Genomic DNA, 144,179 nt, shown 5'->3' on the forward strand with positions numbered 1-144,179 from the left:
TACATGTTTTACTGAGAAAGTCAGACTTCATTCTCACATGACTGAGAAAGATAATGTGAATTTACAGAAAATATGCTCTCAGTTTAGCTTATAGATCACCTTCCAAACCTCTGTGGGAAAAGCATGAGAAAATAGATTTCTCTCAAACATGATTCATTATGATATCACAGCAGAAGGCTTTTTCACATGGTAAAATCACCTTAGAACACACCACAATTCCTAAAATGAGTATGGTACCATCAACAAATGATTTATAATGTAACTAAAGTCTTAAAACCTTCTATTAACTGCCATGCTTTTTAATGAGGTTCTATCATGTATATTGGTCCCAAGATGGCTGCCAACACTTCTTGGATGAAATGCTGACAGCCAATCAGATCTCACGATGAGATGTGCGGTTAGGCTCCGCCCAGATATATATGTGATTTTACTTTTGATTTTCTCAGGAACTACTGAACGGATTTACACCATTTAAGCAAAAGGCACAAGTCTGAACTGAGGACTACCTCTTTGCCAAATTTGGTGTAATTCCGTTCAGCACTTCGGGCTGTAGCTGCGTCAACAGGTCCTATGGGAAAATGCATGGGGAAAACGTGTTTTGGGACCCCCCTTTTTTCTCGGCCCCCGCTTGACGAATCACCGTGAAATTTTCAGGATAGGAGCGGACCGGAGCTGGCCAAAAGTTTGGAAAATTTTGCGAAGATTCATCAATCGACGCCAACGTTATTCCAAATAAAATGTTGCGTATTTCCTATGATTATATATATATGTATTCATTAGTTCTGCTAAACAAATGTACATATTCCTTATGCTTATACTGTTCGGTGTCTAACATGTTTTTAGGGGATTTCACAAATAAGTAAGTCATTATCACAACTTTATCTACAATTGCTTCACTATTGAATTACAAAAACAAATTATGAAAACAAAGTTAACTTAAAGTGCAGCAACACTTGAAAGTATCAATTTATTAAATACAATTTAAATCTACATATATTACCTTGCTTATACAGATATATCTTCCATGTACTTATGTATCTTTATATATATTACTTTACTTCTAATGCAGAGTCTCCATTGTACTACCCTATACCTCTCTCAATATATCCTCTACCTCGACCAGAAGGGGCCCATGCAGGTAAGAGCGGTGAGGTGATGGAGCCGGCTGGGGAGGGGGGGTTGTAGACAGACAAGGAGGGGGAAATCAATTATTTATTTAATTTTCCCTCATCGTCATCTGTCGAAATCCCCCCCACCCAGCCCCACCTCTCTTACCTGCACGGGCCGCGGCTGACCTTGACTCTCTGACTCATCCAAACCCCATTCTACTACTATGATCCACAAACTAACCCTTTCTAGACTCTTCCATCGTCTATCCCTCATTGCATCACCTCATACCTCTTTAAACATTCGGATATCCCAAACAAGCCTTTCTAAGCCCTTCCCTCTGACTCTTCCCCCTCCATCTTCCATCTACTCATCTCAAACCTCCTCCTCCTCCTGCTATGAGCTCCAGTAAAATACCCTTTCTAGACACTTTCATCCACTTTGCTTTTCAATGATGTTTATCTATGAAATACATTTATGCTGGAACTGAACATACTGCACAAATGTCTGCTAAATAAATTACAGATTATTCATCTTTAAAGAGATGGGAAAACGTTTCAATGAGGCTAATGAAACACACAATCACTTAAACGTTCAGGCTGTGAAAGTGAAATCAACAAACAAGGGTACTACACAATTCATAGGACCAGACAGAACTGTGATTAAGGCTTTAATGAAAACCTGACCAAATGAAGTCTGTCATTCATTCAAAACATCATAGTTATGCTGCTGGGCACAAGAGATAGCTTCTCTTCACAGAGCCAATGCTCTAGACGTAATAACTAAGTACTTAGGCAAACGTTTATGCCTGTTGTATCACAGAGGTAAAGCCATTCTTATGAAGAAAGGGAGGTAAATGATTCACATATGAGCAGTAAGAATACCTGAAAATAGTTGTCTTTGGTCTGAACAATGGTGGATGTAATTCAGCCATGTCTTGTTTGTCAGATATAGGAGTGGGAGGCTGGACAGGATGCATGTTCCCGGTCACATAAAATCTCTTCGAAATTGGGTACACTTAGGATTCTAAAAGTGATTCAGGGATCAAAGTCTGGCTTAGTAGGCAATCTATAGACTTGGGTGGGAGGGGTGGGGCACTACCCTAAACACTATTGCCGACAGGACAAAGGCATTTTAAACATTAGCTACTGGGTTTAAGAAAAGCATCAGCAAATAGGATGCTGCAGGGAAAAAGAAAAATCAAACAACATGAACTGAGTAGTGCCACATATCAAACCGAGAAGAACTGGTGCTTAGAAGATATGCAGTTTTCCTGGAATAGATGCAACATTAGAGATCAAGATACAAACAACATTTCTTTACATTGGATGGCGAATGGTTACAGGCTGAAGGACAAAACATGGGACGGTTTCAGTATCAGGTCCTTGCTGAGCTAGCAGTCTGTTGTTCAAATTATGATTGCCACTTTGCATCCATGGCTTGCTCCATGCTTCCGATGAATTGCAGCACATTTTCAGAGTTGTATTTGTAATAAGCACTATCAACGCTCACTAATTTTCTAAAAACAAATGCACCCCTAAAAAAAGAAAATAGCAAGAGATGTACTCGGGTGCATCATTAAGTCTATCGATTGGTAAACCATCCTCGGAAAAACATGCCCAGAATAGATGATGAATCCTTCAAATCCGTGCCCATTTGATCCTTTTTCTTCAGGATATCAGTGAATTGTTCAAGGTCTCCTGGAAGTAGAAGGGAAAAAACTTTTGTTTCCATTGGACAAAAATAAAATGACAATCAAAACCAAAGATCAATGGGTTTAAGCCTTCATCTCATGTGTTCAACAGCAATAGCTGTAGTATTGTGCTAAGCTGGCAAACAAAATGAGTATTTCTTGAATTAATGAGCTATCAGAAACAAAGATTGGCAGGTTCCTAAAAAGAAACACTGATTTTACCTCTTAAATGCCAGTTTGATTTTGTACAACTGTCCATTATGAAGAAATAAAAGCACGTCAATGTGTTTCACATCAAACAGCACCAATTCTGTCCCTGAAGCACTTTCCAGCACAAACAAGCAATTGACAAGGAGGAAGTAAATAAGGCCTGCAAGTGTTGGCCCAAAATGTCTCTATGGAATCTGTAAGGATTTTTAGGAAAGAGACTTTGGACTGAGCAAGCTATGAGTAGGCCACCTGTTGGTCAGTTACAAGCAACACAACTACCACCAGTCTCAAGCCCCAAAATGTAATTTGCAAGGTACCAACCAAACATTGGAAGAGGAAAGTCAGGGACCTCGCCAAGACTTACATTTCTAAGATAAAGAGTGTTTTGGTGAGTGAAGGGTGCCAGTGTGTGCATTGGAAATGGGCTCTCTTTTGCAAGCAGTAGAAGATGCAAACGCAAAGTTGGAGGCGAAAACAACTGCTAGCAGCAAAAAAAAACATGTTTCAAGTCCCTTTGAACAAAGAGTACAACCAGTTACAATGAGGTTTTGAGATGGACAGAGAAAATGTGCTTGGAAGTTTTTTTATGATGTTGCCCTCATTAGGATATCTGTAAAAGAGGCAGTTGCCCTTTATTGATATATTCATTAAGGAAAGTGTGGATTTAGGAGTTCTTTTTATTTTATATGAGATCTACATTGCCGTCTGGTTTAAATGCTGGAGTATTATTTACTGCTATGGCATTAGTCGTGAGGGGTTGATTAGAAAGTATGCAATACTCTGAAGAATTGTGCTATATGCAGAAACTACTGCACATATTGCAATTCAGAGCCACATAGTCTTTCCCACATGGGGAATTTCTCGAGTTTGTCAAAAATCTACAATCTTAATTTTTGCTGTGTCAGTTTTTGCATGTCAAACTGCACCCTTTATTGGAGGGGAGCACTCAAAAGTGGGATTGATTGCATGCAGTAAGTTCCAAAGCCTGAAGATTTGGATTTTACCATATCTGATAACTATCAAACCACCCCGCCCGAGGCACTCAGACATAAACGATCCCTCGTAGCTCACATTTTCCTTCCTCTCAAAACACAGGGGGATACAAGCATGTTGTGGGAGCTTAAAAGCCCAATCTTCTCTTGCAGACAAACGGGAAATTGCAGACCAGACCACACAGCAATCTATCCCTGTAGCTGCTTTCTTTCATATTTTACTATAAAAGTAAGAATTAACTGCTCAAGTGAAGTATAATCTCTGAATTACTTCGGTGTACATTATCCTTCATCACTATAGAAATAATGTTTACAATCTGAAGCGAGTTCTACAATAATCCTGTCGGTAGGCCTAAAAGTAAGAGGGACTTTAAGGAGACTGCAGTGGCAAAGATCCTGGGGTTTGGGAATACCATTTCTCCTATTAGTAATTCACGCCTGTTTCATGGCTGCAACCTAGAAGTATAATTCAGAGAACATGAAGAAACTACATCCTGTAAGGATGACAAGAATACAATCTATTATGGTACACAAAAAGGGTATGCAGTGGTGTAGAACACATTACCTAGAAGAATGCCATTTAAGGGGGAAAACAGCTTTGGCTGAGCTTGTATTTACCAAATTGGCTAATTATGGTAGCTTAAAGCATGTATTCAATTTTTTTTGTACTAGTTACTGTGAGATGATCTCAGTCCTTTTAAAACATATCGCTGGCAAATCGTGGGTGGAAAATCCTGCTCATTTTAAAGAGGAAAAACATAAAATCAAGCATTTATGTTAGAATGGCAAACTCATTGCTTAAACCTGCCGTTCGTTGAATTTAGTAACGGGAAAAATTGGATTGAAAACTGATGTTTAACCAACCACAGACACACACTCCCATGTACTGATTGCCTGAATGGGCTAAAATGCTGAGTCAGCACAGAAGCCGTTCACAAGATGATCCATTAGATAAGCAAGCAGATTTAAGAGCACAGAGATGAAGAACAATGACAAAGAGTACATCAATTTGCCTCCTCTGAAGAAAAATAAGTAATACGTCAAAGGAACACTAGTAAAAAACAACAGCAATGTTGTGGTTCAAGAAGGATCCCTGATGTCAAACCATGCGGAGACGCAGAGTGGCTATACAGCCTAGCGTCCTGACAAATTCTACAGGTTACAAAATCTTTTTAAAGCACACAATGTGAATGAAGACTGTGAGAAAGTGGCTCTGTATATACTGTTCCCAAATAGGTACAGTGTGCACAGAGTCTACAGTCCCCAGAGGTTTGGCAGAGGCTAAAGTTAGATATAACCTTACTCTCTAAAGTGGTAGCTTGGTCGAGCAGTAAGGCAGTATCAGAGGACAGTGTAAAGCACTTGTTGTACCCACTCAGTCAGCAAATGGTCTCACACACTCAAGAACTGAACTCTAGGCCAATGGTTTGTATAAACAAATATATGGTTGTTTTATTTTAGAACCAACAATAGGTATCAAAATATACTTTCTCAGAATGAGATGCTTTAGTTAAATACTTTGCAATAGGCAATTGACTTTTGCAGATAATAGTTACACTTTGTTGCAATAGGCAACACAATTTTAAACACAATACTACATTGAGCTCAATAGGAATTTTAAGTTATATGCAATTGATTACTTTCAGTCCTGGGACAGTTCTTGGAAACAAGTGAGTAAATTCGTTTTAGTTACTGTTGTGATTTTTAAGCAATATTTTGCTATTTTAAAAGTTGACAACTTTTTCTGATCAAATTACCAATGTTAATCCTACAGAAAGAAATTCACTTAGCAGGTAAGTGGGGTTATGGGTACTTTTTCTAGGTCAGTGTTGGATTCTAGATCCAGCACTAGTGTACCACCTGTAAGAAGTTGAGAAACTGCGTTTAAGTTATACAGGCGATTTTTAAGGAATATTTATCAGTTTAAAAAATCGACACTTGGAAGAAATTTCATAGAAAAACAGTAAATGGTTCCCTATGGAAGAAAATTCAAGTTACGGGTAAAGTATGTTCTCGTTACTTTTGTAATCCAGTGCTGGGCTCCTAGGCTCAGTACTGGAACATCTATCTAAAACAGGTAAGTAATTACGTTTTCACAGTTGGTACGATTTTTAAAGAATATTTGTAGTTTGCAAAAATCGACAAGAAATTTCACAGAAAAACAGTCAATGATTTCCTATGGGAGAAAATTGAGTTATAGGTAAGTACGGTTGTGAGTACTTTTCAGGGTCAGTGCTGGGCACCAAGATCCAGCACTGGTATCTCTCCTAATAGCAGCTGAGTATTTCCGTTTCCGTTACTCGGTTGATTTTAGGTGAATATTTTAAAGTTTAGAAACTCCACACACAAGAAATTTCAGAGAAAACCAGTCAATGTTACCCTATGGAAGAAAAGTGAGTTATCGGCTTTTGGGTAAGTACTCAACTGGCAGGGTTAAGGTTCTGGGCACAGACTCGGGGGTCTCCCAGGGTCAGGTAAGTACAGTTGTTACACCCTCAGCAGCACAGGGGCAGTCGGGTGCAGAGTGAGTTAGGCCCAATGTTATCCTTTTGGAGGCAGGGGGGCCTTAGTTGGTGGCTACTGACTAGCAGGCCACGCGGCTGTGGGAGCTGGGCTCCTGGTCACTTGCTCAGGGCAAATGGGGAAGTAGGTAGAAGAAGAAGTTACACTGCTAGGGCCACTCGGGCGGCTGGGTGCAGGGTGCTTTTGAGCCTTCAGGCGCTCAATGGATTTCAATGGGAAAGCTCCAGGTTGAACAAAGGCTGCAAGCTCGGGGACAAAGATTCTTCAGGTGCCACCACCAGTTCGAGAGGTAAGTTGGGTAGTTGGAGGATAGGTAGGTACCCAGGAGTTGGGCACAGGGGGCCGCAGGGCACCGGGTGCAGGGGTGCCTTTTGATGTCGGGAAATCTTACCTTCTGTTGATCGCAGTTGGGGGGGGGGGGGGGGGGTGTACCTGGTTCTGAGGCTGCAGGCGTCGTCAGGAGCGTCGAGGTGAGTCCTTGGGTGCTGGATTCAGGATCACAGTCGCCGGGGGGACGTCCTCGGGGTCTTTGTTCACTCTGGCACAGGCCAGGCTTGGCTGGTGCAGGATGTGCAGGGTTCGCGGTTCCGGGCTGATGCCAGGGGTTAGAAACTTGCTTTGAGCAGAGCCACTGCTCATGGGAGTCCCAGTCTTGGTAGAGTCTCAAGGTGGTCAGGTCCTCTGGGGTTTTTGATGTTGCTGACCACTGAAGGCGCCGGAGTTCCACAGGAGCAGGTTCAAGGATCAACAGGCCGGTAGGGCTGGGGCCAAGTCAGTTGATGTCTTCCTTTTGTTAGCAGCTGCGCGGTGGGTCTTCTGGTTTCTTGATCTTCTTGCTTGTTTTCGAATCGGGATCTGAGGAAGGAATGTTCAGGGTGCCCCTAAATACTAAATTTAAAGGCGTTACAGGTAGGTAAAGGGCAGGGACCACTGGGTCCCTGACCTGGGGTGGGTACACCCCCTATCCTGCCACACTCCTGTGGGAGGGGGGGCAGTGGCCTAGTCTTGATTGAGCAGGGCTCCCCATCTTCAAGAAGGTGAGACCCCGGGGACGTGCTTCACCTCGCCTCCCCCACCTGAGGGGTGAGGTTGGCAGAGGCTGGCACACCCCCTGTCCTTCCTTGGGGTTTCCGGCCAGTCTTCCCGCCAGAGAGGGGGTTGAGAACTGGTAGGGGCCAGTTGCTGGGTACAGCAAGTGGCCTGGAGAAGCTCACAAAGGCGGAATGCCTTTGAAGCTTCCCCTGCCCATCCTGGGGGAGGAGACTTCGCACCTCACCCAGGATGTGCATTGTTGCGGACCCAGGAGAGCAGATGGCTCTCTACCCAGGGGTCCAGCAACCTGTCTGCTGTGTGGCAGCCTAGGCAACCCCTCAGACAAGACGTGGATTGTAGGTTAGGTTCAGGGGGCATTTCTAAGATGCCCTCTGTCGTGCATCTTACAGTAAATTCCACACTGGCATCAGTGTGGGTTTACTGTGCTGAGAAGTTTGATACCAAACTTCCCAGTCTTCAGTGTAGCCATCATGGTGCTCTGGAGTTCGTGTTGACGAACTCCCAGCACCATATACTCTTAATGGCAGCACTGCATTTACAGTTCCCAGGAATGGACCTGGGTACTGTAGAGGCACAGGGCTCATGCACCTGTGCCCACACCTCTGGCATAGGGCACCCAGCTAGAGGGGTGACTGAGGTATGCCAGGGCAGTGTGTTGTGGGCATGGCACACAGGAATGTGTGCCATGTCGACTCTTTGTTTTGTTCTGCACCCAGACACTCAGCCTGCAAAGGCAGTGTGTGTGTGTCAGGGTACAGGGCCTCTAAGGGTGGCACAATAAGTGCTGCTGCCCTTATGGGCCTTCTCTGGTCACAAGGCCCTGGGAACCTAGGGTACCATTTACCAGAGGCTGGCAGGTGACCAGAGATGCCAATTGGATTTTGGCTGTTAGACAGTTTTTAGGGAAGGAACACAGGCCCTGGGCACCTGATTGGCAGGAGCCCAGGGCACAACAAGTAAAAGTGCATCAGTTATCAGGCAAAAAAAGGGGGGGGTTTACTGCAACAGAAACCCACTTTCTTACAAAGACTATCCCTTATGACTAGATCCTACGAATTTGGTAATTATATAAGAAAGCGACTCAGTGTATCAACTTCCCTTTCCTTTCTAGCACTATTACTATCTAGAGGTGTAACCAAACTATATACATGATTGGCTCAAATACATCTATGGGCACAGACGTACTAGCAGGGCAAGTAAACATTGTGCTGCACTGTCCTTTTTCATACCTTCCCTCATGTTTTCCTTGAGTGGACTGGACAATCAGAGTCGATTTTAAGTGCTGCTTGCTTATCATGACGTTCAACTATAAAGTCAAGGCTATACTACTATAGGGGTATAGCCAAAGTGCACCATCACCAATACGCAAAGATTGCTAATGCCGCTTCAACCAAGAGTGAGGCTTGACTGACATTGGTGGTAGTCAATTCTTAGTCGTGGTACACAGCCCTTTTTATTTGTTCCACTAGGAAGGAAGTTGTACACTGCTCCTTCCCTTTAAAGACGTCCAGTCACCATTACTGGGGTCCTTGCCTTGTCTTGTGCATGTAATATGTTTGTTTGACATTTAGGGAACTGCTCATGTGTTCCAGATGGTGGTTTCACTGAATGCTTCCCTCTTTCATTGTGATGTGACACTCAGCTCTGTTCTTGCATCTTTCCTAGAACTAGAGTTATATGGTGGACTATGGAAAGTCATCATCTTGCTCTATAGTAGAAGAGGTGTGTGTGTTGCGCAGACATAAACCTACCCCTTTCAGCTTTCCTATATTGCTGCCTCCTACACAGCAAATGTGGCTTTGTGGTTCAATGCTATCTGGATAGAATACATGTATTACCCATGGCCAGTTCCACCACCCCTATCCATCTACTGGTGTTAGGAATTTGGCCAATCCCAGAATCAAGACCAGGATGCACTTCTTTGCCATTCAAGGGGGAAAAAATATTTTGAAGAAAGCAGGCAATTTGGTTGTTCCAGTCTTATGCTAGTTCTGGCAAGAATATACTGCTTCAAGTCACTAACATTTTTTTTTCTGACTCCAATTAACACTACTGAGCAACCACACTTGCAGAGGTTAAACCTTTGCGCATAGTTGCTCTCACTCGACCAGAGGTCTGCCTATCCTTGGTTCATGGAACCCCTTGTGCTGTAACTTGGGGAGGAGACCACTAGACTAGCTTGCCCTGCCCTTCGTGGAGAGGAGCTGCCTGAATGTTGAAAGGTCTACACAACAGCCACAAAACTGAAGATCTGAGTGGATTACAATTCAAGGAAAAGAAACTGCCCAGAAAACGCAATAGTGTTTCACCTTCGCTTGCCTGAATGAAGAAAAGACAAAAACAGTGAAAACACAAACTATCGCTTCTGAGGGACGCTCCATAGAAGCTTTTCCTAGACATCAGAGACTGCCAGACTCATCCCCATAGAACCCTGTAACTTTAGCATACTTCTACCTGCCTGTACCAATTCTGATCCTAGAGAGATGTGAAAGTTCAGACTCTTCACTACCCTTGGAATGAAGTTCGGTCTCACTGGCTGAAGACAATAGACCCACTTCTGAAAGTGGTTAAACTATCTTTCGAGCACTTCCAGATTTGTGGATTTAGTCAATATGTTGTGGTTCGTTTCAAATCCTAAAGTTCAGTTCCTAGTGGTAGCTGCTGAAGCCTTGGGGTCGAATGAGTGTCCCCAGTCCCATGTTTTTACCCTCCCACTGATATTTCAACTGTGGTGTGTTGGTTGCAGAACGGGCCCTATCAGTAAATATCCTAAGGCATGCCAATGTGGGTTGCAATCCACTATTACAAATATTACCTTTTGAAAACATTACAACACGTTAGGTTGTTGTCCAATACTGTTGGTGGCTGAATCTTGGTTACCAGACCTCTATTCCCAAAGGAGATGGACAGGAAGAATGCTCGCATCTTGACACCATCGTTATTTTCATCTTGATGGGGTCCTTGTTTGAGTAGCCAGTTTTTTGCTTTTTAGAAAAAAAATTGCGGTTTGTATTTTCACAAATGTAATATCAACAAATGAGTCTTCTGCCTAATTAGTTTTCCAGATGCACCTAGAGTCAGTACCCATACAGAGGGACAGATTCCTACCTCTTATTTTATCTGGCACGTTGGACGCATTAAATGGATGTCCATAGGTCACTTGTAAACACTAGATTATAAAATCAGGCGAATTATGATGCCCCAGAATGATCCAAGCACTTCACCATAGCATAATACCAGTCATAGGGCTAATAGTATACAGAATCCAGTGTCTTACAAGTAAACACTGTAAAAACCTTTGAGGTCATTTTTTGGCCTCAGCATGCTACAACGCCTTCTTCTATTCTAGGTCTTTTTATGTACCTGTTCTTTAGCTTACCTATAAATGAAAGCCGATTGTTCTTAACGACTGAGCACCGACTGTACAATGAGTTTGTGGAGCATCAGTCATTGCGTTGTGCTTTAACTGAATTTCTCACTACCAGACTGTTTGACTTTGAAGACCTCTGGAGAGCAACTGCGTAAAAAGGAGTAACTTGGTTATCAAACTGGAGTGCAATGGTATAGTTGGCCTATAGTGCAGTGGTATTGGTGGTTGGTGACTCATGGTCAATTTTGTTTTAGCTGTTCGGGCTGCCCACTGAAAAGGGGGAGGGGCGTTGAAGTAACTATTTTCCTGTTTTTAGGTCTGGCATTAGTCAATAACTTTTGATTTTACTAATCATTTCTGGAAAATATACTCCCTTACAAACTATTCATCAACTGTCTGTTATTGTCTCATTCACATTTTCCCTCTACGACGTACAGCATGGGTCAGTGAATTAGCCCACTTCAGCCATCAGTGAACTAGATTGTGAGTGGCAACAGTCTTCCTTTTTGCAAGGGGCGCATTTACATGAAAAGTAGTTCCCTTAGGTCTCAGTGACTATGGTATTGTGTGCTTTCTGAGACTAAAAACAGACCGTTTTGCTTTTAGCCATTTGTTTTTTAGATGTAAGTGCGCCTTGTTACTTTTTGATTACCCAAATGAACTGTCTTCTGCCTCGGGATTTAATGACAGACTCAAAATTTCATATTTTTGTAGGTATATTCCGTATTACTGTCATTTACTTTAATTTTTTGAGCTCTTATGATGTAAAGTTGATTGAGTTTTGTTCAATTCTTTATCAAACAATAATGCACAGGTAATTTGTTCACATTTTAATGAAAATGAAAGTTTCTTTGTTCTTTATGTCGATCCTACATTTGTTGAGCTAGGAACTACAGTCATTTATTTCATTTGAATAGTATCACTATCCTTGTATCTGTAAACATCAGGGGGAAAAAAAAATCACTGCTCGTTTGTTCAGCACTCAAAATTAGCAGCCGGTTTAAGTCCCTTTAAGCTCTATCCCATTTTTTGTTTTTTCCATTATAGCTCTTGAACTATGCCCTTTCACCCCACTTCCTATTCTTCTAAGATGGCATCCCTAATAGTTGAACTTTCTAGGCTTTTTTCACCAGTTGCCTCTTTAAAGCGTTTCTGCCCTGGGTCTGTTCCATTTTGGCCTCTGCGGTTCTTTCACTGCGTTCTACTTACTAGCCACAAGTCCAGGTAAGCACTCACACTTTTACGCTGCTTCTGGTGTTAGTGTCAGTGCATGTACAGAGGCACTGCATTATTTTCCAATCCAACTGAGATCGGTTCGGTGAGGACTTGTGCACTATTTGGTTTACATGCACCTTCCTTTTCATCAAACACCATCTGCTGAAACTTCTCTGAGTGCAGAATTTTTAAGCATCTCTTCTGACCGAGCAGCTTTCTTCTGTTGTGTGATCTTGCACGATTCTTATTCTGCACTCGGGTACATTTAGGCTTTGTCTTTCGTGTCAGCCTTTACTGTCACACACCTCTAACAGCACTCTTTCACATTTCGTTGGCACAATCGAATATCAGTTGTTATGGTTCATTGCATGTTTATATGTTGTGTTTGTAGCTCTTGACTCCACAGTGGAAATCATTCCCATGGTCTACTCTCTTTTCATCGGATTATAGGCCGCTTCTAAATGTCTAGGTCCAGTAGGCTACATTTGCCATGGATATACAGCGGTCTCTTTCCTCAGTCTCAGTTGAAGGATCTGCATGTAGGCCAGTCGATGAAAGGACATTCTGAAATGCGTTGGGGTATGAAATAAACTCGGACGCACCAGACATGCAGTTCATATAGTTGACCTCATTTTAAATACAATGTTGATAGATGAAGGTAACTCTGAATAATACGGTATACCAGTGATTACAGCAAACAGCATGTGGTATCTACTGAACTGTGCATCTTACAACACTTCCAGTTGTTGGTGTGTGCATCCTGTGGGACTGGAAGCTTCCACAACAATAAGGTTTTGTAAAAACCACGACAAAACAAGCATTGATAAAGCCAACGCCAGACCCGATAGTTGTTTTTTTATTGTTTTCAACGGTCTTTCCTTCATTTCTAGCATCAAGTTGCCTTGATGGACATGTACTCGATAATAATCACTGGTCCAACCAGCCGGAGAGAAATAATGAGCTCATCAATGCCAGAGGATTCCAGGGCTTGTACTCCACTTGGTGACTAAGGCTGGAAGGTGGTCCTGGAGAAGTCCCTATGATCCTCTACTCCTACAGGTTCACGGTGTTCTAAGGCTGGATTTCTCTGGATTGGTTCTTACTGGCCCGATGCGTGTTGTGTATGGGGCTTCAATATAGCCCTTTGTCACTGAAAATTGGCTCACCACAGGAACAAAGGGGATGGGCAAGTTTGACCCATGAAATGGGAATCTAATCTGGACAAAGGAAACGGCCTGGAGACCTCCAGCACACACACGTGTCAGGGAAAGAAACTGGGGATTTGTTTGTGAAGGCTGATATGTCCGAGATGGACTCAACCATCACTGAGGAATTGTGTACAGCAAACGCATGGGTTCTAAATCTATGCACAGCATTCAACAGGTTACCTATGAACCACACATCTCACCAAGGCATACAAACATTCATACTTTATACAACTCCCAGACATGATGAATACAAGGGACTCCTGAGAACAAATCTTTAACCCAGGGGAGCTAGCAGGCAGGATACCCACTGGGATAATGTTAAAAAGACTCATGCCGCTGGATTAGAATCATGCTTGCACCAAAGCCAGTCATCGCATAACAAGGGTTCAGGAGGAAATGGCAATCCTCGTTCAGAGAGTACACTTTGAGCGTCCCACCCTTTTGTTTTTAAAGCTCTGTTTTTATAAAGACAAAATAACCCCAACCGTGGACTACCAGGACTGTTGAGCTCACTGGAGGACAGTGATGTTCAGTAAATATTACAGAGCAGGATGGCATTACTGGGGACATCTCCTAATAGAACCATTTTTCAGAGCCCTTCAGTGGTGTGTACATTTATCCCTGAAAGCAAATAAGAGGAATTAATCTTTTTAATAATCAATTATATATTTAGAGGCAGGGTGTGCATTTTTGAGATCCCACTTTTGCACAAAGCCTGCAGTCTTGCTGCTTGTAGATTTCTCCGCAAGATTGTAAAAGCACAAGTCCTAACATGACCTGGAAAAGCAACCCTCTGTCCTATTTGTCTTTTCAGACCTGCCTTGTTTTTCCCCCACAGGAACTATGAGGCAAATCCACAGAATGTGCTCTGTCATTTTACTTCGCAACAGAAACAAGGCTCGAGTGCTTAGGGGGTGCATCCAAAGTGCACATATAGTCAAGGATGATTACCGACACCTCATTCCAAAATATGGGCAACGGGCAATCCCAAAAAAAAGAAAAAATCAGAAGCACATGTAATAGTTTGTCATCTTCCTCTGGAGGGAAGATGACAAACTAATCTCTCACCTGTAAAATCTCACCAATGCCCCATAATTGGGTTCTTGCCTTCTTCATATTCGAATGTAAAGTATGAAGCCACAGAGGCTCAGCATATGTAGAACTAGGCAGCTGTTTGCAGAATGAGTGGTGAACAACAAAGACTAGCTGTGAGTCTGCAAAAGATAGGTGTATGTGTAGGCTCCATTTCTCCACTGTGGATGTGTCAACTTCATAGCCTTTATTCCCTTGGTCTACAACCCCATACTGTAGCTGTCTAAAGTCAACAGGAGAATCACCATATAGGCACTGTAAAGCAAATTTTACCTCCGCTACACTGACCTCCAGCCCAATTTCTTATGTTCTCCAAGCTACTGTCTAGCATTCAACAACACTTGGCACAGAACAGAAAATTTGGCCGGTTTTGACCAGCTTGCCCCACCTCTACCAGGAGCTGAATCATCGTCGACGGCGGGCTCGTTGACAGGAGTTGTGTCACGGTGGGCTCATCGACGAGAGGTGAATCGTCATCCAAAGCGTCGACCGCATGCGTTCCGTCGACAATGAGTCAGGCGTCGAAGAGATTGGCATCGTCGACGGCGATATTGTAAATAGACGATGGGATGTTTTTCGACGACGACGAGGAATCACTCACCCTCTGAGATTTAGTCGACTATGCTTTTTTCAACGTCGACAGGATCCCAGCAGACTCAGAATTCGTTTTTTGCTGTTTTGAAGAAGTTTTTTCAGAAATCTTGATTTTTTCAGCAGATTTCACCCCCAAACTGAAGGCCATTGGACCCATCGGACCCGAAGGTGCACCAGTGGAGTACATGGCTCTTGAAAATACCCCGTACATTGCATTTAGATAATGCGTGGGGTCCTGACCTGGTCCAGGGAACGCAGGGTACTGATCAGGCATCACTGGACTTGGGCCAACCGGCACGGACGGTGGAATCTACGGGGGTCGAAGGCTCACCCGGTACTGGAAGATCCTCAACCGGAGCCGGAGCCGGAGATGGAACCGGCGTCAGAGATGGAACCGGCGTCAGAGATGGAACCGGCGCCGGAGATGGAACCGGCGCCGGAGATGGAACCGGCGCCGGAGATGGAACCGGCGCCGGAGATGGAACCGGCGCCGGAGATGGAACCGGCGCCGGAGATGGAACCGGCGCCGGAGATGGAACCGGCGCCGGAGATGGAACCGGCGCCGGAGATGGAGCCGGTGAATGAACCGGTGAAGCCACTGGAGAAGAAGGACCAACAGGTGAATCCGGAACGGGCGAGGGAGACACAGAGTCCTTACGGCGTCGAGAAAGTGACTTCAACTTCGGAGCCGTACCCTTGTCAGAGTGACGTCGAGAAGAATGTCTCCTCTTCATTTTGTGCTTCTTAGATCTTGAAGCATGCCCCGAAGTCTACTTCAACGCCGACCTCGATCTTGACCTCGTCCTGGATTTTCTCCTACCTCTCTTCTCTTTTTTCATCCTCGCGATGAAAAGCTTTGCTTCTCTCTCCTTTAAAGCCTTGGTGCTCATCTTGCGACAGCAAGAGCATCCATCCACATCATGGTCCGAAGATAGGCACCATACGCATCCTTTAAAGCCTTGGTGCTCATCTTGCGACAGCAAGAGCATCCATCCACATCATGGTCCGAAGATAGGCACCATACGCAGTCGTCATGTGGATCCGTGATGGACATATGCTTTCCACATTCGCGACAGGGCTTGAACCCCGACTTCTTTGTCGACATTTTCACACAAAAAAGGACAGAGAAATCCAGTAGAAATACAAAGTAACAGTGAAGCTACAGATAGAGATTCCCGAAATCCGTTGGCATCTACGGCGCGGAAAAAAGGGAACGGACGTCATCACGCCGACGAGGTCTTCTTATGGAGCCGGTGATGTCAGCGGAGTCGTGCCACTGTGACGACGTCTTCGACCTCATCGGCGTGGACTGCTACAAAAGTTTCCGAATGTTGCTGGCGCAGGGGATATTCACAAGGTGAGGAATCCACTGGCAGATGTATCCATCAGAATGAAAGCTTCTCTTTTTTAGAGGAAGAGTGACCAGTCTCAGAGAGAGGCTTCTTCAAGGTCTTACTCTGTCGTCCAGGGGGATCATCAGATCTATCCCTCTTTTTGGCAAGAGGGATGGACGCCTGGGGACCAATACTGCCATCATCTTCTGAAACAACTTCAGAGATAGCCTTCAGCTTCTCCAACCAAACAGTAATCTTCCTTCTCGGTCTTTCAAAGTCTTAGCAGGGAAAGTTCTACAAATCCTGCAGTACTTAACCTTATGCGCTGAATAAAGACAGTATATACATTCCTTGTGGGGGTCTTCAAAATGCAGTCTCTTCTTCCCACATGAAGAACAGGGCAAAAACAAGCTTTTCTTAGAAGAATCAGACAGAGCTACTCTCAAAATTCAGTCAAAGATGAAGAAAAACTGAGCAGAGCTCAGGGAGACTCCCTGTCACACGACGTGTGGTAGAAAATCTGAGGGTTTGCCTCTCTGTGGAAGGGTTCCAAGGGGGTGCTGCAGCCTGATTGGCTGTGTTCCAAGTTTGGTTCTTTTTACAAAAAGACTGAGATAGGCTAATGTAGTGACCTCATTGGCTGTGTTCCAAGTTTGGTTCTTTTTACAAAAAAACTGAGGTAGGCTAATGTAGTGACCTTACCGTCCATAGTAGCCTATGATATAATGTTTTTTATGACTATTATGTATATATTTTATTGTACCGCGAGACTCCCACCTCGTCGGCGGGAATGATTCTATGCATGTGAGTCTATGAAAGATACCCCAATACTGGATAACAGAAAATTTGGCCGGTTTTGAACAGCTTGCCCCACCTCTACCAGACTGCTTTAAAAGCCAGGCAAGAAACCAGTGAATATATTCCTCCTGATTGAAGGACAACTCCAAATTTAGAGAAAGCTGATTTTATGGTATCGCCTTAAAAAGCATATGCGCGGTCTGTTGCAGGACATATTGTTATCCTACAGTGTGATTAGTGTCCGCCATTGCTTACCATTAGGAGGCTTTATTGGCACTCTAATTTGCTTGCTTCTTGTTAACTGTGTGATTCCCCTCCACTTCATGTGTTTGTACAGCCCCTGAAGCAAGGGTGCATTATCAAGCCCTTCCACTGAACACTTTCTTAGGCGCTACTTTTTTCTTTGTGTTTAAGCGCTCTATGAGTGCATGTGATTTCCCGCTCTCTTGTTCATGTATTGCTCTCCCCCCGCATTGCTGTATTCCTCTGTCTATCCACTGAGATACTCCCCCAGTCCTTCTCGCCTGTGAGGTCTGTCCCCACTAGCTCCATGTCCCTCTTTTTCACTCGTTTGATGCCCACCTGGGCCCATGTTTGGCTTCCGTCCCTCATCCACAGTATTGCTTCTGCCCCATCTGCACCCTGGGTTGCTTTCACACACCTGGGTTACTTTCTCACCCGGTGTTGCATCTGCCTGTCCACTTTAAAATCACACCACCCCACTCGCTCCCTTGTTTTGCTTCTGCCCATCGACTATAGTGTTGCTTCTAGCCATCCACTTAAAAAAAAACATTTTAAAACGTTTTCATGGTTTGTGTCCTCTTTTTAGCTACCGATCCAACTTGGATTGGTAAATTAAATTAAATAAAAGTGCTGCATCACTTTCTAGACATGCCCATGAGTGGTGCGATTTCTATAAAAGGACGTGATCAGACACATCAAAAGCTTTATTTTATTTAGCTATGTGGCACAGCATCAGGGACACTGTACTGCATGTCTAAAACCATTGACAAAGCCAAGCAGGCCCGAAGGCGAGACCTATTAGCTTTCCCATCAGTACAATCTAAGGTCCAAAATCACTGGACCTCAGAGTCAACAGTTTGGTATTAGTCTGGACTTCCAAGAGAGGAATGCCTGCACCCGGCACAGATAGACGGAGCACACTCCTACTGCTGTATTTCTTCGAAGTCTTGGGACAGACCTTTGAATCTGAGAAGCATTGCACCTGTTGCAGAGGTGCAAGAAAAAGAAGCTGCACTAATACAAGTGTAGCAGGAGAAGGTAAGTGTGCATCTAATCCATTCATGAGATTGAGATCTGTTCAGATAGGTTATATAGGAACTGAAACAAATATAAAGTAACAATATGTTTGATTACTCTGTATCCTGATGAAGGGATTTCCTAAAACAAATTACTGGAGAATGGGCCATAGGAGATAGAAAATTTAAATCTTCTCAACGAGATGGTAACAATAAAACAATTAATTCTTCTTGAACAATTCATTTAGATTTAAGTCCAGGTTATTTTTCAAATACCTGTAAAAAACAAACAGCATTGACAACTGGATTTAGAGACATTTCCAATTCATCTACTTCATGGTTTCTATTGACAAATACTAAGGAGTACATCATTGCAAAATTTTGGGTTTTTAGACTGTTGTAATTTGAGACCAGTCTAACTCAATCACTCTGCTCTTCTGACCACTGACCACTGCTTTAGGAAAACTGCAATATTATTGCAATTTAACAACAGCAACATATTATACTTGAGACTAACTAGGCATTCATCTCAATATGTATAAGTAAAATGGAAATCTATGTTAGTTTTTATTCCAGAGAGACACTCACGATCGTCCATATTGATCATCTTCTCTGAGACTTTCTCTTCTCCTTTCTCATCGGTGATCGCGGTTCTTTCAAACACCTGGTCACCTTTCCTTCGGGTTACAGTGGTCTCTACTGTTCCATGGCTGTCTTTGACAGTGCGATGTTCTTCAATGGTCTAAGGAAGAAATATAACATGGCAAAATGAGAAATAATCATGGAAAGCAGGTGACCAACAATCCAAACTTGGATTATTCAGGAGATTATCCTAAGTGAAAGAGGAACAGGATTTATTTTTAATTTTTGTTTTATAGTGTTCCAAAAGGGTTTCATACATATCATGAAATATATCCATCATACTCTTATATTTATACTAAACATTTTCTAGAGGAGCCAGCCCTGATAGATGCTATAATTGCTAAAGCTAATCAGTTTATTGATTGAGACAGGAAATCTAAGCATTGCAAGATGTCACTCTTGTTCAGTCAAATGGGCATGCATACTGCGCAAGAATGATACATACCCCGTCTGGTCCCATTACTTTGGTGACTGACACACTCTTGAAATAAGATTTTGTTTCTGGTTTTGATGGTCTTAGAACTGTGTCAAGACCCTCAGACGATACTTGAGAATCTAGATCTACAAAATGAAACAGGAAGTCGTAAAAGCTTCAACAAGGTCAACACAGCATCATCTTCTCCACTCACTTACAAAGAGGTGCATTGTTTGATTCTACATCCTCCGTACACATGAGATTATCTGCTCTTAACAGCAGCTCCATCTGACAACTATGTTCAGAGCACAACACACCACATTCACCCAACATAAGCTCTAAGAATTCCATGATCCCTACGGAGAGCAGTGGAAATCACCACCTCTTCACAGAGCTGCACAACACTCCTGCCACAGAGAAATACAGCTCATTCTCTTCCTAGTGAGCTCTAATAATTCTCAACTCCATATTGAGAACCCTAAAACTCACACTCTCCGTGCAGAGAGCCCTTTGAACTTCCCCCTACATTAAAAATCCACAAATATCCCGTTCCTACAGACCTCTACAACTAGCCATTACTTGAAACTCAAACTCTCTATACATAGGTTTAGGAAGCTGGTTCTTTATATATCAAAATGAGTTATCTTGTGTAAAGAGGCCAGGTGTTCCCTTATGAGTGGACAGGGGCTTGTTTAGGCAATCCCAATGTGCTCTGCTAAGGTGTAGTGTGATCGGGCAGCTTTAGGCTTATCACAGGAGTGCGAGGCATTTGAAAATATACACAATGGTCAGTACATGAAATGCGACTCAAGAAGGAGCACCACACCAATTTATAAAAATAGCAAGTATCTTTATATATGTTTAGGCATCAGAAGAAAATCATTCAGGTAAGTACATTTTTAAAAAACAAATTATTTTTAGTTCAAAAAGTCAAAACTTGCAATGTCTGGAGACTTCAATTTAATTCTATGGAAGGAAAAGTCGATGCAGCATTCAGGTATAGTACAGCGACTTATGGGACCCTTCCCCAGGAGTTATGGTGAGCGGTAGGCAAGGTCCAAGGCAGCACCAGCAGAACACCACCAACGGCACTAGGGTGGTTGGGTGAAGAGATGCAAAACAGCATATGGTGCCATATGTTATTCTATCGAGAACGGTTGCGGTGAAACAAGGCTGCAGGCTTTCATTGGGTAGCCTGTCGGGCTGAACCACCATTGGGGCTTAAGTCTCACGGTGCTCAGGGACGTAGGGCCACCTTTGGTCCTCTTCTCTATGGCCTAGGGATGATGGGTGCAGAGGTGTTTTAAGGCATTAGGTTTTCTTACCGGGAGCAGAAGCAGTACAGGGGACCTGCATGCAGAGGCTGCAGGTGACAGAGGGTCCACAAGGGGTGAAACCACAAAGGACTCGTTCTCTGGAGGGCTGGGGGACCTCGAGGGCACCACTGGCCCACGGCACCATTGGCCCACTTCACCTCCGGCATGAAATGACGGGTGCAGTGGTGGCTTCAGGCATTAGGTTTTGGCGGTTCCGGAGTCCTCAGTGTCCTTTCTTTAGAGTTTCGGCATGATGCAGGGGACAGTTCTGCTATTCCATGGGAGGTCTTGGATTTTTAATAAAGGTAGACAGTGCTCCCAGATTTTGGAGGCACAACAGCTGCAGGACGAGACGTCTTTGGCGCAATTTTGACAAGGAACAGCAGACAGGCCGGCAGGACTGGGGCCAAGTCAGCTGGTCTCTTCAGTCTTCTGCTTTTGTGGCTCTTCAGCGTCCTTCGTAGGTCATCAGGATCAACTCTTCTGGTGCTAGGGGCTCCCCTAAATGCTGAATTTAGGGGAGTGTAGGGTGGTAGCCAATGAGCAGACCCTTGGGGTCACTATGCCCCCTATATGGCCACTTCCTGTGGGAAGGGGGTTTAACCATGTCCCAGAATTCCTAAGTATGCCATCACAAAGATGGCTACTTCTGAAAAGTCGTGTCAACCTAAGTTGGGCCCAGTTTAGGGGTAGTACTAGCTTGGGGGGTGACACGCCTACCTGACCAGATTAATTTTCCCACTTGTCCAGGTGCAAAGACGGCTTGGACAAAGGGAGTCGCCTTCCTCTCCCATGAGGGGAGCCAGATTCGCATTTCAAAGGCGGTAACTCTTTGATGCCTGCCAGCCTAGAAAGGCTCATCAGCAGGCCATTCTGTGGGAGGGGGTGGCACCCTCTTTCTGGACAGGCTATTGTTCTGGGTCTCCTGAGAGCAGAGGTTCTTACCCTAGGAGGTCAGAACAGTGTCTTGGGTGGCAGGCTGGCAGAAACCAGTCGGTGTGCACACTAGAGGTTAGTAGGTTTTCAGGGGGAACCTCTAAGGTGCCCTCTGTGTGCATGTAATGCTAAATCCAACTCTGGAAATAGTGTGGGTTTATCAATACAAGATGTTTGATACCAAACATTCATATCTTCAGTGAAGCCATCATGTAGCTGGGGAACTTTTTTTCACCAGTGTCCAGCACATGTTTTAAAATGGCTTCCCTGGTCACTTGTACTGGCAGTAATATGACTGACAAGTACAGTGGCATTTCTGCTCATGCAGGTATACCCTAACATGTAATAATCTTCACCCTGACTTGGGGCTGCTAGGCCTGCTGTAGGGGTGACTTACAAATATCACATGCGGTGTTAGGGGACATGGCATGCAGGGATGTGTGACATGTCGTGTTTTCACTTTTGTCTGCACCAAGACACGCAGCCTGCAATGGCAGTCTTGCATGTGCCTGATAGGGGTCCTTTAGTGTGGCACAATTTGTGCTAGTGCCCTAAGGAACCCTCTTTAGTACCTCAGGCCCTAGGTCCCAGGGGTACCATTTACTAGGGAATTACAGAGGGTGCTAAAGGTGTTGCCAAATGGGGGAAAACAATTGTTTTGGGAAAGAGCTCTGGCACTGGGGACCTGGTTAGCAGGAACTCAGTGCACTTCCAGTCAAAATAATATAAGTTGACAGGCAAAAAGAAAGTGGGGGCACCATGTCAAAAAGGGCCACCTTCCTACAATAGGGCTCTACAAATAGTCTTTCCATACAAAGTATGTGCCGAGAGTTATGCAACCTACCACTCTGACAGGTGGACATTCTCTTACTTGCTCACCACTGCTAGATTCTACTGCTCATTTATTCCTAGAGAGCTATGCATCTCGGATCCCATCCCCTTTTGATCCTATGTCAAGTAGCTTGCGTGAGCTCTGCAACTCACCTCCGGCCATAGATTACAGCATGCCTAACTCGACACAGATTCTACAACCACCCCTCCAGACACAGACCTCTACAATCCACACCCTCCTAAACAGAAGGCATTAAAACTGAACCATCTCTATGGAATGCTTTACAACTCTATTTCTAAGGTTCAACTAAATGTTCTTTTTCCTGCATTTAAAGCTTTTCAAATGACAATCACTCCCCTCCTTCTGGGCACCCAATGGATTAGGCCATTGCTCTATTTTTTTAATTTGTTGAGACTCACAACTTTTTGTCACACACTAGTGGAAGGTCCCTGTATCCTACTTCCTGCTCTCACTGCTTTCATAAGGATGATACAATCATGTGCCTTACTAATTTCATTTCTAAAATCCTTTCTGCTATGCCCTGCTCTGCTATCGAAGCCAGGTACTGTCGCTCTTCAACAAGGTCTCACCACTTTACCTCAATCAGCTTCATTTTCAATTGTGATGATTCACCCAAGGAACTTAATCACCAGACGGAAAATCTCATGCCTTATGCCACTCTAACAAAAAGCGTAAAATGTACAGACCTTTATCTTCTAGAGCAGCATCCTTTCCTGTATGTGGTGGAGCCTTCCAGAAATCTTCAATCTAAACAACAAAGAAGGCACTAAGAGCATCACCACTGGTAAAGAGCAATCACAGAATATTCCATATTACGCACTCTACATTACCACCAGTGTACACCTGTTGAAGCACATGATTACTTTTGCACTTATCTGCTGACTGCTGAGATCACCCTTTTCTCAATACCCCCATTGGCCACAGGGGCCTTGCCAGCCTCCACAGGCAAAGGACTTCAAATGGTCTCCTGATTACTCGGTTTATCCCTGATAACCGCAGTATACATGTAAACACCACCACCCCGTGCTCTGAAAAGCAACATGCTTCAGCAGGCTTGGTCCTTTTGAACCCCTGAGTAAGTCTATACCTGGTCCTCGTTCCAAGAGTATCCTTAACTCCCATCTTTGCTTATTCATTGTGTTGCTCCTAACCAAAGCAATTAAATCACTTTCAGTGCAGTCCTGTGATGTTGCAGCATTCCTTCCATCCAAGGATACCAAAAGCCCCCTCTCTGTACAATTGAAGTATATACCTTGAGTACTCTCAGTGTCCACCCTCTCACCTAAAATCTCTCACTTGGGAATGTAAAGACCCAAAAGAATGACCATTAGAGTACTCTTAACTCCAACTTACCAAGTGTCACCTATCTGAAACCCTTAAGTTTCTTCCATATACACGTCACTGCTGCCATCTACACAACAATATCCCACCAAAATGTAGCTCACTCTTAGGCCCAGTCTATCTACATCCCTTCACTCCATACACCTTTAGGTTAGCCTTGCATGCTCATGGGATTCTAACCCTACTGCACCTAGAAGTCCCCCTTTCTTCACTGGATCCTACACAGCTCCAATAAACTTTAGTGGTCCTTCTGTGCACAGCCCCCTCATACCTGGCCAAAAGGCCTCCAAGGATTTCTTCTCTCAGGTGATCGGAAACCAGGAATGTCCCTTGCTTCTGGACGTAGGGATCCTTCGCTGTTCTTAGGGGGGTCACTGTCTGGTTCCTTCAGCATAGAGTCTCGCAGAGACCGGCCCCTTCCTCGGTCCACAGGGTACTCACCAGCACTAGGAAGCTCTGCGTGTGATAACAGCATCAAGCAATGAGACAGCCTCCGACAGTCGGAGAAATAAAGAAGAGAAGCTGAGTTGGATGAACAAGTAAAACTAGAACCAGATACTCTTCTCTCTCACATTGTTGCTTATTTTTGACAAGGATGAAGAAATTAACAAGTTATTTACTGTACCAGTAACATTTTATGGATGTGTACTTTATCCACCAACAAATCATTCATTTTTTTAAAACTCCAAGCATCACACTGGTTCGAAAACACTGGGGTAGTAGTGGTCAGAATTATCGCGCCTTATTTTTTTTTAGCATCAAAATATTTTTGTGGGAAGTAGCTGCTATAACGTAAAAACTTACTACAGATGAGTTGTGAGGTCACAATGCCTGCTGTCATATAAATCATATCACACTGGATCGTGATGATTTTACAATATTGTAAGACAGATGTTAAGAGGCGTTAAGAGCAGCTTTGCCTGAGGAGTAGATGTCACTGCCAAAGAAACGGATCAGCTCTATGAAGGAGCGTTTCAACCCTTGACGTCACTTCTGCTTTATTTGCACACACAACAGAGAAAATAAAACTAAAATTCAATGGTAGGGTTTGAATTTAGATATACATAACTAAAAGACAACAGTAATAATTATAAGAAATGTGAAAGAACAATCAGTGAGTAGCGTTAAGAAGAGTATTCATTGTTAAATACATATCAAATCTAACTTGTCCACTCCAGGGATAACTCAAGCAGATTCCTCATCTTAGAAAGAATCCCGTAGTAGTACCATCATATAAACATGGGTTTGATGAACAAAACTGACTAAAGTGGAACAGAAACAAGACCCCCGCTAGTCATAGATGACACTATACACAATTAACACATACAAGGAATTGAATCACTGTACATGCATGTAATTCTTTGATTATTGTTTAAGGATTAAATGGTTATAAGAGCTCCACTCAAACCTTGAACATAAACATATTTGAAAAACATACTAAAAGCAAGTTATGTGGCGCACATATTGAAAGTCATAACAAACAACTCAAAAAGCTGACTGTCAAGATATAGACATCACCCAAGTAAAAACAAACATGAAAACACAGTGCACTACAAAAGTAAATCACAGAAAAACTAATCTTGACGTCCTTTTCTTTGGTTGGTTATATTAGTGAAGTCTACGGGGCCCCAGAAAGTGTGCTTTGCTTTACTGAGTTTTACTAGAGCCAGTAGTTTGTGTGGCCTTTCTACTAGATTCTTAAGGGAAATGTTCTTGGCTACAAAAACACTATGCCTCACTCAGAAGATACAGACCTCTGTTTTTCTGTGATCTACTTTTGCAGGACATTGAGTTTTCATGTTTGTTCTTGTGTAATGTTACACTGCTCTATATTTGCATAAATACCAGTCTCTAATTTTTTTACTAGTCTAGTGATATCACTAGTCATCCGTAAGAAGAAAGTGACGTATCTGCTAAACTGTAACAACTTACTACATGTCATGATGTCTGCTGACAGAACCAGCAGCATTGTGAAATGCAGGTCAAAAAGCAGGATTGCAACTGCTATTTAAACTATGAAAGGGAAACTACTTCTGAATAATTTTCCCAGAAATTAAACAGTCGCTAGCCGAAAGGAGACATCTATTGCTGCAACTATTTTAGGTCAAGCCTGGGCAGCGCATACCGTGCTCTGCGAGGCATGTTGTATTGAGTTAGGAACTTGAAGCTCCCCCCAGTCTCCACCCACATTTTTCATTGGTTTGCGTCATTGTCTAGTGTAAACTGTGGCTGTTCATTGGTTAAAAGGCTTAATAGTCCCTCCTTAGTACCGCCTGGTCTCATTTTGTAACCTTCCATGGCCACACCCCTCGTTACGTCTGTTGTTGCTCGGTAGGCTTCAATTACAGCCTCTGAGCACTATTTTCTCAAATAGCGTTGTCCTGCCTGCTATTGCAGGGAGGACATGCTCTCTCCTAACGCTTTTTAAAAAATTTATAGCACACATTTGCAATGCAATAGGTGACAGATTTGCGAGAGTTTAAGCTACTGACATTGTAAATGACAATGCCTTTTATTCATCGGTTTTAAAAACAACACATAAATAAAAGGCAATGCAATAGCTCAAACTCTCATAAATGCGAGACCAATTGCATTGCAAATGCTTTTTTTGATTGGCTGGAGTTCATTATATGAAAGCAGTAAACTGTCTGCTAATTATAAGACATTCTGAACTGCAACCGAATTTGAATGCTACTTACATTAGGCTGCTTATGTGTTTGCATCAAATTACCAGCTTTATATCTGTGCATTTAATTTTACGCTACAAATTCCATCTTCATTAAATGTATTTGGAACCATACCATCTGTGCCCTGTGAAAAATCAGGAGACCATGATTTAAATTTGTTCCGGAAAGGGTTGTGGTGTGACCATTAGTTACAATTAATAAAATACAATCTGCTGTAAATTAAAATGATATTGCAAGTAATCTTTGAGTTCCGTGAAGTTATAAAAGGAACTTTGCCTTCATTATCGCTCTTCTGTGTGCTCATGGTACATCTTAAAGACTTGCTATAATGTATGATAGATGGTACGTTATCCCATATATGTTTGCCACTCAGTTTTGGTCCATTGCTCCACGTTCAGTCTCACCTGGTTACATACAAAGGTCATCGCGCTGTGGCGCAGTGTGTTCCCTAGAAAAGACCTCCTGATGAATACTCAACAGGTTTGAAAGCGTGGTAGGGTATACCCTATTTTTAACAGAATACCATCTACACTGAAGAACAGCTTGATGGGTGCTGTGACAACATACCTATTGGGCTGGCTGCCCATTTGTCGATATCGGTAAAGAGTTTGTTGAAGTCCTGGAAAACTTCCTCGAAGCCGAAACTGCCGTGAAAAAAGGATCCTCCAGGGCCAAAGCTGAATCCGAAGCCGTCGGGCGCTCTACTACCAAAAGGGTAAGCACGGCCTTCGTCGTCGTCCTCCTCTTCTTCCTCCTCATCATCATGAGCGATGCCCCCAAAGAAGGGATCTCTGTGTTAAAAAGCCAAGAAAGAGATAGTTTGTATAGTGGCAAACTGCAACAGTAGGCACTGATGCTTTCAAGCAATCCTTGAAGTCTGATCAGCAAGGGATAGAACTCTCCACCCCACTGTCTGCCAAGCAGAGCTCTCTTCCCGAGCACAGGAAGACAATCCCATAGATGTTTTTTATTATTCCGCCCAATCACTAGCTATACAGCACAAAAGTGTACAAAGAAAAGGACTGGAGTGCCTTACTGAGGATCAGCACAGCAAACTGAATTCTCTCTTACCTGACATTGGAAAACTCCAGAGAAAGGTGCAAAGGATCAGAAGCGATGGATAATTCTTTTTTTTATTTTTAGCTGTGCCACAATGATATTTAATATTTCTTATTTCCATTGTATGAGGAAATCCCACTGTAAGGGGGACTATTTAATAAATTAACAGGGCTAGAAATTAACGCATTGTAAATGCTTTTTGAACAAAGCAGGGAAGGGGCAGAAAAGAGGGAAAGTGGAGCTGTGGAATGAACATCAGCTGAGTATCTGGCATTTAGCTTCACCTTGTGTAAATAAGCAGTGGTGGATGCTGTTTATTATATTTTCCTTTTAGAAGTAGCAGGACCAGTGCTTAATTTGACCCAGTGGTTGCAGATGGGGCCCACCGGCACTCGTTTTTGGGGATCAGCACTTATTGTTCCTCATGTGACATGGACCCCGAGCAGGAGAGAGAAAACCAAAAAGGTGGAAATAAAGAGGAAGACAAAGACGGAAAACAGATACAAAGAAAGAAAGCCAGGATGAAAATGAGCCTGGAAGAGTGCGATAATGGACAGGGAGTATCTGCGATTGATTCAAGACTACACACACAGCTTTGGTATTTGGTACCCTCGTCGTTCCGCAGGGCCGTCCTCTGGATTCTAAGCATAACTTTGGGCACCTGCCCTTATTCCTTTGCACATGGATCACTAAGCGGGACCATTCGACGGTCCGGTACTTCCTTTCCCCACAGAGTCTTCCAGAAATCGGAGTGTGAATAACACTGTGTGGTGAAGAGATAATATCACATTTGTCTTGGACATTCCTCTGTAAGGGGCTAATCTACGGGGATCGATATTGTTGCAACCGCCGTTGTCAAGCCCGGGACACTACAAGAGAAGTGCTCACTTGGAACAAGGGCCCCAGGGGTGGGGGAATCCATATAAGGCAGGTGTGGGGTCAAAATAACTATGCAAGCTTGTGCTGTAGCTTTACTTGCCACGGCTTCTCTTTCCATACTGAATGACCCTCTCAAAGTCCATTCGATCAGTGGCGGAAAGGCTACTTCTCGTGGACAGGGAGCCAAGTTTCCATCAGATATTTCAGCTCCACCTGCACTTCACATGAGAACGATTCAGAAATAGCAACTGATGGTCGTTTGGTAAGATTTTCTACCTTTCTAATTACGCCAGGCCCTAGAACCATGCTGTCAAATTACGCGCTGATACAATTTCAGACCAGATCCATGTGTTTCAGTTTTAATTGACTGATCTTGCTCTACCTGCCCCTATAAACTCTGCTCCTTACTCTGGCCAAACAACCAGCCTAAACCTGTAGACTTCGATGGAGAGACTGTAGTACACTGGAAAGCTGCAGCCTATATGCAGTGTTCTGAATATCAGTTTGGTGACCTGAGTCCAGAGAGTCTGCATCATCGATGGGACTTTGACCTTCAAACCGAAGCATCTCTGTTAATGAGAGAAATGTAGATTTAAAACAAGCCCTGCACTTAATACCGCAGCCATTACACGAACAAAAAAATAACAAAAACTATGTCTCTTTAAAACCAAACTTCCCTCGTCAGACATGTCATTAAAGAAAAGGACAACCAACTATGAGAGGGTAGATAGATACAAGCAATCCCACCTTCACCTCTGGATCTAGAGATGCAGAGGAAAAGGCAGCAAATTGGAATGTGCACAGGTCTTTCTACTGTCCTCATTCTGCAAATGAATTATGCCCAAATGAGAATCAAATGCTCACCAATCAGACAAACATATCAAGCCTGAACTTGAACTAACCCTCTCAGAATTAAATAACCTCATACGGTTTAATGGAAAAGAGACAGGCTATTATCTCAGAGTCTATAAGAGCCAAGACAATGCCAATATTGGATACTCGTGTTACACTCTAATACAGGGAATAAGGGTGCATGTAACTAATGTCACAGAATAATCTAGAACCAAAATCATCACTTCTGTTAAGAAACTCGGTGAGCTGGTGTGGCTTGACCGCCTAAAATGGCGGCAGTGTTCTACATCTGCTCCTGCGGTCCCCGCAATCATCGCTCTTCATCCTTGCCCGACACCAGTACCTGAAGAGGTTCGGGGATGCCGACTTGCCTTCGGTGCTACTTTGGACTGTACTCCGGTGCCAGTCTCTGTTCCTCAAGGCCTGCTGTGAAAATGGCGGCCGCACTAGGGTACCCGACCGCTGCTGCATGGGGGCTGGTCGAGACCGGTGAAACTCAACACCCTCACGCAGCTGAGCCGTGTGGCAGCAGAGCCCCACCCAGTAGGTGCCCCAGCCTGGGTCTGCAGGACCAGTGGTGGTGCTGCGGCGTGTAGCCTGATTGGCGGCTGCGGGACAGGTGGTCTCACGTGATGACATGTCGGGTCCAGGGTGCGCTCCGGGATCTTCATTAGACCTGGCCCCAGAGGTGTCGCGGCAGCTGCTTCATCGCGGAAGGCAAGGCACAGCTCACGGTGTGCCTTGGTGCCTCTCCTTGAGAGCCCATGTCTTCTGAACGGCCGCTGAATTGCTTTACTTGGAGCCGCGGACCCATGCCGGAGACCCTAATCACAGGGCGAGAGAGCATAGACTGAGACCTAAGGCCCTATACCTCTGCAGTTGCTTGCTCTGCCCCACTAGGGTCCTTGAACACTGCTGGATCGACTGGCCCTCATCAAGTGGCTTTGAAGCAATGAGAATACGCCTGACCTTATTCCTCCTTTCCATCCCCCCACCCTCCTTTACCCCCTTCTTGTTGTGCAACTCAGTGACCCAAGGGGCTGCTAGACACTTCATCTTGAGGGCGCCAACAAGAGACCTAGACACTGCAGAGGCCCTGGCAGGTTTGTTGAGCGAGGGGGTGTTGAACAGCATGCATGAAAGTGTGGCGAGTTGTGTGGGTGGTGTTTGGTCTGAGTGAGCAGGTGGCTGATCTGCGTGAGCGGGTGGGGTGCTGTTAGTGACATGCACTTGTAGGAGGAGCATGTGAACACTCATCCGTATTATGTGGTGAGGTGTGGTGGCCATGCAGTGAGCGACGACTGTGGTGGAGAGCAAAGAGGAGCGCGGCAGGGTAGCGGTGGGTGGGGGAGAACCTTGTTCCTGGCGCTGAGCTCAGTTTAGGCACAGTAAGTGAAGGGACCTAGGCCCTTGTACATCAACAAATCAATCACAGAAGCAGAATGGGTAAAACCCATTGATATATCAGGTCTATAAATTAACCTTCCCCATCTTGACCGAAAGATCATCCACCTGATCCAGGCTGATTTTGTTTTTAAATTAACAAGGTATCTTAGCAGTAAGTGTTAAGTCCCTAGGTGATAATTCATGCGTGGACTATTGTTGGTGGATAATATTGTCTTCTTTAATAAAGAGTCTGTATTGCAGGAGGTGTTGAGTCTGACAAGTTAAGTAAGCTCCCTATTTCACACCATACATCTCCACTAGCACACACCCATCTCACACAGCTTCTACACATCCACTACTGGACACCAGGCAGCCTCATATCCTTTGAATGTATCCACCATCTTCACCAAGTTTCATCACAGACACACCAAGGCTCCAACAAAACGGTCATCATGCCACTTTGACCACACAATTGCGTATAACACAGAGCATAAACACCTCTAGGCAATATGTCATAACACAATACCCTAATGCAATAGCTAAAACTCATCCCCACACCTTCAGAATAGATCTTTCCAATGACAATGTCTTGAAACACCCTCTCACACCAAGGTCAAACCATATATCACTCCCAAGTCTGCATTGCCCGGTACACTTAAAAAGAGGCATTAGTATGAAAACACAATCCCCAAACCTGCATTCTAACAAGCACATATCCTAGTCTTGCCTCCTCAGAGAAACACAGTCATATGCACACATCTCCTCCTATAGCTCACAAATACATTGCACACCCCTCTCTTCCGCTATAAAGACTGTTGCCTTCTTTTGCCCATACTTAAACATCCGAACTACTCCACTAACATATTCCAACCAATATTCACACTATTGAAATCCTGACAGCACCGACACTTACCTACACAAGTCACCCCATACAGACATCCTCACCAAAACACACCACATAATAACCACTATGACCATCACCCTTCTCCTAATCATCATTGCACTGCTACTCTCAATCATCTTCAAACAGTCACTGACACAGGGGGAAACACTGGCGGTGTGCTGATGCAGGTCGCAGGAGCTCACGGTGCAGGGATGATTGCTTCAAAGGATAGTCCACCCTTATACACTTAGCATGGTCTCATTTGCTGCGAGTTGGCCAGTAATACACAAATTCCCAAAGCGGTGAATTTTAAGTTATATTTTGAAGCAACAAAATGGACTATTTACTGTCAGCCGATGCTGCCTAGCTCTTGTAGCTTGCAGTCTTGCTATCTAGACTCTCACTGGCGTGCAGCACTGGCCTAATTGAAACCAGCAGGAACTGCTGTTGATTGGATTAACCTCCAGGGGAATGTAGGTACAGTCAGCACCGTACAGGACGAGGATAGTAGGCATGTTGAGGCTGCTGGCCAGCGTCTAGTTAGATCAAAGCCTACACATCATGCGAGAACAAAACCACAAATGACAGAAATGACGGGAGCAGCCGGTCCTACCCCTGCAGGTAGTTACCGGTGCTTCTAACTTTGGCAACGAGGCACACGACCAGGGAGAGGCTTCTGTTGCATCGAAAAGTGTGATATCGAAAAGTGTGGACGTACAGGATGAAGGAGACACCTCTGTGGAGGGCATACAGTTAGGAGGGACAATACACATACATCTTTAGAAGGCATTCTTTTGGGCATCAGATCTGAAATCATGAAAAGATTTGAGATATCAGAAAATAATCAAGAAATACAGGGGTCATGTTGTGCGTTAGACAAAAGGTTTGATGCTAAGCAAATACAAGTCTTGAAGGAGAGTATGGAAAGAGCTAGACTCAGCCTGTAACTAAACAGGTGATAAGCATATTAAAACAGCAAAACAAACTGCTGATGGAAGACTTTGTTAGATTAGAAAATCACTCAAGAAGAACCAACTCGAGATTACTGAATATCCAGGAAGGGACTGTTAAAAGGAGAAATACTACAGGACAGAACTGACATCAATTTGGATATTGAAATCTAAGAAGACCATAGGGATCCCCTTAAGCAGAACCCAACCCAGAAATCTCTAAGGAGGGATCCTTGTCAATTTTCTAACCTATACAGTGAAAGCTAATTCCAACTTGTGCACCGAGAGACAACGTTTTGACATCTGAAATCTGTTTATATCAAATAAGGTCAGACATTGGCAAAATGACGGCGCACCGACAGTGGGAGTTAGGCAGTAGGATGGAAGAGTAGCAAAAACCAAGGCCTAAATTCCAGATGAGGTTCTCTGCCATGTTAAGGATTGTGTGGAGAAATGAAATGTTTAACTTCAGAGAAGTAATCGAAATAGACAATTTAACTGAAAAAATTAAAGCAAATTCTTAGGGATCAGGAGCATATCCGCAGAATACTTGTAAGGGTGAGGAATAGTGAAGACGGAGAGGTAGGATATATAGATTTTTTTAAGTTAGATTGTGATGTTGCTGCATTAAAAACATGGTTCACTTAAGGAGAAACTTCAACACTCCCTTTCATATTCAGATCCGATTTGGGAGTCTTCCAGAACGCCAGAATGCTTGGAGGACTCGCTAATAAGACCCTTGAGACAAGCGGGGTAAAACAACTGGGGAGGGCTGAGGAATGGAACGGGTCTGATAGGCTTGGAGATATTTTCAGCACTAATGAATGGAGAACTGTCTAAGCTGAAGTACTTCCTGTTAAGGTCATGGCGCTCCTTGCAAACGTGGACTGGGGAAGGCAGGGGTGTGTGGAAGAATCACATCAAAGGCAGCACTAATCTGAACAATGAAGCAGCACTGTGGTACTGGATGATTCTAGAAGCGGAGGATAACCATTAACCAGAAGTGCACCTAATCTGGAAGGATGATTTACTGGAGACAGATACAAAAGAATTGTAGCAAGTATCTTTAAATACTCTTTATTCAGTTGCAAAACCTGCTGCCTTAAAGAGGAATCATTTTTTTACTCTTCACAGGGCCTATTGGACTCCATGCAAGCTGGCTAAATTCACACACAAAACACCAGTATTCCTAAAATTCAAATCTCCAAGGGGGATGTCATGCATATGTTATTAGACTGTCCTGTGCGTTGTCTTTTGGGAGGAATGCACGATCCTAGCAGAAATAACTAAAGGCCAGATCAAGGTCAGTCGTCTTCAAGTACTAGTTGGAAGGGACTTGCAGCTAAACACATTGTGTAACGAGACTCAGGCGAAGTTGATATTCAATATGGTTTATTGGCAAGAAGAGAAATTTGTAAAGAATGAGCTTCGCCAGGTCATCTGTCTTGTGTAGAATGGATGAAGTATGGCAACTGGGTATAGCATGCAACCCAGAAAGTTGTTTACATCTAGCTACTATTTTTAAATTATAAAAGCACTACCCCAACATCATAACTTTTCCAACTCCTCTATAATTAACATGGCCTTTTTAAAGCCATAGCCCAGCAAGGTACATGAAACTAGCAAGTTAACAGTATGTAAGAAGAACAGCTTCAATGCATATTAGCCCATAGGCACTTATTTGCCCGTTTTCAGAGTTTGGAAATTCCAGTATCTTTAAATGTACATTCATATAACACCCTTTAATATTAGATGCACAATAAATCAGAAATTTGGCACTTATTAGCTGAATGGAAAATTACAGTATCCACCCCAAAACCTGAACAATATCCAATAGATTTGCCAAGTACTTCACAAAATGGGCCTGGGCCCTTGATTCATCCAATGGGTTAAACTACTGTATACAAAACCAATGGCAAGGGTCCGTATGGGATGTTATGTGTCTGACATTAATGTTACTCAGTGGGACGCTGCAAGGTTGCCCGCTCTCACCATTAATATTTGCCATAGCATGGGAACCTCTAGCATGCCATCAGAGAACAGTACTGAAGGGACATGGCATAACAATTGGACAGACAGAACATATAGTGTCATTATATGCAGATGATACATTAGTGTATCTGATCCACCCGACACATTCCACCTCAATTTTAATTCAAGCCCTAGAAAAATTTGCGGAAGTCTCGGGCCTGCAAATTAATAAATCTAAGTCACAGCTATATCCAATAGGGAAAGTTGAGGATGGGGAAGTTTCTCAGCTCCTGCGGTTGGAGCTCCCCTCGGAACTAGAATCTGTTTGATACCTAGGTATACACATTGTCAGAGAGAAAGCCCGTTTCGACGAACAAAATATGGGAAGGATAGTCAAGGGATTGCAAGGTAGTCTACACTTTTGGAATAGACTGAAATTGTCACTGATGGGAAAGGCTGCACGGATTAAAATGGTGGTATTGCCTAGGTGCCTCTATGTTATGTAGAAATTCTGCATAAAGTATTCAAGGAACTGGATGTTCTACTAACACAGCTTTTGTGGAATGGGAAACGCTGCAGGGTAGGACTGGAGGTAATGAAACAACAGTGGGAAAGAAGAGGGTTGGAAATCCCAGACTTGGAACTATCGGTGTCATAACTACAACACACAATATCATAACTAGATACAGTCCCCTCTTGGGAGAGGACCCTGCTGACAGGTACCTATAGCAGACAAATAGAGGAGTCCTACTCCTGAAAGAAAGGGGAATACAGGGAACATATATCCTCCTGTGATACGATTAATGGCCAGAATATGGGATAGGACAGTAAAAACTATGACAAGAGGGCTATATGCACCAGATGCAGACATCTGGATCATACCAGTTTGCCTAGATAGCGCAGGCAATGACAGTTGAGAAGTTGAAGGAGGGGGGCTGCCTGATACTCTCAGATCTATATCCAGAGAGCAGGCTCATAACATACCAGGATGCGGTAGAAATATTTGAGTTGGGAGATGGACAATTCCTACAGTTGGCAAAGATGGCAGCCACGGCCGACATTCCCTGAAGCCCCAGATCATTCACAAACATTGATTACCATGATCACAATGGCAGGAGGGCAGAGGTTTGTAACCCACCTATATAGAGCATTGAGGGAAGATAAACGGGGCAAGTCCCTTAAGATGGAGGAGAGGTGGCAAGAGGCCAGCGACCAACCACTGACTTCGACAGATTGGAAAAAAATACATGAAGGAGTCAGTAGAGTATCAATATATGCCAGGTTTAAGCATATACAATACAATATTGTTCAAATGATGCAACGAGAGACCCACGATGTCCCTGGTGTCAGCACATGCAGGCCGATTTTGTGCTTATGGTTTGGCACTGCCCCAAAATACAAGAATATTGGACTGAAATTCTAGATCAACTTAACAGGGTGACGGGATGGAAGGTAGCCTTTGAAATACGGCCCTGTCTTCAGGGACTGATACCTAGAAATCCAAAACTAAAGACTAGCAGACGGTTTCTGATACTTGGATTTACGATAGCCAAGAGACGTATAGCTATACACTGGTTAACCCCGCAGGGCCCAACTATAGATAAGTGGAGGACAGACCTTAAGGAATGGGCAATGGCAGAAGAGGACGACATGAGGTAAACTAGAAGGGACGAGGGGTTGCCGGAGGTGCTGCAGGCATGGGGGATGATGATCCAAGAGGTAGTAGATCAAACCCCACCCACACAACAAGACCCACCTAAGGGAATTGGATGATATTCACATCCAAGAAGTGCGAATCAGTGATAATCAACGGCACACCTAGAGTATACAATAAAATAAATTTGCATGGAGGAAGCTTGTATGGGGGGGTGAGTTGGGAGTTTTGAAAATATGTCCTTGTGTAAAGCAACTGTAAGAGTGACCTTAAACAAGTAGAAAAAAGTTAATTAAACAGTAATAGATGTTGTACAGCATTGCATTTTCAGTACATGCCTGTAAGTGAATGCTGCTTACTCATTGAAACAAAGAAATGTTAAAAATCCAAATATCTTCAAGTTATCTTCAGAAACTAACAACACACGAGAGCCCACAATGGGACACCTCGTCATTTATCAAAACATAATTAGGCACAATATTGATATGGAAACAAACAGTTCAGTTTCTAAAACTAATCAGTCTCCCTCACTAAGCATTTAAAACAAAATGACCAAGCACTTAAAAAGGCAGTGGGCCCTACAACACCAAACTACAAATTTATAGACGCCCTGATCCAGGAGTCCATTACTGTACAATCAAACAGAGCTCTGAGCAACCAACACTGGACTTGGCTATCATCAATACTGCAGAAAAATTACTACTCCTACCAATGCAGGTCAGAATGGTTTCAACTACGACTGCAACCCAAGCCAGAAAATGTCCATGAAATTGACCAACTAGAAATAAATTTTTAGAGCATAGCAGGACGGGCCAAACCAAGACCACGAAGATGCTAGAACGTTCATCTTGATTGTTTATATTTATGCCACCAGGAAACGCGTGAAATGATACAGTAGGAAAGTGATTATTTGGGGTGGGCGGTTATCCACCTAGAGGAAGAATAACACTAATTGGTCAGTGTGAAACGTACAGTCACTATATTAACCTGAGCTAAAACCCCTGGAAGCTGTGGTAGAGAGTAGGCAGGCATAGCGCAGGGCAAAGTGTAAAGTATGCATGACGTATCAAAACAGTAATAACGTCAAAACACCAAGCAATAAAAATCCCAAACCGAATCAGACAAAATAGAGTAGAGTCCAATAAACAAAACAATACCAAAATTACAAAAATTCTTTATGGGTACCTGGAGATATGATTTTTTACAATTTTTAAAGAAAAATAGTGCCAAAAACCACTAAGCAACAATGATGGTCTATGAAACAGTAGACCAGGACCTAGGTGTGATTTCAGGACAACTTTGATAGAGCGCAGGTCGGATACACCATATGGGTTCATTCCAGTCAAAGATTCTACATTCTGACAATCTTTTCGATGGAGCTCAAGTTCCTCCAGGGGGTCAAGAATGAAGCTGTATCTGAGGACATCTGTCTCTGTATCTCAACCCCTGACGGCTCCGGAGGTCTTCGAAGTCTAAAACTTTTCTAACTCCAAACTTTTCAAGCTTTTTGGAACAGCTCCTCTGGGTATACATCTAAGGCTTCTGGGACCTCAGGGACAGCACTAAAGGGGCAGGGCTCACTGCAGCAGAGACCACCAGCAAGGTCCAGTCCAGATCCAGGAGGTACCGGTCAACTGGTCACTTTAGGAAATAGGGCTCTAGCAGCTTGTTGTGTCCCTGTAGCCACAGTGGAGGTCAGTCAACTGACCCCTTAGAGTCCAGTTATTTTGTCCAGGGTACAAGAGGTAACAGGTTCAGTCCTTCAGAGCGCCTCTCAGGTTGCAGCAAAGAGGGCCCAGTCCTCTTCTGATCTTCCACACATTCAGAAAGTGTTCTGAAGATGGTCCCTTGGAATGCCACATTTATGGCTGGCACTAGCTGGTGGGTGTAGTGACTCCTAGCTCCCCCCTACTAATTGTTTCAGGAGTTCCTGTTTGCCCAACTGCAAACAGTCCCACAGCGAGTGCTGATCAATTATAAAATCCAAGATGGGGAACCTCTTCCCCTCTTGTGAAAGGTCCTTCATCCACCCACAGGGAAATGAGCACTCTCCTACTCTGTGGTCACTCTGAACCAGTTCCTGGGGGGTAGTTCCCCTTCCACAGGGTTTGGTTGCAGCCTGGCTGGGGGGACAAGGGGTTGCCTTCTCTAGGTCTAATCCTACATTTACTTGTGAAAGGGCAGCCCCCTTCACAAGTTAATGAAGTTCCTGGGTCCACCATAACTTCCTGCTAGAAGAAAAAAAACACCTCTCCAAACGGAGGCCATGTTCCTGTTCAGGGAGCAGCTTTCACACCACATTAAGGTCAAGGACTGTCAAACCAGTTGTCAGTAGGCTAATGCCAAATATCCTACTGGAGTTCAAGCAAGTAAAGGTAACCTACTAAAAGCTACTTTTAATAAATAATTATTTTTTTTAAAAATCTGACTTTACCAATTAATTGTAATGTTAGTAATAAAATAACAATTTTTTCTATTTATTATTTTAGGCTTTTTTCTGACAAACGTTACAGTTTAAAGTTTATAATCTTTACTTTGACATTTTCTAGGATCGAGCTACAGCCCTGCCAGTGAAAATAGCTTTTTTGGCCTAATCATTGGAGGAACATGTCACTTTTAGTGTTGTACGTGTTACACTTTTAAATATCAGGCACCCAACCTTGTGGGCAACAAGATGCTCTTAGGAATGACTTATTAATATTTAACAGGATTTCTTGCCTGTCAAAAAGGGTCAGTTTGACAGGTGTGAGAACTGGTTTTAGGCTGCTGCAATTAGGATACAGATGACCTGTTACTCTGTGGATGGCACAATAAATCCTGCAGTCCATAGGTGGCATATACCTTCCAGGTGCTAGATAAACAACTTAATTACCTTCGGTAACACTATTTCTGGTGAATACAGTATCTAACTGTGGATTCCTCACCTTTTGAATTACCCCAAAGTGCAGCATTCCACAGAAACTTTTCTTCTCAGCTCTTCCACGTCAACGAGGACGTCACAATCGAACATATACGCGCGCGGCTCCACGTGAGATCATCGGAGCCATAAGAAGACCTCGTCAGCGTGCTGACGTCAGTTCCAACAATTTTTTCCGTGCCTTCCAGGCTAACGGGTGAATCGACAACATATTCACAAGTATACATAGAATACAAAACACAACCAAATCTAGAAATTCTTAATCACAGACATTTCCTAGTGCCAAGTATCACATGATTGCAACAATAAATCATATAAAATACAAATAGATTATTTTTCAGTTTAAGCAAACAGGCAACGGGGAGGCGGGTACGTCAGTGAGGAATCCATAGGCAGATACGGTATCCACCAAAAAAGCGTTACCAAAGGTAAGTAACTTGTTCTTCTCACGGATACATCTGCCAGTGGTTTTCTCACCTTTTGAATTGAATCCCCAACCAGTCCTTCTCCCGGAGGAGGGTGCCTGCCTATACCAAAAATCCTGCAGCACTGAACATGCACAATGGCTGTCCCTCCTCACCTTCGAATCCAAACAGTAGTGCTTCGCATACGTGTGGAGGGAGGCCCATGTTGCCGCCTTGCAGATGTCTACCACAGGGACACCTCTGGCTAAAGCCGAAGAAGACCACTTAGCTCTGGTAGAATGACACAAATACCTTCAGGAGGCTCCTCTTGGCCTAGGCGTAGCAGATCTTGATACACAGGATGATCCACCTGGAAAGTAGTCTTTTGTGGACAGCCTTGCCCTTCATCTTGTCTATATAACCAATGAAGTGTTGATCGTCCAACCTGAAGTCCTTGGTTCTGTCCAAGTAGAAGCTGGCCGCCATCTTAGGGTCCAGGCGACAAAGCCTCTCCTCCTCTTTAGAAGGAGGAGGGGGAGGAGTGAAAGTGTGTAAGATGAAGGACTGCACCAAGTGGAAAGGAGTGACCACCTTAGGCAGGAAAGCAGCTCTGGTCCGAAGAACCATCTTATCCGCATGGAATGATGTATAAGGAGGCTTGGAGCTAAGTGCCTGCAATTCACTAACCCTTCTAGCGGAAGTGATTGCAACCAAAAATAAAGTTTTAAACACTAGAAAAATTAAGGGACAACTATGAAACGGTTCAAAGGGTGAACCCATCAAGAATGATGAGAACCAAATTCCAAACCCACGGAGGCATGATAAAAGGAGTGGGAGGAAACCTATTTGTGAGACCCTTAATGAATCCGATACCAATGGGCAATTTAAACAACAAGGATTGATCTGGTAGACGGAGAAAAGCAAACAAGGCAGACAAGTAGCCCGTAACAGTAGCTACTGCACAACCCTGTTGGGCTAGGGAAAGACAAACTGTGAACATCAGATAAATGGCCCTACAAAGGATCAATCTCTCTCCACACCATTTAACAAACTTGGCTTTCCTAACAGAAAAGACAGATTTGGTGGAGTGTCTTCTGGTGGATAATATAACGTCCACGAAATCTGGTGGGAGGGAGAAGCAACTCAGGTTGCCTCATTCAATCTCCAGGCATTAAGGTGCAGGCTCTGGAGAGGAGGGTGTAGAACCTGCCCCCGCGACTGCAAGAGGAGGTCTGCCTTGAGAGGGAGATGGAACGGAGGGTGCAATGAGAGGCAAAGGAGGTCTGTGTACCATACCCTCCGCGGCCAATCTGGGGTGATCAAAAGGACTTGGACCGTTCTTGGTGAATCTTCCTCAGAACCCAAGGAATCAAGGGTATGGGATGAAGCACGTAAAAAGGCTATGAGCCCCAATCTAACTAAAACGCGTCCCCCAGCGATCCCTGCATTGGATACTGGAGACTGCAGAATTCCAGGCAGTGCATGTTCTCATGAGTGGCAAACAGGTCCAACTGAGAAAACCCCCCACATCCTGAAAATGTGCAGGAACAGCTCTGGATGAAGACACAACTCGTGATCGGGCGAATACTGCAGACTTAGACTGTTCGCAAGCACATTCAGATCTCTGAACCCAGGACCAGAGTCGCAGAGCCTCTCTGCAGAAAAGATACAACACTACTCCTCCCTGCTTGTGGATGTACCGCATCGCGGTAGTGTAGTTTGTTAAGACCTGAACATACTGCCCGCGAAGGGAAGGGAGGAAGGCCTTGAGAGCCAAATGCATTGCCCGCAATTACAGAAGATGATGGGAAACAATCTTTCCTCTGGAGACCAAAGGCCTTTGACCCCCAGATGGGCTCCCCACTCTCGAGTGGAGGCATCCGTTATCACTATGGCCACTGGAGAAGGAGGGTGAAACGGCTTCCCTAGGAGACAGGTTGCCTGGCACACTCCACCTTAGCACCTCAGCTGCAGTGTCTCTGGAGATTCTGACCACCTCTTCGAGGTCTCTGTTGTGTTGAAACCACTGCCAGCGGAGACATCACTGGAGGGCCCTCATATGCCAGCACACATGGTTGACCAACAGTATGCAGGAAGCAAACAGTCCGACCAGGCGCAAGACCTTCAGGACTGGAACAGCCAATCCATTCCAAAAAAGCAGAATCATAGCCAGGATGTCTTGAATCCTCTGTGGAGATGGGAAGGCACGACTTACAGTAATGTCCAGTACTGCCCGAATAAACAGGTTGCGCTGAGAGGACACCAGGTGAGATTTTGATACATTTAATTTTTTTTAAAACAACTCGAACAACAGTTGTGTTATTACCTGCAAATGATGCACCACCATCTCTGGCAACTTTGCTTTGAGCAGCCAGTCATCCAGCTAGGGAAAAACAGGAATCCCCGACCTGAGATGAGCTGCCACCACTTAATGAAGACTTGCAGTGCAGAATTAAGACTGAATCAAAGGACCGCAAATTGGTAATGTTGAGACCCCCACCGTAAAACAAAGATACTTCCGATGCGACTTCAGGATGGGTATGTGAAAATACGCATCCTGTAATTTGATCAACACCATCCAGTCTTCCTTCTCCAGCGCAAGAAGAACCTGAGCCAGGGTCAACATTTTTTATTTCTCCTGTTTGAGGTGCTTCTTGCATTTCCTGCAAAGCACTTGCGAAATCTCTTCCATTTAAATAATTAAAAACAAAATGAATGGGGTTAGAGCCGCCCCATTACTTACCACTGGCTGGCTCCCACATCACTTTTACTTACCACTGGATGTCACTCTTGTTTCAATGCTTACCATTTGTCAGTACCTCCTCCTCCTTGACTGGACCAAGTACTGCTTCCAGTGGACAGTGTCTTTCCACTGCAGGCACATTTTTTCACAGAAGTGCAACATGGCATAAAGAATAAAAAAGCGCTATGATGTGATCAACGTAGATCTTGTCATTGTGCTTTTTTTTCCATAAGTTGCTGATAGGTTTACTCGTGTGTGGCATTATGGAAAGCATTCATTCATGTTTGTCCCTCAATCACTAATAATAAACTACATTTAGTGCAATATTTGTTTTGGCCTCCTAATCATCTTCGATTTCAGCAGTAGCTAGCCTTTTTTCCCTTAACAGCTGTTCTCAATATGTTGCTTATGTTAAATATAAAATATGGCCATACGAAAAACAACCAAGCTTAGACAGCTTGTGCTAAATAAGAAAAGAAGAAAGCGGACCCAGAGCAATTATGGAAAGATGCTTCACCAATACCCGTAATATCCATAGCGCTCGAACCCCTGAAAGCGTTCGCCACCTCCTATGAACCTGTGTATTAACTACTCTTGCTGATCCTCAGGCCTTGGCATGGTTTTCCATTAAATCCCTGCAAGTTTCCCCCGGAATCCCATGAGCCATTGGCAAGCCTTGCTCTCGCTGTTACTGGGGCCTTGGTGTTGTTTTCCACTATGCATGTTTGAACGAAAACAATACATTTTCATCCTGGTATTTGGTTCCAATCATCAGGTTGCCCCTGCCCATTCTGTAAGGTCATAGAGAATGTACTAACATGCGTTTTTCCCAAGGTTCGAGACCCTTCCAGACACCCATGTGCTGCACTTGATCTAACTACATCCATCGAGCCTTCGAGAGGGTATATAAACCCCACCCAAACCTGAGTCATGGCTTGACCTTGCTCCCCACAGAACAAGCTTCACCCTTCCTAATCACCTGAAGAATCCTGCCACAATCAAGAAGCGCTTCCGTCTCCTTAAAGTCCATCTGAACCGGTGGTTCACGTGGCAGACGTTCTCTCAACGTCTGCCTCCTCCCTCCCTCCTGCAAAGCTACTCTAGACCCCTTGCATTTGAGATCGTCTTCGGACAAGCTGAAGAACTAGGCTAAGTACTTGATATCAGGTTAGTGCGTACTAAACCTCCTACAGTAGTACATAGGACCGAGTATCCCAGTTTTCAAAGACTTTTCCTCCATTTCCCTCTGTGATTTACTCCAGGCCTTCTAGTGTGTTTATATTCCGGACCCTCCCTACAATCTTGATGCTACAATGTCACCACTCATGGATTAAAGGCTTTAGTTTTGTGTTTCTCTGATATACAGTAGTGCCAAGACAAAGAACTTCAGAGTCTTTGATATACACTGAGACCTGTACTCAACTTTGTGTTTCGATTGTATCCTTAGGAGTGCATGTCACTCCAACCTAAGCTCTGAGTGTATCCTGAGGAGTGCTGATAACCCCAATCTCTATTTCAAGTTTATCTCTAAGACGGTCTCTCTAATCTGTGATTTTGGTATTTCTGCTCTCATTCCGAGCTGCTGACGAAACTAGTAAATTGGTGTCACTAAAGTCAATGGATGTTCATTGTATGTTAAGGCGTGTTAGTGTTCTGATAGTAACTGCCTCCTCTTGTTATTTCCACTGCATTGCACCATTGCAAAGCCAGAGGTTCTGGTCCAGTGCGCATCTACCTCGCAAACGTAGATGGCCTCAAAATTGACAAATCCTGTTACGCAGTTTCGCACAGCTGCTGAGCAGATCGATTAGCGCAATCTCTTTTTTCTTATTTTATCCTAATCCCCTTTCCCCCAGGGGACATTGTGGACTCTCAGAATACGGTTCCTGGATCTGCGTTGTCCTCAGGTGCGATAAGAGGTCCATCATCGGCTCTAGTGACATCTTCGTGGCTGGGAGCAGGTGAGTGCATGTCAGCTTAAAGGTTTAATAAAAATAAAAAAATGTAATATGACGCAGTCAATGCTGGACATGTCATAGAACTTTTATTTTTCTTTAAGCCATGTAAAGAAAAATGTAAAAAAAAAGTTTAAAAAACATTGACAAATCCAATAGATTTCTCATAGGTAAAAGCTACTGGCTTTTCCAATGCTTGTTTTAAAACCTTATCCCGGTCACCTAACACAACCTAATCTCAGCTAGTTTATCTCATCATCCTTTCACCTGGAACCACGAATGATCACACATAACTAGTATTAACATAATATATCACAAGGTAACTGGTGTAAATGCATGCATTTTTTCTTGAGTACATGGCTAATATAATCACAATAGCCAACAATAACCACTAATTATATCATAGAGTCTGAAGTGGAGCGCTACTCGCCCTAAAGCGCTTCAACATCCCATCATGGGTAGTATGTGCTATATAAATTAATTACAAACAACTGGATCCAGGTCAAAATTGAAGACAACACAAAATTGTTAGATAACATCTATATAAACAAAGGCGGGCCCATCCTAGCCTCACTTCTATTAACTTATACCTAGCCAACATTGAAGAAACACTAAACATAGAAAAATAAATCAGAGCTTGTCCCCCAAAGCTAAACAGGTGTCCTTTATGCATAGGTCAGTTTGCAGACGATACAGTCCTACTTGCTTTTACTTGCATACTCTAAACAAATTGAGTTTGTATCATGTAACAAAATTGATATTTATTGATCCACCACGAACTGGGGGAGACTGTTTGATTTGTTCAGCATTCTGTCCAACATCTGTTCTTTTTGCATTTGTCGCCCTAAGTAAGAGGGGTATGCCCAGACGTGCGGAGCGTGCTCACTATGCCACTCGATTCAAGCTAGCCCGGCTGATGAGTGGTGATACTCCCAATCCGGTCCTAGGATGCTTGTTTTCTGGTCCAGAGAGAACCTGGCCTGGCAGTTCGGGCTCGACTGTTCCAATGGGGAGCCGGATTAGGACTGATTTGCCTACAGTCAGGTCCAAAGTGGGATGGCTTGGCGAACAAAAAAAAAATATGGATTTGATCCAGATCTGTGAGTGGGGGTGAATGTTTGATTTGTTCAGCATTCCGTCCATCACCTGTTCTTTTTTTATAAGGCAATCAGGCAGTGCCTGATGGGTTGCTCTAAAAAAAGCAGTGTGTGGGTCGTATTTTTGGCAGTTTGTGGGTCTGTTTTATGGTCTGCTGGGCTGGTTTGTACAGTTGATTTCCCTAATTTTACAGCTTTAATGCTAGACTGCCTACTAATATATGGTAGATCACTCTCTAAATACAAGCACCACATCTACAACCTACTCACTGACACACAACCTGACTTACTGTTCATAACTGAATCATGGTTAGTAGATGACATGGCTCCAGTGTTACATGAAGCTGTTCCTCCAGGCTATAACACTGTCATGTGAAATTGCATAGGCAAATAAAGGAGGTGGACTAACCGTTATATTCAAGGACACATATCTCACCAGAGCTGATGACATTTCTATGGATGTTTGCGAGTCCCTCGTGACAAGAATCAACCCTACAACAACTTCCTCCTGTAAATTCCTCCTTCTTTACATGCCACCACCTAGCAATGCAACATTCCCAGACATGTTTCTAGGCTCCGTTTCAAACCTTATGACACTACACTCCAACCTATGCATCCTTGGTAACCTAAACATATGGTTTGACAAATCCAATATACAGACCCTCCAGGATTTCGCGATTTCGCAGTTTGCCGCGAAATCGGCACTTTTATAAAAATGCCGCGATTTTTACAAAAGTGCCCACGAAATCAGCACTTTTGTAAAAATGCCGCAATTTTTACAAAAGTGCCTGCGAAATTGGCAATGTACAACCCATGGACCTAATCCCGTAGTCGATGATGTTCCGCCCCCACAGGGGCATCAAAAACAACTCCCCATTAAACTCTTCTCCCCTTAATCGGGTCACCTGCTGTCCATACACTTCTGTGAGGTGGAGGCAGCATCTGATCTACTCAAGACATCTGATGGCCCAGCAAACCGGGAGCGCTTTCTACTCTGCAGGACCCTGATCCAATATAAATAAAGGACCTGATCCAAGCGGCCTTGAAGGCATATAAAGCACAAGGGCAAAGAGCAACTCTGTGTGGTGCAGACCTGTGGGCTATCCCCAGCGCCTCTGACCTATCGTGGACACCCTGATTAATCCCATTTAAAATATTAGGAGTGCCCCCGTACCTACTCATTTACCGTTTCCTTGACATGATTTTAAAATTATAATCTTAATTTATTTCTATAACATTAATTTAGAGGTTGACTTTCAAGTGCCATATTTATTTAGGGCTAGCATGTGTGCGTTTTTTATTTTACTGATATGGTTTTGTAGGTTTTGTCCCAAAACGAACTATATTTGATGGATTGAGAATATATTTTTACATGCCAAACATTTTCAAGGCTTGGCTCGTGCATGGACTCTTCGAGCCAAGACTGACCCTTAGCTCGGCTTGTGGTTAATTTATTGGCTCACTCACCTCTGCTTACTAGAAATATCGTTCCTGGGCAGAGATAACGTGGCTTTAATTATTCTGCAGTAAAACTAGGGGTTACCAGGGATTGTGTGCTAAATTCTGTATATTAGCTTGTTACAAATTGAGGCAAACACGAGAGGATTTTTTACAAATAGTCTTCCCTTCTGCAAATCAGGAAGTTAGCTTTAGGATGTGGGAAGACGAAACCAGAATCATTTCGAGCTTTAAAATAAATGGGCAGTGGTAGGATTTCAAAAGGTTTGCATACTAATAAAGTCAGCTATTTTTCTCACAGTGGGCCTTCTCGGACATGCTCAACGGGCCATGGCCTGTCCACGAAAGCGGTGTCCAGCCGCCCTCAGACTCTCAGGCGAGAAAAGGGTTAAGGATGTGCCAAACACCGGTCCCGCAATGTGTCAAAAGGTGTGATAACTGCTACCAACCTATACTAAAGCAAATAGAGAATTGCATTGCCAAAGGAAGACAGCCTTCACCTATGTGCTGCTTCCTCTGTTCCATATTCCAGGTTGCCTATTCAAAGTGGAATGCTCTGCTAAAAGAGTTTCCATTGATTTAAGGCTGAAAATGTATGATTATGAGTAAAATAAAGTGCCGCAAAAATACAGCTAAATTTCCATATTTGTGCCGCTAAATTTCCATATTTGTGCCGCTAAATTTGCGAATCCGTGCCGCTATATCCTGGGGGGGGTCTGTACAGCACCCAAGAACGATCATCATTAGATTAGACATGCTGAACCTACCTTAGATCATCCACAAACATCACTTGCCACATCCTAGATGTCATTTTTGTAAATTCAGAACTAGTAACCGTTCAAACGATTACTCCAGTCACGTGGTCAGACCACCATCTGGTAGTGATCCAACACAAAACACTACTAATCAACATACCCAAGGCCACCACACATGCTTCCACTTATCAACCGTGGAACAAACTCAATTTTAAATTCTTCGAAACACAACTAACTTCCAACAAAGATCTAGACACAATATATTCTATTAAAAAACATGATGAGTGGCTTCAGGAAGCGTTTGATATCCTAATACCACTAAGAATGACAAAAGAAAAAACAAGCACATTGTAGGAACACAGAAATAAAAAAGATAAAACAACAAAGTTCAAAGCTGCAATGCAACTGGCTCAAAACAAATTTTAATCAAGACAAAAAAACACCTACACAAACTTAACCGAACAACTCAACAATCAGAAAAGCTTAAAACGGGTATATTAGAAAAAATTCAAAATGCTAAATGTGCAAATAAGGAATTTTATAAAATTCTCACACAATTTCCTAAAACCTAAATGCACAGAAGGAACTCATCCCATGACTCAAGAACGTACTAACAAACTGGCTAATCACTACACAACCCAAGCAGACAGGTTGTACTCCTACTTAAAACAAAGGAAAATCATCAGCACAACCCATTTCCAACTATCCTTTCCAAGCGTAGGCTATCCCAGCATCTGCATGCCTTCATACTACCATCATAAATTAAATTGATGAATCTGGGAAAAGCAAGCAACTCAGCCAGCTGCCCTTCTGACCTTTGTCCACCACACATTTTCAAGAACATACTTTTAACTACCTTTGCTGCCACACGAGTAAGAAAAATCATTAATAATTCATTAACTACAGGAATCTTTGCAGAAGACTTTTAAAAAAGCATACATACGCCCATTATTAAAGAAAACAAACCTGGACTCGCACTGACCCATACAACTACAGATCGATTACAAATGGACCTTTCTTGGGCAAACTGATAGAACAAGCATCAAAAATGCAATAGGTCTCGCATTTACAAGAGTTTGAGCTATTATCATTGCAAATGGCAATGCCTTTTATTTGTGTTTTTAAAAGATAAATAAACGGCATTGTTATTTACAATGCCAATAGCTTAAACTCACGTAAATGCGAGGCCCATTGCATTGCAAATGCTTGTCTCGTGCTGGAACCGTAATCCTGCCTTCCTGTCCCTGCCTAGAGGGCAGCTAAGGAATGAGTTTCCCCGGAGATAAGACCTGATTTATTATGAGGTCTTTGAGCTTGACATGAAGGCCCCTTGATGTTTACAATGCCCAGGGGTCGGGGGTTATGGCCTTCACAGATGCCTGCCAGAAGCTTTTTAAATGTTAGCTGTATCTGGGTCCGTGCGCACTCATCATAGGGCCTAAACACCACAGGAGTGTGGGATTCCACATCAGTGCTCTTCCATCACTTTCACAGCAGATTCCTCATAATCCTCTAGTGACTCTATGAACCTCCCCATGTTAGACAACAAGTCACGATATAGCTGCATGCCCATTGTGCTGTCACCAAGGCATATTTGTTCACATGACTGTGTTAATGTGTTTTAAATCACGCAGAGTTCGAATAATTGACTGCCCATTCACACCCAACATTGTGCTCCATAACTTCACAGTACAATGCCTCCCAGCAGGAACACGGGAAGCCCCCAACCACTGCCCTCTCACTCTGGACTTAAATCAGAATCAAACAGCACCTTGAAGGTGAGGCCATGAGCAGACCTATGGAGTTATATACATTTCATCAGCTCCCCAACTCAGCGGGCTACTTCACGTGGCATGTCTGTGTCATAAAGAATATTGACATAGATACAGAGTAGACATGGCATCCATGAGCATGTTGCTGAACCAGGGATAATAGGAATAAATGCACAAAACGCACCCTGAGATGGGGCACAAACCCCCAATGTCTAGATGTGCTTCTTAAAGAAGGAAAGGTTCGCCTTCTCCCCCATCCCAGGACTGCATCAACATCCCAGTGTGTTCTTCCTTTCACCCGCCCCCGAGGGACCTCGCATAACCCTAAGACATTGCTCCCTGTATAGCGCCTCCTCATCCCTCCCCAGACAGTGCTTCACCCCTAGTCACCCGGGGCCTAAACGCTGCACTCCCCAGCCGTGGGTGTAGCGCCCACCAGTGCCTGGCACTGCAAACCCCCATACTCCTCCACTTCCAGATGTGGCAGGAATGCCGAGAGATTCCTCGGAAGCCCACCCCACCCCTTCCACCTGAGGCTGAAGAGAAATTAGGATAGCGAGAGGGGAGAAACCCAGATGTAATTAGCCTCCAGGTGCTGTACACCTTGTCTGTGCCCATGGCACCTCCCTTCAACATGTAATGAGACCCGCCGCTGCCTCTCCCCAGTGCCCCCTCCCCCCGGCGCGCCTTCGTCCCCCTCCAACCCCAATCAATCTGCATAAGTCTGTCCCAGGACCACCCGCTGCGCCACACTCAGACAAAGTACGCCTCCCCGGACATCTAACAACCTGCCCAGGACCACCGGCTGCCTGTCCACACCGAAAACCACACCCCTTCCCACCGGCCCAAAGTCGACAGTCCTGCCCACAAGGCCCGTCGCCCCCCCTGGGGTCCCGATCCCGCCTATTATTGCCTGCTTAATAACATTCCGATCCTCCTTTCGCAACCTTCACAGTGAGCCTGCAGCCCTCCGAGAAACAGTCCCCCCTCCCAACCGCTACTCCTGCAACCAACCCCCACAGGCGGCATGCGACTTTCACACATCACCCACCCATCCAAACCAGCGCTGACACTCCGGTCGTCCCACATCAAATCCTCCGTACTGCCCCTTATCCTCCACAGCTAGCCACATGCCAGCAGGCCGAGCCCAGCCCGGCAAAAACATCCATCCTCTCTGAATGGTGCTCAAACCGCCGCCAAGCCTCCTCCCAGCCTTTGCGCATACCCGACCCGCCGAGGAACGGCCACCTCCCCTTCACGCCCCATCCCGCACCCTCCCACGCAGCACCCCGACCCCCAAAACCCACAACGCCCCTCCTACCCTCAGCCGATCGCCCCCGCTTCCTTCCCCCAACCATCCCACTCCGCCCACACCCCAGAACAACACCTTTGCCACTCCGTCCGATGGCACCCTGACCCCTTCGGGTAAGGTCTGCGTTATATAAAAACGCCTAAAATAAACTCCAGTGTCGCCCTCCCTTCCCCTCAAACTCCGCCCGCTCCCACGGTTACCCCCCCCCCCCCCGAATTTTACTCCATCCTTTAATTTTTTGCACCCATCACGAAAGTCTAGGCGACCACAACGCCAGTCACCGCGGGCATTCCAACACTGCATCAACCCTAGATCGGCAAACAAGCAGCCCACGCCGACCTCCACAGACCCCAGCCACCTGGTGGCTCCATCACCAACACACCCATCCCCACAAATGTGCCTTGAGGAGGAAATCCACCCTTGGGCGGGGACCTCGCCAGACGAGCCACAATCGGTGAAAGGTGAGCTAGGCGAATACACCAATACTCAGAAATATCCTGCAACTATTTCCCTTAGCACTTTATTAATACCCCATAACGTTCTTGCAGTTTATTACCATTTCAGTGGGTAATATTAACCCCACCAGCTGCCCCACATATCTCTCCCACCCTCTCCCCTGGGCAACGGCACCTCATCCCTCCCAAGGCCCACTGCTCCCTGCCCCACTCACCTCACACTCTGTAGCAGCAACACGTGTGGTAAACTTTACGATTCACAACCTGGAATGTAGAATGCACAGCATGGCTCGAGCGCATATAAACACAAGCGCTCGCCATGACGTTTTCGTTTGGCTTTTTCTGCCGTGGCCTCGCCTGCCAAAAGGTTTCTTGTTCACTACCTTGTTCTCCTCAAGTTCGGGCTCTGCACCTGATGAACGGCTGACGTGGACCCACCCACGCCGCTGCTGTGCTTCCTGTTTCCTCGGTCTCTGTAGACACGCCCACGTGAACAGAACGCCGCCACTGCCGTTCCCTCGGTAGATGCTGGAGCCGAGCTGAGTTCGGGAAACTGTACTGCGGGACCAAACAGGACCAAACGGAGCCTCTCGGAGTGTTTCTGCTGACCTCGGAGTGCTGTGCGAATTCTCTCTGCCCTGCCCTCTGTTCTACTGACAAACGGAGTTAAGTGTGTCTGACGTGCCGGAAAGTGTTTGCACCACAACGCTGCTGTTTCTGCTCAGCATCCCGCCATACGAAGTGACTGAAATACTTGAAATACTGCTGGCACCTACAAAGACGAACTACCGGGGAACTGGTTGCTGGCCGCTGGTCCGCTCTGCGAGGTAAGGCGCACTGGGTTTTTATCCAGTTCGCGCTCGCTGTGCTCGTATTGCGCCCTCCTCTGAGACTCCACGCTGGTGCGCTGTCTGTAAAGCTAGTTGCAAAGCTCTGAAAACTGCAAGGGGGTGAAGGGGTAAAGCAACGCTGCTGTCCCTGCTCGGCGCCTGCCTTGTCAGCTGTTATATGGAGTGATTAAAGCCGCTGCACCTTTGACGGCGAATAACTGGAAACTGGGGGCATTGGCCACCGGACGCTGGTCTGCTTGCGAGGTAAGGCACGCTGGGTTCTACCCAGTTCGCGCTCGCTCTGCTGTACCGCGCCCTCCCTGCGACTCCTCACCGGTGCATTGACTGTAATCCTGATGGTGATTGCAAAGCTTTGAAAAGCTGTGAAGGGGCAAAGCTGACTCTCCCTCCTTATACCCCGACAAGGCTAGAAGATGTTGCATTACCAACACCAACGGTTCCAACTGTGATCTACTCCAACACTTCCCTTTCCCTCCATCCTCTGCTGCCACCAGCTATAAGCCCAAGCCCAAGCTCAGGCTCAAGCAGCAAGCAAACCATGATAGTTCCAAGTCAAGCCCTAAGCCTAGAAGCCTCCCCGATCTCCCAAGATGACGGCTTGCTTGCTCTTCCGAGTGCTACAAAAGCAAACACGATGGAAGATATCCTAGTTACTATCCTCCAGGAACTAAGAGACTTTAAATCCTCTCAGGCTCAGGAAATTTCACTCTTACACAGCAGGCTTACGAAGATGGAGGAGTGCCTTGGCAGCATTCCTTTGAGGGTCTCTGAAGCCGAAGTTCGGATATCTTCTCTTGAGGACTCTTTAACTACAATTCAGAAAAATCTCGTGGAGGCAAATAGAGAGAAATCCCACTTAGAGGAAAAACTCCAGGACCTTGAGAATTATAATAGGATATCTAATCTACGACTTGTAGGCATACCAGAGGGCCTTGAAGATAAGGATGTAGTCAGGTGGACAGACTTTATTGAAAAAAGCTATCCCTGAGCTGCAAGGTAACCTGACTATCACAAGGGCGCACAGAGTCCCTGCACATAAACCTAATAACCTGAAATACCCCCGTACAATTCTGCTTAATTTTTCAGACTTTAGGGTAAAAGAAAAAATTCTAAATACCGCATTTTCTAAAAGAACTTTTAACGTGGAGGGGGTGAATAATTTTCTAATTTTTGGTGATATGTCGGCAGCATCTGCTCACAGACGCAGGGACTTTGCGAAGCTAATCGACTCCTTTATGAGCAAGGGAGCCCAAGCCATGATAGTGCAGCAATCGAAACTCAAAGTCTTGGCTAACGGAAAAAAATTTATATTCTCGGTCCTACCCGAAGCCCAGACATTCCTCGACGGCCTCGGGCGGGGGGGGGGTTCCTCGACGGCCTCGGGCGGGGTGGGGGGGGGGGGGTAATTAAATAAGTTGCTGAATCTTGCTGAAGTTATTATTACCTTAGGGCGGACACTTGAAGGAAGCACACAAGGATGCAATGAGATGGCATCCAAAAAGAAGACACAACAGAGAAGGACGGAAGTGGGACACTGGGGTTTCCGTCCACTCAAGGGGGGAGGGAAGGGGGGTGTCGCAAGGGGGGAAAAAAGAGAGTTCAAAGGCAATATGTTTTTTTACACTTTAATGATTACGGTATGAGCAAGGCTATTCTTTTTTTTTTTTTTCCCTCATCTTGCACAAATAATATCTCGCACTCGTCATTTTTGTCCATATGGATCATGTTAAGATGACAAGACCCTATAAGTATATCTGCCTATTTTGCACTAGGGGGGGCTTAAAACCTTCAAGACCGTGCTGCTATTTGTACTATTTTGCTGCTTATCTGCATATTTGCACAGACAGCGGTATTCTTTTTTTATCTGATATTATATATTTATACGGTCTATTTTTTATATAAGATAAGATTTTACAATGCGTTGTCCATCTTCATGTCTTGCATAATGAATGGTATGTTTCCTCAAATAACATCACCTTACACTCTTGCTGCTCACTTGCATATTTGCACATTGAAATTTAGATTCTGCATGTATTGCTCTTTACTGTTATATATATATATATATATATAATTTATCAGTTATATATGTTGCTGCTGCTGTCTGTACATTTGCCCATTTGCACACTTGCATATTAGCTGAGGGCTACGTCCAATATCTTGAACATCAAATAACATGGTGAAATTTCTTTCTTTAAATGTTAATGGCCTGAATAACGTTCGTAAAAGGAACGCTATTGAGTGCTGGTTGAAAAACCTTATACCAGACGTTATCTATTTCCAAGAAACCCATCACAAAGATCAGGCAGAGTCAGCTAAACTCTTCAAAAGCTGGGCGGGCTATAAGGCGACCCCGCAAGGTGTCCGTCTGGTGACAGTGCGCTCTATAAGTACCTTGACATTTACATTTACATTTAACATATCTGCTCCTGCCGGGATGGCCCACAGAGGAGTTTCCATATTAATAGGGAGACATGTAGGTTTTAATCTCGAAGGGACGTGCATAGACCCCAGAGGTAGATGGGCAGTTGCATACGGTAAATTAAACAATGTTAATGTTATCCTTGCCACAATCTATGCACCAATTTTGGACGACCCTCAAGCTTTTCTACAGGTTAAGCAGGCATTAACCGGTCTTTCTGGGCCAATAATTTGGGGGGGGCCATTTTAATCTATTACAAAACCCCCGATTGGATTCTTCCAAGAAAGACCGCCGACAGAATAAACCCCAAGTTGCCTTAGCTGTCCAAAGTTGTAAAATTGACCTAGATGTTACTGACCATTGGCGTAACTTAAACCCTACCAAGCACGAGTATACATGCACTCAGCAAAATATAATTCTGCGTCAAGGCTAGATTTTTTTCTATCATCCCATGACCTAGAATTATATAACTACGCCTATCTACCTAACGCTTTTTAAGACCACGCAGCTCTTTGCATGAAGGTCAACTTGGGGAATTATGAAGCAAGACCTACAAGTAGATGGTTTTTTAATAAACTTAACCTTCTTGACCAACAATGGTGCACGGATATTAATGAAAAGATAAAGCAATTTTTTATACAGAATAGAGGTACAGCCCCATTAAATATAATCTGGGATGCATTTAAAGCCACTTTACGTGGAATATTTACATCTAAAGAAATTCCCAAGCTCAAGGCAAGAAGGGAGGAGAAAACCAAACTCCAAACTGAACTCTCGCAGGCAACCCAAGAGCACTACAGGGTCAGATCTATGATCTCTGGACACAAACTCCACGAGGCGAAGTGCAGGATGAAGGACTTTTATTATGATTTAGGTGAGATAAATAGTAATTCACAAGCACAAAAGATTTAGGAGGAGAGTGAATACACAGGAAAGCTGCTGGCCTGGCAATCTAAAGAAAAGCAGGTGCGTAATAGAAAAGATCAGCTAATAGATCGCATCACTAAAATACAAGTTAAGACCACCATTTCCATCGGGGAGTTGTTTTTAAAACACTATGAGGGGTTATATCAAGCGACTGAGGGGGCTACACCTGACTATCACGGAATTTCTACAGCCACTTGAAATACCTAAAATAGATGCTGAGGGTAAGAATTACCTTACACAGGATTTTACACTATTAGAATTAGATGAAGTGATAGAGTCCTTCCCCAATGGCAAGGCCAACGGTGAGGATGGCCTTCCCATTGAATTTTTTTTTTAAATTGGGAGAACATTACGTAAGGAACTTTTGAAATTAATTAATAACTTACTTCAAGGAATTCCCCCACCGGACTCCTTTCATACAGCGGTGGTGGTCAGTATTTTAAAAAAAGGAAAGGACAAGGAAAATATAAATTCATACAGACCGATTAGCCTTCTGAATACAGATTACAAAATTTTTACAAAACTTTTAGCAAATCAATTAAATAAAATAGTAGGATCTCTGGTAGCACATGATCAGTGTGGTTTTATTGCAGGCAGGCATCTCCATTCCAACACTACATTTTTACTGGAGGCACTAGATTATTTTAAAACTAATAAGATGAAGGCTCAAATTTGGTTTTTAGATGCGGAGAAAGCCTTCGATCTAGTGTCTTGGGATTTCCTGTTTGCAATTTTACGTAGTTTTAATTTCCCGAATGTTTTTATTTCTCTTTTACGACAATTGTATATGAATTCTAGGGCACAAATTATCGTCAATAATACTAATATTGGGTCCTGTGAGGTTACTAGAGGCACGCGACAAGGATGCCCCTTGTCGCCAATTTTATTTGCATTATTTATTGAACCTCTAGCGATCGCCATCAGGAATATCAAAGCTGACACTGCCCCAATATTAGGAATGACAAACATAAAATTATATGCGGATGATATTGCCCTTTTCATAGACTCTAAACCCTCAAGTCAACTGAAGATTTTAAAAATCTTCTCTGACTTTCAAAAGCTTGGGGGTTATAAAATTAATGTAAACAAAACGGAAATTATTCTACTTAACTGCACTATAGACACTTTAGCTCCAGAATTCAGGCGGATATACAACACGGATCCAAAGAGATATCTTGGAATACTTATATCGGATAGCCCAGATGATCTCTTTTCACTTAATTGTTTACCTTTATTAAAAAAGGTGGGCTCACTTTTAGATCGTTGGAATTTACTACCCCTGTCTCTTATGGGGCGGGCATCGCTAATTCGAATGTCGGTGTTACCCCTTTTCAATTTCCTTTTTAGCGCAATTCCCTGCGCAATCCAGGCCTCTTACTTTAAAAAAATAGAAGCTTTGATCTCCTCTTTCTTATGGGCAAAAAAATCTCCAGACTAGCACTGAGCACTTTATATTTATCATCTACAAAAGGAGGGCTGTCCCTCCCAAATATCAAATAATATTATTTTGCGTCTTTTGCACATTATAGCCACAGGTTTCTCATGAGACAGATAATTTTTTTATGAAAAGGATGTTGTTGGAATTGAAAATCCATGATCCGGTCAGAACCACGAAAGATCCCAAAAAAGTACGATATAAATCCCTCCAGTGGATTTTTAAGGTGAAAACTCAGTTTTTTAAATTTTATGACTTACCCATTTTAAGTAATAAGACGAATTTAATAAATTTTAGCTTGGGAGATGCTTGCTGTATGGACAAAAATATATTAACTCTTTGGAAGGAGAATGGTTTTGAGAAAATTGAAGACTTCATGCTGGGAAATAGGTGGAAATCTTGGGATGAAATTCATAGCCAGTTAATCCACTCGCACTTAACGCTGAACTGGTCCTTTATTAGGATAAATCCAAAACTCAGAGAACTCAATATAGGAAATGTATTCAATAAAGAAAATATTTCCACTATCCTTAATAATAAAATACAAAAGAAAATGAGTATCTGGATTAAAATATTAAAAGAAAGTAAGGACCAGGACCTCTACAGCAAGATTACTGAAAGATGGGAAAAGAGGGAAGATATTACAATTAATCAACAGGTATGGGACAAAATAAATAAATTCAATAAAATCATCTTTCGAGGAGCAAATTTTAAACATATGCAATTTTACAACAAATGGTTAATATATAGAACCCCGTCCTTTTTACATAATATCTTCCCTCAAGTAGCCGACAAATGCTTCCGATGTGATGAAAAAGGCACTTGGAAACACATTGTCTGGGAGTGTCCAAAAATCCAGGTTTTATGGAAGGAAATAGAAAAATATCTTTCAATCGTTCTCAAAACTAATATTGTATTTGATGATCTAATTCCCCTCCTAGGTTGCTCTCCTATCCACACCCAACATGAGGAGTCCCTTTTTATAGCTTCTTTAATAGCTAAATCCCTCATATTACAGTCCTGGAAAACAGATCTTGTTCCATCTTTCCAGGCATGGAAGACAAAACTACTCCGAATCCAGGGTAGGGAAAGAAAATATGCTCTTAGATCAGGGGCTCTCAAAAAATATGATAAATATTGGAGTGCGTTTGATCTTTAAATTTGTCCTGCTATTACTTAACCAGATTTATACTTTTGCAAGAACATCTATTTGTCTACTAGTCTATTACGATTGTCTCGACTTCGCACACTGCACTTTATAACTCAGCTCTGGAATATTAACTGAGAAGACGCTCATTGTATTTAAATGCTACGTACTGGTTTTATTCTAACAAAATCTTTTGAATATCAATGACAGCGGATTGATCGTTTGCTTTTACACAACCCTGCACTTTACAATTTAAATGTTAAAATGACAATTTGCATGAATGTTTTTAGTACTCTCTTTCTCTTACTGTATTAATTGGATTTCAACTGTATCCTGTTTTCTATATTGTATTGTTATATTTGAACTCTCAATAAAAAAAAAATATAAAAAAAAAGGTTTCTTGTCTTTATGGGGCTATGTGTTTGGCCCCATAAAGATAAGAAACCTTTTGCGACCAACGCAAAGCAGGCGTGGCCGTCCAAATGGGACGGCTCGAAAAGCCAAGCGAAAACGTCAACGGCACCTCTTTCCCAATGGCTGGCCGCCGTTTACCATAAAGGGTGACGCCGGCCAATGGGAAAGAGGGGCGGGGCTTAACGCCCCTTACTGAAAATACCCTGTCAACACTAAATCTCGCCAGCATGACTGCGCATACGCGCAGCCTTACAAAAGCGAGACCTAAAAAGCAGGATCCACCCAGATGTCACTATTCATTGAAGATAACTCCATATTTTCCGACCTTCAAAACAGGATTCCATCCTGGAAGAGGCACAGAATCGCCATCTGGGATGACCTCAAAAACACAGTAGACCAGAATGGGGTCGCTGCACTACTTCTCTTGGACCTTTCAAATGCCTTCGACACAGCTGACCATGACACTCTAATCCAAAGACTTTACAAAGCCGATATAGAGGGGACTGCCCTCGACCGGATGACATTCTACCTTCAAAACTGGACAAATGCTTTCCATACTCCCACTTTCTCATCTAAACCGTACTTCACAAAAGTAGATGTCTCTCGAGGCTCTATCATCCCACCCATGCTTTTCAAAATCTACATGAATTAATTACTTGCAAGGATAAATGAAATGTAGCTCACATGCTTTAACTATGCAAATGACACACAAATACTTCTCAAACTGGAAAGACCGAAAGACATTGGAAACTCAAAAATCTTCAGTTGCCTCAAAGACATCGATAAGTGGATGACATGGAGCCACCTCAAACTGAATGCTTCCAAAACTGAAATAACATGTGGCAATTGGAAAAATTATGAGCCACTCTGCACCTGGCCTGGTGATCTGGGACCACCTCCTACAGTATCTAAGGAGGAAAGAACCCTTGGAATTACCTTGGACTCCAAATTATCAATGAATGCCCAAGTTAGCAAGATCAAGCTTCATTACTATGAAAACTCTGCAGCGCATCTTCCCACACCTAGGATTTTCACACAAAATCCAGACTATTCTCTCTCTTTTACTGTCTAAACTTGATTACGCCAATGGCTTCTACCATGGATAATCTTTATCAACTATGAAAAAAACAACAACAAATTTAGAACTCTACTGCCAGACTACTTCTACATGTAAAGACACAAGCCCACATCTCCGCTACCTTGAGGGTCCTACATTGGTTACCGGTTGCCAAAAGATCTACATTCAAGCTAGTTTGTATCATTCACAAAGCAATTCATGGAAAAGAACTGTTTTTTTCTCAGGAATAAAATCACTAAACCACACAACACTTAAGAATGGGGGACAGGGAGCGTATTCAAGAAAAGCTAGGTCCAGTACCGTTGCTCCTAAGGACTAACATTAAATCACTGTGTGGTAACTGTTCCTAAAACAAGGCCCCATAACCAACTCGGTTATGAATGACAGGGAAAATAGAGAAGGGAAGGTAAGGTTGTTGCTATATGTGGTTCCCTGTTGATGAAGGTGGGGGAATTTCTCCTTTAGAAATTAGTGCCCCCACACACTCTTGGGAGTGTCATGCTTCATCATCGGGCGTTGCCCCTCGTCGGGGTGGTGCTGCTGTCCCCATGCGCCCCACGAGTGGGCTCTTTGTCGGAGATCTTTTAGGAGACCCAGCAGTTGTGCATGCGGGTGTGTGGGCCTAAAAGGGTAGGTGAAAGTGCGTTAAAATTAGCCCTCCGGTACCCAAGGGTCAATTTATTCGTAGGTCCAGGAGGTAAGACTAAAAGAATTATACAGGGGAGATGGAGCACCTCAATTAACAAATAACATAGAGGTCAGGGTATTACTCTGCTGCTCTCAGTGCCCGTGTGTGATTGTGAAAGTGTGTTGGTCAACATATTTCGCGCTTAGAAACGGTCCCTAGTGGATCCCTATGCGCTTCGTCAGAATAGTGTAACATCGTGAATAAATATAGGAGTAGGGAGAGACACCCTGTATACCTATGGTACCTCTTGTCAGGTGTAAGTGCTTACTATATGCTCAAAGAAACATCTTGTGTGTTCCTGTTAGTACCTGGTGATAAAAAAGGGAACAAAAGACACACATATAATTCAAAGTAAACGAGAGTCCACAATAAATTCAATTGTTGCAGTAGCGTTTAATTCTTTCCATGCATCTCGTTGTGACTGACTATGGGAAAAGTGCCCTAGACATAGTAATACTGCCACATGTGCTTAACGGCGTTAGCTGAAAGTATTTGTGATTAGTGATGAGGTCGCATGCACTCTCCTCGTGATGGCTGTACATGTCGTATTTAGAACGAGTGTGGAGAATCAAAAACACTTGTTTGTTTTATGGTGGCCACCAGTGCTCATTCATACAAATGTGCGCTCCATGAGTGAGTATAAAATAACGCTGTGTAATTTCGCGTTGTACCGTGCTATTCATTACCGGTATCTGGCAGTGAGGCACACTTTTATATAACGTGAGGCAAAATATCCTTACAGCACACACACTTAAATTCCGGACTCTCATACCAATTACCCCTTCAAAAGAAAATTAAGTGCCTCTTCGGCAAGTCCCCACGGTCTCGAGGGGGAATATCTGCGGGATAGGAATGTCAAAATTAATTCCAGTGTGCAGGTAACGTACCTGTCTTTATCGTGTTCGAGCAGCTGAGTAATACTCACATTAAAGCCCCTTCGTTTTTGACCCGTTACCTGCCCTGCCGCTGGATGGACACCGGAGGAATACAAGGCGACGTCCACCCAGTAAAGAGTGCTGGAGGGCGGAAGTGACGGGGCGGGGGCTACGGGAACTCGCTTGTTCCGAAAGTGGTAGGCGGGCAGAGATGAGAACGGCGGCCATGTTGGAAGGGTTCTCTTAACATCAGATAAACCACCAGAACATTATCATTCGCAATGCGTGTACTTGCGAAGGGGGTCTCTCACGTAAATAAATGAGTTGTTAATGTTGGTGGCGGGCATGTGTGTTTATCCATGTGTTTCTTGGTTACTCAGGTGATAATTGATTATCTTCGCCCTATTCACTTTAACTGATGCGAGCTTGATGTATGCAACTTTCTAAGGTTCAATGATCAGTATTCTGCATATTTAAGCGTATTTGAGCGGGGCCTCACAGGTGAAAACTGGATGGAGTTAAAGATGCTATATGGGCTCCACAGCTGTATTACGGTACACAATAAGTCATACTGGGACGTTCTATGGCATTCTCCTACCGCTGTTGATCTAATGCGGGTGCCCCATCTATTTATGTGACAACATTATACATCTACTGCTTGTAACCCCATGCGGTTTAATGACTTAGCCCATACTGTGATAGAAAAGTGTGTGGGGTGGGGGGGGGGGGGGGGGGGGGTTCAGATGGAAAGGTAACCCTGACCAGCCTGTCTAGGGTTGATCCATCTGAATATGCTGGTTATCAACTGATTCACTACTGTGTGTTCAGGTAACAAGTTCCACCCATGGTAGGTCGTCATTTAATCCCCGGGTCTTATAGTACTCTTGGGGTAGTTGCGTGCCGACAAATTGCACCACAAGATTGAGGATTGTTTTTCAAATTCATAGATGGTATTGCAATTGCATTGGAGCCGTATATCAAGGAACTAGCACTGGCTGGAGCCAGAGCAAATGATACTGAGGAGCAAGATGACAGGAACAAAACGCTAGTTGTCAACCTGTTCTCCAGGTCATTGTCCAAGGAAGAATCCAACCTCTTGGAGAAGGGATTGGGGTTTGTCCCGACACCCTGTGAGGACACTTTCAGATTGCATCAGGAACTCCACCAATTCTTCAGGAAGGTGAGATTGAAGGCCTTCTTTCAGGACAAACCTGAGACACCCACCACCGGCACCGGGCTGAAAAAGAAATCAAAATTCACACCAACTGCAGCCATGACTCCAAGCGAAGTGCTCACGTTTGAGCAAGCGGTCTTGAAGGACGTCACGAATCTTCCACACCGTCGCTCCTTTGACATCCTGTCCAAAGATGAAAGACAGATTCTAAAGGGCATCACAGAAGACGCATCAATTATCATCAAACCAGCCAATAAAGGCGGTGCCATCGTGGTCCAAGACATAGGCACATATGATGCAGAATGCCTACGCCAGCTCACGGACACCAAATACTACCTCCCCATGAGGAAGACCAGACAACAAGACTTACTACGAAGATCAGGAGACTGGTCATAGAGGCTGAAAGCGAAGAGTGGATATCACCCCAGGAAGCAGCATTCTTGATTAATACAAACCCCAGGACTCCCTACTACTACACCCTACCAAAAATACACAAGGGGACAAACCCCCCTCCCCCCCCGGACACCCGATAGTGTCAAGCACGGACTCGTTGCTCGAGCCATTAAGCAAGTTTTGTGATTTTTTTCCTAAGCCCTTTAGTCACACAAACATCAACTTACCTAAGGGACACTACAGAAGTCCTCAACCTTAGTGAGAATTTCAACAAACCAGGAACGATCACCCTGTTGGCCACGTTGGATGTGGAAGCACTGTATACAAACATTCCACAGAAGGCAACACTAGAGGTAATGGAGGCCATGCTACAGAGCACTGACCCATGGCAATACGAAACACCAGTTACCTTTATCTGCGAATGTGCAGCTGTGGCACTCAAAGAAAACTTTTTTGCTTTCAAAAAACAATTGTATCATCAAATCCAAGTGACCAGCATGGCGAGTACGTTCGCGCCAAGCCTAGCCTGTATGTACATGGCCAACTTTGAAGCCGAGTTCATTCTGAGCGAGACCAACCCCTACAAAGAGAAGGTTATGGTATGGCGACGGTATATCAACAACATTTTACTTTTCTGGAGAGGAGATGGGAATAATGTATTTTTTTTTTGCGAATGGCTAAACACTCTAGACCCTTTTCTGAAATTCACAGGTACTATATCCAAAGAGAGCGTCGCATTTTTGGATCTCTGGATTACCCTACAAGAAGGTTCACTGCTGACCACAAACTACAAAAAAAACCATGGACCGGAACAGTCTCCTGTTGTACCAAAGCCACCATCTTAAGGCACTGAAGGACAATCTCCCAGTGGGACAATTTCTACAGCTCCAACGCAATTGCAATACCATCTGTGAATCTGAAAAACAATCTTCAATCTTGTCGCACAATTTGTCGGCACGCAACTACCCCAAGAGTATTATAAGAAAAGCACACAAACGAGCCAGAAATAACCATAGGGAGGCACTGTTGGAAGTCAAGGAGAAACCCCAAACCAATGCACTTACATGCGTAACAACGTTTACCCCCAACTCCAACAAAATCCAGAAACTGATTAAAAAACACTGGGGTATTTTGGAGACAGGAGCGTTTAACCCTGGTCCTACACCACTCTTCTCATTTACACGCACACAGAATTTCAAAGACCTCCTGGTCCATACACGACCCAAACAATCCACCAATACTCAATCCACCCTGTGGGCTCTCCCACCAGTCGAGGGTCACTATCCATGTGGCTCCTGCTCCGTATGTCCACTGACTGAAGCAACCAAGCAAATTGACCTAGGTCTGGCCAGACCATGGGTACAAAAGCGGCATACTAATTGCAATACTAAGAATTGCATATACTTGATTACATGCCCAATGCCGTAAATAATACGTTGGTATGACAACCAGCCCGTTAAGCTACGCATAGGGGAAAACAAAAGCACCATACGGTGCAAGAAGACAAACACCAAGCTACAAAATCATTACCTAGCGATGAACATCCCCTCAATGATCTGAAATGGACCATCATTGAAGCCAACCACAGTTGGACACACTCTACATTGTTCAGGAAAGAACAACGCTGGGTGTTCCGATTGCTATGCAATACCCGGGAATTAAACGACGACATACCATTGGCGGAACTGGTTACCTGAAAACACAGTAGTGAATCAGTTGATAACAAGCATATTCAGATGGATCAACCCTAGACGGGCTGGTCAGGGTTACCTTTCCATCTGTATAAAAAAAAATCTTTTCTATCACAGTATGGGCTAAGTCGTTAAACAGCATGAGGTTACAAGCAGTAGATGTATACTGTTGTCACAAAAATAGATGGGGCATCTGCACTAGATCAACAAAGGTAGGAGAATGCCACAGAACGTCCCAGTATGACTTATTGTGTACCGTAATACAGCTGTGGAGCCCAGATAGCATCTTTAACTCCATACCAGTTTTCACCTGTGAGGCCCCCGCTCAAATACGCTTAAACATGCAGAATACTGATCATTGAACCCTAGAAAGTTGTGCTGGAGCAGAGTTTTCTGTTTGAAAATTCGCTGGTTTTTGAAGCTCTGGCATGTCTATTTGTCATATTAATTTTCTAATTACTAATAATTAATTATTTGTCTTGTGCAAGTGTGTTTATATTAATCAATCCGTTTGTCCTAATAAGAGAGAGTTACACGTGGGTGCGCATAAATGTGCTGTTTAACAATAACGTGCGTGTTTTCATGTTTAAACGTTGCTATGTGCTGTTTATTTTTGAGCACAAAACGCTTTCCGAATTAATGCTTTTCTATGTTGCAAGTGCTAGATAGATGCATACACATAAGGGTATTAGCGGGGTTAACACTGTTTAATCACTATGCTGTGGTAACGTTGTTTTTGTTTCTTTTAATTAAGATGGTCTATTGTGGCCTATGGTGGCCTAGTCAAAGATGGCCGATTTTGTAAGCCTGGCCTCGATTTGAAAATAGAAAACTGTGATGGAAGAGAGCCCTGCTGAATATGGTCCTGAAGTCAGCTGACCACAGTCCTTGCTTGCCTTGTGAAATTTTCCGTGAGGACATCAGCAGCCGGGGTAATCTTCGAGTGAAATGGAACGTCCTTGGCAGCCTTGGGAAAACAAAGGAGCTTAGAGAAAAACTCTGAGCATTGGTCTCATTGCCGAGGAGAAGTAGAACTAACAAGATACATTTGTGATTCTTGGTTCCTGTTCCGTAGTCTTTATTTTGTGATTTTTCCTGAGCAGAGATTTTCGAATGTAGCAATGTTACATCCTTTCCTTCTCGCTCTGCTCAGCGGTCCAGCGGACATTACAACTTTTCTATGTATCTTTCTTTTGTTCGATTCAGTATAAGAATTGTTAGCCTAGAGAGGGTCTTCCCACTTGCCATTTGCCTTTGCCGCGTACCGAATCTGCGCTGCTGAGGATTGATGCTGAAGGGACTTCGTCTTGAGAGACTTTACCGAGAGACTTGTCCTGACCCGTTCTGACATTTAGCTAGAATAGGTAACTATGAGAAAAATGATTTATTCTGCTTGATTTCCATTTGACTAATTTCAGATAAAGCAATATAATTTGAACATGGTGTTGGATATTATTTCTTGTCAATTATTGTGTATTATATTTTGATTATTGCCGTATAGGTTGTATAGATTATGTTTATGGACAGTCTCAATAACCAGATCTTATCGACCTGATATTGATGTAGGGTGACTAGGAGTTTTCTTTCCACAGGTTTATTATTGCTGGTAGAGTATATGAGCGTATGTTTAGTGAAATGGGCCCTAGCGTATGATGAATGTATGTGCGTGTAACTGTGAGATTACTCTATCTGTGGTAGTGGGAATATTATACACACCCTGATCTCTATCAATTTCCTGGTAGCAGAGTTGGATGGTTATTGATGATTGTCTTGATCTGATAAGATTGCATGTACATTAGCTTATTGATTATTGATTGATGTTGGTATATGTACTAATACTATATGTTGGAGTCGTAATGTTGAGTTATATGTAGTGCTTCTGGAACTTGGGAGCTGGTAGCAGTTCCGTAGTAGGGCAGAGGGAAGTATATGCTGCTCTCGGGAAAGACGGAATTGTAAGGAATAACGTGTGACAATTGAAGTTGCGCGTCACATTGTCTGGGTTCGGAATCGGACATCGTCGTATGTTACTATTAGATATTTCTGGTATATAAGGAGTGTGTATGATAGTGAAGGTTATCTGTGAAACTTTGGTCTTAAGTCCCAGGGATCCGCAAGGATTACCGTTAAAGCTTATCGCGGGAGAAGTAATAGGTATTCTCTGAGCTTATTTGAGAAACTGAACAGAGGAAAGCTGTTTAGTTGATGTATGTTATAATTCTGTAGTGGAGCAGATTGTCTGTTCTCGGGAAGCAGGATTCTGTGCGTATGTACTATATTTCCTTGTATGAATGTGCGTGAATGTTCATACATTTAAGTTGATTGTAAGACTCTTTGGACAAGTCCTAGAGGAAACAGTTAATGAATGTATGTTAGAAGGGCAGAGTAGAGGAAGTGCTACTGTGTCAATGAAAGATTTCTTGTGAAATAGATTCTCTTTTACTATTCTGTGGTTAGCGAAGCAGACAATGGAGATGTTTTTATGTTGTAACTAATAGATTTTGTAGAAATTTTGACACGAAGTCTACTGAAAAGATTTTGTAAAGGAGGGGTAGACGAGTGACAGAAGACAGGAGACAAGCGACTGCAGCGACTGTTGACGTCAGAAAGACCGCGCTCTGATTGGATAGTAGATCAGAATAGTGCTCGCGCAAGGATTGGTGCGTTAGTGTGAGCCGCGCTAGGATTGGAAGGGTTATTTAGTGACATAGACGCTCCAGGATTGGTGCGTTAGTGTGAGTCGCGCTGCTATTGGTTGAAAATTCGTATTGTATATTTATAATACGGAAAGAGTAGAGAGTTTTTTGGTAAACGCTAAAATGTATTACCAAGAAGAGAAAAAGAAGAAAACATTTTTTAGTAAAATTAAAAAGTGGTTTAGCAAGGATAAAGATGTTAAAACGAGAGAGGGTGAGTTGTTACCTCCACCGAAAACACCTGCATCCTTCATGGCTGCAAGACATGGGTTTCATACCTGTATATGGTTGGAAAATTGGGTTAGGTATACTAAAGAAGATGGTGTTTTAGCATTTCCAGAACATGGTTCATTTAATCTGGCCGTGTTGAGAAATTTACGGGAAAAGATGTTATGTCTGGACCCGAAACCAAGACCTACACAGTTCGAGGCTTTAGTGGAATGGGAAGAGGAAGTACATGAGCGAGAAAAACAGAGATCTGGAGGGTACTACAGGTACATGTTTGGGAGGAGACATGATCGTGAGACTCATCATGATCGAATGAAAAGGTGGCGAGATGTTAGTATGTCAGAGGGATTATATCCGATGAGAACAGTTGAAGGAGGAGCAGAAAGGGTTCCTGAGTCTGAAATGAGAAAATATGGAGTTAATGAGTATGAGGATGAGGTCTTGAATGACATGATTTACAAGAGACCACCTCCATATAGACCAGAACCGGATAAAAGTACACCAGTTGTTTCTCCAATAAGAGATACAGTTTGTGTTAGTGAGACAGAAAATGAGACACCTGAGGTAAGAAGTGATCACTACCTTGATGAGAATGCCAGACAATTAGCCAGAACTACAACAGAGTTGACAGAGAAGATTAGGGAGTTAACGAAGAATCTAGAAGCTGTTACGGTGCCTGTAACAATAGGTCCGGTTATGCCTGTGTTTGACAAACAGAGGACAGGTGAAAATGGATTGGTAATTCCATATGTTGGGAATAATTTGACAAATTCAGTTGGTCCTTCAGGAGATTCAGGCAAAAGAGTAGAAAGAAGTGACCTGAGACAATCAAGACATGACACATGTAGTGAAATATTAGATGCTAGTGAAGCTAGTTGTTCAGGGATGCCAATTTTAGAACCGCAGAAGAGAGTGGTTCCAGTGAAAAAAACTGCTGAAATAACAGTTGAAGATTTGAATGATTGGATGAAAGTTCTACAGAAAAAGGATAAAGATTCACAAGTAATTGATGTGGCTAGGTTACGTGTAGAGCTAGAAGAGCTTGTTACAGGAACAGTTCCAACAGAAATTCTGAAGAGTCATCATGATGGTGAGTTAATGTTCATGTGCAAGAACATTACCTGGAGAGCAAGAAATACACATGACAGGCTAAGAGCAATAGCGAATGAGCAGGGAGTTGACATTGATAAAGTGAAAGCTTTACAAAAAACTTACAGGATGGATTTTACAGAGAAGGATATTGAGAATTTGGATGCTACTGGTAGAACAGGACAGATTAAGGAAATGGTAGCATTATTGCGAAGATGGGGTGATGTAGAAAAGTGGAAGGATGGGTGGTATAAGAAAAGAGATGAGGCTGAAGATAGAACAACTTATTCAGCATTTCCAGTGAGAGAAAAAGAGAAACCAGTGGATAATTATCCTATGAGAGAAATACCTGGAGGAGGATATGTACATGTTCCATGGACCAGACAGGATATTTTATCATTCACGAATGATTTCCCTCGATTGAGAGAAAAGCCCGTCGAGTGGTATAGGCAGGTAGATAGGTTTGTGAAATTGTCAAAAGTGCTGTGGGTTGACCTGAATAGTCTGTTTGATATAATTGTTCCAGCAGACTTGTGGACTGAGTGTAAAATAGTTGTGAGTTGGCCTACTGAGGAATATCCAAGAGACCCAAGAACAGGGGCACCAGATCCAGAGGTAATGAGAAAGTATGATCAGGTGATGGTATACCTGAAGAGTAAAGTTCCTGCAAAAGAGACAGACTGGGTAAAGATAGATCGAACACAACAGGAAGCGAAAGAATCAGTTCATGCTTTTTACGAGAGGCTGATACTAGCATTTAAACAATTCAGTGGAGATGAACACCTGGGTGACAAAGATTTGAGTCATTTAGTATACAGATTTGTATATGGCCTTAGACCTGAAATTGGTGAGAGAATTCGTGAACATACAGTGGATTGGCAGAGTAAGAAAGTAGATGAGATTCTGAGACATGCAAAATACTTCAGTGATGAAATTGAAGCGAAACAAAGAAAGCTGAAAGAGAAAGCAATGTGGGCACAAGTGAAAGTTGCAGAAAGACAGGAAGCACAGTTAGTGGAACAGGCGAATAATCCAGGAAACAATGCAGGGAATAGACCTAGATATGCAGGGAAAGGAAAAGGAAGTCTTGAGGAAGCGAAAAAAAAGTTTCCTTGTCACAACTGTGGCCAATTGGGGCATTGGAGATCGGAGTGTCCTAATCCACCATTAGTGAGTAATGAGAATAAATCCTTAAATCAACAGGTGCAGAATGAAGGAAATAATCAACAGCAGCAACAACAGAAAGTTGTGAGACAGCAGAGTCAAGAGCCAAAACCGCCCTTGCCGCAGAATAAAGGGTTACAAAAGTATAATCAGGATTCAGGATTCTACAATGATGAACAGGTAAACAAACCAAGACGTTCAAACAAGGTACAACAGTACTTGTTAAAGAGTGAAGGGAGTGAATCTGAGGGTGATTATTGACGGTGCCGAAGAGAGGAAGAAGAGTGCATACTTGGTGCAACTCTAGAAATAGACCAGGCAGGACCATTTGTGGATGGGAAAATAAATGAGGAGAGTGTTACTTTTTTGGTAGACACAGGTGCGACAAGATCAACTGTCAGGTCAACAGATGTTAGAAATCTTCCTCTCTCGGATGAAGCAATCCAAGTAGTTGGTGTAGCCAATACGCAAATCAGAACACGTCTTACTGGTGAATACGGAATTAAGTGCCGTACGTGCCATGTCTATGCAAAATCGACTTGCCCTTGATATTCTATTGGCCAAGGAGGGTGGAGTCTGTGGAATGCTAAAAGTTCAACATTGTTGCACTTACATTCCAGATGAAAGCAAAGACCTGAAGGTCTATATCAAAAATATTACTGATTTGCATGAAAAATTAGTACCACTTGAAGCTGAGAATTTATGGACTAAAATAGCTAACAAAATGATAGCTGTTAAGGATTTTATTGCAAAAATAGGTAGTACTATTATAGGTAGAATATTGTTTCCTTTAACTTGTATAATTGTTGCTTTATTGATAATAAGATTGGTGTGTGTGTGTTGTAAAAACAGGGGAGGGAGGAAGAAATTGAATAAAGAGAAGAAAAACAAGAGGTTGAAAAGAGAACCTCAAGAAATTGAATTAGAAGAATTGAGGGAGAGTGTTTACTTAGAGACAAAAAGGGATGATGAAAGAGTGACTGGCGTGTAATGTTGTGTAAGGGAAAAAGACATTTCCGATTTCTCCTAAAATGGGACTAAATTTTCACAAATTTTTTTTTTTGGGTTTATTTGGTGATAAAATCACCAAAGGGGGGATTGCTGGAGCAGAGTTTTCTGTTTGAAAATTCGCTGGTTTTTGAAGCTCTGGCATGTCTATTTGTCATATTAATTTTCTAATTACTAATAATTAATTATTTGTCTTGTGCAAGTGTGTTTATATTAATCAATCCGTTTGTCCTAATAAGAGAGAGTTACACGTGGGTGCGCATAAATGTGCTGTTTAACAATAACGTGCGTTTTTTCATGTTTAAACGTTGCTATGTGCTGTTTATTTTTGAGCACAAAACGCTTTCCGAATTAATGCTTTTCTATGTTGCAAGTGCTAGATAGATGCATACACATAAGGGTATTAGTGGGGTTAACACTGTTTAATCACTATGCTGTGGTAACGTTGTTTTTGTTTCTTTTAATTAAGATGGTCTATTGTGGCCTATGGTGGCCTAGTCAAAGATGGCCGATTTTGTAAGCCTGGCCTCGATTTGAATATAGAAAACTGTGATGGAAGAGAGCCCTGCTGAATATGGTCCTGAAGTCAGCTGACCACAGTCCTTGCTTGCCTTGTGAAATTTTCCGTGAGGACATCAGCAGCCGGGGTAATCTTCGAGTGAAATGGAACGTCCTTGGCAGCCTTGGGAAAACAAAGGAGCTTAGAGAAAAACTCTGAGCATTGGTCTCATTGCCGAGGAGAAGTAGAACTAACAAGATACATTTGTGATTCTTGGTTCCTGTTCCGTAGTCTTTATTTTGTGATTTTTCCTGAGCGGAGATTTTCGAATGTAGCAATGTTACATCCTTTCCTTCTCGCTCTGCTCAGCGGTCCAGCGGACATTACAACTTTTCTATGTATCTTTCTTTTGTTCGATTCAGTATAAGAATTGTTAGCCTAGAGAGGGTCTTCCCACTTGCCATTTGCCGCGTACCGAATCTGCGCTGCTGAGGATTGATGCTGAAGGGACTTCGTCTTGAGAGACTTTACCGAGAGACTTGTCCTGACCCGTTCTGACATTTAGCTAGAATAGGTAACTATGAGAAAAATGATTTATTCTGCTTGATTTCCATTTGACTAATTTCAGATAAAGCAATATAATTTGAACATGGTGTTGGATATTATTTCTTGTCAATTATTGTGTATTATATTTTGATTATTGCCGTATAGGTTGTATAGATTATGTTTATGGACAGTCTCAATAACCAGATCTTATCGACCTGATATTGATGTAGGGTGACTAGGAGTTTTCTTTCCACAGGTTTATTATTGCTGGTAGAGTATATGAGCGTATGTTTAGTGAAATGGGCCCTAGCGTATGATGAATGTATGTGTGTGTAACTGTGAGATTACTCTATCTGTGGTAGTGGGAATATTATACACACCCTGATCTCTATCAGTTGCATACATCAAGCTCGCATCAGTTAAAGTGAATAGGGCGAAGATAATCAATTATCTCCTGAGTAACCAAGAAACACATGGATAAACACACATGCCTGCCACTAACACTAACAGCTCATTAATTTATGTGAGAGACCCCCTTCGCAAGTACACGCATTGCGAATGATAATGTTCTGGTGGTTTATCTGATGTTGATAAGAGAACCCTTTCAACATGGCCGCCGTTCTCATCTCTGCCCGCCTACCACTTTCAGAACGAGTGAGTTCCCGTAGCACACGCCCCCGCCCCAAGTCACTTCCGCCCTCAAGCACTCTTTAGCGGGTGGACGCCGCCTTGTATTCCTCCGGAGTCCATCCAGCGGCAGGGCTGGTAACGGGCCAAAAATGAAGGGGCTTTAATGTGAGTATTATTCAGCTTCTCGAACATGATAAAGACAGGTACGTTACCCGCGCACTGGGATTAATTTTGGCATTTCTATCCCGCAGATATTCCCCCTAGAGACCGCGGGGACTTGCCGAAGAGGCACTTCATTTTCTTTTGAAGGGGTAATTGGTATGAGAGTCCGGAATTTAAGTGTGTGTGCTGTAAGGATATTTTGCCTAACGTTATATTAAAGTGTGCCTCACTACCTGACACCGGTAATGAATAGCACGGTACAATGCGAAATGACACCGCGTTATTTTATACTCAGTCATGGAGCGCGCTTTTGTATGAATGAGCACTGGTGGCCACCATGAAACAAACAAGTGGTTTTTTGATTCTCCACACTCGTTCTAAATACGACATGCACAGCCATCACGAGGCAAGTGCATGAGAACTCATCACTAATCACAGATACTGTCAGCTAACGCCGTCAACCACATGTGGCAGTATTACTATGTCTAGGGCACTTTTCCCATAGACAGTTATGACGAGATGCATGGCAAGAATTAAACTCTACTGCAACAATTGAATTTATTGTGGACTCTCGTTTACTTTGAATTATGTGTGTCTTTTGTTCCCTTTTTTAGGTCTCGCTGGCGTTGCAGCGCGAAGAGCTGCCGCCAACGAGACTATTGTTGCCGTGTTTACTCCCAAGGGAGACCGACCTGGGCACGAGCCGATTCTGGTCTGTGAACGCGCTTCACAGTGGAAGAGCTTGTGCGCGTTAATTCCAGTGGAGTGCTCGTCTCCGGAAGACGTGCTGCGCCGATTCTGGTCTGGGCACGAGCCGATTCTGGTCTGTGAACGCGCTTCACAGTGGAACAGCTTGTGCGCGTTAATTCCAGTTGAGTGCTCGTCTCCGGAAGACGTGCTGCGCATTAATTATAGTTGAGTGCTCCAGCAGCCTGGGGCGCCTGTCGACATGCTGTGCTAATGATTACTGTGGGGTCTCATGCTGTGATAATTCTCACTTTCTGTGTTGTGATCGGGAGCAGGCGTATTACTGGTGCCACCGCCACGCCTTCATTAGTCATAAAAGCTGCATGGCAAGCGATAATTAGGGCGGCATGTTTTAGGACATTTTTAGCAATTACTTTGTTAACTTAGTGATATCTTTCGTGCATCCAATGCTCTATTTAAACGTGCAGCACTGAACATTTTCAAAGAAGGCGAATCAGCGACATTCATTGGAGACACGACCTATTTGAAGACGCTTGTTTTACTGGGGTAAGTTCTGTGAACTGTTTAGTTTGTTTACTTTATTATAGTATAACTGGCAGTGTTGGCTAAATTATGCGAGAAAAGGAAAAATGTGCAGGAGATGATGGTATGAGGCAAGTGTGGCAAATGTATAATTATGCGTACACCATATAAAAGCAAGTTGCAAAATGTCCGGTGATGGGCGGATGGGTTCACTGTGCTGTTGCGTCGCCTGTAGGTGTGGTTATGAGTGCATGTGACTAGCTGGCGACATGTCCTTGTACTGTTACTTGCCTTTGCACTTGTTTTTTTATTATCTACTGGCGGTCGCCAGTAGATAGTTATAGTTAGGACCCTCTTACCATAGGAAATCCGCAACATTCTATTTTGAATAACTTTTGCGCCGGTCGACGAATCCTCGTGAAATTTTCAAAATAGGTGGGCGTTGAGCTCCGCTCCTACCCTGAAAGTCTCGGGGGGATTCGTGAAGCGGGGGCTGAGATAAAAGGGGGGTCCCAAAACGCGTTTTTCCCATGCATTTTTCCATAGGACCTTTAGACAGAGCTACAGCCCGAACGGCTGAACAGAATTAAATGAAATTTGGCAGAGCGGTAGTCCTCAGGTCAAGGAAGTGCCTTTTGTAGGTTTGGTGTAAATCTGTTCAGTAGATTCTGAGAAAATAGCCTTTAAATCAATATATATATATGAGCCAGCTTACGGTGCGCTTACGGTGCGCTTACCGTACGCGTACGGTGGCGTGCGCGAGCGCGATTTTGATTGGCTCTTAGATCTTAGTAAACATTCGAATCGGTCGAAACCAGGAAGCGGCGGCCGCCATTTTCTCTCTCGCTCTCTGAGTTGGGCAGCAAAAATGAAGACAATTTAAAATTAACAAATAATACATTTCACAACGATGCGCATAATATGTCCCCCATGTGCGCACGGTGCGCGAAGCGCATCGTGCGTACATGGCCCATCCCGCCTAACGTGGGCACGCGGTGCGCGCTGCGCACCGCGTGACCACCGTGCGTGCACGGCACTAACTGCGTAAAGTGGGCGCACGGTGCGCAAAGCGCACCGCGTGCTCACTGTGCGCGCACGGTGCGCGAAGCGCACCGCGCACGGAACGAACTGCGTTAACTGGGCGCGCACGCCACGAATGGCGTAAAGTAACTTAGCATTTAAAAAAACGTACACATTCACTGAAAAAACCATAGGTTTCACACACGTTATAGTTAGGAATTAGCATTTAAAAAACCTTGCAAATTCACTGAAAAAACCATAGGTTTCACACATGTTATAGTTAGCTGTACATTTCACTCGTAAAAAACTAATGAAATTCCCCCGTTATAGTTAGTGCAGGCAACTATAACTCACGCGACCGCAATCTTCTACTGAGGACATATGTGTCTTTATGAAAAAAAAATATTTGTAATATATGTATAGCTAAAATTTAATGGAAGAAGACATGGGCAAATAAGTGTCTAAATACAGTATTAGCATCAGCAGAGGATTGCGGTCGCGTGAGTTATAGTTGCCTGCACTAACTATAACGGGGGAATTTCATTGGTTTTTTACGAGTGAAATGTACAGCTAACTATAACGTGTGAAACCTATGGTTTTTTCAGTGAATATATATATATATATATATCACGAACTCGACCCGAAGTTTATTGGAGCGCTTTACACGAGCACCGTATTTACATTACACATTCAGGCATGGGGAGATTAAGTGATTTGCCCAGAATCACAGGATGTTGATGCGACCTCGGGGCTCAAACTCTGGTTTCCAGCACCAAAGTCGGCAGTTTAGCCGACGGACCACATCCTCGCCCTTGCCCTGCTGATTTTCAGGGACGGCTGCTCTGTCTTCACAAGGGTCGGGCGAACTATGACTCCGCTGCCTGACCTGGAACAGATCTGTTAGGTGTTTGTATTTATTTTTTAGTTTTTTTTTATTTAGCACAAACTCAAGCCGTAGGTATTGGAGCACTTTACATGTATACCACATCCATTATAGAAGGACACATTCAAGTTTGGTAGGTACGTGGATGTTAAGTTACTCATAACCGGCGGAGCCAAGGCTGGTCTCTCTACCTCTGTGACTCCGGTTGCTGCTCGCACCTCGTGTATAGCTGGTTTTCCTAGTTATCTGGCGAATACAAAAGCGGGCTTTGCTGTGTTTCTGTTTAAAGGCTACACATAAGGGGCTCAACTGATCGAATTGTAACCAGCTGTCCAACACAATACCGGCAGAAGGGCTCAGTGAGACGTACACTTGTAAGGGGCAGAGGTTACACTCCCGGCAAGTCTGCCTCAGCCTTCATTCTTCCGAGGTGGATCAATTGAATACCATTGATTGGGTAGTAGTTATATCTGTTAACCGAGCGTAGAAATGGAGCAAATTTAATACGGAGGGCTATTTGAAAAGTATAATTTTTTTCCAATGTGCCAGATGAATTTGTCTTTATGTTCTTGGGACTTATAAGAATCTTGTAGTGTGTACATCAGGCGGGTCATGTGTCTTTGGAAAACTAGCACCTTTTTGTGATTTTGTAGTTGCATGATAGTTTCACATTATAATAGTGGGGGCTCGGATGTCAAACCTCCTTTGCGGGTGTTGGTCCTTGCCAGCAGTCATCCCCTACTGCCAAAGACCTGCTTTTTAAAATGTATATCACCTGTCCACCTCCTTCCCCTTCCGGTACCCCCCTCACTAGTGCCCTCTCTCCCTTTCGTTTTCACCCTTCCAGCCTCTCTACCCCCGTTCTCTCTCGTTCTGCCATTTCTCTCCATGCCCCCATTTCTCTCTCCCTGTGCCCCCTTTCTCTCTCTCCCTGTACCCCCCTTACTCTCCATACCATTTTCCCGTGACCCATAGCTTTGGCTGCAGGTGAGTTGGCACAACTCCTGTGAGAGAAGTGTCTCTAGATTAGGTGGCACGTGCCCCTGCTGGGACCATGGTCAGGCGTTTGTCTGTTACACAGAAAACCACGTCTCCGTTAAACTGCAGTTTGAGAGTATTTTTGGTTATTGTGTTTATTTACTGTACCAAATGAATCATGGTGGAACCGGGAATCTTATGCCAGAGCATCCCAGGAATCCAAAAAGTAAAACTGAAAAAACACATTTTGGAGAAAAATCATGTGATGTTGCAGAAATCGCTTCATCTCTTAGTGGTGTTTAATGTAGGTTCATTTACAAACCCCAGCCATCATATAAGGTCTCTGGAATGCCTTAGACCTGGCAGAGTCTCTTGATGCCCATGAGCAACAGTAAAGAGCATGTTCACCGCTGAAGAGAGTGACCACTTCCCCATTCATCCCTTTGTGCCTGCAAACAGAGCTGAATACTTCACCTTTCACCACTTTGCATCTGCAAACAGAGCTGACCACTTCACCAGCTGAACAACATTTGCACAAGCGTCGCTGACACCCCGTACTACCGATTTTTTTATTGCATATGATGCCTCAATCAATTCAAGTACATTTGTTGTGATCGGTAGTCCCTGTCCCCTGCTATACGTTCCATCGTAAATTTTTAGATCCTGTTTTTTGTATTTTTATTCATCCATTCACACTCCTTTACATTAAAATAGCCATAGCTTTACTGTACAGTTGCTAGAATAGCTTATAATATGGTATAGTGTGTAATTTTTAAATAATCACTCCACTGCAAACAAAAACATTGATAAAAAACACTACCATTTACAATGCCAGTAGCTCCAACTGCAACAAATGCGAGACCTATTGCATTGCAAATGCTTGTTTTATCACCAGGTACTAACAGGAACACACAAGAGATGTTCCTTTGAGCGCATAGTACGCACTTACACCTGACAAGAGGTACCATTGGAGTACAGGGTGTCTTTCCCTACTACTATTTTTATTCACGATTTCACACCAGACGGTCCTGACGAAGCGCATAGGGATCCACTAGGGACCGATTCTAAGCGCAAAACATGTTGACCAACACACTCATTCACAATCACACATGGGCACTGAGAGCAGCAGAGTAATACCCTGACCTCTATGTTATTTGTTAATAGAAGTGCTCCATCTCCCCTGTATAATTATTTTAGTCTTACCCCCTGCACCTATGAATAAATTGACCCTTAGGTACCGGAGGGGTACTTTCTAACGCACTTTCAACTACCCTTTTAGGCCCACACACCCGCATGCACAACTGCGGCGTCTCCTAAAAGATCTCCGACAAAGAGCCCTCTCGTGGGGCCCGTGGGGGACAGCAGCGCCACCCCGACGAGGAGCAACGCCCGATGATGAAGCATGACACTCGCAAGAGTGTGTGAGGGCACTAATTTCTAAAGGAGAAATTCCCCCACCTTCATCAACTGGGAACCACATATAGCGACCAGCTTACCTTACTTTCTCTATTTTCCCTGTCATGCATAACCAAGTTGGTTATGGGTTCACGTTTTAGGAACAGTTACCACGCAGTGATTTCATAAAATCACTAAATACATATAGCAAAGCAACATCTGCTCAAGACCGACACCTCAACTCAAAATGCAAATATGTAAGAAAAAAACATGGGCAGTACATCTTTCTCTGTTCAAGCAGACACATTATGTGATTCATTACCAAACATAAGAGCCACAGATAACTATCTTATCATCAGAAGACTACTCAAGAGCTGTCTCTTTCCTACATGACCAACGCACTCAAACACAAATGTACAGCCTATGCCTGGGCATGTAAATATGTATAATTGATTATATGTACATATTTAAATATGTACATTTTTTGTACAAAAATGTATACTAATAATGGTTTACCAAATATATAGATATTCTTTAGGTCACTTTAAAATTGTATGTATTACATATGGTTAAAATATATGATATATATTTATACATTATTTTATGTTTAACATGTATATAGGTCACCGCATAGTTTTTAGAGAAGTTATTTGATTAGATGTTTATGGGTTTCTCTTTTATTTACCTATCACAATATGTAACTATGATTTTAACAACTGTATCTGTAATTCCTCCCATATTGATATATTGAGGAATACAAAATATATATATATTCACAGAAAAAAACCATAGGTTTCAGGCACGTTATAGTTAGGAATAAGCATTTAAAAAACCTCAGAAATTCACTGAAAAAACCATAGGTTTCAGGGGTGTTATAGTTAGCTGGACTTTTCACTTGTACAAAACCATTGAAATTCCCCCGTTATAGTTAGTTCAGCTAACTATAACTCGCGCACCCGTAATGCACTGCTGATGACGTCACATATTACATCACTCATGACATGGTCAGTGACATCACTCATGACACTCCCCTCCCACCTGCCTAGCATTGTCAGATGACTGTAACCTGTCCCTGCCACCTCCACCCTGCCTGTCCACATGCCATGCCCCTATCCTCTTCCTCCTGTCCTACATGGTCCATTGTACTGCCACACCCTTCTGCCCACCCTGGTCTGTTGTGCTGCAACTGCTCCTCCTGCCTGCCCCGTGCGGTCTGTTGTGAGGCCCCTTCCCCTGAACTTTGTCTGTGCACAGGTCCTGACCCTCCCTTCTATCCTCCATCGTCCTTTGTGCATGCCCCTGCACCCTCCTTCTTGCCCATCATAGCCATTGTGCTGCCACTAACCCTCCCACTTGCCATGCATGGTCTTCTGTGCTGCCATGGCCCCTCCCACCTTCCCTGTGTGGTCAGTTAGCTGCCCCTGAACCCCTCCCACCTTCCCTCCATGGTCTTTGTGTATGCCATCACAGTCTCACTGTTGCTCTTCATGGTGTGTCTTGCTTCTAGTGCCCATCCTGCCTGACCTCCATGGCTATCTTGCTACTCCTGCCCTGCCCCCTTGCCCCCAGTCCTCTGTTTACATGTGCAGACCCCTACTCCCTCCCTCCTGGCTGGTCTGTTCCATTGTAATGCCCTTGATCCGTCCCTCCTGCCCTTTATGGTCTGTTATGCTGCAGCTTTCTCTCCTGTCTGTCCATTATGGTCAGCTAGCTACCATTGCCTCTTGCCCCTCTGTTCTCTGTTGTCCATGTGCATGGTCCTGTCCCCTCCCTCTTGCTTTCTATGGATTGTTGTGCTGCACTCCCGTACCGCATGCCCTGTGTGGTGTATTGTGCTGCTGCAAACCCTGATGCCTGCCCTGCAGGGTCAGTTTGGTGCACCTCTCCATGTCCCTCCTGTCCTCTGTTATCCAAGTCCATGTCCCTACTCCATTTCCTTCCATGATCCAACAATGTACCATACTTGCGAACATTTTGAACTTGGTAAGAGGGAGATTTTGAAAAAAACTGGGGTATTGATTTTCCCCTTTGAGTTACATTGAAAAAGAGGAGATTGTAGACAGGAGACAGATCAAATAAAGCCCATTTGAGCTTAAAAACATTGGACGTTTCCTGGCTGAATCGGGTCTGTTGGCATCTATGGTTGTACTACCATTGCCTCTTCCTTCTGCCCACAATGGTCTATTATATTGCCACAGCCTCTCTTGCAAGTCCTGTATTGTTGGTTTGTTGCCCCTGCCTCCCTTTCCACTGCCCTCCATAGTCTGTTGTGCTGCCACGGCCCTTTCTGCCTGCTCAGTGTGGTTAAATTGTTGCCTTTGCACCCTCCTACCTGCCTTCAATTTTCAGAGTCCGTGCCCCTGGCCTCTGCCTCTCAACAGTATCCTAATGAACAACTAGATTGCTAACATTCTATATTTATTACAAAAGTGTGGAACGCCTGACGTCATCTTGATGTAATCAAAACTGTAATACCTAGAGCATTTTCTTTAGAAATTACATATATGAGAAGGTCTTATTGGCATCAAAATTATGGTTAGTGCTCTAAAAGACTAAAATAAGGACATATTTTCTGAGTTTTCAAATAGCGACAAAGCACTTTTAAATTATTTGTTACCTTTATGTTTTTTTATCCAGTTGACCACTTGATTAAATGTTGCACTTAGGGGAGAGGATGTGGTGTTACTTCCAGAACTGCAGACTTTGCAACTGGGGAACCAGGTTGGAGTTTCTGCTTCAGCTCGACATTCTGTGATTCTGGTCAAATCACTTAGTCTCCCCATGTCTACAACCAAAATGAATTTGTTCTTGTGTGATGTAACCAATGCTCATGTAAAGCACTCCAATACCTGACAAGTCTGCACTATATAACACTGCAAAAACACAAAATAATAAGTGTTTTGCACACTTCTGTCATTGGGCTATATTTGGGCTACATCTGGGTGATTTTGGGCTACATTTGGGCTCTTTTGTCTCCGGTGGCCATCTTGGGAGATTTATTTGTTATGAAGTTTCCTAATTTCCTCATGTACTGCAGTCTCCTCAGTAGGAAATGCTTTCAGTTTTTTACTTTGATTCCATCATGAAGGTATTCAGATATGTCACACATTTGCCATAAATTCTGAATGTTAGCACTCTAGTTGCTCATTAGATCACTGTAGTAAAACTACTGTTCACCATGGAACTCTGCTCCTGGTATTAAAAGTGCATGTTTCAGTCTGCATGTCAGACTTTTTTAATGAAATAGAAGAGGATTTGAGAAGTCACTCAAAATGTGTGCCCTCATTTTCTTTCTTCCGCATTAATCATAATTTCTATGGCAAAATGAACCCCCTCATTGTGTTCCTTTTTAAATTAAATGTTTTAAGTGTTACCAGTTTATTCCAATCAAGATGGCTTCAGGTGTGCCATACTTTTGTTCTAAGTAAGACAGTAAGCGCTCTAGTTGTTTTTAAGAACACTCTGGGACATTCTGTCTATACTTGGGCTACATCTGGGTGATATTTGGGCTACATTTGGGATCTTGTGTCTCTGGTGGCCATCTTGGGAGACTTATTTGTTATGAAGTTTCCTAATTTCCTCATTTACTGCAGTCTCCTCAGTAGGAAATGCTTTCAGTTTTTTACTTTGATTCCATCAAGAAGGCATTCAGATGTGTCACACATTTGCCATAAATTCAGGATGTTAGCACTCTTTTTGCTCATTAGATCACTGTAGTAAAGCTACTGCTCACCAGGGAAAACTGCTGCTGGTATTGAAAGTGCATGTTTCAGTCTGCATGTCAGAATTTTTTAATAAAATAGAAGAGGATTGGAGAAGTCACTCAAAATGTGCCCTAATTTTTCTTTCTGCAGCACTAATCATACTTTTTATGGAAAAATGAACCCCCTCATTTTGTTCCTTTTTAAATTAAATGTTTTAAGAGTTACCACTTTAATCCAAGCAAGATGGCTTCAGGTGTGCCATACGTTTAGCATAAGTAGGACTGTTAGCGCTCTAGTTGTTCTTTGGAACACTCTGGGAAGCTGCAGTAGAACACAAAGGAATCAACTGACAGTCTCTGCCCTTGTTGGATGTACATGTTTTACTGAGAATGTCAGACTTCATTCTCACATGACTGAGAAAGATAATGTGAATTTACAGAAAATAAGCTCTCAGTTTAGCTTATAGATCACCTTCCAAACCTCTGTGGGAAAAAATATTTTTCTCTCAATCATGATATCCCAGCAGAAGGCTTTTTCACATGGTGAAATCACCTTAGAACATACCACAATTCCTAAAATGAGTATGGTACCATCAACAAATGATTTATAATGTAACTAAAGTCTTAAAACCTTCTATTAACTGCAATGCTTTTTAATGAGGTGCTATCATGTATATTGGTCCCAAGATGGCTGCCAACACTTCTTGGATGAAGTGCTGACAGCCAATCAGATCTCAGGATGAGATGTGTGGTTAGGCTCCGCCCACATATATATATGATTTTACTTTTGATTTTCTCAGTAACTACTGAACAGATTGACGCCATATATGCAAAAGGCACATCCCTGAGCTGAGGACTACCTCTCTGCCAAATTTCAAGTAATTCTGTTCAGCCGTTCGGGCTGTACCTTGGACTAAAGGTCCCTATGAAAAATTGCATGGGGAAAACACGTTTTGGGACCCCCCTTTTTTCTCAGCCCCCGCTTAACGAATCCCCCCGAGACTTTCAGGGTAGGAGTGGAGCGGAGCGCCCCACCTATTTTGAAGATTTCGCGAGGATTCGTCAACCGGCGCCAAAGTTATTCCAATAGAATGTTGCGGATTTCCTATGGAAACACGGTCCTAACTATAACTATCTACTGGCGACCGCCAGTAGATAGATATATATATATATATATATATATTATCACTTAAAAAACCATAGGTTTCACACATGTTATAGTTAGCTGGACATTTCACTCGTAAAAAACCAATGAAATTCCCCCGTTATAGTTAGTTCAGATGACTATAACTCGCGCGCCCGCAATCCACTGCTCATGACGTCACATATTACATCACTCATGACATGGTCAGTGGCATCACTCATGACATCACTGATGACATCATCCTTGTGATAGAGTGGCGGTCGCACGAGTTATAGTTATCTGAACTAACTATAACGGGGGAATTTCATTGGTTTTTTACGAGTGAAATGTCCAGCTAACTATAACATGTGTGAAACCTATGGTTTTTTAAGTGAATTTGCAAGGTTTTTTAAATGCTAATTCCTAACTGTACCGTGTGTCAAACCTATGGTTTTTTGACCATTGAAACCCATAGTAATCAATGTTGACCAAAGATAGTCCCACCCCACTCGGTCAAACGCCTTTTCGGCGTCCAAAAGTATCATACCGAGTGGGGTGGGACCAATCCCGGCCACATCGAATGCAGTAATAGCCGTATTGATATGGGCGGTGGTATCTCTCCCCATGACAAAGCCATGTTGTTGAGGGGTCACCAAATGAGGTATAAGTGGAGCTAATCGTGTAGCCAATACCTTGGCAAAAATTTTAGCATCTGCATTTATAAGCGAAATGGGTCTATATGGCCCACATTGATCGCTTGGTTTGCCTTTTTTTTAAAAAAAAAAACAATCCTAGTTATATTCCAAGATTCGGGTGCCTTCCCAGTGATTCCTATGTTGCCTATCACAGTAGATAATAATGGTGATAGTTCCTCTGAACATAATTTATAGATTTCTAATGGAATAGTGTCCTCCCCCGAAGCTTTACCTATGGGAAGCGTAGCGATAGCCAGTCTAATCTCTGACTCAGTAATATTTGCAAAGAGCAGCTCAAATCCTTTAATCTGCTTATCCTTAGTTAAATTAGTATCTAAATATTCTTGAATCTTATTGATGACCGGATATTCTTCTGGAGTATATAATGCCCTATAGAATGCCACAAATTGCTCAAGGATCTGCTCTGGTTGAGTATATACCGTGTTATTTTGACCCTTAATTCCTTTTATAAGTGTTCTAGACTTATCGTCAGCAACTTTATATGCAAGAATTTTGCCAATCTTGTCTCCGCTCTCGTATTGAGCGAGATGATATTTATGTAAGCTGATCGCATTTTTCTCCATAAGCCTAGTTTTAATATTAAGCTTAGAACTAGCTAAACTGTTGTGTGAACCCCCGTATACTCGCTTTAACCATATCCCAAACTATACTAGGTGAAGCTGAGTTTAGATTAATTATAATAAACTCCGCCAAATGTACTTTTAATTGTGAGATATAGTCCTTATTAGACAGCAAGTGTCGGGGAAATGTAAATGGCCTAGGTTTCTGGCAATTCTGTTGGATAGTAAACGATAGTATGATTGGACTATGATCCGAGGCCACTCTTGGGCATATCTCCATGGAGCTATTCGCTAGGATATTGTCCGATACCCAGGCCATATCAATTCTTGAGCATAACTGATGAGGTGCTGAATAGTATGTAAAGCCAGCAATAGAAGGATATAAAGTTTGCCATGCATCTTTTATATTATGGATGCGTCCAAGTTCAATAATAGCAGCTCGAGATCGACGCATCCTCCGAAATGCTCGGTGTCTAGTAGTATCAATATCGTAATCCATAATGAGGTTAAAATCTCCCATTAAGATAAGTTCTCCGCTACTATCAAGCAGTTCTATATTTAGCCTTTCTATAATAGAGGGGTCATCAATGTTTGAACCATAAAATACGCAAAAAGTGTAAGTATTATCATGCCATAATAGTTGAACAATGGCCCATCGCCCGGCTTTATCAACCTTAGTTTTAGTTATTGCTAAACTTAGCCTTTTCTGTCTTAAAATAACAATGGCTACAGGCTTTGTATGATCACCCATTGGCTAAGCTTAGCTATGCTGGGATAACTTCGACCAGCTTCTCAATCCATCGAGGAACACGGCAAGGGTGTCCATTATCGCCCTTGCTATTTGCGTTATCTTTGGAACCTTTTCTTGCTGCTTTACAAGCTCATCCCAATATTATTCCTTTTGAACATGGTCAGAATTCGCTAAAAATTACGGCTTACGCCGATGATATAGCGATTTATTCTACAAATGTACCGGAAGCTATACTGGGTATTACCGAGGAGGCTAACAAATTTGGGTCTGTTTCTGGTTATAAACTCAACTCACATAAGACACAAGTTATTATGAATTATAAGTCGCCGGTTCCGGTTATAGGTATGTGTCGGACAGCTACTTATCTTGGCATTAAAATCTCTTCTAATATTAATGAAATAATTACTCTTAACTACGAGGCTCTTCTTAAACAAACTGCTACAACTTTTAAAAAGTGGCATAAGGTCCCTCTCCGTATTACTGGTCGGATTAACTTAATTAAAATGAGTATATTACCTAAATTCTTATATCTATGTAGGTCTATACCACTTTTTGTTAACAATACGTACTTTAAGCGACTAGACGGGATTTTTAGCAGTTATATATGGGGTTACAAGAATGCCCGTAGATCAATTACTTTGCTTACATTACCGTTTAATCAAGGTGGTCTTAACTTCCCCGATTTCAGATTATATATTTTTTCAGCTTTTTTAAGTCGTCTTCGTAGCTTGTTCATTCGGAACAAGCATTCGTACTATTGCTATCAATTCTCGCTGGGTGAGGATTCTAACATGTTTTTAGCAAAAGCGAACGATCCAAACTACTTCAAGCGAGTAAAATTTAAGACCATTAGAGACAGTGTTAAAATCTGGCAACTTATTTTGACTAAGTGTAATGCGAAGTTTTTTCATCCTCAACTGTATTTATGGGCGAACCCTGATCTGCCAGGAATATTTCATGATGGGTCATTTAAAGCGTGGAAAACTGCTGGAATAGAAACACTAGGTGACTTGTATGGTAATGACGGCTTTTTGGCTTTTGAGACACTTAAAATACTCTATAAACTACACGTTTCAAATATATTCAAATTTATGATTACTTTACACGCAAAATGAAGCTCTTAAATATTTCGGATTCTGATATTTGGAAATGTTTCTATACCAGCAAAGTTAGATCACTTATCAGTTTTGGATACAGTGTTTTAATTTCTTTCAAATTAGACGACTGTGGGAAAAATGCGGAGAAATGGAGTTCTCGATTAGGCTTAAACATTACTGCTAATCAGATTTCTTTTGCCCTCTGTAGTTTAAATCGCTCTATTCACTCTTCTAGTTTGAGATTACAGCAATATAAAACTATCTGCCAACTATATTATACTCCAGAAAGAATCTCAAAATGGTCTAGTAATAGTCTTAGTAATGAGCGGACAAGTTGCCCTAAATGTGATCTCATAGCTTCAAGTTTAGAACATATGTTGTTCACGTGCCCTGGACTTACGGAATTCTGGTGTAAAATAAGGCAGGGAATGGCTCAGATTCTGCTCTGACCAATAACACTTAGTGTAACTAATGTATTGCTTGGTATTCAGACCTCAAATAACCCACAAGCAGGCTTACAAGCAGACCTTATCAATATTTTAATAGGACGTGCCAGATTGACTGTAGCTCGAACTTGGATTTCTAAAAACCCACCACAAGTGATGGAATGGTGGATCCTTGTTAAGGAAATCTATACTATGGAATCTTCTCTTGCTAAGATTAGAGGTGTTAAATCCTCACAAAAGATTGATAGAATCTGGGGGCCCTCATTTATTTGAAGGTAGTCGGAAGAAGGATAGGGGGGAATAATGAGGAAGGGACTGCTGGGAAAGGTGGTAGAGGTGTTAAGGAACGCAGCCGAAGAAAGATCATTTATCTCTCATTCTGTGTTTTGAGTAACTCATTAACTTGTATTTTTTTCACCTGCTTCTGAACAAATACTATATTTCTGATTCCTAACTTGGATTTATATACCCCTACTCTGTTAAGACTTACCGGATACGTTAATGTACAATTTGTCATGTAACTTCTCAATAAAAAGATTAAAAAAAAAAAAAAAAGAAACCTATGTTTTTTTAAGTGAATTTGTAAGGTTTTTTTAAATGCTAAGTTATGTATGTATTATTTTATTTTTTATATATTTATTTTACAATAAACTACCTATGTATATAGTTACAGATTGACTGTATCCTGTAATATGGAATGGCTCGTTTAAAATGTTTTTTTTTTTTAAGGTTTTTCACCGTGCGCGCACGGAGCGCACACCCCGCAAATTTTTGAAAAAAAATTAAAAAAAAAATTTACCCTTCGGGGACCTTCAGGGACCCCCTGACAAAGGCTAGGGGGTCAGGAACTCTCTACCCTGCCCCCTTTTCACGTTCTCCATCTTTCTTTTTCACTGTCACACACCAAACACACAAAATGGCGGCCGACACCTCCTGATTTTGACCGATTCGAATGATGACTGACATGTAACCACCAATCAGAATTGCGCTCGCGCACGTTAGGGTGCGCGCACCGTGCGCGCACAGTGCGCGCTTAGAGATATTTATGTACTTTTAAATGCAATTTTCTCAGGAACTACTGAACAGATTGACACCATATATGCAAAAGGCACATGCCTGACCTGAGGACTACCTCTTTGCCAAATTTCAAGTAATTCTGTTCAGCCGTTCGGGCTGTACCTTCGACTAAAGGTCCTATGGGAAAATGCATGGGGAAAACGCGTTTTGGGACCCCCCTTTTTTCTCAGCCCCCGCTTGACGAATCACCCCAAGACTTTCAGGGTAGGAGATGAGCGGAGCGCCCCATTAGTTTTGAAAATTTCGCGAGGATTCGTCAACCGGTGCCAAAGTTATTCAAAATAGAATTTTAGATTTCCTATGGAAACACAGTCCTAACTATAACTATCTACTGGCGACCGCCAGCAGATAATATATATTAATATTAATTTGCTTTTACGTACAACGCCTGTAAGTCTGAATTTCTAACTTACTGTCCATACTTGCACATATGGAACTTTATTCAATTCAATTTATATCTTTTTATTATTTTCCTTTATAAATGTATACCCTTTCACATTAGGGCTTGATAAAAATAATCAAGGATGGTCCTATTCAACCGATGGACATGTACCCCTAGGAAATGTATTCAAATCATAGAAATAAATATAAATAACATTTATAAAATCCTAGTAGAAGAGGTCCTGCGCACACGTTTCAGGATAATACTTTCATTAGAAACTGATAGAGGAATGAAAAGGCTCAAAGGTTGTAGGATTTCGAAATAATGAAGGTCGACATCAGAAGTCTCAGTGCAAAGAATTCTTTATGTATGTCATTACCTGACCAATACATAATACACAACAAATCAGCCGACACGTGTTTCGTCACACCGTGTAAAGATGTGACTCTTCAGGGCTAAGAAGGACATAAAGCAAAGATCGAATGAGTAAGAAATGTAAATACTAAGCAAAAAACTAAAACAAACAATGAGCGGGTCCGAAGTGTGGAAAGTGCTCACATTGCGAAGTGAGACAAACGTGCACCAGAATAAGCCAAAACAGAAGACATGGAAAACAGAAGTCATTAAAACCAGGAAAACACCCTATTGTAACTGGAGTAGCTTAGGACTAGTCCAAATGGGAGAAAGAGAAACGGATTGTGTAGAGAATAAATAAAAAAGACCCGTTAAGAAATGTGTGTCATTTAAGGGACGCGAGTTGCGTGTCAAAATAAACACCAAACATGCAGGCAAAGAGATAACACTAGTCAACATATTGCAATCGATAGTTGGCCAGGAAAACGCATGGAAGACATAAAAGAGAGACAGAAAATGTAGGAGGATATAGAACAAAACGCCAGCCAAGAACATGACAGAGCTGACAAGAGCATGATAAAGAACTGAACAGAAAACAAAAGCATGATGAATTCTAAAAGTATAAAGGGGTAGGTAAAGCCACGTGATGATTACAGAAAGAATAAATGCAAGAACACAGTAACAAAAAGCATGATGAATTCTAAAAGTAAAAGGGGTAGGTAAAGCCACGTGATGATTACAAAAAGAAAAATGCAAGAACATAGTATCAATTCAACATGTAGTGAAACAAACAATATAGCAATGTAATGACTGTTGACACCAACCTCCCGGCAGAGCATTGTGTCAGTTATATTCGAAGTAATTATTAAATATTAATGCAATGGTACAAAACTCACGAGGCAAAAGAAAATCGAAAAGCAGAAGGATAACAAAATAAGGGAACACGCGTTCGATGAATGAATATGTGATTGAAGCAATCATACGATAAATAAAGACAACATAATAACAAGAGAGCCGTGCAGTGCTTATCAGAGGGGATAGGGGGAGCGGGAACGAGCTCTCAGTAAGGGGGAGCAGCGAGAAAAGGGTGGTGTGAAACAAGGGGAGAAAAAGTGTAAAATGAAGCAAGTACCTTGTTGCGCAGATGAGTATGTGCATGGAGACCGATCCTGAGCACGAGAAGGCAAAGGGTGCGGTGCGTTAGGACCGACCTTCCAACGCGGTGAAGTGGGGGACGATGTGCACCAACCACATGGGTAAATGGCTGTTCAATCTATGAGTGAATAAAGGCAAAGTGAGCCTAGTGCTTGTCTTATTGTGAAAATGGGTCTAGTGGGGAAGATGCTTACCGAGTATGTGGAGGATCGCGGGTACAGGATCCACCGATTTCCAGGATGTGGGAACAGAATGGTCAGGGAACCGGAAGTTTAAGTAGAAGGTACGCGTGTGCCGGAATTAACAACTAGAACGTGCAGTGCACACGGAATCATGACATAGCGGAAGTGAGGACGTGAGTGACCTTGTCGTCATGGTGACACGTGATTGGGTCGAAATTGGCTCGTGGGGGTGAGCGCGCAAAGGAGACAGCGGTAACAGAAACACAAAAGCACAAATAAAGTTTGGATAAAATGACATACATAAAGAATACTTTGCACTGAGACTTCTGATGTCGACCTTCATTATTTCGAAATCCTACAACCTTTGAGCCTTTTCATTCCTCTATCAGTTTCTAATGAAAGTATTATCCTGAAACTTGTGCGCAGGACCTCTTCTACTGTTTCTTTGAGTGGGTCTGACCCACTTGGTTGCAGGGGCTATTTTCTGGGTTGGTACCCCTGACCTGTCAGCACCGTATTTAATTTTTGCCAGTGAAAACTCACAGTGCACATGCTTGAGCACCATCTTCCTTTATCCCTATCTAACCCTTTCACATTGTGATTTATAAAATCATGGTTGCCCATCCAGGGCTTAATAGAAAAACGTTGAGGAACATATACTTTATTTTTGCATGAATGAGCTAATTTTATTAATGAATTGATTTATATCATTGCTATAATTGGGGATCCCAATGAAAGGACAGTTGGAATAATAACTGACATTTATGATGGTTGGACCTGCAGTTGAATAGGAGGTTATACTGTGAAGAAACAATAAGCATTCAAAGATGGCCGACACAAGAATAGACCATTGTGAGTTCTGCCCTTTGCTGATTTCACTGACAATGAATTGCTTCCTTTTTCGGTTTCGTTTATTTTAAATGGCAGAATGAATTCGAGCCACACCAAGTTTGAGAAAAGCGTACATGCAGACTGTCTGGTGTTTAACGTGTTGGCAATAAAAATCTAACGAGGATATTCCTGGTGTGCACCTCATTGTTTGTGGTCACTACGAGACCACCGTTGTGGAATACATATATATATATTTTAATTGTATTATACGTACAATGTCTGAATTTCTAACTTACTATTCATACTTGCACAAATGGAACTTTATTCAATACAATCATATTTTTATTATTTTCCTTTATAAATGCATTCCCTTTCTATATAGTTCTACATCTACATATTGTTTTACTTTACTCCTAAGAAAGAAGGAATGTCCAGCTCCCTCCAATGCACTACTCTGTCTCATTCTAAACCTCTCTCAATATATCCTCTACCTCCAATCTCGACCTTATCCCAAACCTCATTTTACTACTATGATCTCCCAAAGATCCTTTCTTGACTCTTCCCTCCTTTATTCCTCCTTGACTTGCCTTAAACTTCATTTTACTACTATGATCTTCCTAATACCCTTTCGAGATTATTCTATCCCCTATCCCTCATTTAACTCATTCCAAACCTCATTTAACTAATATGATCTCCCAAATAACACTATATAAACCATTGGTACTCACAAACATTTCCTTGGGGGCCACAAAGTACTGTCAGTGGCATGCCCGAGGGCCGCACCTATGCTAGCAGGGCAAGGGTCAGGGTGATTAAAGGAGAAGTAGGGGGACGTGAAGCAGATGTATGGTGTGGACTTCTGTATGCCACCAAGGCTTATTCTCATGCACCAAGAATTAAAGTCAAAGCATTACCTTCTAATGTAAAACGTGAAAGAGAAATAGATACTTATTTGGTGGCTGAATTGCAAAATGTGATACCAAAAAACCTGGTATCAGTCCTGGCTTCCCCACTTGACCAAACTGTGTGATCCTATGCAATTAGTTAATTTCACTTTGCCTCCTTTTTCTTCATTACCACATATGAGAGCCCCTTGAAATACACAAGTTCAGGAGGTATGCAGTATAAAAACAGTCTCTTGTGTTTTATTTATTAAACTATAAGGTTCCAATTATATAAGAACAAAGGATACACAAAAGGTGCACCTGACAAATGGCTTGCCTCTTGGTTCACTAATGGTATTGTTTTCAGACTGGGGGTGGAATGGATGTCTCCAAGATCATGTTTAAAGACTATCACTGCTAATAAAGGTCTCTCAATGCAGTGATTTAATCTGATCTACTAAGGTAAAACGCTCAAGCAGGTTAATATAATACACTTTTTAGAAGTTTGGAAAGAGTTTATCATGTTTTAACATGTTTAGTGCAAGATGTCTTTAAAACTTAAGGTATTCCTAAAGATAAGGTGCCTAGGACACCTTAGTTGCTTCTTTACAGTTACTTTACGTGTAAATAATTTATGTCCATTTCACAGCTTTCTGGATGATCCTGCTCTGTCACGTGAACAGTAGCCCAGTGCTGCTGTTTACCAGGGGGCCGCAATTAAAGGTCAGGAGGGCTGCATGTGGTTCCCTGGGCCGTACTTTGAGTATCTCTGATCTAAACTCTTCACTCCTCTATCTTATTCAAACTAACAGACTCACATGTCCACCGTCAAAAATTAACATCTTATATTTCCCTATACTAATCCACCACTATTACTTTGGGTTCCGGAGTAGCCTGCTACCCACCGAAAAGCGCTTCAATGCCTCGTCAGGGTAAGCGCCATATAAATACATTTAAAATATGCTGACTTTTTATACAGTATGAATTAAACCAACAACCAAATGAGATTGGATTATAAAAGTATGTGTTGTCTAAAAACATATACGTTTGTAGTTTGAGAGAAATCATAGTCACCTTTAGTCGAGGTGCAGGGAAGTCAGACCTTTTATCAGTTACCACTGCCCCCACCACAACTACTTGTAGAGTGGCAGTTAACGACTCCCTCTGTGCGTGAAGAAGAGGTCGTTCCAGCAATTGTAGGTGGGTGAACACTGGCTTATCCCACCCTCGGATGGAGCAGTTCCCCCTCACATCGGAAGTCATCCTTTGCAGGTTCACACCTTTGAGACGATGCAGTATGTGCGCGAGACTCTGCGGCAGCTGTTACAGCCTCTATTGGTGTGTTTGGGGGTGCCACCCCTTTCATGTGGATCTGGTGTGTCCAGCAGTGATCCTTCCAAAGCCTGTAGTTGGTTACAAGTTAACCAGCCACCCTTTATATGTGGGAAGGTCAGGTGTGAACGTTAAAAGCAGGAGCGTTGGACCAGTTGCGTTCACTCGCCATTAGTAGTGTTGCATGGGGGGTTGGGGGGTGTATAGCCTCTTACCTCCTTCCCGGGACTCCGAAGAAGCCCCTAAACAGGTCATAGACACTCATGGTGAAAGCAGCGCCCCTCGGGAACTGAAAAAGGTATGGTTTAAGGCCACCGAGACCCTGAAACCAACAGTGCGTCAGCTGAGCCTGTGAGGACTGTCACGCTGCCGGAAGACAGGCAGAGTCGGACGAATGTAGTAAACTGCCACACTGCCGGAAAACGGGAGGTAAAGACTGTCGTACTAATTGTGCGGCTTACAAATGTTTACAACAATTTGAATAGGACATTTTCTTGGAATATCGAAATTGCCGTCTATGCTTATAGTGACGTCAAGGATTGTGGGTCACATGATCGGACTATGACCATTAAGTTGCTTTTACTGCTAGTTTTAACTGTTGGACACATAAAATAATTTTCCTTCGTTTTCAATTCCTAAATCGGCACGACCCATTTACTTTGGATCAGACGCAGTAATCGTTTACTCTGTCTTTCAGGGTTTATAACCACTCTAGTATGGCGGAGATTTGCGATATCGAATCAGCCTTTTTTTTTTTGACGATCGCGTCGCATACGTGTGACCGGATTATGTGTATTAAGTTTGAATTGTTGGGCGGCAGGACAACGCTATCTGCGATGTGGCGTCGGACTATGTTATAACCAGTAAGTGGGGGGTTTTGTACGCATAGGGGTGAGCATTGGGTTGAGCTTAAACCATGACCAAGATGGGCGGGCTACTCGGAGGAAAGGAGTTTGATTTTATTTATATTTTTTGTACAATATGGCCCATGCTCCCATTTTATTAATATGGGGAATTTATGTGTGCCATTACGAGTAAAATTGTTTATTACTTTTTCCATTCGGGCACCTTATCATGGGTGGGGGGGCCTTTTTTACCGATGGTGGTCCCTTTGGACACGCGATTGTCTCTGCATACTTATTTCGGAGTTTAAATTGACCGCGTAGGTATAATTTTTTTTATCGTTTTTCCCGTGACATATAGACAAATGTCGGTACTAATAAAGACAGGGTTTTTTGGGCAATATATCTACCAATGTTGTGGTGTAGCGGTCTAGTCTGCGACGCACACTGCGTGTGACGTCAGCGGACATCCCGTAGCGGCCATGTTCGGCAGATCGGCATTACCGCGCCGAATTCAATCAGTACGGAGCTCCGCTCCGGCGCTCCCAATGCGTTAATGCAAATTAAAGGTGTTGCAGTCCATGTGCCTATGTGTCCTCGTGTGTTGCTTTGGGGAACTAACCTACAACTTTATAATGGCGACGAGGTGGTAGCAGAGGAGCTCACACACATCCAGAACCCACGTGGTGGCAGTGCACAGGCTGGGCAACTCTGAGGACGCAATTGGGGGCGCGGCAGAGCAGCGGAGAGCGCGCGGGGCTGAGGAGGAAGCGCCATCGGGTCACATCATCAAGATTCGAGCCTGGTAAGCGGGTGCGCACCCACAGACCGCGCCACGTGCGCCAATACAGCGCTAATCGTGCCCCGAAGGGGGGGTAAGACCCCACAAGCTGGCAGACACCAGTGCTGACCACACGGACAGTGGAGAGTCCGGCCAGGAAGACGCAGCGGAGAACAGAAACGCCCAAGAGGCCAGTTCGCCTGGAAATTCTGCCACAAGTCGGCGACGCCACAGTTCCGGCGGGAAGATGAGCTCGCAAACGTTTTCACTGACTAATCCAGTGCCCTTCCTTACGAAGGTCGGAGAACCTGAGTTGCCATGGGAGGATTGGAAAAGGTATTTCCTGAACTATCTATCGGCATTGGAGGAGGAGGGCGAGACAGCATTCACGAGCTCGAGGAAGAAGAAGATCCTACTCCACCATTTGGGCCCGGCGGGACAAAGGGTGTATGAAGACCTAGTGAAGGAAGTGAGACAAGCAGCGGACGACAATGTGTTACAACATGCTATAGAAGACCTGGATGCCCATTACCGTCCGGCAGTATGCACAGCAATTGACCGGTACAACTTCTACCACAGGGCACAAAACAAAGGGGAGACGGTCGATGAGTATGTGGCGGCCCTACAAAAACTGGCTTTGACGTGCAAATTCGGGACCTTGCAAGAAGAACTGATCAGAGCCCAGATCATCATGCACACGGTAAACACCTCCATCCAAGAGAAACTGTGGGCCAACGGCGACGCACCATTGAAGACGGTCGTATCCTTGGTGAAGAAAGCTGAGTTGACCAGGAGATGTGCGGAAGCGGCCAAACGGGAACGCCAGCCAGAGCTGGCTGTGTGCAAAGTAGAAGATCGGAAGGTCACAGACGGCAAGGCGTCGACGGGACAACAAGGCACGAGGAACCACAGACGGTTCCAACCCCGTACAGCGAGACCCCAAGGACAGCGACAGTGGAGCACGAATGTGTGCTACAGATGCGGGAGTGGCACTCACGCCGCCAACGACAAGGGCTGCCCGGCGTTCGGGGCGAAGTGCGCATACTGTGGGTTGCTAGGGCACTACGAAAAAGTATGCCGGAGGAAATCCCTGCGGCAACAAGTGAAGTATGTAGCACAAGAAACAGGCAGAGGGGAAGAAGATGAGAACCCCGAGGAAGACGACAAGATCTTAATTGTAGAAGAACAAATACTGGGCATTGAGAGCTCAGTGCAGAAGAAACCGAAGTACGACATGTGCATTGGAGGAGTACGAGTTACCATGGTGGCGGACTCTGGATCGCCCTACACGATCATAAGGAGGAAGATATGGGAAGAAGACTTCGCCACACAAACAAAATATCGCCTGAAACCAACGGACATTCATCCGGTAACGTTCACCGGGGAGCCCATACCCATGGTGGGGAATTGCCCTCTCACTTTTGAATTCAAGGGCAGAACGTGCGAGGGACAACTATACGTGGCGGAGAAAGGACCGTCAGTACTGGGCTGGAAGGACCAGGGGGAGTTAGGAATAAAACTGAACCCGGGTGGACGCACGCAAGTGCTCATGACCGACGACAGTCCAGACCAGGAGGCACAGCGGTGGAAGGAAGAATTCCCGGAAGTTTTCAAGGACTCCATCGGTCGCCTAGCGAAGTTCACACACAAGATACACCTGAAGGAGGGGGCCCGGCCAGTGTCCCACAAAGCACGCAACATCCCATTCCGGACCAGGGCAGCAGTGCAGGAAGAACTGCAGAGACTGGAGGACAATGGGGTGATAGAGGCGATTGACAACGTGGAGTGGCTGGCACCCCAAGTGGTGGCGCAGAAGCCCAACGGGAAGGTGAGGCTGTGTGTGGATCTAAGGGAGCTTAATAAAAACATAGTGGTGGACAAAGTCCCGCTCCCTAGGATCAACGAGATGTTGGCCAAGACCCAAGGAGCAAAATGGTTCTCCACCGTGGACTTGACGTAGACCTACCACCAGATTGCCCTGCATCCGTCATGTAACCACTTAACGTCCTTCATCACGCCCTTCGGGTGCTACAAGTTTCTACAGATGCCATTCGGACTCGCCTCAGCGGCAGCCGTGTTCCAAAAGCTCATGTACCGGCTGTTCCACAAGAAGGCAGTGTGAGAAAGTGCCCTCTTTCTTGCATGGTATGCCCCCACTTTTTGCTAAATTGCTGAATGTACTTTGACTGAGTGTACCCTGGACTCCTGCCAATCAGGTGCCCAGGGCCTATGTTCCTTCCTTTAAACACACAAACTCCAAATTGGCAAACCCTGGCCACATGTCAGCCCCTAGTAAAAGGTACGCTAGGTACCCAGGGCCTTGTGACCAGGGAAGACCCCTAAGGGCTGCAGCACTCATTGTGCCACCCTTAGGGGCCCTGTACCCTTACACACACACACTGCCTTTGTAGGCTGAGTGTCTGGGTGCAGGACAAAATGAAGAGTCGACATGGCACACATCTCTGTGTGCCATGCCCAACACCCACACTGCCAAGACATATGTCAGTCACCCCTCTGGCTGGGTGCCTTATGCCCATGGTGTGGGCACAGGAGCAGGAGCCCTGTGCCCCTACAGTACCCAGGTCCATTCCCGGGCACTGTAAGTGCAGTGCTGCCATTTTAAGAGTACATGGTGCTGGGAGCTCATCAAACACGAGCTCCACAGCACCATAATGGCAACACTAAAGACTGGGAAGTTTGGTATCAAACTTCTCAGCACATTAAACCCACACTGATGCCAGTGTGAGATTTAATGTACCAAGCACCCCAGAGGGCATCTTAGAGATGCCCTCCTACAACTAACCTACAATCCACGTCTGCTCTGAGGCTGCCCAGGCTGCCACACAGCAGACACGTTGCTGGACCCCTGGGTGGGGGAGCCCCTGCTCTTCCGGGCCTGCAACAATGCACATCCTGGGTGAGGTGATAAATCTCCTCCCCCCAGGATGAGCAAAGGGAAGCTTCAAAGGCCTGCCGCCTCTAGAAGTTTCCCCAGGCCACTGCAACCCCCCACTCTGGCGGGAAGCTTGGCCGGAAACCCCATACAAGGACAGGGGATGTGCCAGCCTGCCCACCCCACCCCTCAGGTGGGGGAGGCGAGGTGAAGCACATCTCCGGGCTCTCGCCATCTTGAAGATGGGAGGCCCTACCCTATCAGGATTAGGCTACTGCCCCCCTCCCACAGGAGAGGGGCAGGATAGGGGGTGTACCCACCCCAGGACAAGGACCCATTGGTCCCTGGCCTTCACCTACCTGTAACGCCCCTAAATCTAGTATTTAGGGGCACCCTGAACCTTCCTTCCCCAGATTCCAGATTCCGAAACTACAAGAAGAGCGAGAAGAAAAGAAGACCTGCCCTGCAGCTGCAAAGGAGAGGGAGACACCAACTGCTTTGGCCCCAGCCCTACCGGCCTGTCGACCTCGGACTTGCACCTGCTCCAAACCCGGCATCTCTTGTGGCCAGCAACCTCAGAAACCCCGGAGGACCTGGCTACCTTTGAACTCTGATCCCCTAGGACTCCCATGAGTAGAGGCTCTACTCAGAACCGACCTTTCACCCCTGGCAGCAGCCCGGAACCGCGATCCCAGCCCACTCTGCACCCGCCAAGCCTGGCCGGTGCCGGAGTGAACTAAACCCACGAGGACGACCCCACGGCGACTGTGACCCCGAGTCCGGCACCCAAGGACCCCCCCTCGACTATCCTGAAGAAGCTTGCAGCCTCAGAATAGAGTGCCACCCCAACCGCGATCAACAAGAGGGTAAGATTTCCGACGTCAAAAGGCACCCCGGCGCCCCACGGCCCTCTGTGCCCAATCCCGGGGTACCTACCTATCCTTCAACTACCCAACTTACCCCTCGAAGTGGTGGTGGCACCTGAAGAGTCCTTGTCCCCGAGCCTGCAGCCTTTTTCCAAACCGGAGATTTCCCATAGAAACCAATTGAGCGCCCGGCGGCTCAAAAGCACCCTGCACCCAGCCGCCCGAGTGGTCCTGGCAGTGAAAACTCTACTCTAACCTACTTCCCCACTTGCCCTGAGTAAGTGATCAGGAGCCCAGCTCCCACAGCCGCGTGGCTTGCCCGACAGCAGCCACCAACCCAGGCCCCCCTATCCCTCATAGGATAACATTGGGCCTAACTCTCTCTGCACCCGGCCATCCTGAAACCGCTGAGGGTGAACTGACTGTACCTACCTGACACTGGGGGACCCCTGAGTCTATGCCCAGAACTTCAACTCTGCCAGTCGAGTACTTACCCTTAAACCACTAACTTCATTTTCCTCATAGGGTAACATTGACTGGCTTTTTCTTGGAAATTCTTCTAAGTGTGAACTTTTCAAAACTCAAAATATTCACCAAAAATCAGCCGAGTACCAAAAACGAATTTACTCACCTGCTCTTAGGTGAACTCCCAGTGCTGGATCTTGGTGCCCAGCACTAACTCTGAAAAGTACCCACAACTATACTTACCTTTTAACTCCTTTTTCTTCCATAGGAAACCATTGACTGCTTTTCTGTGAAATTTCTTCTAAGTGTTGATTTCTGCAATTTCTAAATATTCCTCAAAAATCGTATAACATCTGAAAACGTAAATACTTAGCTGTTTTGGATAAATGTCCCAGTACTGAGTCTAGACACCCAGTACTGGATTACAAAAGTAACGATAACCTACTGTACCTGTAACCTACATTTCCTTCCATAGGGAATCATTGATTGTTTGCTCTGAAATATTTTCTAAGTGCTCACTTTTGAAATAGCTAAATATTAGTTAAAAATCATTACAGTACCAAAGTCGACTTTCAACAGCTGATTCTGAGAACTGACCCAGGACTGGATCTAGGATCCAAGCCTGGAATTACAAAGGTAATCTACAAAGTAATCTGTTGCATATAATTTGAAATTATCATTGAGCTCAATGTATTGTGTTTAGAAATAGAGTTGCCTACTGCAACTATTTGTAACTGTTTACTAAAAAGTCAATTGAGTATACAAAAGTATTTTTATGAAACATCTCCTGTCGAGAAAGTATATTTTAATTCCAAGTGTTGGTTCTAAAATAAAACAAGCATATATTTTTTTATATACAAACCATTGGCCTAGAGTTCAGTTATTGAGTGTGCGGAACTATTTGCTGACTGAGTGTGTACAACAAATGCTTTACACGTCCTCTGATACTGCCTTACTGCTCGACCAAGCTACCACTTTGGAGAGTAAGGTTATATCTAACTTTAACCTCTGTTAAACCCTTGGGGTCTGTGGACTCTGTACACCCTGTACCTATTAAGGGACAGTATATACAGAGCCACTTTCTCACATTGGTGGCTCAGCGGTGGGATACAAACTTGCATTTGTTGGACTACTTGGTTACCATCTGCCCACACGACAGAACTCCTAAAAATTGCCTTTATAATTCTGATTGGTCTTTCCAAAATTACTAAAAGTCTTGCTAGGGCCTTGCTTAAGTCCCATTAGAATTTTAGAAAAATAAAAGTCACTATAGTCAGGGTAGAGGGTTAGAACTGTCAGGTTAGAATGTCTCAAACAAACCCAGCTATTAGTGATAATAATAACATGGACCTGGTGGAGGAGCTCGACCTCACACCTTACTTACACTTGTATTTCAAGGAATTGAGGTCCTTATGCAAACTTAAATTTACAAATGGGCCTGCATCCAACCAAACTAGGGCTCCAGGAGCTCTTGGCTGAGTATGCTAAGGACCACCCATCTGAACATGGTGATGGCCAGTCAGATGAGGAAAGGGAAGCAGAGGAGGTTGACAACAACCCCCCCCCCCCCTGCTATTCCTTAGGGAGGAGAGGGCACCCATACCCTCCAATCCAAGGATTAGCATCTGGGAACCTAGAGACTACACAGGTGGCTCTGGTCCCAGAGAGAACACTGGGGGACCCCCCAGTGAAGAGGACTGCCTTGTGAGGCTGGCCAAAAGATTAGAGCTAGAGTCCAGGCTCCTGGCTCTAGAAAAAGAAAGGAGAGAGATGGGTTTAGCACCCATCAATGGTGGCAGCAATAATAAAAATAAGGATAGGGAGGAAACTTCTGACCTTAAAATCCTCAAAGGGATTGTCCCTAAATTTGAGGAAGGTGATGATATCACCAAATGGTTCACAGCCTTTGAGAGGGTTTGTGATATCAGAAAAGTGAAGAAACCTCTCTGGGGGGGCACTCCTGTGGGAACTGTTCTCTGGTAACTGCAGAGACAGGCTTCTGACCCTTTCTGGGCCAGAGGCAGGATCCTATGACCTCATGAAGAAAGCTCTGATTGAGGGATTTGGGTTCACCACTGAGGAGTATAGAATTAGATTCAGGGGGCTCACAAAACCCAGACCCAGTCCTGGATTGATTTTGTAGATTTGTCAGTGAAGACACTGGATGGTTGGTTAGCTGGACATGGTGTGCAGGATTTTAATGGATTGTACAATTTATTCATGAAGGAACATATTTTGAGTAACTGCACACTGAAAAGTTGCATCAGCATTTGGTAGACCTAGGTCTAATTTCTCCCCAAGAATTGGGAAAGAAGGCAGACCACTGGGCCAAGACTAGGGTGACTAAGACAACCACTGGGGGTGACCAAAAGAAAGTGGTCCCAAAACCTCCCCAGGGGAAAGGTGGTGAGAATCCCCAAGATAAAAAGTTTGAGTCTTCCAAAGGGCCCCAAAACCTGTTCAGGTGGGTGGGACCCAAACTACTCCCTATGTGCCCCAACCATATAGGGGGAAGAACTTTGATCCCTTAAAGGCCTGGTGTAATACCTGCAAGAAGCAAGGACACTTAACTGTAGCTTGCCCCCAAAACAAAGCCCCTAAGGCACCCAGTCCAGCTACTCCTGGGGCAGCAAGCATACAAATGGGATCAGAGGTGTACCCTGAGCAAATCTGGGAACACACTGAAGCCAGTCTAGTCTCCTTGGGAGAAGTGGAGTTTGCCACTGTAGCTGTGTGGCCACCCAACTTAAAGAAATACTTGCAGTGCCCCTGGGTGAATGGAACTAGGGTAGAAGCTCTGCGGGATACAGGTGCCAGTGTCACTATGGTGAAAGACACACTGGTTTCCCCCCTGAACAATACTTGATTGGGAAGTCTTACCCAGTCACCAACGCTGACAGTGTCACCACTAGTCATCCCATGGCCATGGTAACATTAGGCTGGGGTGGGGGGGGGGGGTTACTGGCCTGAAACAGGTAGTGGTCTCTCCAAAGTTGCCAGCTGCCTGTCTGCTTGGAAATGATCTGGAAACCTCAGCCTGGGCTGAGGTTGAACTGAAGGCCCATGCAGCCATGAATTGGTGTGTGTGCAAACCAGAGCACAGAGCAAGGGGAAGGGTGAAAAAGTAGATCTGGAGCCTGGAATAATGGCCCAGCCAACCAAGAGAAAAGAAAAGACGACTGGGGAACCAGCTTCTACACAGCAAACCATTCAGGACCCCTCTCCCCAGGGAGAGGATTTGGATACCCCTGAGGGAACTGAGTCCATGGAGCTTGACCCTTACCAGGTTGAACTCTTGGGCCCAGGGGGACCCTCTAGGGAAGAGCTGTGCCAGGGTCAGCGAGATTGTCCCACTCTTGAAAGCCTGAGGCAGCAAGCTGTTTCAGAAGCCAGGGGAGATGTCAGTGGTACCCACAGAGCTAATGGGAAGAGGGATTACTGTATGCTGAGGCAAGAAACCCCACTCCTGGAGCCACCAGGAGGGTGGTAGTGCCACAGAAGTACAGGGAGTTCCTCCTAACTTTGGCTCATGACATCCCCCTAGCTGGACATCTGGGGCAATCCAAAACTTGGGGAAAGGCTAGTGAGTCACTTCTACTGGCCCCAGATGCAGAGTAAGATTATAGCTAACTTTAACCTCTGTTAAACCCTTGGGGTCTGTGGACTCTGTACACCCTGTACCTATTAAGGGACAGTATATACAGAGCCACTTTCTCACAGGCAGGCATACAATATTTCCAAGACGACATCTTGGTCATGGGAACGTCCCTAGCGGATCACAACAGAAAGCTAGAGGAGGTACTCACGGTGCTAAAGCAGAACGGACTCACGGCCCAATGGGACAAGTGCAAGTTTGGCAAGAACAAGGTTACGTACTTAGGGCACGAGATCAGTCAGGAAGGCATCAAACCCAAAGCATCCAACGTGGCAGCCATCAAGGACGCACCCGTGCCCTCGAACAAGGAAGACATCCGCACGTTCTTGGGCATTGGGGAATTTTACAGCAAGTTTGTACCGCACTTTGCCTCCAAGACCCACCACATGAGGTCACTGCTCAAGGACAAAATCACGTTCCGATGGATGGAGGAACAACAGCTGGAGTTCGAGGAAATGAAGAGACACATCAGTGAGGCGGTGCCCATTCAAGGGTTCGACCCAACGGCGCCCACGGTGCTGACTACGGATGCCAGCGACCGGGGCCTAGGGGCGGTACTCACTCAAAGAACCACCGAGGGAGCAACCAACACGATCAGTTTTGCGTCCCGAACATTGGCGCCCAACGAGAGCAAGTTCAGTGTCATCGAGAAGGAAATGCTCGCAGTGGTGTGGGCGATGGAGAGGTTCCGGCAATTCCTGTGGGGAGGAAGATTCTTGCTGCGCACGGACCACAAACTGCTGGTGAAGGTCCTCACATCCAGCGGGCATGAACATGCCACTCCTAGAATCGCCAAGATGACGCTGAGGCTCCTAGACTACGTATACGACGTGGAGTACCTGCCCGGGCATAAGAACAAGGTGGCCGACTTTCTGAGCAGAGCTGCGTCCAAGGAAGTTACGGAGGCCCAGGACGAAGGTGGATGGGAAGAGTATGCTGTGGCGTTCACCGGAGTTCACGAGAGGGCCATAAGCGGACAAGAATAGGAGACGGAATACGGAAGGGACGAGAAAACGAGAGCGGTTAAAGCATACGTAACCCAGGGAAGGCCGGACAAGAGGCTACTGGATGAAGAATTGAAGCAATACTGGGAGGTCAGGGAAGAACTGTCCATAGGGGATCAACCCTGGTTCTTGTTGCGAGGAAGCAAAGTAGTCCCCCCCCCCGCCCCCCCCTCACACGCTGAGGCCACGCATAGTCGCCATCGCCCACGAAGGCCACTTGGGGATAGTGAAGACTAAGGGAGAACGAAAGAAGACTACTGGTGGCCAGGAATAGACATAGCGGTCGAACGACACGTGAGGGCTTGCGAGCAATGTAGCAACGCAGATAAGACCCAAAGAGTATTGCGTCCGCCCCTAGGTAGTTTTGATTGCCCCGAGAACCCATGGGAAGAGATCTCAATTGACGTACTTGGCCCCATACAAGACACAAATGGTGGTCAGAAGTACCTCACGGTGGTCATTGACCGGTACTCCAAATGGCCGGAAGTCCATGTGAATGACAATGCAGAGACAGAAACAATATTGGAATTCCTCACGGACGTATTCATCAGGGAAGGAATCCCCAATGCGATCCTAAGCGACAACGGACCGCAATTCACATCGGCCAAGCGGGTGGCGTTCATGGACAGGAACGGAATCACCGTCCGGCACACGCCGATTTATCAACCTGCGGGAAACTGAGCGGTGGAAAGATTTAACAGAGTAATAATGGGGTCGGTGCAGGCTGCGATCAGCCAAGGAGTCAACTGGGAGAAGGAGTTAAAGAGGTTGATGTGGGCCTACCGAATAACACCCACCTCCACGGGTTACAGCCCATTCCGTGTACTCAGGGGAGAGAACCCTTCACGAAGGACAACGTGGCTTGGAAAAGACTCACAGTACAAAGCCATTGGTCCCCAGCAGTTGTACACAGGAACCTGGAGAGAGCGCAGGCTGTGTACACTGAATACTATGACAAAAGACACAACACTAAGGACGTCGCTCTCGATGGGGGTGAGTGGGTGAGAGTCAAATTGCCCACGCAAGGGAAGAAAGGAGACAGCAAGTTCACATCCCCGTTCCAAGTGGTAGAGCCCTACTCCAGGTCAGCCCTCCTCAGCGACGGGAAGATATGGTCCCAAGACCGTATGGCAAGATGCACTCGCGCCCACGAGAAGGAACCCGGAGAGGAGTCTGGTGACGAAAGGGTAGCCAGTGCCACGAAGGACTCGGGCGCAGCAAGGTGGAGATCCAGCAAGGGAGACGGTAGTCCCTGGTCGGGAACAGGGCGACAAGGAAGAGAGGATAGAACAGGACACGGACCAGACACCCAGGAGGAGCAGGAAGCGACAGACGAGAGTGGTGCAGGACTCAGAGGAGAAGGTTGTGAAACATCCTGCCTGGACGGGGTCCAGACCACCCCGACCCCAGGGGGGTGCAAGGCGAGGACACGATGTGGGAGGAGAGTAATGTGGCCAAGGAGGTTCGAGGAGTTCAGCATGGACAACAAGTAAGACTGTTCCAGCTGGGGTTGTTTTGTTGTTGCATAGAGGGTTGCAGTAGCTTTAGTGTCTATGAAGGGGGAGAAGTGGTGTAACTGTCTAGTCTGCGACGCACACTGCGTGTGACGTCAGCGGACATCCCGTAGCGGCCATGTTCGGCAGATCGGCATTAGCGCGCCGAATTCAATCAGTACGGAGCTCCGCTCCGGCGCTCCCAATGCGTTAATGCAAATTAAAGGTGTTGCAGTCCATGTGCCTATGTGTCCTCGTGTGTTGCTTTGGGGAACTAACCTACAACTTTATAAATGTCTTTGTACACATGGTTATGTTGAGAGCAGATGGAAATGTGATGCAAGGGCACAGAAGTTAATTTGATGTTCACTTTCGGGAACATTGAACAGGGTAGTTTTTTACGCTATCCATCGTTTTTTTGCCAAACGTATGGCAATTAAACGTTGTTTGAGCTACTAGCCTGGCTGTTCAAATATGGAAGCTGGAGTTAACATTGTGTCTTTCTTCAAATTAAAAAAAGCATTGGCATAGCCAATAGGTCTCGCTTTTGGGACCTTGTAAGTATTTAGTTATGCAGCACAATATCCTTGGTACAACAACATCAACTGTTGCATGGCGAAACACTTATAAGGTCCCAAAGGCGAGACCTATTGGCTATGCCAATGCTTGTTTATGCATCTACTGAGGAAGGGAGTCTAGCAGGCAGAATAGGGTCACGCTCCACCTTCATCCAGATCCAAAAGCATCAGGGCTGTAAATGAGGATTCTGTGTCATAGGTCGAGTTTAGTCTGCCACAAGTCATACAGTGGGTTTAGTATCAGCTTGTCTGGTCCAGAGTCAGTTCGGGCAAACTGTATGTGGCAGGAAGAAGCAGCTATTACCGCTGTACGGCGGCATATAGTGACGTGTGTGTACAGCCAATAAGAAGTTACGATTTTTTGAGGTCTACTGGAAAGCCTTTTTTGCCGCCAAAATTTTAAAATTCCGCTCCTTAGCCGATTTTGCGGTTGATTCGCGTAATGCTGGAGGGCCTGACCTACACATAGTAACTCTAAGAAGATTTTCAAGCATATTTTGTGTATTAAAATTAATCGATACTAACCATTATTAAACAACTGATTGAGCAACCAAACCTCACTAACTAAACACTTAGCTGAGGAAAAATTCCATCCTGTACAGAACAGGCTGCTCCCCAGACTCTCGTAGCTCAGTGGGGGCCATAGAAATGGTAGACACATTCTTTACAAATGCTGATAACATAACTCTAAAACAAATGCAATTAAAAATATATTGAACATGCAATGAGCCATACTACAGTATCCTAGATAGACTTTGGTGGGGAGGAGTGGGTGATAAAAATGTGTCTATTAACTACCCGGAAAAGCCACTTTCCCTCAGCACATCACTAAATATTGCAAGCAGAATTCACACTACTGGATGGAAGGGCTGTGTGGAATCCCTTAAATACCCATGAAGAGGGAGTTTACTCTGATCCCCAACCCACAAGGGACCAATATGAACCCTGGACCATTGACCCCACTGGATATCATGCCCTAACTCGACTGCAGCAGGTTTCTTGGAGACACTCTAGTCCACCCCAGAACAGATTACAGAAAAACCTAAATCTGAGTGCTTGTCCTAAAACCGGATTGATAAGACCAGCTTAAAAGAGGGTGGACTTTAGCATGGAGCACATTACCATGTGAACATGGCTGAGTGGGTCAAGCAAAGTGGAGAACTCCTCCAGTGTCAGCAGTATTCTTCCTATCTTTGCGGCAATGAAGACCACCACCACAGCTTACAAAGGAGCTAGACCTCAACATCCGTTTTGTTTTTTTTTTAGTTGTGTACCCACTGACCCTTCATTTAAAATGGGTAAATAATGTCCGTTCTAAAAGAATGCTCTGTAGCAAAAAAGAAAAAAAAACGTGACCAGGCACAAGTTCAGAAGTACGTTTGGAAAACAACGAAGATTTCTCATAATGTGGTGCGCTTGTGTTCAGATTTTAAGGAAAAAATCATTTATTTTTTTTGACGTATGCATAGTAATACTAATAAACTCATAACCCAACAAAGATGGTTCAAGAATCTAGTACACCCACGTGCCTCCCCATGATTTTACCCACATGCAAATTGACATGGCTCATGGACTAGGAAACATTCACAACTGCAGCCATGTTGAGTACCTTTACAGAATGCATGTATGGTTGGAAACCGTGCCATTTCAAATCATATAATTGTTAAAGGCAGATATCTTTAAAAAAGAGATAGCAAGATATCACTGATGTTGATCGGACTAGTTTTTCCGACCTAAAACATGCTTCACATTGCAGCAAAAAGTGTACAAAATTGAACTTATTTCCCGCATTTAGATTTGAAAACTTAGTGCAACCGCAAACAACAAATTACATACTATCCACATTCCCAAATTCGTCAAGATGAATAGAGTACCTAACATTTGTGGCATAACATTTCTAAGGGATGCAGAAACTAGCAGATGGATTTAGGGCACTATTTATTACTAGTGTAAAAACAGTATGCTTTGATATTTAAACCAGGGGCAGCTCAGTAGTCAGCACAGCATTTGGAAGGCATGTAAATTAATTCAGCTGAAAATAAAGTGGTTTGGTAACACATTTTTACTCCCACCATGCTCCAAGACCCACAGTGACACTGGATGCCGGTCTTATTCTAGATATTGTGAAAAGGGTGGAGCCAAGAATGCTTAGGTTCAATAAAATCCTGACTGAGTAATTAAAAATAAAGATATTGCAGAAAAGAGTGCTACCTTGCACAAAGTTGACCAATATAGTGGCATAGAGTGCTGTATATTTCAGAAAATGTTGGATATTCAGGGAGAGGTAACACTTTTACCTATCACACGGAACACCTTTCTCTCTTCTAAAGGAATTTTGGTCCTCAAAAAGCCTCTCAGAAGCACCGATGGTTAGATCTAAAGGAACAGCTTAACATGCAAGTGCATACAACGGCAATAAGGAATGATAATTCCAAAGAGCCAAGGTTCACCATTCAATTTAAAGAACACCAGGTAGGTCAAATCCCCACGGGTGTCCATGGCGTTCCACAGGATAGGCTTCTCACCGAAAACTTCAGATTTTAAGTGACGATTAAATATTTAGAGTAAGGTTGTTTATAAACAGAGGCTCATGCAACTAAGCAACCACACTGGCGTACACAGTTTGAACAGTGAAATTCAACGCGGTCTTTTAATTATGCGATTGTTGAACCACACATAGTATTCAATATAAATCGTTCCTCATAAGGGAGACAGCGCAATTTAAACAAGCGGCCATGCAGCCGCGAAAGTAATCGCGGTAAACATCAAAGCGGCCGTGCGGCCCTGAAAGTGAAAGTTATTGCGGTCAAGCGAGGCGCGCCCGCGCACATGCACTGTAGCTCTAGGCTGGCCTGGTAGCACTTTTTGGAGCCCTCTCAATAAGTCTCGCCAGACCCGCGCATGCGCTCGGTCAGGCGAGACCTAAAAACAAGCATATGTACTAGAAGATTATTCAGTACCTGTATATAATCTCGGACGATTAGTGGGGATGGATAATAAAATAGGTTCTTGAAATGAATCCTTTATCTGAAGGATGCATTTTAGTGTTATTTCCTGTACATGGTTTTTTTTCCCCATACAGGGATATTGGCTGTACTTCCGATATGGTCTAGGGAGTAATAATTGTATTGTGGCATTACATTGCTGTGGCTATTATACCACACATGCTCCACGCCTGGCTTTAAAATTACCAAGTGATATTAAGAAAATTTGGAAGAATACCCAACTTTTTTCCCATCCTTCGCTCTGATTGGATTATGTACCGGCTCAAATAGATGAGGTATGTTCATTTAAAAACTATACACTAACTGTGCAAATAGGTAGGGTTTTGGACATGCGAAATTATGCTCCCATAAATCTGATTGACGTTCCCTTTCTTTTTCTTCTCTTTTCCTCTCTTTTTTCTCCAATGGTTTGGATAAACTGTTTAGCGGAAGGCAAGGGTCAAAATACCACCCCTGTCATAACATAACATTGGGTCAGGATTATCATCCCAAATTCTCTACATACTTTTCCACATTGGTAGGTATCATTATTAATATAATTTCTTTCGAGTTTTTCCGATTTTTGCAATAATGGTTGAGAAGTTTTCGTTTTGGGTATGGTGAGGCTTATATATTGCCTGTGGTTTATACCCTTATGTTGTATTATGCACAGAATTGACTCTGGAGGTCTCCTTTGCCTCACAGGTTCATTGTGGTAGACTACGTGATGCTGGGGATTACCCCGTAATAAATAGACTCCACAATGATGGGTTTAAAAGTGACACCCAGATTGGGCCTTCTCAGTAGTTGAATTTATATTCTCTTGGTGCCGCTCACGCATATTATGATGAAAAAATCTTAAGGGTCAACCCCCCCCCCCCTTTTTTCAGTGTTTCTGTTTTCGAATGAATGAATGCATTAATATTTAGGTCTCGCCTGACCCAGCGCATGCGCTGATCTGGCGAGACTTATTGAGAGGGCTCCAAAAAGTGCTACCAGGCCAGCCTAGAGCTACAGTGCATGTGTGTGGGCGCGCGCGCCACGATTACTTTCACTTTCGCGGCCGCTTTGATGTTTGATCGCGATCACTTTCACGGCCGCTTGGCATAACCAATAGGTGTTGCTTTTGGGACCTTATAAGTATTTAGTTATGCAACTGTTGCATGGCTAAACACTTATAAGGTGCCAAAGGCGAGACCTATTGGCTATGCCAATGCTTCTTATACATGATTAAATATTATTGGTGCACACGCTACGAGTAAATATGAACCAATGATTTTCTTATACTTCGACTTTGAAAATAGGATTTGCGGTTATAATCAATTTTAACCAGGTTTGCAGTTCTTCAAAAATTGAGCCCTGAGGAAGTCGTATGGGTTAATCCCTTCAAAACGACGAAACACGTTGGGGAGTGGAAGAATCTTGAAAATAAAGAAGAACTGAAGTTTTTGTTGGACATGATTTATTTAATATTCCTATTTACTCGTAGCGTGTGCACCAATAATATTTAATTGTTTCCATCAATCTTAGATTGAGCATTTTTGGGATCTTGGGTGTTGTTCCCAATATTGATTGCACCGCTGTTGACCTTGATTTTTCATATCTGATATCGTGTAATATTGTTGGTAGCGCCATATGGCCTTCATACACCCAATTAGTATTCTTATACATGATGTTAGTGTATTTGTGGTTATTCAAAGTTGTGTAAATCCTATAAACAATTTGTTGGATGTCAAACAACATGTCTAGGCTTATTGTAGTCATTGATTTCTTCTTTTTTCTTCTTCTCCTGGAAAGTTAGATATGTGATTCTTGTTGAATGTTGTTCGTGATTCAGTGTACTTATGTTATTTCAAATGTTGTATACATTCGAACAAAAAATTTGCATTGTATTGTTAAAATAGCCTTTTATGTTTTTAAATCTACAGCCCTGAAGAAGTCCTGTTTTGTTTGGACGAAACACGTTGGCTGTCTGTCTTTTAAAGCAAGAACTAATAAAGGAAAAGAAAAAACTTGACCAGTGTCCAACGAATTGGTGGATTCCTAAAGAAGTACTATTTTTAAAGGACTATTTTGAATATTGCTGCAGAAGTGGTGCATCTCTAATTTTGTCTTTTATTCTTTAAAGCACTACAGCTGGATAAGCCTCCACTGGGACCACCCTTGCCTTGTGCCTGCATATATTTGTGTCCTACAGGGACGATCTCTTCTCGGTGCCTGATGTGGTCAGGATTAGAATGTTAACCCCTTCAGTGCCCATGACGAGATGGTCTCGTCATGGGCCGCGGTTGCGCTGTGCCCATGACGAAACCATCTCGTCATGAACCCCGCCCGCTAATACAAAGCGCGGCACAGGGCGGGGAAAGGGCGGGGCATGCAAGGGGTTAATGTAAATTGTGCAACAAATTTAATGTAAAGTGTCTTCAAAAATTAAAGTGTGTTTGCCTAAACAGAGTAGCGTTTTACTTTAGTGCATCACATTATATCACTGTATTGAGAGACATTTATTAAAAGAGTTTTAAACATGCACTGACCAACATTCTTACCACGCTCTGATGACAATTTTATTAGTGAACCCAAATCAGTGAACCCTCTATTTTTGGCCTCATTTATTACACACAGAGCAATATTACAGGCTATTAAAATAAACACAAGGGGTTTATGTACAGCACACAGTTCGATTTTGGCCATGCCCCTAATCGTCCAGGCCATGCCCCTTTAGCAGTTTCCCCACACCCCTTTTAAGAGACCCCCCCTCCACCTAGTATTTTTATCCCACTTAAAGCCCTGTGCATCCGTATAACGTGCTAATACCCCCTGAAAAGGAGTGGAGGCGCTTTTCCGCAGGATGATCCCTTGTAGGTTGTAAAACTAATAAAATGTCTTGAGGGGAAAAAAAATGTTTCCTGTGAGAAAATGGGGTTCTGTTGAAGTACCCCCCCCCCCCCACTCCCATACACACACTTTTTGCTGGGCTTTTGATGCAACTTTGACTGTAGAAGACTGAGTCCCTGCTGTCCAGGTTCCCAGTACAAATGCTCTTTCCCTAAAACATATCCACAATTTGTACTTCTGCAAGTCCCTAGTTAGTGGTGCCCTGTGCACCTAGGGCCTAGAGGCTGAAGAGTGTCCATGGGACCCCCTTACTAGGCCCATGCCACTGCCCTTGCAGCTGCATGCCGCTGTGAGGAGAAAAACAAAGTCGATATGACATCTTGCCTGCATGCCACGCCTGCGAACACTACCTGAAGGTATAGGTAAGTCATCTCTCTAGCGGGCCTTACAGCCCTGAGGTGGGGTGTACTATACCACAAGTGACGGCATATCAGCATGAGTAGACATGCCCCTACTATACTTAAGTCAAGTCTTAAATATTGTAAGTACCAAGGAAGCCATAAGGAGTACATGGGCTGGAAATTTGACAACTCAAGTTCCCCAGAACCATGATGGCGTCACTGAAACCAGGAGTGTTTGGTACCAAACAACTCTTTGTAATAAATCTCCACGGATACCAGTGTGAGATTTATTAAACCATGTACCCAGGAGGACATCTCGGAGGTGCCCCCAGAAAAGCTTCCCACCCTGGTGTGGTCACTGACTGGCTTTAGGCAGTCTGCCACACACAGAGATGTTTCTGGACCCCTGGGTGGAGAGCCTCTGCTCTTTGGGACCAGAAACAATGAACATCCTGGGTGGAGGTGTCACGTAAGGGAAGCTTCAAAGGCCGCCTTTGTAAAGTAACCCCCAGCCTCTCCTGCTAGCAGCAGGTGGCAGCCTTTGGTTTTAACCCCTACATTCGGAGGGAAAACCGTTGGGATAACTTAGAAAGACTAAGAGGTGTGCCCACATTTGCCAACTCCACCCCCTCAGGTGGAGGAGGCGAGGTTCAGCACACTTTTCATCCCCCCTTCATCTTGAAGATGAGGGATTCTTCCAATCCGGGCTAGGACTATGCCTCCTCCCACAGCAGGGTGGCAAGAGGGTGTAGTCACCCCAAGTGAGGTGCCCTTTGGCCCTACCTGTTACTCCCTTAAAAACTTCCCATAAATCTAGTATTTATGAGGCTCCCTCAGACCTTGAACCTAATTACCTGCGAACTAAGAAGAAGTACAAAGAAGACGCTGTGCAGTGAAGCCCAGCCCTACCGGCCTGTCTTCAGCTTCAAAGACCCTTCGAGAAGACAACACCTGTCCTGCAGCCAGCGACTTCCAGAAACCAAAGGAAGACTGCCTGAACTTTGACTAAGACCAGAACTCCTGAGAACGGAGGTTCTGTCCCCAAGAACCCAACACTAAGGACCCCAGTGCCAGCTGGAACCGTGAGTCCTGACCACTCTGCACCGGCACCTACGGCCTGTGTCCAGGTGGCCCACTGACCCAAAACAGGCTCCCCAGTGATCCTGAGCTCAAGTCCAGTGCTGGTTAACCCCTCCTTAACCACGATGCCTGCAGCCTGAATCTAGAGGCTTCCCGTGACCGGCTCTGGTAAGACTCCGATGTCTAAAGGCACCCCTGCACCCGAAGACCCTTGGCGAGCTGAATCAACGGTGACCCTATCACCCCCTACATCTCTACTGCCGGGTGGAGAGTTGAGTGACCGAGTTGCAATAACATTTATTCCTCAGCACGTTAAAGAGCAGGGTCCCAGCACGTACGGGCCTCCCAGTAGACAAACAAGCAGCCCTACTCTTATCGTGCAATCAAGTCAATGAGCAAACACAACAGCTACATAATCAGTTATTATTAGCCCCACAATATACCTCACAAGGCCTGCAATGTTATTTGAATAGAGGAAGCATTCTGAGTCTAATGGCAGCTATTCCTACTTTAAAGCACTTAACGTCAAATGACTTGCAGTCAATTGAGTTCCTCCACCAGGAGGGCAGCAAGGGTATGGAAAGCACCCTGTTGACTTGGAAAACTGAGGAAACAGTTTTGGCCATTTTAAATCATCCACCTCAATTCAAAGCCTGGGGCATATCTTTGTCTATACTGATTAAAAAAGGGTATCTTACAACCCTGTTACAGCAGGGGTGAAACAAGACCAACAAGCCCGGCAGAAGGCCTGTTTATTCGGTACTACGGGGCGCAAGAGGTAAAGACGAAACTGAGGGCCCCCACTGTTAGAACGAAGAGAATGACCCAGGGGGATGAGTAGCAGAGAAGATCATAGGCCATTAAACTTCCTCTCATGGAATATAGCTGGAGCAATGCGTGATTTACAGGATAATGTACCACCTGAGTACTGGAATAACTACGAAATGGTAGCTCGCCAGGAAACATGGCTAATAGACCCAGTCCAGATACCAGGGCATATTCTCCATCATGTAAAGGCCACAAGGACCCAACGATTTGGAAGACCAAAAGGTGACTTAGCAGTTTATATCTCAACAACTTTAAACATTACATCCACCCAATTGCCTATAACTACAACAGACATGCAAATTATAAAAATGAATCTCGGTTTAAATAAAAAAGCCAGGGGGCGTGGCCAAGATGACGGTGTAAGCAGACGCTTCCTCTGCCGGCTCCCGCTCCGTTGAGCCCCTAGCCCCGATTTTGCAGCAGGATCTCCCCCCCACACTGCGACACAAACCGGCGGAGGGGACGGCGGAACTGAGGGGGAAGCTGCTCAGCGACCCGGGGCCTCCGGGAGGCAGCGGCGGCGAACAGAGAGCCGTGAGAGCAGAGGCGCCGAGAGGGGGCGGAGCATCGCGCCGGGCGAGACGGAAGCGCTCCCGGCCTGAGCACCACGAGAGAGCCCGAAGTCGCGGGGGAGGCCTGCAGGGCGGCCGAGTGGTGAGCGAGCTCGCGGCAGGGAGCAAGAGCGGACCCAGGCAGAGAGGAGGTGCTCCGTAAACGGTGGGGAGAGCAGCCCGACCTTGCGGGCGATTGGAAGCAGGCGAGGGATCTTCGTCCGAGGGAGCCCAGGGAGACCCCCGGAGGACAGCGGACGCCGAGGAAGGAGGCGGTAAATCTAGCCGGCAGGGGGCTACAAGAAAGGAGACCAACGGTGGGGACCGAGGAAGGGGAAGAATACTGGAGCGGTAAGGCCACCGGAGTTAGAGCCCATGCGGGGCCCCTCTCCCACCCCCCCCCTCCCTGAGCCTTACGGGATCTGTGGATCGGCGGCGGAGACTGAGCATACGGGGAGGCCGAATCAGCCGCTGCAGGCCAGGGGGTCGGAGAGGAAGGCACTGGGACGAACTGCATGAAAGAGCCCAGGTGCGAGACCAGGCGTGGGCCGGGACCGCCGAAGAGGCCCACCGCCACGTGAGGCGGAGGGCTGTAGCCCGAGGGTCAGCGCCGGTGGGGACGCGGGTGGAGTGACCCCGCCATCTGAGGTAGATATGGAGTGATCTTGCCCTGGAAAGCGCTCCTACGGCAAAGAGCGGACGCCGCACAACGACGGCCCGCGGCGGTGGCTGGGCCCGGGGCCGGTGTGGCGGCACGGAGCTGTTGTGGGCGGCAGAGACTGGTGCCCGGAGGCACTTGAGAGAGTGGAAGCTTGGACGTCGCCCCCGTCTGACAAGCACTACGGCAGAGGGAGGGCAGAGGTCCCGGAGCACAAGGAGGAAGGTGCGTTGGCGGACCGGAGGCGGGGGCATCAGCACAGCGACCGGAGTGGCCTGGCGGAGAGCGGGGACGACCCGGAGGAGCAAGGACGACTGACACAGCAGGGGGACCGAGTCAGCGGGGGTCGGGACCGCCCGGATGCCGGCCCGAGCAACGGGAGCCGAGTGAACGGGGATCGCAGCCGGACGAGCGGTGACCACAGCCGCACGCGGACGGGAGGATCGTCCTAAGGAGGAAGGGCCGGGAGGACGAGGGACAGGTGGTCCGGAGGAGGCGCACGGGGAGCCCGGGGGACGGATCCTGCGAAGGGGCAGCAAAGCGGCGGATACGCCTCGAATCCCGACCCAGCGGGCATGGCGGGCAGCAGAGGAGGAAGGAAGGGGGAGCGCACTCTCCCTGAGCTGCTGGGCCGGCAGTCGCAAAGGATGGACAGAGGGCAGCGGTCGCCTCAGGCCCCCGGCACGGCTGCGGACCCCGAGGGATGGGAGGCCCCGCTCACCAGGTCCTTTATGGAATCCCTCTTCGGATCTCTACGGGAAGATTTTCAGGTCCTGAAGAAGGAAGTGGCCGGCGAGGTGCGGGAAATCAAACGTGAGGTGAATGGCTTGGGCGAACGGGTGGCCACGGTGGAGGAGACAAGCCTACGACGGGATGAGGAGCTTGAACACTTGCGACAAGAGGTATTGAGACTCCGAGACCAGCAGATTGATCTCCAGGCCCATGCCGAAGACCTGGAAAACAGGTCTCGGCGAAACAACATAAGGGTCCGCGGGGTCCCATCGATGGAGGAGGGAACAGACATTGCAGGCTATTTGGGGGCGCCATTCCGGGAGGTCCTGGGAGAGCCGGAAGGGTTCCACATCCGAATAGACAGGGCACACAGAGTGGGGGCACAACGGAGAGGACCGGAGCCGGCCCCGGACATCCTAGCCTACCTACCAGACTTCCCACTTAAGGAGCGGATCATGGCAGAGGCGCGGAAGCGACAGCCCTTGACCTTCCGGGGGCACTCGGTGGCCTTATATCAGGACTTGTCGGCAATCACGCTCCAGAAACGAAGGACATTCAAAACAGCCACCGATTTCCTACGAGAAAACCAGACACCCTATGCATGGGGCCACCCCTTCAGGCTCATCTTTCGGTGGAACGGGGTTCTGCACCAACTACGCTCCCTGCAGGAAACCTGCGGAATCCTGGGCCTGCCAGCAGGAGAGGAAGATACAACTTCGCAGCGCCGGGGGCGCGTCAGAGGAGGAGACTGGCGGCGAGTGACCGGGCGGCGCTCCCGGGACCGACCGACACGGCTGGACACATCCACCAGCCGGGCTGATGTGGTGTAATGTCCTGCTTTCTCGGGGTTGGGACAAACAGACGACGGACCAGAGAAATGGAGGTTTAAGGATGATTTAATAAACAGATAAACAACTACAGACGACAAAGAATACCGGTACTGGAATCACCAGTTAAACTACGATACCCATTCACAGCTCGTCTAACCGTCCTCCGCATGCACACCGGACCCGGTATGCTCCAACGGAGGGCACAGTGCTAAGCAGTGGCCGACAATGCCACTCGACCGCTGTGAAGGGTAGTTCCAAGGTTGTGGAATCTACGGGGGGGCACGTGGGAGTCACCCGGCCGGGCTCTCTACCACCTGGGAACAGCCGCTCTACCAGTATCCCCCAGAGTACTGCCACAACACAAAGACGCTGGGAACACCTCCTGGTGTGCGTCTCTTGTATCCGGGTTTAAGTGATGATACCCAAGGTGGCGCAGAGAATGGATGGGAGCAGCCGCTCTACCTATCCCAGTTCTCCTACGAGTGTCGATGGCTAAGACGCGGAAACACCTCCTGGATAACGTCTTAGCTATAAGCGTGTGTTTACCCAAGGAACGAGGGTTGGGAGCTTCGGCTCGCACCAACCTCGTTTTCTCCAAATTGTCAGGCCGTTGGGAGCTTCGGCTCTACCAACGGGACTTGTGCCCAATGACGTTGAATACGGCTCTCAGAACGGGACAGGACACGGGCAGGAAGCACACGACAGCACCTCTCCTCTGCTCCTTAGAATGTTCCTTCCGCCGCTCAACTCACCAACGGGTCCGTGTACCTCAACCAGGTACTCCTGCAAAGATCAGAATATCCGACGCCGAGTCCCAGTGATCTTCTCCTTAAGTAGTACTCTCGGCGTTGTATAACCATGACTCTTGAGTTGCATAACATGAAAACTAGGCGTTAGCCTTGGTGTTATGTAACCAGAACTCTTGAGTTGCATAAGGCAATTGTTGCCGGAGGGCATTCTGGGAGTTGTAGTCCGCTCTCCTCCAAGCGCACCAGGTTCATGGAAGTGGCATCGTGGGAGGGAATCCATGTGCGGGAGGGGATTCCTGACATGTGGACAGAGCAGAACCGGAGGTGGTCGAGAACACTGGCTCCAGTGACGTAGCGTTAACGGCATAGAAATGCTCCGGGGGGAGATCGCACAAGGCTACATCAGCATTCAGGTTCGGGGGGGGGGGGGGCAGGTGGCCTAACGTTCACTGGAGAGTGTTACCAAAGACTTGTCCTCTAGAGGACCGGACTTGGACTATGCAGACAGGGGTATTGGGGTTAGGGAGGGGGGTGCAGTCGGGGAAGTTGTTGGTTGGGGTCGGGGGAATGGGCAGGTGGGTGGGAGGGGGAGGGAGGAGTTGGTTCAGTTGCGGTTACGGCGGGAAGGGGAAGGGAGAGCGGGCACCACACCAGGAAGGGGCACGGGGAAGGCAAGATACGGGGCGGGGGGGGCACCGTCCAGAGCAGGACAGATTGCAAGACAGGAAAGGCGTGCAGGACAGGGGCGGCGACCTCATAGAAATGTTATCTGACACCGGGGGGGCACAGCGCGGGCGGTACTCTATTCATACATGACACCCACAAGTTTTAAAATAGTGACGCTCAATGTGCGGGGCCTTAACAATCCGACCAAATGGCGGGCGGTGCTCTCCTTATTGGAAAATACCCAGGCAGATATCTGTCTCCTTCAGGAAACGCACCTCCTGCCCAAGGATTGTGCCAGACTGCGTTCTCACAAATTCACCACGCAGTTCTACTCCTCTAATAACACCAAAACAGCGGGGGTGGCGATATTGGTGGCACGACGATTCCGGGGAGAAGTCCTCCACAAACTGGCGGAGCAGCTGGCCGTTTATTGGTCTATAGATTCCGGGTGGCGGGTATAGCCTTCACAATTGGGTCCCTGTACAGCCCAAATGACCGGCAAGACCGCTTTCTCGATGCAGCGCTGGGGGAGGTGGCGGCTACCCCGGACAGACACATAATAGTAGGGGGAGACTTTAACCTCGTCTTCGATTCGACACTGGACAGATCAGCCCAACGTTCACAGCAAGTGGGGGAGTTCTCGGCGGGCAGCAAGGCACAGCTAGTAGACATGGGATTGAGGGATCTCTGGCGTCAATTGCACCCGACAGAACGGGACTATACCTATTACTCACATGCACATAAAACGTACGCACGGTTGGACCACTTTCTAGTTACCGGGCCGGTCAGCACTCTGGCCACAGCGGCGGACATAGGAGTAATCTCCATGTCGGACCACGCTCCGGTGTCGGCCACCTTCTCGGTACCGCCGGTGCACGATACCCCCAGAGTGTGGCGCCTACGGGACACCCTATTATACAGAGGGGATGTCATCAAACAGGTGACCACCGCGATTCGGGAATACCAATCCCACAATGAGAACCCAGAAACCTCCAGGGCGACGCAATGTACCGCCCTGAAGGCAGTATTGCGGGGGGAGTTCATCGCGATATCGGCGGCGGATAACGCACACAGACGGAGTAAACGAGAGGAACTTACGCAGAAAGTCAGGGAACTGGAACATATGCATCGCCGAACGGGGGCCCCCCGGATTTGGCGGCAGCTCCAGGGAGCGAGAAAGACCCTGGTTGCTTTGGATATGGACCGCGCGGAATACGCGGCGCTTCGCCTTAAGCATGCCTACTACACTGGGGGTGATAGGTGCGGCCGATTGCTGGCGAGTCGGCTCCGAGTGGCGAGACAGAAGCACCTGGTGAAAGGGATCACCGACCCCTCAGGATCGACAGTTATGGAGGACGGCCCAATCGCGGAAGCTTTCCGCCAATATTACGCAGACCTTTATGCTGGGGACCCCCCAGACGCGCGCGCAACGCGAGGGTACCTGGACTCGGTCTCTCTGCCAACGCTGACACCTCTGCAAGCGGAGGGACTTGATAGGGACATTCGAGTGGAGGAGGTGATCTCCGCCATTGCCAAACTCAAGTTTGGTAAATCTCCGGGACCGGATGGCTTTACCGCCCTCTTCTATAAAACGTTCTGCACTGCACTCGCACCGATTCTCACACGCCTCTTCAACACCTTCGCGGAGCAGGGGACCATGCCGCAGGACTTGCTGCGGGCGTCACTTACGGTTATCCCTAAACCGGGGAAAGATGGCTCACAATGTGGCTCCTACAGGCCGATATCCCTATTGAATGTGGATCTAAAACTGTACACGGGGATCCTGGCGACCCGACTAGCCCCTCTGCTGCCGGGGCTTATAGATCCAGATCAGGCAGGAATCGTCCCTGGGAGGCAGACGGTGGACAACACCAAACGGATCGCGCACATTATAGAAAAGGCATCACGGATCCGAGGTGAGAGAATGCTGATGGCGGTAGACGCGGAAAAAGCATTTGATCGGGTGCACTGGCCTTACCTAGAGCAAGTGCTAGAGAAAGTGGGGATACGGGACAAGTTCCGCAACATGATATTCAACTGTTACGGGTCTCCGACCGCAGTGGTGAGGGTTAATGGCTGTAGCTCCGGGAGCTTTAACATTGAGAGGGGCACGAGGCAGGGATGCCCGTTGTCACCCATACTCTTTGCCTTGTATATGGAGCCGTTCGTACAACGTATTAGGGACAACCCAGAGGTGAAGGGGGTGAAAATGGGCGGGTTCTACCACGCAGTCAGCCTATATGCGGACGATGTGATCTTCTCTCTGGAGGAGCCGCTCCGGGCACTACCGGCATGCATCGAGGAATTGACCTCGTTCGCGGCAGTCTCAGGATTCAGGATGAATATGGGGAAGTCAGTTGCTCTGGATCTGTCGCTTGCGCCGGAGACCTGGACGCGCCTGCAGCGTCAAGTCCCGATAGTCTGGTCAACAGGCACGATCCCGTATCTGGGGATCCAGTTGGCCCCCACCCTGCCCGAGATGACGGCGGTCAACTACACTACCCTGGGCAGGAAGATACGGGAAGAATTGGCCAGTTGGGACCGCGGTACCCTGTCGTTGCTGGGCAGAGTAGCAGCCATAAAAATGACTATCCTGCCTCAGGTGCTCTATTTGTTCCGGGCGCTCCCGTTGCCGCCGCCAGTTGGGTGGATCCGGCAGATGCAGTCCGAGCTGGGGCGCTTTGTGTGGCAGGGTAAGAAACCGAGATTGAGGCGGGCGCTCTCCCTGCTGGCGCCTGAGGAGGGAGGCCTTGGCGTCCCGGACCTCTGCAAATATTTTCAAGCAGCTCAGCTGCGCTACCTGGTGGAGTGGAGCAAGTGGGAATCGGATAAACACTGGCTCTTTCAGGACCAAGCGGTGGCGGGCAGACCATTGCAGGAAGTGCCGTTCCTGCGTAGGGCCCATCGCCCAGCTAACCTCTATGCCTCCTTTATCACCAGAGTGCCACTGAGGGTGTGGGACTCCACAAACCTTACACACGGGTTGACCTCGTTTCCGTCCCCGCTGACGCCCTTGGAGGATAACCCGGACTTCACACCGGGGACGCAGAGAGGAGCGTTTGCCCACTGGCGGGCGGCAGGCTGTAGAGCTTTGTGTCATCTATACACCTCAGAAGGGATTATCCCCTTTACGAGCTTTAGGCAGGAATATATGATGCCCGAAACGGAGAGAATGCGATACCTGCAGGCCCGCCACTGGGCACTGAGCCTTCAGGTGCGGGAGACAGCGGATAGGCGACTATCCCAATATGAGCGCTGGCTCCTGACTCGGACGTCCGACGCGAAGCTTATAAGTGATCTCTATAAACTCATCCAGTTGCCTTCTTCGCACTTCTATCATCCGGGCCGGGTGCGCTGGGAGAAAGAACTAGGCAGGTCACTAAGTCACACGGAGTGGGAACAAATTGCGTATAGGGCACGACACTCGGCTTATCACACAGGCCTGACAGAAACCCTCACGAAAGTTTCTACGTATTGGTACTACACCCCGGCACGCATTCACGCAATGGACAGCAGTAAAGAGCCGGGATGCTGGCGAGGGTGCGAGCAGGTAGGGACACTGACCCACATTTTGTGGGAATGCCCGCGACTGGGTGATTACTGGAAGGAGGTGCTGGACACGGTGGACTCCCAGTTTAACACTGAGTTACCACGTCTACCAGCATACATCCTGTTGGGCCTCCCTAACACATTGATGTACCCGCTAAGATCTCGCAGAGGGAGGCAGATAGCGATAGCGCTAGGATCAGCCATTCAAAACATCATTACACATTGGCGAACACCCACACTCCCCACAGTAACTGGGTGGTTGCACAGACTATGGCATGTGCTAGGGATGGAGAAAATGTCACTTACAGCAAAGGGAGAGGTAGAGCAGTATAAAGAGATCTGATGGCCGTTTATTTCTCTGCTCGCCACCGAATTTAGAGAACTGACATGCCCCAGATACCTCAGACTCTTACGGCTTTCAGAACAGGAAGGTCAGGATATTTGATTTCACCTGAGCAGGGAGGCACGGTCGGATGAAGCAGCAGGGAGCGAGGTCCTAGGACATTAGCTCTGGGCGGGGGGGAGGGGGAGGGGGGAGGGGGGAGTGGTGTAGGGGGAGGGAGGAGAGGGGGGAGGGAGGGTTAAAAGTTTGCCGGCATATAAACCTCAGGAAGCAGAGGGGCTCTCAGAGGCGGGTCCCCAGCTAGGGGGCCGCCCACCCCGGCCGGAGCGGCGGTAGTTACGTGAATATGGCTAGGGCAGCGTGGCCTGAAGGGGAGGTTGGGCAGGAGGTACTTAGGAGAGAGAGAGGCAGGGCTGAGAGGCTCCTTAGTATGTGTGCGCGGGGAAGTTGGGACGTCCGGGGCCCGCCAGCTCACCGGAGGACGGCCATGAGGGGTGGGGAGGGAGAAACGGGACACCACCTTGTCAGGGCAATAGGGCCTAGGAGGGACCCAGGGAAAGAGGATGTTCCATGTGATACTTGCCGGCCCCTGAGGTTGTAGGCGTATGCATGGATTGTCATGGATGATGTTGGCTTGATGTTGGTAATTAATAAAGAGATTTAAACCTAAATAAAAAAGCCAGAACAATTATTCTTATCAACCTTTATGCGCATCAAAAGCATAAAATTAAAAAATAATTATTCAAAATCTTAATTACCACCATATCGGAACTTCGGTTTGAACATCCTGCGTGGGAAATATTAACAGGGGATTTTAAATCAAATTTTATTTATACACCCGAGAAAGACGACCTTTTAAGTGCAGCTAATGCAATAGACAGTACAAAATCAAGTGCATACTACCTCCCCACGGACAGATCGAATGGGGCAACAATTAGTGACTGACCTAGAGCATCTGGGGCTGCGGGTACTAAACAGCAGAGTGGCTCAGGACTGCCCGCCAATCAACACCTATCACGGTCCCAAAGTTAGCTTTATTTTGGATTACACGATTGTTACACTACCGCTCCTCGAACAAGTAAGAGCTTTTTTTAATAATATATTCCACGGATAGCGATCATTCCAGGCAACATCTTCAACTGTTAAACCCATGTCCAAGGCATTTGGAAGCTGTACCCTAGCTTGGAATTATATCGACGATAAATCTGAAAAGACTATGATGGACTAGTAATACACTTCCCCAAATTGCTGAGACGGCAAAGGAGCTGTGGACATCCCAAGACTCATTAAACGGTAGGATGAATGAAACCTGGGTTGCCTTTCTAATAAAAGTCCCCAAGAATGCTAAAACAAAAGATTCAAATCGAAACACGAATCATAATCCACGAAGAGTTTTGAGTTTGACCGCTAAAAATATAAGAAAGAACCTACGCGCTGCCATTGGATCATCAAGGGGTAGCAACGTATCAAAAATCCTATCCTACTTTCTAGGATAGGGTAAGGGCCACTCCATCTGTCGTGAAGTGCCTTTGGTGCCACTGTCTCCAAAACACATACCTTTTGCCCAGGTTGAAATTCAACCAGTGCAGCTTTTTGGTCATACCAGTGCTTCTGAAACTCCCGGCTGGCCTCAAGATTTTTGGATGCCTTTTCCATGTACTCAGCCATTCTGGACCTTAGGCCAAGCACATAGTCCACAATATCTTGTTTGGGTTCTCTGGAGAGGCTTCTCCCAACCTTCTTTTACAAGACAGAGTGGTCCCCTCACAGGATGGCCAAACAGAAGTTCAAAGGGGGAAAACCCTACTCCCTTCTGTGGCACTTCTCTGTAAGCGAAAAGCGGGCATGGTAAGAGGACATCCCATCTCCTTTTGAGTTTCTCACGGAGTCCCATAATCATGCCTTTCAATGTCTTGTTGAATCTTTCAACAAGGCCATTGGTTTGTGGGTGATAGGGTGTAGTAAACTTGTACTACACTCCACACTCTTTCCACATGTGTTTGAGGTAAGCAGACCTGAAGTTGGAACCTCTGTCTGAAACCACCTCCTTAGGAAACCCCTACCCTGGTGAAGACACCAATGAGGGCCCTGGCTACTACAGGAGCTGTAGTAGTCCTAAGTGGAATTGTTTCAGGGTACCTAGTGGCATGATCCACTACCACACAAATGAATTTGTTCCCTGATGCTGTGGGAGGTTCAAGTGGACCCACTATGTCCACACCTACCCTTTCAAAGGGGACCCCCACCACAGGCAGTGATATCAGGGGGGCCTTTGGGTGGCCACCTGTCTTGCCACTGGCTTGACAGGTAACACAGGAGCTGACAAACTCCTTCACCTTTTGGTGCATCTGGGACCAGTAAAAGTGGCTAACTAGCCTTTCCCAAGTCTTGCTTTGGCCCAGATGCCCAGCGAAGGGGAAATCATGAGCTAAAGTTAGGAGGAACTTCCTGTACCTCTGTGGCATTACCACTCTCCTGGTGGCTCCAGGATTGGGGTCTCTTGCCTTGGAGTACAGTAATCCCTCTTCCCAATAGACTCTGTAGGTACCACTGACAACTCCCTTTGCTTCTGACACAGCTTTCTGCCTCAGGCTTTCAAGAGTGGGGCAGTCCTGCTGCCCCTGGCACAGCTCTTCCCTAGAGGGTCCCCATGGGCCCAAGAGTTCAACCTGGTAAGGGTCAAGCTCCATAGGCTCAGTTCCCTCTGGGGTGTCCCAGTCCTTTACCTGAGGAGAGGGGTCCTGATCCTTTTGCTGAACAGAAGCTGGTTCCCCAGTCTTCTTACCTTTTCTCTTGGAAGGTTGGGCCATACTTTCTGGCTCCAACACTTTTTCACCCTGCCTTTTGCTCTGTGCTCTTGTTTGTACAAACCAATTCAGGGATATCCAGCATTGCTGCATGGGCTTTTAGTTCAACCTCAACCCAGGGTGAGGTTTCCAGGTCATTGACAAGCAGACATGCAGCTGGTAGCTTTGGCGAGACCACTACCTGTTTCAGGCCAGTAAACCCCCCCCCCCCCCCAGTCTAATGTCACCATAGCCATTGCATGGTTAGTGGTAACACTGTCAGCATTGGTAACTGGGTAAGAACGCCCAATCAAATATTGCTCAGGGGAAACCAGTGTGTCTCTCACCATAGTGACACTGGAATCTGTATCCCTCAGAGCCCCTTTCCTAGTTCCATTAATCCAAGGGTATTGTAAGTATTTATTTAAGTTAGATGGCTACACAGCTACAGTGGCAAACTCAACTCCCCCCTCTGAAACTAGAACTGCTTCAGTGTGAAACCTGACTTGCTCTGGGCACACTGTTGATCCCATCTGGAGACTTACTACACCAGGAGAAGCTGTAGCTGTAGGACTAGGGGCCTTTTTGCTAGGGCAAGCATTGTCTCCAGTTAAGTGTCCCAACTTCTTACAGTTGTTACACCAGGCCTTTGCAGGATCAAAGTTCCTTCCCCTATATGGTTTGGGAGTGTAGGGGAGATTTTGGGACCCACCCCCCTTGTGCAGATTTTTGGGTCCCTTTAGAAGACTCAGACTTTGTATCTTTGGGATTCTCACCACCTTTCCCCTGGGTAGGTTTTGTAACCCCTTTCTTTTGGTCATCCATCCCCAGTGGTTGTCATGGTCACTAGTCTTGACCCAGTGGTCTGACTTCTTTCCCAATTCTTGGGAAGAAATTAGACCTAGGGCTACCAAATGCTGATGTAACTTTTCATTCGTGCAATTACTTAAAATATGTTCCTTCATAAACAAGTTGTAAATTCCAGTAAAGTCATGCACATGGTTTCTAGTTAACCAACCATCTAGTGTCTTCACTGAGTAGTCTACAAAATCAACCCAGGACTGGTTTTGGGTTTTGTGAGCCATCTGAATCTAATTCTGTACTTCTCAGTTGTGAGTCCAAATCCCTCAATCAGAGTTCTCTTCATGAGGTCATAAGACCCATCATCGTGACCAGAAAGGGTCAGAAGTCTGTCTCTACAGTTAACAGAGAACAGTTCCCTCAGGAGTGCCCCACAGAGAGGTTTCTTCACCTCTGTCATGTCACAAGCCCTCTCAAAGGCTGTGAACTATTTAGTGATATCATCACCCTCCTCAAATTTAGGGAAAATCCATTTGGGGATTTTAGGATCATAAGATTGCTCTTTATCCTTATTTTGATTGCTGCCACCATTGATGGGTGCTAAACCCATCTCCTTTATTTCTCTCTCTAGAGCCAGGAGTCTGCACTCAAGATCCAGTCTTTGGGCCAGCCTTGCTAAAATGCTGTCCTCCTCGTTGAGGCTGTCCTCAATGTCCTCACCAGAACCCGAGTCACCTGTGTGGCCTCTAGGTCCTCATGGGTTGATTCTTGGAAGTAAGGGAACAGGGTTCCTTTCTTCCCTAGGAAGTGGTGGAGGTGGGCACCTTTCCCCATCCTCCTCATCTCCTTCTCCCTCTGACTGGTCATCACCATTTTCAGAGGGCTGGGCCTTTGAATTCTCAGCCAATAGCTCCTGGAGCTTTTGTTTGGTTAGATGAGGGGCCATTGGTATATTTTCAATTTTAAATAAGGACCTTACTTCCTTGAAAGACAAGTATAGGGTAGGGGTGAGGTCAAGCTCCTCAACCATGTCCTGTATGTCCTTATGGTTATCTTCACTAATAGCTGGGTTCTTATTTTGAGACATTCTAACAAAAAAGTTCTAACCCCTCTACCCTTGACTACAGTGACTTTTTTTTTTCTAAAATTCTAAAGGGACTTAAGCATGGCCCTAACAAGTCTTTTAGTAGTTTGGTAAAAAATGCCCCATTTGAAAAAATCTGAATTCTAAAGGCAATTTAAGAGTTCTGTTGTGTGATCAGGTGGTAACCAAGTTGTCCAACAAATGCAAGTTGTGTATCCCACCGCTGATCCACCAGTGTAGGAAACTGGCTCTATATATACTACACCAAAATTAGGTATAGTGTGTATAGACTCCAGGTGACCCCAGAGGTAGGTAGAGGTTAAAGTTAGATAGAACCTTACTCTCTATTCGTGGTAGAGTGGGAGAGCAGTCAGGCAGTGTCAGAGGACAGTGTTAAGCATTTGATGTATACACTCAGTCAGTAAATGACTTCACACACTCAAGAACTGAACTCTAGGCCAATTGTTTTTGTATAAAAAATATACTGTTGTTTTATTTTTAGAACCAAGCAAGCCCGGCACAGGTAAGCATTAAATACTTTTCAGTAATAAGTTTCTGAATATAGAACAGTTTGAAAATGCAATAGAAATTGTACTTTGTTTGATTTACAGGGGATGCAAAAGGTTGCAAACACTTCTCAAATACAGTACATTGAAATGAATAGGCTTTTTCAGTAAATTGCAGGTAAGTTACTTTTTACGTTACTTTTCTAACTCAGTGCTGAATAGTTTTTAGATTTCAAAACTCCACACTTGGAAACATTTTTGAAGAAAATTGTCAATGTCATCCTATGGAGGAATAACAGGTTATCGGTTCACAAGTAAGTTATCGACTGTGGGAGTTAAGGTTCTGGGGTTAGACTCAGGGGTCTCCCAGGGTCAGTCATGCACGCTTGTTACACCTTCAGCGGCACTAGGGCTGCCGGGTGCAGAGTGTTGAGGCCCAATGTTATCCAATGGGGGATAGGGGGTCGCGGGCTGGTGGCTGCTGTCAAGCCGGCCACTGGGTTGTGGGAGCACAGCTCCTAGGGTTTAGGTCAGGGCAAATGGGGAAACAAAGTAGCGCAAAAGGTGCACCCTCAGCGGCACTAGGGCGGCTTGGTGCAGTGTGCTGTTTCGGGGTCGGGTGCCCTGGTGTTTTCAATGGAGAACCTCCGGTTTGCAAAAGCGCTGCAGGCAGGGAGATGAAGGACTTCTGGGTGCGACCACCACTTCGAGAGGTAAGTTGGGAAGTTAAGGGTTGGTTAGGCGCCGTTGGTTTGGGCAAACAAGGCGGTAGGGCATCGGGTGCAGGGGTGCCTTTTGGGGTCGGATCGTCTTACCAGCTCCAGGTCGCGGTTAGGGGGGCTGTCTGGATTTCGGCTGCAGGCATCGGCTAGAGGCAGGTCAGGGGTCACCGGATCTCGGGTCAGGATCACCGGGGTGACCTCCTTGTGTTGTTTTTCTGCTCGGGCCAGGTTCGGCAGGTGCAGAGTGGGCTGGATTTGCGGTCTCCGGCTGCTGCCAGAGGTTGCAGATTAACAAATCCGGTGTTAACGGGAGAAGCAGTCTTTGGAAGTGAATGCAGGCAGGTCCTCCGGGGTTTCTGAGGTTACTGGCTGCAGGACACACTGGGATTTCGCAGGAACAGGTTGGAGGGGAGACAGTCTGGTAGGGCTGGAGCCAAGTCAGTGGGCGTCTTCCTCCTGTTAGTTGGCTGCACGGCTGTTCAGTCCTTCTTGTTGTCAGGCTGGATCTGAGGAAGCAATGTTCAGGGTGCCCCTTAAATACTAGATTTAGCGGTGTTACAGGTAGGTAGAGGGCCCGCACCAATGGGTCCCTTCCCTGGGGTGGGTACACCCTCTATTGTGCCACTCTCCAGTGGGAGGGGGGCACGAGCCTGTCCCTGGTTGGTTGGGTCTCCCCATCCTCAAGATGGCGGGAACTCAGAGTTGTGCTTCACCTAGCCTCTCCCACCTGAGGGGTGGAGTTGGCAGAGTTGGGTACACCTCTTTCCCTCACTTGTTTTCTCGCCGGCTCTCCTGCCCAAAGTGGGGGTTAGAACCAGTGGGGACCAGTTACTGAAAGAAGCAAATGGTCTGGGGAGGCTGACAAAGGCGGCATGCCTTTGAAGCTTCCCCTTCGTGAACCCTGCCCATTCTGGGGGAGGAGGCTTGGCACCTTGTCCCAGGATATGCATTGTTTCAGGCCCCCCGAGAGCAGCAGGGATCCAGAAACTGTTGGTGGCAGCCTAAGCAGCCACTCATTCAGGTCACTAGAAGTTGGTCGAGTTTCTGGGGGCATCTCTAAGATGTCCTCTGTTGTGCATTTTACATTAAATCCCCCACTAGCATCAGGGTGGGTTTAATGTGCTGAGAAGTTTGATACCAATCTTTCCAGTTTTCAGTGGAGCCATTATGGTGTTGTGGAGTTCGTAATGACAAACTCCCAGCACCATATACTCTTAATGGCAGCACCGGACTTACAATGCCAGAGAATAGACTTGGGCACTGTAGGGGTACATGGCTCATGCACCTGTACCCTCACCACTGGCATAGTGCACACTGCTAGAGGGGTGACTGATCTATGCCAGGGCAGTGGTTTTGTGGGCATGGCACACAGGGATGTGTGCCATGTCAACTCTTCACTTTGTTCTGTACCAAGACACGCAGCCTGCAAAGGCAGTGTGTGTGTGTCAAGGTACAGGACCTTTAAGGGTGGCACAATAAGTGCTGCAGCCCTTAGAGGCCTTCTCTGGTCACAGTGCCCTGGGTACCTGTGGTACCATTTACCAGGGGCCGACATGTGGCCAGAGATGCCAATTGGGTTTAGGCTTCAATGCAATTTTAGGGAAGGAACATAGGCCCTGGTTACCTGATTAGCAGAAGCCCAGGGCACACTCAGTCAAAGGGTCCTTAAACATCAAAACTGCAACCGCGACTCTCCCATTGAATTGTACGTAGCACGTGGTCGTGTTCACACACTGCACCCATCATCCGTGGTGTCCCTCCTTATTCACCTTGGGTGGTTCCGTGGGGTCCCAGCAATTCTACATCCTCTAAACACTGTCTTGGCTCGAGTCATGGTTCTTATACCACTATTTTAGTATATGGTTTGGTCTCTCCCTGGCGCCCACTGTGTATCAGTGCTACTCACGATTGTTTCTGTGCTACAGTATTGTGTGCTTTGTGTTTATCTGCATGTAGCAGATACTGTGAGATATTTAAAGTGTGTTATAATAATAAATACATATTTTTATAACTACTGTGTGGTTCTTTCATTTAACTAATACAATAAGGTTACATTCTGGAAAAACAAGCTGCTTAACATTCCTTCAAGACTAAGCCTGAAGGCTCCTCTCCACAGCTACCACTTGGATAGCTTTCTAAAGTTATCTTTGACCCTCTAAATCACCATAAGGGTTGTTTGGACTGGTGCAAGGTGCCCAATTTAATTAGTGAACATCATATACCAGGCCAACTTCTCCCAGCAATGCTTTGCATAAGCCTCACAGAGAAAATAAAAGCAGAGGGGTCTGTACCCCTCAAAGTCCAAGAAAATCTGCCCTAAAGACTAACAGTGTGAACACCAATTAAACCCATAGAATATTTGAGAATCCCACGCCCTTGACTCGAGTAGTTTACCTCCTTCTCACTGTAGAAATTGGCAACTTCGCTAAATGTTCCCATCTTACGGTTTGAACATCAGGACGACCTTGGATGGTTCCCTGCTCCTGATATGGAATGAATAGGAAGGAGTCTTCTACTAACTCGTTAACGCCTCTCATTCTTGCCAGACGTTCTCCCCCAGACCTCACCAGCTCTAATACACACTATGCATTTAACTGATTATGAGATCATGTGAACGCACCTGCAAAGAAAGAGGATTGCAGTGCAAGCAAAACTTTCACCCTGAAGGTTAAACCTTATGGGCCAAATGCTTAAGGCCTTTGGTTAAGCTAACTTAGTAAGACAGTCAATGTACATAATAAAGATTACACCTAAGATTGTAGAATAAATGCAAAACAATAATGAATACATAAGAATTAAATTAAAGTAAAATCAGTTTAACTCGAAATGCACAAGTGTAACTTTGCACGAGAACCACTGTCTGTAACATGATAATGAAAATATTAGAGCACACCTGTATGCATGCCTACTTTCTATAGTGAATACTCTTCAGCAGTATATTTGTTGCTTCCATTTACAGTAATATGGTTAAGGCACACTGTAGATTTATTGTGCTGATGCATGTAAGTATTGTTCTTCCGTAACCATAGGGGTGTAGCTTAAATTGTGCATTTCCACTTCCATGTTTAATGGGTTTTCAGCAGCTTTTCTCTATTCTTTTTCCAAACTGAGGAAGGTTGGAAATGTACTCCGTGCTAAAATGCTTGTGCTAAAATACAGTTCACAAATATTTTTTAAAAGTAGAATTTCCTGGCCTAGATCTCTAAATTCTTGTGAATTCACGAAAGTGGTATATCTGCATTTTTGCTTTTTGAAAACCTTTATTGAGGATTCAACACATGTTGCATTACAGTCTGTCAATGAGGCATAGTCAGAACCGCTACATACACATCGTAAGTAAGCATGTTGACATCACCAAAGAATCACATAGCAAGAAGAGATTGGCGCTGAACGAAAAAGAAACTCCCAGTAGGGCCGAAATGTGTACTAAAATTGGTACATAGTGTTGCATGGGTGCAGGGACAGCGAAATTGTGGGAGGCTAACTGGCCGCACTGTCCGCGACAGACATGGCACTTCCAACAGTGGCGTCACTAGGGTTGGTGTCACCCGGTACGGGTAACTCATGGTGTCACCCCTTCACGACTTACCGCATGGATCTCCTCCGCCCCGAGTCCGCCAGTGGACACAGTTGGCAAATAACAGGACCATACAGAATCCTTAGTAACGTTTGTAAATGTAGGTCCTATATTTACAAAATGTGCCTGTTAAAAACAGTGTGATAATGATTCATTAATCAGGTTGTATAGTGGGCTACCTGCTAGTCAACAGTTTATTGGAATTTATAATATCATAGGTATGGTACTTTTTACTGGTGTGGTGTTCCCACTATCCAGCAACACGATATATCAGTGGTCGAAGTGGGGGGAAAAAAGTAGGGGAACTGTGGGCGGAGAATCAGAGGGCGGGAATAACCCAAGGATTGGATCAGTGGGCAGAGCCAGAGGCGTGGCCAGAATGCGCAAACATCCCAATTTTTTGTATTTGTTTGGTTTCACTGCCCAGTTTTATCAACCATTGGATACACATGATTATTTAAGGTTATAAGGAGTTATTGACAGTAAAATGTATTCACAAAGTGGGATATGCTTCTAATCACAGAATGTCCCCAAATACGATAAAATGTGGAAGCACAAGCCATTTGTCTCCGAGCCATGGAGTTTCTGTCATCAGCACTTCTCCTTTTTCCAAAACAGCAGTTCAAACATGAATGGCTAAAAATCCTAGTTTGCAAATGTTTTCTAAATAATATTGTCTCTGCCATATTTGCTTCATAATACAAGATCTGCAGCATGATCTGACCATTTCAACTAATAAATTGTTTGTAGCTCAAACGTATCATATCATATTCCACAAAGTCAGACCAAGAATAGATGCGGCCGCATCTATTCTTGGTCTGACTTTGTGGAATTTGTGATCAGGACAACTGAACGAATAAAGAAAAGACAAATCCTCACACATATGGATTGGATCTGGTTCTTGTGATACTTATATTGGACAGTTTATCTTTGTCATTGCTCGGGAACAAACCGTTTTTGTACCTACTAATATGTTACGTTGTAAAATTAACCATTGCCTGTCTTGTTTATCATTATTGTGCACATACACCAACGCAGGATGCAAGCAACTGCTTCAGAAAGGTAGAGGCTCCTAACTAGGTTCATTAGGCGAAACTGTGCGCCTAATCCTTGTCCACTCTCAGTGGTATAACTGTGACAAATAGCAGAAGCCGATTTAACAGTTGTTCGCTCTGCCGTGAGCTCGCCTGCCACCCAGCTGCTAATTTCAGCCGGGCAGCCAGAGAAGAGTGGGGCTCTGCAGGGGTCGGGGTCGCAGTGTCAGCTATGGATACTGCCACACTCCCTCGTGCCGCATGCAAAGGCATGCCCAGGGCTCTTTCAAGCTTCTGAAGTCCACTGGCCAATGAGAGCTCTCGGACCCAGGAATTCTCCCCCCCCCCAGTTTTTGTTCAAAACTATGGCCATGTCTCTTAGAGATCACAGCCCCTCTCCATCTGCATGTCGAATGACTCACAATACAACACTTTTGCACGCCGCAATAAAACGAGTCTCTAATGGCATTAAAAAACACAAGAACATTCAATAAAACAGACGTCACTCCTGCAGCTTGTACGCGTTATGCCTACTGAACATTTTACTTTCAACATTCCTTAAATGAAGATCGAAAACACATCACAAGCGTACATGGAGAAAGAAGGCAAGCCGCACCAGCCCGTCCTTTTAACCAGCGTTGTCTATGTCAAGCTCCGAGAAGCTGTTTGCACACTGCCGTTCCATAGCCTACATCTGTGTTTGGTGAAGACAATGTGCTAACTCACAGCGGCCGGCCTAAGAGAACCTAAGACAGGCCCAAAAACAGTCCAAAAATGCCCCACACACTCACTCATCTGTTAGATCAGCTCGTCGGGCACTGCCAGATTGCTCTACAGACCAATCCCGAGCCTGTTTGCTACTTTTGCCGGTCTTGCAAGGAAATATTATTCCATGATGCGAGTTTTTGTAATGTACGTCCTAATCATTTTGTGTAATCTTTGCAGCGGAACTGCCTGATAGTTTATTATATATTTATCACAATCTACATACAGAGGTAAAGCACAAAGCAACTTTACATACGCAATAAGCAACCTGTAAAAGCTAAACTGCAAGCGGCTGAAAAGTGCACTCACATTGCACCTTTCACAGTGCAACCACCACAGCCGGTCCTCGGAACTGCAGGAGCTCCGTATGTGAAGCCTCAGGCCCTGGCTGCCTACGCCCACCACAATGACTTCCTTTTTTCCGCTTTTCGACCCCGCAAATCACAAATAACTAAAAGAGAAAGTGAGGGTGGAGGTCTACAGACTGCGCATGCGTAAAGAGTAATTCCGTAGGAAGATGAGCTAAATACATGGCGCAGCGCGCGCTCCTGCAGTTGTCCATGTGTTGACGGTATGCTATACAACTCCTACAATTAAACAAGTAATTTTATCTTTACCGCATTGCAGAAATACTTTTAGTGTAGATTTTCCTCACTATTTTTTCAGCTGCAAACAAGGAAAGAGCCGTGATCACTGAACGCGTGTGCGAGAAGTGTAGTGCCCCGTACCTCCACACTTCGCTCTGCCCCTACCGCCGCAGTCCCCTGTACCCACTGTCACCGGGTGTCACCCCATGTGATGGTGTCACCCGGTGCGGTCCGCACCCCCCTAGTGACGCCATTGACTTCCAATAAGCTCGTCGGGCCGTGGGGAGGATGGGGTGTCTTGGAGTTGTAGGTAGAAAAATGAGAGGGCCCCAGATATCAGGTGGGTGGCTAGCAGCCGGCATCAGTTCCCAGAATTCCCCCAGTAGCGTTTGACAATGTGCGGAGTCCTCCAGCCAGGCCCAGACCTTGGGAGCAGGTCTCTGTCCCCAGTGCATGGACACCCTGCACCGGGCAAGAACTAATAGCATGACAATGAGTTTGCGACTCGTGTTTGGAAATTGTTTCATGTAGCCCAAGAGGCACACCAGGGGGTCTGGGCGATTTGTGTGGAGGTGATCTCAGTGATGGCAGTACAAACAGCCTGCCAGTAAGCGGAAACATCAGGGCACGGCTAGGTGAGGAAAATCAGCCGCGGGGGAGGAGCACCGCAAACATCTGTTGGTAGCGATGAGACCCATTCTGTGCAATGTTGCGGGTGTGTGGTATAGTCTATGCAAGTATTTGAAGTGAATGAGCCGCAATTAATAATTGGGAGACAGGCGTGTAGTCTGGTTACAGCAGTATAACCAAACGTCCTTAGATAGGTCCGTGCCCAGGTCCGCGCTCCAGGCAATACGTTCAGTGGTGATGAGGGAAGCAGCAAGTGAGAGGCCATATATCCTAGTAACCATTTTACGCGGGGAGCTGGAAGCGTAAACTAAGTCGAGGGCAGCAAGCGCAGGAGGGGGCTGAGGAAATGTGGAGTGATTTTCTCGGCAGGACGCCCTAATTTGATAATATAGCAGCGTATCCAATGGGCCAGTCTCGCCATCGAGAATGAGAAAGGTATTGTCAGGGTAAAGGTCCGCCAGCGTAACTAGACCCATACGCACAGCGTGCTTGGCCATGCCAGCAGACTGCACGGGAGGAAATGCTGGGTTATTGGCGAGGGGCATGGCTTGTGCGGAGAGTGTGCTAGCGCCAGCATGCTTCCAAGGGCGTCTCAGGCCCAATGCAGGTTCTCCACTGTGTCAATCTCACCGCGCGGGGGTTTAGGAGGAGCAAAGATAGTGGTTTGTAGTGGCCAGGGAGCAGCGAGATCAGATTCCACCATGACATGTGGTTGGAATGGCGTGAGATGCAGCCAGAAGTGAAGGAAGCTGGCCTGAGCGCTAAGCCCGTACAGATTGAAGTCTGGGGCGCCCATGTCACACCTGGATAAAGGGAGCGTGAGAATGTTGTACGCAAACTTCAGCTGTCGACCGACCCACACGAGGGTAATGATAAGAGATCGCAATTTACAAAAGAAGTGCGCAGTAAGAGGGATTGGAACTTTGAGAAAGAGGTATAAGAATTTTGGAAGTACCACCATCTTGGCGATGGCAATACGCCCCGCCAATGACAAAGGAAGTTTCTGCTGGAGTTGAATCTTGGTGTCCAACCAATCCATAGCCAGGCCGAAGTTAGTCTTCCATAGCTCGTCCAGGTCCCTGTTGAGCCAGATGCCCAGATATCTGGTGGGACCCGAGGCCCAGACGAAGGGATACTCGGAGGCAAAGGGGGTGGTGGCATCCGTAAGAGGGAAAAGAATGGATTTGCTCCAGTTTACCTGGATGCTGGACAGGCCCCCGAACCGCACAACCTCGCTGATCATGGGGCGAGATTATCTCGTGGATTGCGGACATACGTCACATCGTCCACGTACATGGAGACGACCAAGGCCCGAGCCGCAAAGCCAATGCCCCGTTGGGTGTGATGTTGTCGAAGCCAAGCAGCAAGAGGCTCCATGGCGATAGAAAAAAGCATGGGGGAGAGGGGGCATCCCTGCCTTGTGCCCCTCGCAATGAGAATTGGCTCCGTGATCTGACCGTTAATCCGCATGCGGGCGGTGGGCAAGGTGTATAACAGCTGGACCTTGCGCACGCAGACCGAACTAAACCCCAGGCAGGCGAGAAGGTAAAAAAGAAAGGGCCATTCAAGCATGTCGAAGACCTTGGTGGCGTCCAGAAGAGCAGCCAAGGCCAGTAAGGAGGGGTTTATCTAATCGAGGACGGCAAATCTAGTCCGTAGGTTGTGCGAAGTGGTGCGCCCGGGAATGAAGCCGGACTGGTCCGGACGAGCAATTAGTGGCATGAGAGGAAGATGACGCGAGGCCAACAATTTAGCAAAAATGTTGTTATCGGTATTGATGAGGGAAAGGGGCGATAGGAGTCACATAGTTCGGGGGATTTATCGGGCTTTAAAAGAAGTGTAAGCAAGGCCTCGCGGAGAATGGGGGGAAAGCAGCCGCTTTCAAACGATTCATTATACATGGCGGCCAAATGTGGAACAAGGAGGGGCGCGAACAGCTTATAAAAGGAAGCAGCAAGGCCATCGGAGCCAGGGGCCTTATCCCCGGGGAGACTGCTGATAACAGCCAAAATCTCTTCTTTAGAGAACGGTTTGTCAAGGAATTCCCGGTGCCTATTGCCCAGCCACAGGAGCTCAATCATCTCGAAGTATTGATCGAGAACTTCACGAGAGGGAGCCTCTCCAGCAGCATAGAGTTGTGAGTAGAAGGCAGTATGCCTGGCAACCACCTCAACAGGGTAGGTCGTCCTGTCCGGGCCCCCATCTTGGAGTGCTGTGACATAGGAGGCAGCGACGGACTCTAGCCCCCCTACTCAGGAATGAAATCTCTCTGTTAGCTTTGTCCTGGAATTCAGTGAGTTGGCCTCTGATCTGAGCCAGGATTTCCGGTTTAGGGTTCTGGGACTGCTGGGAGTCGAGAGCCTTGATTTCCCCCTCAAGACGCCCCAGTACTCTCCGAATGGAGCGAAGCACTCCAGACTGCTTGGAAATACACTTGCCCCGAATCACTGCTTTAAAACTCTCCCAGAGCGTTGAGGGGGAATCTACTGAGCCAGAATTAAGTTCAAAGTAATTGGTGATGGCCGTTCGTATCTCCTCACGGAAAACCGAGTCACGAAGCGCACTCGAGGGCAGCTGCCAGGAGAACATGCAGTGTGGGGTTTGTGAGACTCGCAAGCATAAGCGCGCAAGAGAGCGTGATCAAAGAGAGTTCGGGCCATGTGCTCAATGGAGGCAACCCAGGCGAAGGCGTCGCGAGTAGTGACCCAAAGGTCCAACCGGGACCAGAGGCCCCACGAGCCCGTCATGCAGGTGCCCTCGCGTATGTCCGGGTGCGAGTGTCACCATGCCTCCAACAGAGAGTTGTCGGCCAATATGGAGCATAACATCGCAGCAGCGCGGGTGTGCTGATCGTGCGACCCGGAGCAGTCGAGGAAAGGCGAGTGTGGTGTTGAAGTCTCCTCCCCACAGGAAAGCGGCGGGACCTAGGGTAGAAATGTGCTGCCAAAGTTGTGTGAAAAACTCCAGGCTATCTGTGTTGGGGCCATATATCGCTGCTAGGATAAAGGGCTGAGCTAGGAGAGTGCCATGTAGTATAACAAATCAGCCGTCTGGCTCGATGATAGTCCGGGATGTGCGCCAGGGCAGCCCCCTACGCAGGAGGATGGAAACCCTGCGTGAGTAATTAGAGTAGAAGGAAGAGTGGATTTCACCCCAGTGTTTGGAAAGGAGCCTTGAGGAGGTGGCGGGCAGGAGATGCGTCTCCTGAAGGAAGCATATGTCCACCTTGTGCCGTATGAGATGGGCCTGCATGAGGCGGGCCTTGCGGTGGTCATTAAGGCCCCTAACGTTCAAAGTTCAAAGCTTGGTATCTGTCATACTGGGGTGTAGTAGAGCTGGGCGTCAGATAGAGGCATATGCGCGGAGTGAGTGGTGAGTGTTGGGGACGTGGTGTATGGTAGCGGATCATGCAACATGGTGTTAGAAAAGATACGAGGAAGAGCAGGGAGTTTCGGGACATACAGAATGCAATGAAACACATTGTATGACCAACAACAGAAAACAAAGCAAGAACAAAACCAAGAAGTAAAATTAACAGGCCTCCGGGAACAGGCAAAATCCCCCAAAAAAAACAAGGTCCCCCCCCTTCCCACCACCCACTCCAACCCCCCAATTAGGTTGAGCCCCCAAACCCACCCCCACAGGGAGAAACCCAGACACAATAGGGAATCATCCCAAGGGGGCATGATTCTGCCAGGCATACACCCCGCCACAAGGACAGGGTGGCCAAACCTCGAATAAAAGCGGACAACAGTAATCAATACAGAACGGAGCAATAAAAACTCCCTAGCACCAGGGGAATATCACAACTGAGCATAAAAGGTAGCAGTCATGGATAGCCAGGGACCCACAGCATCTGCGCAGAGCAGGAGCAAGGCAGAGCAATGACAAGAGGGGCCACAAGAGCCCCGCAGCCGCAACCTGGAACCAGCAGCCCGTAAATATGCAGGCAAAAAATAAGAAGAACAAGTGTGGCTATATGGGCACAGACCAATCGAGCTGTAATAAAGAAAGCATCAGATCAGGCAAATTACAGAGCAAGATCATCAACAGTGGAGACCCAGGGATAGGGGTCTCTCCATTGTCTCTTACGCCGATGACACGCAGTTGGTGGTGGTTCTCTCTGACGATTCTACGCAGGATGCCCCTAAATTTAGGAGCGGGCTGGCCGCAGTCGCGGAGTGGATGACCGCCAACTGCCTCAATGCTAATAAATCGGAGGTGTTGTTGGTGGGTAAAAACATCAAGCTTTGGAGTGAGAACTGGTGGCCTAACACCCTAGGGAGCGCACCCACCCTTAAGTCGGTGGTGAAAAACCTAGGGGTATGGATGGATTCAACCCTCAGTTTTCAGGGCCACACCAAGAAAATTGCAGGCACGTGTTTCGGTCTTTTACGGGGATTGAAACCCCTTCTGGGTTATTTTGACCCGTCCACTAGACAACTGATTGTCCAGGCGGCCAAACTGTCAAGGCTTGACTATGCTAATTCGCTTTTTTTGGGGGCAAATAAAGCTGAGGTCATGCGCTTACAAAGGGTCCAAAATGCGGCTGCCAGAGCTCTTTTAGGACTCCCGAGAAGGCGCCCCATTTCGGGTGTAATCCGTCGATTACACTGGCTGCTTGTGGCCAAGCGCATAGAATTTAAAGCTCTCTGCATGGCCTTCAAAATCATGAAACTCTCTTCCCCTTGTATTCTGACCGATGTACTGGTACCATACACACCCACACGCCACCTGCGCTCTATGGGGTCATGCCTGGCTCTTTTCCTGCGGGTAAAATGTTTACGTGCCGGGGGACGATCTTCCCACTGTCTAGTGGCCAAGCTTTGGAATTCCCTCCCCCTTCACATTCGCAGTCTGGAAAACTACCTGACGTTTAGGAAGGCAATAAAAACTCATCTCTTCCTTTCGGTTTAGGCTCTAGTTTTTGCAGTCTGCCTGTAGTAAGCGCCAGGACGCCTCTTTGCTGAGGCAGCTGTTGCGCAATACAAGTTGGACTAACATAACATAACATAATCAGTCATTGTCACTCATGCCACCGCTGTCAGCCTGTTGGGAGCTAGATGAAGATGAGCGCTGCTGCTTGTCCAATTTCTTTGCGTAGGTCAGGGCAGCTTTCGGTTCGGTGAATACGTGCATGTGAGAACCATTTTTAACTCGCTGTTTGGCTGGGTAGGCCAAGAAGTAGGAGACTTCGTGCTTCTGGAGAAGCCACTTGGCCGGGAGGAACTCACGACGGGCAGCCTGTTCCGCCAACTTGTAGTCGGGATAGAAGGCAAGTGAGTTACCCTGATGACGGATTTCGCCTTTGTCCCTAGCAGCTCGGAGGACCGCATCCCGATCCCGATAATTAAGCAATTTGGTGATGATTGGACGCACAGGCAGGCAAAGGGCTGGCCGCGGACCCAGTGACCGGTGGGCATGCTCGACTATGAAGACAGGAGACAGAACATCGCCAAAGAGATCACAAAGCCGCTGCTCAATAAAGTCCTCCATTTTAGTAATGTTGGAGGATTCGGGCACGCCCGTAATACGGAGGTGGATCCTATGGGAGCGCGCCTCCAAATCCTCATTTTTATTCTTAATAAGTTCCAGGACTTTGTCCATCTGAAGGGGCCTTTGGCGATCTCCAGTCATGGTGTCCGAGATGTCCGAGATCCTCGCCTCCACATGAGCAAGCTGCGAGTCATGGGAATCCACCCGGCCTTGACAGTGTCCAAACGAGCGGACAGCTGGTCAAGCTGGGTAGCGATACTGGAGACAGTGGCCTTCACATCCAACATGATGGCCTTAAGATCATCCTCCCATGATGGACCAGTGTCAGACTGGGCAGCGGAATCACCTGTGTCCAAAGCAGGCCCATCCTGCCGAGTCTGTCTGCGCTGGTCGAAGGCCAGCTTGGGCTGTTTGGGGTCTGCCTTCCCCATGATCAGGCCTCCGCAGCCAGCCGAGCCCGCCACCGATCCCACTAGGATACAGAAGCAGAAAGGCTATTTATGATAAGGGGGGGGGGCAAGAAGCGTGGCAGCTGTGGGCAAAAGCAGTGAGCAATCGTAGCTGGGACAAGGCCGCAGGCAGGAAACAGAAGGGAGTAAAGGGGCAGTGCGGAATCACAGTCTAACAAGAGCAAGGCCTGTATGTGGGGGCCTCGCCAGGCTGGGCACCAGGGCAGCCAGAGCACTCCAGGAGGTGAGATGATGCAGCACTGCGAGTGGGTGCCTTCAAGGTAAGCAGCCCACGGGAGATGAGTGAAAACACAGTCACGGATCCCCCGGCGAGGTGGCAGCAGCAGGAGAACAAGTCGCAGTCTGCAGGACCAGCCGGAGAGGGCCCAGAAGTCGGGGTGAGCTAGCGTGGCCCGCTGGAGCAGGAAAGGGGTCGGCTTAAGCTGGGCCCACTTGGGAAGCAGGAGGCAGGTATATAACCCAGGGCCGATGGGCGAGACAGCAAGGCCGCAGCGGGGGACCCACAGCCGGGGGGGACGGTAAGCAGCGGTGATGCGCAGGGGCACGGCGCCCACTCCACAGGGCCTAAAATGGGCAGGAATGAACAGTGAGGCAGGCACAGCGTGTGCAGACACAACCCAGCCAGAAGTACAGCCTCCGGCCCCGCGGTGCGGCACACGCGCCTCCAACCCCACCGCAGACCGCCACTTACACCACACTGCCTTACTGGGTCAACGTAGCCGCTGGGCAGCAGGAATAAGCAACAAGGCACTCGAGCCTCAACATTGCAGCATAGGCAGTCCTCCAGCCCCGCAGCAGAGCGATGCAACCTCGGCCGCGCGCAGCCCGAAAGGTCCGGCAGCCACGCGAGAGGCCGGAGGCACCTGGTGAAGCTCGATGTAGCTGAAGGTGCGGGCGTCTGCAAAGGGGTCGATCCGAGCCCCACAAAGCAGGGAGTCGGGATCGTCGAGGGTGGAGGGTCAACACCACCCAAGTCCGCAGGATAATGGCAGATAATAAGGCTTTGCCGGCAGAGCCCACTTAGAGTGCGGCCATTTTGCAGCCGGCTAAGCCACACCCCCACATATACCATGGTTGCACTTTTGTGAATTTGTTTAAGATTTGGGCCCCTAATTAGGTCTGGCATTAACCAAGACCTTTTGTTTTTATTAATATTCTTTCTCTATCTGTCTATTGGCTGGATTCGCTGTGAGTGACAGCATTCTGCTCGTTCACAAGGAGCATATCGGCACACAAAGTATTTTTTGTTCAGTGTCAGGAACTACTATCACAGTATGCTTTTTGAGACCAAACAATATTTTAGCTTTTTGCCAATGTTTGTTATAATTGTGGGGGTCCAGCAGCTCCCAGACCATTAAAGGTTTACAAAAAGCATGCCAAAGCAAGACACGCATTGACAAAACCAAAAGGCTGTCCACCAATATCAGATCTATTGGCTTTAACAGTGCTTGATTATTTTCATGTTTACCCTAAACTTGTTGAAACTGGTCACACTGATTTTCCTTATGATTAATTTTTTGAAATACTAGCATGCATCAATACATTTTAGTAAATGCTGCTTCAAACGGTACCTACAATTTTACAGTAGCTTTGCTAAACTTTTTTTCCCCCCGAGGTGCATTTTTTGTGAACGTTTTATTTTGAAGGCAAATAATGATCAATCTTGCTTTCAAGCTTCTGCAAATATTGCATCAGATTAGAGACCATTGTGGGAGAATTTTACATAACCTCATAATGTTAAACTTTGCAAACGTGTCCACATTTTTATACTGGATCCACTGTCCATGAAGTCCGAGCTTACAGTATTTCCTTAGAGCGCTCACCCTAACAATAAAGGCCATGCATTAATGAACTATGAATACAAGTCACAACAGCATTAACCTATGGACACAGATATTACCTTATCTGCAAACAATGGCCTTCCATGATCCATAATGTGGTACTGCAAACTGGCAGTGAAAGAGTTTGTGTTAGAGGGGGTTGGGTCTACTTGTCCTGAGGATAAAATAAATATGAAATCTTGTTGTCCTTGATCCCAAACAATATGTCCTGGGCATTGGGCTATAGGAATTCCACACCTCTGCAGGTTTCTAGTGAAGTTGAGGATCAGCATTAAAACTCTTTGGAACATCCATAAAGTTTACTGAAAAAAGGCCGTTACATGTAAAAGTTGATTGCCCATTCCCCATTGGCCAAAAACCTATGATCATCCAGCCTTTTCTTGATTCACCACCGTACCTACATATGTCGGAGACTTGGAGGCAGATCACTGTCTTCGGAGCCCCAGACTCTGTAACGCTTCAAACTCTGACTTGAAAGGCTACCTCAACTAACTGCTACATAAAATTCCTGAAAGCAGAACTTTTTAAGCCCTCTTTTTGTTAAAGGCCTCTTCTGATGCTGTAACATATTGACTGACGACTTTTACTTTCACAGTTAGATTGAGCCCTAACTACACTTTCCTGGGCATACATCTCTGAAGTCTTTCCACCATTTCAACTGTCTTTGATCTAAACTTGCGCTCAGCAATGTGGCACTTTATTAAAACTAATAACTATTACATATATAAACAATAAAACTTCAAAGCGTGGCTAGGTATAACTCTTGCGCAAAACCAATAATCTAGTAGATATACGGACAAATATCCAAAAAGTGCTCCAGGGAACAGAAAAGAAACGGCCACCTACGTCTCAAAAATCCTCCGTTACTCAGTTTTCATTCATTTACTTAGGAAGTCACGATGGCGACGGGAGTACTCTCCCCTTTCTGATACATAAAATAACCTTTTATCACAAGACGCCCTGATTGGAGCTTTAGTCGTACCGAGATATTTGCACATATATGCACTTCTGACTCATGACGGATACCAGTTGCCTTTAGACCGATACTGTATGGGACCACATACAGGTTCTACCTGAGGTGTGGTGAATTGTTTTTTCCAAAATTGCCCTTGCTCTGAGGAAGTCACTGGGCCATTAACCCAGACGAAACACGTGTTGGCTACCGGCTGCAATTTGGCTACAACATCTATGCCAACCAATTACTATGAATTAAAGTGTAACGATCACGAGGAGAAGTTTTGAGTAAAAAGAAAATAAAGAAGAATACCCTCTGATTATATATTGGACTGGAACCTTATTAGATTGATGCTTTAATGCTATATGTCTGTAATACTTATTTATTCTTTGCTCGGGAACGATATTTTGTTTACATATATAAACAGGGAGACCCTAAAGTGTGAGACCAGTTTTAAGTTATTGCATTCACTCATTGGGACTATCCCATTGCCAGGGAATACAGTCATGTGACTGAACTATTGGATATACTAGTAGGCAGTGAAACAGTATTTATCTAGGAACTCTCTAACAATGGGTTTAATGGAGCTGTTCTGCAATACCGTCCCCCAGAATGGTCTACTGGGGGACGATTTGTCTCCAATACCACTGGCATAAGATGCTGTGGCCGACATTGGCCTGAAACACTGTGGCGAGAAAGAAATTCTCTATTCTGAAGCTCTGGATTTGATAGTCACCAGTTTATTGAAATAATTTTTTTATTCCTTTACATATGGGAGACGATACATCATATTAAGAAATTTGTTACGTGATTAAGCCCTGAAGAAGTCCTGTGAAGGGGCGAAACGCTTTGGCTACGCTTTGAAGAATTGAAAAAAATAAAGGATTTTTGAAAATTTGATTATCTGTCCCCATGAAACTTCTTGAAACTGATTGGAATGAGAATAATGATTCTTACAATTCAATTTGTGTCTGTGAATACAGTGTGTGCTGATCATCTTGCTGTAATTGTATACCTGAATTTTTTTCACTATTTTGGGAAATAGGAGGTCTTTATCCCATGATCATTCCACCACATAAATGAAATTCCAATAACATAACAGGGATGGTACTGTGTGTCTAAGGCCTCCTTGTAAATCTTTTATTAAGTATTCTATACAGATACCTACTAGAAACAGGTATGAGGTGCTATCCCCCCTCAGAGGGCCTCAAACAAGTAGGCGTGTTGTCCCAGAGAGCGTCGTTGGATAATGCTGCCTCCTAGGAGTCTTCTGGTGAAATGGACAGTTTAGATGGGGCAAAGGCAAAAGAAGTATTCAAGGAGTCATCGCTAGCCACCATCTTAGTGACTCTAAGGCAGGGGTCTCCAACCTTTTCTGTAATAAGAGCTACATAGAACAAATAAAGGCATCCTGAGCTACTGATATCCGTAGTGCTGTAATAGTGACCACATCAGACAAGATTACGTTAGTGGTAACCCTATGTAAAATTACCCACAGTGATTACCTGAGTGCATCACACAGAACTGCAAGCAATAATGTACAAAAGAAAAAAAAAAAAAAAAAAAAAGCTTTGGAATGCTTTTCCGTAGGTAATACATAATGGCAATAGCTTAAATGTCCGTGGCACTAAGGTAATAATAAACCTCTCCAAAGTCACATGATTTATCACTTAAATATCAATTTTAAATAGATTTTGGGAATTCCAACAGCTCATCAGTTCTGGAAAAACAAATTGTCTCTAATACACATTTTTCAGTTTTGGTATACATGTTTTCAGTCAAGCAAAAG

At 45.4% G+C, this 144,179-nt stretch overlaps 1 protein-coding gene and 1 long non-coding RNA gene across 2 annotated transcripts; one reads left to right on the plus strand and one right to left on the minus strand.

Annotated features, from left to right (window-relative positions):
* Positions 1-936: 936 nt before the first annotated feature.
* On the minus strand, positions 937-92,699 carry HAX1 (HCLS1 associated protein X-1). Its single transcript, XM_085639798.1, has 7 exons — positions 92,569-92,699; positions 27,206-27,429; positions 24,223-24,407; positions 23,297-23,357; positions 19,536-19,651; positions 19,037-19,190; positions 937-2,807 (listed from the first exon to the last, which is right to left on the minus strand). The coding sequence occupies exons 1-7, from the start codon at positions 92,616-92,618 to the stop codon at positions 2,692-2,694; spliced, it is 906 nt and encodes a 301-aa protein (XP_085495924.1). The 5' UTR covers positions 92,619-92,699; the 3' UTR covers positions 937-2,691.
* Positions 92,700-93,065: 366 nt separating this feature from the next.
* On the plus strand, positions 93,066-110,354 carry LOC146772773 (uncharacterized). The gene is made up of 3 exons (XR_014972385.1): positions 93,066-93,216; positions 108,362-108,452; positions 109,843-110,354. It is a non-coding gene; the product is annotated as an uncharacterized LOC146772773 (long non-coding RNA).
* Positions 110,355-144,179: the final 33,825 nt, after the last annotated feature.

This window comes from Triturus cristatus, chromosome 12 (genome assembly GCF_964204655.1).
Source record: "Triturus cristatus chromosome 12, aTriCri1.1, whole genome shotgun sequence".
Lineage (NCBI taxonomy): Eukaryota > Metazoa > Chordata > Amphibia > Caudata > Salamandridae > Triturus > Triturus cristatus.

What these genes read in the sequence shown, in the direction of transcription:
- HAX1 (XM_085639798.1), bottom strand. Translation starts at nt 92,618, where the DNA reads ATGAGTGTCTATGACCTGTTTAGGGGCTTCTTCGGAGTCCCGGGAAGG. An exon ending in TGCTGCTCTAGAAGATAAAG is followed by an intron (nt 19,652 to 23,296) that starts GTCTGTACATTT and finishes TTCATTTTGTAG; the next exon opens with ATCTAGATTCTCAAGTATCG. An exon ending in AAGTAATGGGACCAGACGGG is followed by an intron (nt 19,191 to 19,535) that starts GTATGTATCATT and finishes TTTCTTCCTTAG; the next exon opens with ACCATTGAAGAACATCGCAC.